Source organism: Drosophila bipectinata, chromosome 2L (genome assembly GCF_030179905.1).
Source record: "Drosophila bipectinata strain 14024-0381.07 chromosome 2L, DbipHiC1v2, whole genome shotgun sequence".
In the NCBI taxonomy this organism is placed as follows: domain Eukaryota; kingdom Metazoa; phylum Arthropoda; class Insecta; order Diptera; family Drosophilidae; genus Drosophila; species Drosophila bipectinata.
This window is the reverse complement of record NC_091736.1, coordinates 25,334,209-25,478,387: the sequence shown is the minus strand read 5'-3', so window position 1 is coordinate 25,478,387 and position 144,179 is coordinate 25,334,209. Positions and strand designations below refer to the sequence as shown.

Below are 144,179 nucleotides of genomic sequence, written 5' to 3'. Positions count from 1 at the left end.
CGAGTGCAGTGCAGAATTTACTGCTACCCAACTTCGTGGGTGTGAGGCCGTTCGGTGCGCGTCGATCTGCCGGATTGCCTATCACACCGCTTGTTTTGATTTGCCCTCGGAGGCTTTAAAACTACTTATTAACATTCCGAACTTAATGTGGCAATGTGATAGCTGCGTCATTGGAATTGATTCGCATTCCAAAATAGATGAGCTAAATCATAAAGTTCTAGATCTGGAGTCCCGCTTCGAAAGCCTTAATGCCAAAGTTGACCTTGCCCTGGTAAATGGAGCGGCTGTGCCCGCTGGACGCGCCTCTTCGGCTGGGGTGCATGTTGTTGCTTCCCCTGCTATGCCCACCAGCACTGGGAGCAAAAAGGCTACACTGGGCCAGGCCCCAACGGCATCTAAGGGGGCTGTCCCGAGAAAGAAGCGGGTCAACCCTAATAGGCGCATTGTGGGACAAGCACCCAGTTGCGCTCAACTTCAAGGGCTTCCCACCTTGAAATACCTTCATGTTTGTAAATTCGCGACGTCTACCCAACCGAATGCACTGTGCAAGTTTGTCGCAGATAAGCTGAACGTGGAGCCCAATGATTTAGTCTGTGCTAGGCTGATCAAAAAGGATGCTGACATCAACGCCCTCAAGTTCGTCAATTTGAAATTAGGAAAATGACGATTTTTGGCCTATGTCGGTAAAAGTCAGCCGGTTTACTCATAGAGAGCCGGCTAAGGTTATTGACATCCCGGCGATTCTACTTTTACCGCATTCGCAATCTTCAAAAAACCCCCAGTAAGCCCCCTTATTCTTCTCAAGCTGCAGTTCGTCACCCCGATTGCTCGGCGAACAACAATCGGCGTGGGCGTTCATGGTAACGGTTGACGCTGTCTTCAATTCCTCCAATAATTGGCTTCGTTTGCTGATCGATATTCTTCAACAACAACAACTTTTTTCAAGGCGAGTTGTTTATTTCATATCTTCACTTGTGGATGCCCAGCAACAACAAGACGATGGTAATAGAGGCGTTGGCAGCGCATCGCTCATCTTGCCGCCTTGCCGTCCAATTCCCAGTTTGAACCGTAGCTACTCGTCGGCCTCGGATCCCAATAAAAGCCTAAAAGTTCTATTCCAAAATATATCGGGAATGAGAACCAAGACCCGGATGGTATTCCTCAATTCTTCTGCCTGCGATTTTGATGTAATCATCCTTGTGGAAACGTGGCTCAATGACAAATTCAGCTCCTCTGAGTTCTTCGAGCCTAATTTTTACCATGTATTTTGAAAGGACCGACATGCATTCAGTACCCAGTGTGGGCGAAGTGGTGGTGTGATCATCGCTATCCGTCGATCTCTTCAGGCTACACCACTGCGCCTACCTGTGGCCGATCCTCTACTGGATCAGCTTGCGGTTTCAATCCAGGGCGTCCATGGGCGTTCGTCATCATTGCATCATACATCCCTCCGAATAGCGCATTTAGTATATATCATGCGCATATGGAAAACATCACTAGTGTCTGTGCTAAAACGTTGGACCCTACCGCTTTCATGGTAGCTGGCGATTTTAACCTAAGCTCCATTGTCTGGTCTTGGAACCCGGAATCTCCCTGCATACTACCTAGCAACGTTCACCAGAGTAATGAAATTGTAGTTTTAGATGATATTTTTAGTCTGGGCCTCTCCCAAGGAAATAATATTTTTAATGATTTATCCAAAATTCTTGATCTTATATTTTTAAATAATTTGGTTAATAGTAAAGTAGAATTATGCAATGTACTATTAAGTCCTTGTGATATGCTCCACAAACCTTTAGTTATTCATATTGAGTTTTATAGTTTTTTGCCTTCTGCTTCACCCATTCCATATTATCATCTGAATGATACTAACTTGTCACATGAATCTATTTCAGCCTTTGATTGGGTTTCCCTTTTTTCGGATGGCTCAATCAATTTATCCAAAATTCTTGATCTTATATTTTTAAATAATTTGGTTAATAGTAAAGTAGAATTATGCAATGTACCATTAAGTCCTTGTGATATGCAATACAAACCTTTAGTTATTCATATTAAGTTTTATAGTTTTTTGCCTTCTGCTTCACCCATTCCACATTATCATCTGAATGATACTAACTTGTCACTTATTAATGCATCTATTTCAGCCTGATTGGGTTTCCCTTTTTTCGGATGCCTCAATCGATGATTGTTATACTAAGTTTTTGGTTGCCCTTTTTAATATTATTGATACCACTGTGAGGGTCCTTTAGGCTTCCTTGGTATACAAAAGGTTTAAAAAACTTAAAGAATAGATAAGAAGGGATAAGCACTACAAACGATTTATAATGACAGGTGAGACTCGAGCAGGAGAGCTGTACTGGCAATTTAAGCGGGAATTTGATTTCCTTAATAAGTGCCTCTACAATCAATATATATCCGATGTCGAAGCTAGCCTTCGATCCAATCCTAAAACTTTTTCGCGGTTTGTAACCGCAAAAAGTCAAAATCAGACATACCTGCATCCATATGTTATGGTAATTTAGCAGTAACTTTTGTTATGGTAACTTTTTGCAAAATACTTTGCCTCTAACTTGGAGCCGAAGGTTTCTTGGAGTGATCATGAAACTCTTCTTAGCATTGAGCCTTTTCTCAATGTGAGTAACATCGTCGTTTTGGACTGGGACCTAGCTGAAGCCACAGGACATTTAACCGAGTCGCTCACATCTGACGTAGATGGTATCTCCCCATTCTTTCTTAAGAGGAGTATCGCTTCCCTTTCTACTCCCCTTCAACTCCTGTTTTCCCTGTCGCTCTCATCTGGTAGATTCCCCCACCGGTGGAAGATTACTTCTATAACGCTACAAAGGCAGTAGGTGTGATGTTACCCACTTTCGTCATTCCCACTTTTTAATGTATGCGGATGACCTAAAAATCTATAAAGCCATTAGCTGCATAAGTGATAGTGACTTGTTACAGGAGGATATATCCAGAGTTTACACATGGTGCTCCCGTAATCTTCATGCATTAAATTTATCTAAGTGTATGTATACCCGCTACAGTAGGCGGTTGAAATCTGCACGGTTATTCCATTAGTAATTATAATTTGGTAGCTCAATCATTTGGAATCCGGATTGTAAAGTTCGGTCCAACAGAATTGAGCGACTCCAGAAAAAATTTTATAAATTTGTTCTTCTGCCTCTAAGTTTTCAGGATCCTGTTCCTTCATACCAGATCCGCTGCGTTCTTCTGAATGTTTGCACGTTGGAGGATCGGCGTAAACTGGCAACTTTAACTTTTTTAAACAATGTAGTCGTTGGTAACATTGATTGTCCTTTTTTATTGGGGCTCATTAATTTTAGTGTTCCTCAAAGGGATCTTCGTACCTTTGCCCCCTTTCCGGTCAAGTGTCATAGGGCCAATTATCTTTTAAATGAGCCGATTGAGCGCGCTCTTTCTTATTTTAATTCTTTACCGCCTAGCCTCCGAATTGAGTGGGGCTCTGATAAGGTTGTGCTTAAACGCATGTTAATCAGGCACTTCTTAAGTTTGTATTAGTATTGTAGTATTATTTATTAGTTTGTAAGTTGTTATTATGTAGCCATGTAAGGATTTGTCCGTTGGCGAATAAATAAATAAATAAATATCGCCTTTATTTTGTTCTTATTTACGCCATCGAAGATGTAGTACCAATTTACTGTCGCATTCTATGATGTAGGTTAGGCCAGATACTGACCGTCTGCGTACACTTGAGCCGCTAGGGCTCCTTTTGTTACCTCAAGGGTAATGATCCTGCAAATATACGTCTATCCTTGTGGCGGCTCGCGGTGGGGCTTTTGCATGAAGAATTCCGCATAAAAACTACTAGTCCGCGATCTCTATGAGGTCTTTTAGGTCCGTAAGTGTTGCAGCCCAAGGAGTCGAAGACGACTACGCCCAAGTGCCGGGCAGTGCACTATAGGATGGATGACTTTTTCTGGCCAAAAACTCATTAGTATTAGTATAATATCAGACTTCAATATTACGTAACAGAAATTTTGACAGAGGCACGCTCCGTTAAATTATCGGCTGTCAAAAACAGCTGTTTGGAGTGTCGTGACCTTGATACAATTATACAAGGTAGTCCATTCGTAGAATTATAGTCTCTTATTTTAATTTCAACATAGTAAGCGTTGAATAGTGTGAGTGAAACGGCTGTACAATACTTCGATTAACCCGCACAAGGGGCATGGGGTTAAGAGTTTTTCTTAGTTTTGACAAGAGTTGTAGTGTTTATAATTTTATTTTAATTAGTTTTGAATTTGACATAATTCTTTGTTTTTGTTTTTGGACAGCCATTCTCTTCTTTAAGTTCTTAATTCTAAAGTATATACGTATCTTAAAATCAATTATGTATATTATGTATAATTGTATCATGGTCGTGAGTAATTTATAAAAAAGTTTTTATGGCATCGAAAGGGAGTGGCTTTTACTATATGTTTCGATTCTCATATGTTGGATTGTTTGTGATGGTCCCTGTAATTGAGTGTTTTTAACAGAGCTTTTGTGCGTGTTAATAACAAAAACTAATGTTTAGTTAGAGACATAAACGGTCTTTTAGCTAGTTTGACCTTAATAATTCTTGTTCGTATGAATGTAATATTTAAGTGCCCTTTTGCGCACTTTCTGCGTAATTCACTTTTTAAGGTAACTAGCTCAGGCTCGCCAATATGGAGTTGTTGACGCAAGTGATATTATTGAAAATACAATACTTCCCGTAGGATATTTTGGGGAGGAGAGTGCTGAGGCCGGGAATAAAATCTATAAATCGGATAGTCTTCTTCATGCGAAATAAAGCAGTCGAAGCAACAGTTTCAAAGATAATTGGATACATCAGACCCTATCATATCATCCGTTAACCTAGCTAACCGTGTCAAACTACAAAACAGATTGCTTCTTCCAAAAGAAGTGTTAGAATTGCTCGACAGTCCCTTAAAGAGCGCTGATGATAATTTTGAAAATATTGAATACGATCCACTTGAGTTCAGGGATATGTAACTAGAGACCGAAGAAGATTTTGAATAGGTGCGCATGTGAAACATTTTTTTCAGTACAGTGTTAATTATATTTTACCTTTAAGGCCTTTTTAATAATAATTCCGTTCTATGGTTCGGGCGTAGGAACTGTATATAAGAAAACATGTCCACAGTTCCTCAAAAAGGGTTGGGGGACACGCCTTTTTCTAAATTAAGTACCTAAGCTTAAGAAAAACCAAAATAAAAAAAACCAGACCTTAATATTATTGTTTGTTTTTAAGTTTTTAAGTTTCGTTATATACTTTTATATAACTTTGGAAAAATTTAGTTCCGCCCAGAGGGGGCGGTGCCACGCCTATTTTCTAAAAAAATATGTTCCTTAGCTTACTAAGAACCCAAATCAAAACAAAACCCAAATATTTGGTTTCGTTTAGAAGTTATTAATTTTGGCCAGAAAAAGTGGTCATCCAAGTGGTAACCGTCTCCTCTTCCTCTCCGTCCCTGCAACTCCTATATTAGTCATCGGTAGGCCCCGATAGTCTAGTTTACCTTCATATGTACCTATCAGCCATTGCCCCGTAATGACTTTAATTGCTGTAATGCAGTCCTGTCTGTTAAGGGGACCCTCCCCATTCTTGATTTCAAATTTTGACGCTTTTTAATGGGCTGGCAAATGAACATAAATTTTTTTTTAGGGTTGTATGTATGCAAAGTTACATTTAATTGAAGACATAAAAAAGAAGAACAAAATTTTACATAATTTTTTTTTATCTTTTTTGTTGTTTTTTGTGATCGAACAAAAGTCCTTCTTTTTTCTGGATCGAATTTCCACTGGAACATCTGAATCCAATATCCAAAGGGATTAGAAAGAGTACATGTTTGGCTTTAGTATGAACTAGGATTATTCATTTCGCCCAAAAATTAACAAAATTGCGGACCTTAGAAATATTTTTTGTGAAAATTGATTTTTTTCAGCCACAAATCAAGTTAAAAAGTAAAGAAGATCTTCACCGATTTGATTTATCCTAGTTCTATACATATATATGTATAGAATAACGTATTACAATTTGGAACCGATTGGATAATAGGTTTTGATTAACCTTATGCGCCAGTCGTAAAAACACTTTCGAGAAAAACGCGTTTAAAGTTTTGAGACGGCTCTCGCCGTCGCCTGACGCTTCCAGCATAAATCGGCTATATCTTCAAGAGTTTTTGAAATTTTCACTTGAAATTTTAAAGGAACATTCTTGAATAATTAAATTAAAAAAAAATCGATTTTTTGAAACCGAGAATGACGGGGACCCCTTAAGGAAGATAAGATAAGATCTAGGGATCTTTTCCTAGATCGGATGAGCCAGATCATGGGCGAGTTCCTGCATTTCTGGAGATTGTTTCATTTCCCCAGTGCTACCAGATGGAAGTGTACTGTGCATTTCAGCCTACATGTTGCTAAGAAGATGCTCAATTTTTATTTCTCCAGAAGAAGAGGGTTGGTAGTACGCGCCCTTGCTAATTCATCAGCGGCGCAATTTCCCTTGTGATGTCTATGTCTCTATGTTTCAGCTTCAAACACACTACATTAGTCTAGCATGAGAACTTGCAGTGGAAACCGGTTTTAGCCTAGCACGGTTCGGTTTCTTGTGTTTTTCCTAGGTACTAGCGCTACCACTGAGGGTAAGAGTTTTCCCTAATATCATTTGGAGTCTTAAACTTAGTTTATACTTGGTAGTTTGTACCTACTAGTGAAAAGATAAATTCGGTCGGTTCCCCAAGGTTTTTAGCTTTCCTTAAAAAAGGTATTGACTGGATCAACGTTAATATTTGCCCATGCTGGATGAACACGTTTGTCCATCATGTGTTCGCAAAAAATTTGTGCAAATTAGCAATCTTTAGCAATAACTTTAAAGTCACCACATTCTAAGAATCGAAGTATGTTGATTACCGCCACTTTCCAAAATAGGGGAAGTTTTAGTTCTGTGAGCCCGAAATATCGTTTGGGTTAAGGGTTAGATAGATGTAGAGGGCAGTGAAGATTTATTGTTTTGAAATCCTTGGAGGAGCAGTGCGAGGGTTTTCCTAACAAATCATCCATCGGTAGGGCATGGAGGCACACTCCACATGCTAGTGGAGGAATGCTAGAAATGAAATGTCATTGAATGAGAAGAGTTTGTGTTCCTATCATAATTTGACAGGTCAAACTAAATGAAAGAGAATGAACGAAACGAAAAGTGAAAGTAAAGTTTTAGCAATGCCTTGTATACTTGAATTATTCGAGTTGTTTCATAGGATTTCGATACATTCCCAAAACAAAGATACAACACCAGAACAAAGAACAAAAATTTATAATTCTACTTTATGTTACAAGTAGAATTATATATTTTTCTTTACCAAGGTGTTAATATAAAGACAAAAATAGAGGCCATTTTGAAGGATTTTGGATGTGACCTTGCTCAATAATGAATCCCAGTTAGTAGACGATGAATTTGCTGATTATTTTGATGTCCCCCATATTGTGACAATACAAGTCAAGGTGGATCAAGAAATTTCTGGATACTGTAATATTAATGTTGCATACACTATTGATTTTAATGCTTTATCTTGGTGGCATATGAATTACCAAGAATTACCAAAAAACAAGCTGCAAAATATTTTCAAAAATATTTGATCCAGCGATCAGCGCGGCTTCGGAACGTACATTTTTTAACGCAAGAATTTACAGAAAATTACAGAAAAGCGTTGTCAAATAGCCAATAATTCAAAAAATATTAACAAAATAATGTTTTTGCATTCAAATTTAAAGGATTGTAAGTTATTGTTAATTTAAAAATAAATTAAATAAAAAACCATAAACATAAAACCTTTTCGGACTCGAAGAAAATTCACTGCATTTAATTAGTTTTTATTTCCTTCTATACAAACTTCTACACGCAACTCGAATCATTCGAATGAAACCTCTCTGTTTTCTCTCACACCGGGTTGGCTTTGCTTTAAAATGTACTTAACTCATTTTAAGCATTGTTTATTTGAATCTGTGTTTTTTGACACTCATGCAGATGTCTAATACAGAACCACGTTTCAAAATAGGGGAAGCATAAAAGCAGTCAGCGTTTCAAGTGATGTCGACTGAAATATACACTGTTTCTATTTTAGTATATTGATTTTGAATGATTCGTACAAAATATATATATAAAAATAATTTTACTGCTCTAAATTTAATCTAAAACATAATATAACTTCTTTTATCTTTATCTTTTTTAACCCAATTATAAATTTTATAATTTTTAAATTATTATATAATTATATTATAATAATATTATAATAATAAAATATAATAAAAATTGAACCATAATTTATATTTTTAAATTTATTGTAAAAATTGAAAAATAATTCTTATTTTTAATTATTATTATAAAAATTGAAAATAAGAGTTATGTATATTTCAATTTTAACAATAGAAATCGAAATAAAAGTTTATTTTTTAAAAAAGCCACAAAGGCTTTTTTGTTGTTCAATTTTTTTTAACTCATAAGTCTTATTTGCAGTCTCTCTGAAAACTACAACAATCAAAAAATTCCTTCAAAACGAAATCGAATGTGTGACACGCATACATAGAAAAATCAATCAAAGCACAGACCAACTTACTTCATGGTACTCCTTTCATAGAATGAAAAGCAGAAAACATTCGCTAATATGAGCGTAAGAAATAGAGTAAGATGCTCTTTGGGGTTTGTATTTCCATTGTAGGAAATTATTAGTCTATATCAGTGATGCCCAAGCTCTGCATACGGGAGAGCAAACTCCCATACCAATGCAAAAATTCATCAACACATTGGTGCGAGAATTTTTTTCCCATCCATGTAGGTGCACTGAAAAATAAAATTATATTAACATTCACCAGGGGTTTAAAAAAATCAATATAATAAAAAATACATTTTAATACAGCAAATAAAAAAAAGGCCCTCACTTTTTTACAACAACTTGTTATTATACTATGGCAAATATACTATGGATTTTGAACTCAAGCTTAATTAATCTTAAATCTTAATTTAAACGATTAATCTCTAAAAATAAATTCGACTTAATAAGTTCATTCTACTATTTATTTCCTATTTATACATTTAATCGTTTAAAGTTATCTCTGTTGCGCTTTAACTATATTCTCCAACATAAGTCTCTCCGAGCTGTACTCTCAGGACGTAACCCGTTACATCATAGTTACTGTGGAGTTTGTTGTTCTTCACGACGCCAAGCCTTCGTTGCACATCTCTTCAGATCAGATCTGATCGTCCACTCTCGGCTACAGAGTGCTTCAGAGAGCCTAAATTCTTTACACGCTACTACAGTGGTCTGCAATCCGTCAAAAATGAGTCTTATTTGCACAGCAAAAAAAACGTGAATTTGGTGGATCCATCACGGGAGACTCATACCTGTTTTGTTGGCTCTGCAACAACTGTTCACATATTAAATGTGCTGGAGGAGGACACAATGGATTCGAGAATCGCTTGTAGAGAAATGTAGTCAGAGATGCGGACTTTTATAAAACAGACGAAAATGGTTTCCTAGATCAATTCTAGGAATTCAATTCGCAAGCAATTCTCGGCCCTTAATGAGCAATTCCTCGCTTTTGAAACTCAATTCCTTGGGCTAAAGTTGTTAGGCGAATCCCCCAGACGAATTGAATACCCCTACATCCCATGCTGTACAAGTCGATGAATTTTCAACACCAAACATGTTACCGTCGCCTACTTGTCTACCTACTGATGCTGTTCCAGTACCAAGGGACTTGATGAGCCTTCCTTCAGGGCACTCTAATATTTATCCCTTGCAGGAAGCGATCAGCGTACCGAGTACAAATCTCGTGCCATCTTTCATCTTGGAGCCTCCATCGTTGGACATCGTTGGACAACCTACCCTCTGCTCTTGCTGTGATGTCTCCAAGGCCTCTGATTGGTGCGGCGCCTGAAGTTAGATCTTCTGGACTTACGCTAAGGGCGGTTGCTCCTCGTAAGGCTATATTTGTCTCTCGGCTTATGCCGGATGCTACTGTTGATGATGTCAGGAGTCGCCTGTTAAACCATCTTAAGGTAGCTCCTAGGAATTCAATTCGCAAGCAATTCTCGGCCCTTAATGAGCAATTCCTCGCTTTTGAAACTCAATTCCTTGGGCTAAAGTTGTTAGGCGAATCCCCCAGACGAATTGAATACCCCTACATCCCATGCTGTACAAGTCGATGAATTTTCAACACCAAACATGTTACCGTCGCCTACTTGTCTACCTACTGATGCTGTTCCAGTACCAAGGGACTTGATGAGCCTTCCTTCAGGGCACTCTAATATTTATCCCTTGCAGGAAGCGATCAGCGTACCGAGTACAAATCTCGTGCCATCTTTCATCTTGGAGCCTCCATCGTTGGACATCGTTGGACAACCTACCCTCTGCTCTTGCTGTGATGTCTCCAAGGCCTCTGATTGGTGTGGCGCCTGAAGTTAGATCTTCTGGACTTACGCTAAGGGCGGTTGCTCCTCGTAAGGCCATATTTGTCTCTCGGCTTATGCCGGATGCTACTGTTGATGATGTCAGGAGTCGCCTGTTAAACCATCTTAAGGTAGCTCCTAATGAAATAGCTGTTTTTAAGTTTGACTTTAAGCATAAGCGTTCTATTTCGTCTTTTAAAATAGTCCTACCAAATTTATTCAATTCATAACACTCATGGCAGATTTCTGGACCTTATTCGGTCCCCGCCGCTATCGCTTCCTGAAGACTTCACCATTCTACACTATTAGCATCGGTGTTAATTGATGTGTCTCACAATGAAGCATGCTTTAATGTTCAACCTCGTTTTAAATGCTTCAGAAAGACTGATTTTATGGCCCTTGGGAATCATTTAGCTGAAATCGATTGAAATGTTCTTTCATCTATAAACACAATTGAAGCAGCTACGGATTCGTTTCACGAAATAACTCATAATGCCTTGAATAAATTTGATCCGGAAGTCCCAGTATCATTGTCTACAAAACCACCTTGGTATAATAAACACCTTTCCCGTCTTAAGAACAGGAAATCCAGAGCTTACAAAAAGTTTCTTAAGTCAGGATCGATGTGCCATCAGTCAAACTTTCTTTATGTTCGCAACCAGTTTATTATTCTCAACGATCAACTTTATAAGCAGTATATTATGAATTGTAAGGTAAATTTTCATAATGATCCTAGCTCCTTCTATTCTTTTGTTAATATGAAACGTAAATCAAATCTTTTTCCTCCGTCCCTATCATATAAAAATATTTCACATTCTTCTGAGCAAGGTATTGCTAATCTCTTTGCGTCATTTTTTCAAACCACTTATTCGTCCGATTCCTATAACCTCAATTCTTCTTATCCTTATAAATTACCACATATAATATAAACATTTACTTCTCAAAATTTCGAATTCAGGATCTGTTCGAAGCTCTTTCAACAATAGATACATCATTCTTTGATGGTCCTGACAATGTTCCTAGCTGTGTTCTAAGGTACTGTTCTGATATCCTTAGCTATCCCCTCACTATCTTATTCAACCTATCCTTGGAGCTGGCATGTCTTCCCATGTGATGGAACGAATCTTTTATTATTCCGCTTCACAAGAAAGGCTCTAAAGCACTTATTCAGAACTACCGGGGGATTGCTAAGCTATCTGCGATTCCTAAACTGCTTGAGAAACTGGTTACTTTCCAACTGCAACATTTTTGTAAAAGCATTATTTCCACTTCACACCATGGTTTTGTCAAGCATCGCTCTACCACAACTAACCTTCTTGAATTCACTTCTTTTATCCACAGAGGATTTCTGAGCCGCATGCAAACTGATGTGGTATACACTGACTTTAGTAAAGCGTTTGACTCTGTGAACCACCATCTCCTCCTTCATAAGCTGTGTCTTATGGGGTTTTCTCCACATATAGTACAGTGGTTGACCTCCTATCCTAGTCCTCCTAGTCACTTAGGACCTCTTCTGTTTGTTCTTTTTGTCAACGATTTACCTAGTGTATTAAACTATGCTACTAAATTTATGTATGCTGATGATGTCAAGTCAAAATCTTTTTTGACTGTCTGTCGTTCGTAAATCGGTATGTCTTTCTTTCTCAGACCATTTCCTTCATATACACCTGCATTAGACCTTAACGAAGTCTTCTTGTGGTGCTGAAACAATCTCCTTTTACTTAACTGCTCTAAGTGTAAGGTTATGACGTTCAATCGCAGTGTGCCTCACATCGTTTCGTACTCTCTTGGGAATAACGTCTTAGATCGTGTTTCCCTAATTAACGATCTTGGAGTCACTTTTGACAACAAGTTGTCCTTCAACGAACACATATCACTAACAGTTAATAAAGCCAGAAGTGTGCTAGCTTTTATCAAACGTTGGTCTAAAGAATTTGATGATCTTTTCACAACTAAAGCTCTATATGTATCGTTGGTTCGTCCTATCTTGGAATACTGTTCTAGCGTTTGGAGTCCGCAATACTTTGTTCACCAAAGGAGGATTGAATCTATCCAAAAGCAGTTCCTGCTATTTGCATTAAAAAGCTTAAACTGGGATACTGCCACTTGCCTCCCGTCGTATCATTGCCGGTTAAAACTATTAAACCTACCTCCTTTAAAAGAGCGCCGTACTTGTGCTGGAGTTATGCTACTTCATGTGCTTATTCTTGAACAGGTGGACTCAAAAGTACTTCTTGAAAAATCAATGTTCTCTGTTTCTAATAGAGTAACTAGATCCTTCCGACCCCTTTGGTTACCAATTTCTAGGTCTAATTTTGCTGAACACGATCCATTTCGCGATACTTGTAAAAATTATAACTTATTGCCCCATTTATTATCCACTGAACTATCCCTAGATGTAATTAAATCCAAAATTATGGAATATCTTTTATCTTAATTCATCCTTACTTTTCGTTATAATAATCTAGATTCTAGAATAACAAATCATTGTTAACAATAAATAAATAAAAAAAAAAAAAATAATGCAGAGCTTTTAATATAAGAAAAATGTTTTGCGAAGAAGAAATTTATCGCTTCAGGTCGATCATTTTGACAGAAACATAAAGAAGAATGCATTTTTTGCAGTGAAAAAACTTTGGCACTCCAACAACAAAATGCATTCGGATTAGCACGATTGAGAAGAGAACACGAAAAATGCTTATTGTAATTGCCTTTTGTCTAAGTTGGGAGCAACGAAGCTTATGGCGTGAGCAGTCTCTCACAACTCCGTATGCATGAGCATTTGCAAAAACAAATGAGCAGCGAGATCAATGGGATGAGCACCACTGGTCTATACGTTGTTTGGTTAGTGCTATTACTAACCATATGTGCGACTCTAGGTTTCCTTGCTGGACTTGTCCAACTTGCATCTGAAGTTTTAATGTACCCTTACTTATCGTACTTATCGGACGGCTTTTGTTTTTGTTTTGACTGCGTTTGGAATCGGACGTGTCCAAGGATTTTAGAAAAATTGAGAAAGAGCAATATCGGTCTGTGATTGGATTCTTGATTTTGGAAGGGAAATCGCGCTATATTAAAGAGCACTTGGATGCTGTGTAAGGACCCTTCTCTGATGGCGACCGTCGAAAACGAGTTCAACGAGTTTTAACGTGGTCGCACGTCGGTTTTTGATGAGCCACGCCCAGGGTTCCCGAAAACGGCTGCCACGGAGGATAACGTGAAAAAAATCCTCGATCTCGTATTAGCAGAGTAGGCATTTCAAAAGATCGCTTGGGTCATATCCTGCATGAAATTTTGGGCATGAGGAAGCCGTCGGTGCGATGGGTGCCGCGTTAGCCCTCTCTGCTCACAACAAACGCAACCGTGAGACCACTTTAGAGCAGTGTTTGACGCTGTTTAAGCGCAACCCTAAGGACCCTGCGCAACCTGCGTCGTTTCGTGACCTTCGACGAGAAATGGATCCACTCGTACACACCAGAGACCAAAGAACAGTCGAAACAGTGGTCTTCACCCGGGCGAATCTGCTCCAAAGAAGGCGAACTGTCCCATCGGCCGGAAAGGCCACCGTTTTTTGGCATTCACAACGTGTGATCTACATCGGCTACCTGGAGAACGGTAAAACGGTCACAGGGCTGTACTATGCCGAATTTTTGGGTCAATTCGCTGCCGAATTGCAGAAAATATGACCCCATTTGGCGACCGCCCCAAATATGACCCCAGAACGCACCGTCTCATAATTCCGCCCTCGCCACGGCCAAATTGGTCGAAACGAACTGCTACCCCATCCACCATATTCTCCAGATTTGGCCACGTGTGACTTCTTTTTATTTCCAAACATGAAAAGTCACCCGCTCGACAGAAATTTGCGTCGAATGAGGAGGTCGTCGCAGCCACAGAGGCCTATTTTGCAGACCTCGATAAAGCGTATTTTTCACACGGGTTAAAGAGGTGTGAGCATCGCTGGGTCACATGTATTGAGTCAAAAGGAGATTATTTTGAGAAATAAATCGCCACTTTTCCTTAATGTTCTTTTTTTTTTTTTGTGGGGCTAGGTATGTACTTATTGGACCACCCCTGTACATTAAGTGAAGGTAGCGTGTACCTTCCTCAGGCGGAAGGTCACCCCGCTATCTGCTTAGGTAGCAAAAAGGGGCTAGGATTCTTTTTTACGCAGATACAGGCTCGCCTTTTACCTTTTGTATCGGCTTTACAAAGCCTGTACTACTACGCCCCCAACCCAAGAATCCTGTCTCCAAGGATCCAGTGTAACTGGATGAGGGATACACTACACACTCTTGGAGAGGTGGAGTAAGAGGGCGTCTGATGCCGCCTTACTGTGGTAGAGGATTATCTGCAAAGATTGTCAGAGTCATAAGTTTTTTTGCCTCTGGCCTCGCTCTCGCCGGTTGAAAATCGGGTAAGATGCCGATCAGATGATTTCGGCTTGAGGTCCGAGGAGGATTCCGCCGATGCGTCCGCCCTCATTAGTATGAAGGCTGCTCTACTCCTATTTTAAAGAAGCCATTACGCTGTATTAAACAAGGAACTGCCGACCTAGGGCTTCTCTTATGGACCCCGCCGGTTGGTATAGGGTGTAACCCCACGCTCGCTTTGGAGAAAAATGCTTTAGCATCACCCCGGCGAGTCTCCTTTTTTTTTCAGTGAAAGGAGTTCGTCCGTCTTGACATAACTCGCCTGTCACAATAAGCCTGGTTGAAACTTAAACGAACCATGTTGAATATATGTTGATGTTGAATATATGATATGTTGATGAAGGAAGTGTTTTTCACCCCTCCCGACTACGATTAGCCAGCATCAAAGGGAAAGACATGACCGTACCGGGACCTGTTTCGAACTCTTGTACACCAACTCTTGTATACCACAGTTACGGAAAGCAATTGCTTGTTGGTTGCAGGCCCTAAAAGACTTGGTTAATAATTTTTATCATGTCCATCTGTCTGTTTCTACTCGCACTAGTCTCTTAGTTTTAAAACTATCGACTTTAAACTTTGCGAACATCCTTATTTCCACATTTACAAAAAATCGTTCGCAAAATTTCAATAAATATTTATGAAAACATTTTATAAAATTTTATGTTATCAACCAAACTTTCTGTCTCTGAGGCTCATTTAAGGGGTTATATACAGTTGTACCGCGCAAGAATATGGATTTTTATCGATTTTTTTTTGACACCATAGAAAATATTTATGAAAAATGTTTTAACGACGTTGTTTAGTACATGTTTCTGGGTACTTAATTAAATTTTTTCATAAAAAAATATTACATAACAAAAATGTTAAAGCCGAATTCCCGGATCGTCTTTTTTCGATGGTGTCTTGCGTTGGACATGATTTCTCGAAAACGGTTCATCCGAAATCCAAAATTCAAAAAAGTTTAGTTAGTATATTGTATTGTCTAGTCCGTGAACGAGGGATTTTTAAAAATTTTGATTAAAAAAAAAATGGCGACGTTCTTAACAAAAAATGTACTTTTTCAACGTATAAGATTTTCGTTTTTTGTGCTTTAAAAAAGGAGTTTTCAAAAAAATTGAAAATCCCTCCTTCACGGACTAGCTAATATCATAATAAATAAGTGGTCAAAATTTGGTGTTGATCGGATTAGTAGTTTTTTAGTAATCGTGTCCACCGCAAAGGTAATTTCCCAAAAAAAAGATTCTGAGATAATCGCGTTTAAAGTTTCAAGTTTGTTCAAGTTTTATATGCAGATAGTGCGCTATAAATAGCTACAGCTTCGGTTCTAATGCTCCGATCGTTATGAATTTTTGTGAGAGTATTCCCAATAGAATATACTTAAAGAATATGCAATAAAAAAAATCGATTTTTTCATATATCACAACTGTATATAACCCCTTAAGAAAACGTGTCAAACATCTGTAATTTAAGTCAATTTAAATCTCTACAAAAAATTAAACGATTAAATAGATGTACTGATTAGACATCTGCATGATTAAATTAATAACATACGTCTCAAGGAATACTTTCGAATGGAATAGAATAGAGTGAAAGTATTCCCTTCCTAAGGGAATGTTGGGAAGGACATTAATTTTCGAATTGAAAAATACTTATTGAGACACCGTAGTTTTTATATCGGCAATTTCGATAATATCGACAATACATCTATTAGAAAAAAATGTAAAACAAAAAATTAAAAAAAAAAATATATATCCCAAGTTGACCACTTGGCATGGCGCGACCCTATAAACAAGTCCGTCTGTCTATTTGTTTCGACGCGAACTCTAAGTTTAAGGCAGTGTTGGGGAACTTCATTTTACAGAGCTTTACATAGCCAAATAATAACAAAAAAAAGAACGGCTTTAATTGTCTCTTCGACCCACACCTATACTATCATTTAAAGATTAAATATTACTTAAATAAGTCCTTAAAATTGTCCGATTTGACTAGATTTTTAGGTGTAGGCTTAGATAAGCGATTTAAAAAAAAAACAAATTTTAATTCGTTTGTATGGGAAGTAGAATATATAAGGGTATATCTCCTCTAAAAATCAGTCCATTTGGATGAAATTTGTTTTTCAGACATATATTAATTATTTGTGCATCAGCTAGCATTTCTGCATTCTTCATAAAGCTTAAGGGCCCAGACGACCGAGGCCCGCTCGAGAAACGATTTATTAGTAATTTGTTATTTTTTAAGCTAAGAGGAGTTAGTAAGGAAATTTTAAATACTTGATTTTTTAATTTGAAGGACAGGAAAGTGAGATGATGAGGTAGAAACTATTGTAGTTCGAACATAAGCGACCCTAAGAGGGTCGTGTTGTGCCTACGTCGAACTACAATGGCTAAGGAATAGATGACTTATGTTTCTAGTCCTTCTATTAGGAATATTAAAATTTAATCATACTGGCTATCTACATCACCATTGATGACGTTATGTAGAAAAACTCGCGCAGCATTTTCCTACGATTTGTTAAGATTGGTTAGTAATTAGTAGGAGTCTGCTACAATAAGACCTCTTAATGAAAATTTTAACAAATTCTTTTGTACCGATTCTATGCGGTCCTGATGGACTCCATATTGGGAACTCCAGGCACATAAACCGTACGTCAGTATCGGACGGAGCAAAGAAATGATTAAACTTTTAGTAATGTACGGGTCATTAAATTCTTTTGACCACCTTTTAATAAAACCCAGGACACCTTTAGCCTTATTAACCATTGTAGAAATATGGTCGGCAAATTTGAGTTGTAAGTCTAATAGGACACCGAGAGTTAACTAAATAGTTCATTTTTCGTTAATTTCCGGATTCACCGGTAATTTTTTAAATTTAATAAGTTTTTAAATAAAGCCTTTTATGTTCTTTCATCTAAGTAGCTGGAGATCCACGTTGGGAGGTCTGTGGGAAATACCAAAAGATGCAGTTTACTCAAAAGAAGTGTGTGCTTATCTGAATCAAATGCTTTACTTTTTTAGGTCTAGCGGGTGAGTTCGCATTTGTCCGCTGTTGTCGAGGAGAGTGGTCTCCAATTCGTTGGGGTAGTTGTGTAGCCTCTGGATGTACTTGCTGCTTCTTTTCTGTATCTCCTCCTTCACCCATGTGAAGCCAAGGACCTCGTGGATTGTAAAGTTGTCGTCTTTAATCTTTCATCACACTTCTTTCGCTTTATGACTAGGTGAGGCTTCCAAGTAAGCCTCCTGTCTAGCGTGAAGCCCAAGTATCTTGGGTTTTCTACCTGCGGGATGAGGGACCTGTTGTGGTGGGCAATTTCCCTGGACGGAGAGAAAATGTGGTGGCAGTGGAATTATCGTTGTTCAGTTTGATGTTCCACCTTCTCGAAGCCGATCCGATCGAAGGCTTGTTTGGCGGCCAGAATTACAACCAGACAGTAGTTCTTGGTTTCGAAGGCGTCCAAGTCGGACGGTAAGAGGCAAGAATGGCTTCAGGTTTTCCGGGCTCCGGTATCATGGTTACCTGAACGCGTTTCCAGGAAAGTACCCAATTTCCAAGCATCTGTTATAGATCTTTGATAAAAGCTTGGTGCTTGGAGGTAAAAAGCAGTTTCAGTGCAATTGCATATATATGTTGATGCAAACATCATTTATGTTGCCAAGTGCTAGACTGTCTTTGTAACCTTTTCAGACGAGCAGCGGTTGAACGCCCAGTTCGGTTGAACACGCTCTCACTTTCTCTCTCACCTTATTTCCGGACTTATTTAGGGAGTTCCGTTCTCGGCTTTAGTTTTTATTTAGTAAAGTAGTATTTATATTTTGGACCCACGAGTAAACGAGAAGGGGTTCGTCCATCGTGACATAGCCTACTTGTCAAATTAACCCTGGTTAAAACTGGGAGGTCGGCCGGTCCTAGCTCCCCCTCGGATACGCATTCTTCGGCATATGCTGTTCCACCTTGAATTGGGGTGCTTTAAGGAAGGGAGTGTTCTTCTCCACGCCCGACTACAAATAGCCAGCATCCTCGGCAGGGGCATGACCTTACCGGAGAGTACAGTCGCTTTACCATCGGTGTAGACAGTTATGTTGTCAACGGGTGGCTGAAGAATTATAGGTCAATACTATTGTAGTTCAAACATAAAACCCTAAATAGGTCACTAAAACATCGCCTCCTTCTATAAGGTACTTTGTAAGTACCTTGTAAATGTAAGAGTGCTAGTAAATTCTACCTATTTATATTACTATTAATAAGGTTGTTTAGAAAAACGACGACCAGCATTCTTCTACGACTTTTTGGAAGATGAGATGAAGATGAAAGATGAAAATTTGAAAGGAAGATGAAAATTAACTCTAGTTAAATAAACTCTTAGTAATATATGGATCGTTAAATTCTTTTTACTTTTTTTAATTTAACCAAGGAAAAGCGGAAATGTACATTTTTAAATAAGACTTATTGTGTTCTTCCATCGGAGTAATTGGAGATCCACGTTAGGAGGTCTGCAGGAAAATCCAGAAGATTCAGTTTACTCAACAGAAGTAAGTAATTGACTGAATCGAATGCTTTTCTGAAGCCTGTGTAAATAACATCAGTTTAAAATCCCTTTTGGAAACCATCTATAACGAAGGATGTCAATTCCAGAAAATTAGTGGTGGTGGAGCGATGCTTAATGAAGCTATGCTGACATGGAGAAATGATTGAAGAGCAAAGGTGTTGCAAATTAAGTATTTCATTTTTCAAAAATAACTTTGGAATTGCCGACAATTTAGAGATGCTCTGTAGTAGACAGCATCGGACTTTTCTCCTTTTTTATGTAGGGGAGGTTTCCAATCGAGGTTTCCAAAGATAAGTTGAAAAGTCTACGTGAGGCTTGCACAGAGCCCTGGCACAGTATTTTAGCCTACAGCCTGGTACTACATCGGGGCCTGGGAAATAAACGGGCTTGACCCTTAGAAGATCAGATAATAAGCTATTCTCGGAGAGACAGACAGAAGATAAAATTTGCTGATTGAATGTTGTATGCGTAAGGCTGATCTGTCATATTAGGCGAAGAATATTTTGTTTGAAAAAAAATTTCGAGTAGATCGGGAAAGGCCTGATCAGAGCTCGCAAATGAATTTTCAAACGTAAGGCGAAGAAGAGAAGATACATGTTCACGCTTAGTGTTAACAATGTTAAAAACTGATACGGATCCTGAGTAAATTAAATCCGGCAGGGGTGAATAAAATTCGCCGATCTATACCATATATGGTTTCGATTGAAACCTCAAGCGTGGGGCGGTACGGATCCTCTGGGGTGGAAAGGGGCAAAGCTCTGGAAAGAGAGGTACCATCAGGATCATACAATTTATACAATGGGTATACAATGGTATACAATGTTTTTTTTATACCTTTGCAGAGGGTATTAAAATTTTGGTCAAAAGTGTGTGGAGATAACTCTGACCCTATAAAGTATAAATATTCTTGATCAGGATCCTCTCTTGAGTTGATAAAGCATGTACTTTTGTCCGTCTGTCTGTCGTTTTCTACGCGAAATTTTAAAGCTTTCGACTATGAAACTTTGCACAAATCCTTATTTCCTTTGCAAGCAGTATTAAATCGGAACGGCCGGGATCGCCCGACTATATCATATAGGTGCCATATAACTGATAGATCGGAAAGGCCATAAGTTATGAGCTAGAATTAGAGGTGTTTTAAGAGTTAGAGAGTTGGGATTTGCCATGAATTTATTTTATACGACCAACCAAATTGGTCGCCCGACTACCATATATCCTATATCTGCCATATAACTAAATTATCGGAAATAATCCAACTACAGATTTTATATTTTATCAATTGATTCTACCTACCAAATTCTACCTTTATAAGGATCTGCCTTCCTATAGCTGACACATAACGGATCTATCGGAAATAGTATTTAATAAAAAATACCAACTTTGGTATTTTTTAAGAAAAGATAAGATAATTGGTATTTTTTTAAATTATGTATTGTGAGGAGATTTAGTCTCCCCACACGCTAAGACAAATAGCCGGGGGCAAAGGGGGGGGGCCGAGGAGACGGAAAAAGGGGGTCAACCACCGGTCATCAACCCGGGCAGCCCAAAGGAACGTCGCCAGGATTAGTACGGGGGGTTGGGGGGAAAGGTGAAAGCCAGTTACCGTGGGTTCCGGCGAAGGGCTACCCGTGGGAGGACGGAATCTACGTGGAACGTAATGGTGGCCGGTGAAAGGGTAAACGGCGCCACCCGGGGGAAGAAGGAATCGACGTGGAACGTAACGGGTCCCGGGCCAACGTTGGGAAAGTAGGCCAGTGGGGGAATCAGTGGCGTGATTCTGGAAGCAGGATTAACGGCAGGAGCAGAATCCAGGAGGATTAACGGGCGCTCCAGTCAGTATAAAAGGAGGCCCATTGGAGCGGCTCGGGACGAGTCTTTTTAGGAAGCTTGTAGTGTTGAGTTGGAGGACCGCCTGTGGAGAGTCCGCCATTCAAGTTTAAGAGCGTTTCTAAAAAGGATTCGGGTTTTGTTTGAGTTGAAGGACCGCCTTTGGAGAGTCCGACAGCCAAGCGCAAGGAGAGCGAATAAGAAAATAAGGAAAGGATCCATTGCTGGACCTTCCTCTGGAAACCCAGGGTCGTGTAGTCGAGTTGGTTCATTCCCGAACACGGCAGGTAGCCTTGCAAGGAAGTGAGGAAAGGATAAGTCTGGCGTATGCCTTACCGACTCCTGAAATCATAACCAACAGGCGTGGTCCTGCGAAACAAGAAGGCCTACTTGGGATCACACGCCCGGTAATCACGAGACGTACAGAACTAGGGAGACAAGGATCCGTTGCTGGACGGTTTCCTCTACAAGCCCGAGGCGTCAGAGTCGAGTTGAGCCATTCCCGAACACGGCAGGTAGCCTTGCAAGGAAGTGAGGAAAGGATAAGTCTGGCGTATGCCTTACCGACTCCTGAAATCATAACCAACAGGCGTGGTCCTGCGAAACAAGGAGGCCTACTTGGGATCACACGCCCGGTAACCACGAGACGTACAGAACTAGGGAGACAAGGATCCGTTGCTGGACGGTTTCCTCTACAAGCCCGAGGCGTCAGAGTCGAGTTGAGCCATTCCCGAACACGGCAGGTAGCCTTGCAAGGAAGTGAAGAAAGGATAAGTCTGGCGTACGCCTTACCGACTCCTGGAATCGCAACCAACAGGCGTGGTCCTGCGAAACACGGATCGGCCGACTCAAGAACACGCGTCCAAGTCACAGACCAAGTGAGAACACCCTGGTCACCAGCCCCGCCACTACAAACTCGGGTCCGCCGGCGCGTATGCACGGTGTCCCGGTGTAGCGGGAGCGCGACAATACGATCAGGCACACGGCGGCTTCCAAACCTGGCACCGGAGCGTATGCACGGTGTCCCGGTGCAGCGGAGACGTCACACGGCAACTTCCAAACCTGGCGCCGGAGCGTATGCACGGTGTCCCGGTGTAGCGAAGGCGGCAGTCAGCAAACAAACTCCCAAACCTGGCACCGGAGCGTATGCACGGTGTCCCGGTGTAGCGGAGGCGACCGACCGCAGCCAACCGTCAGATCAGTCGTAGTCGACCCAAGCGGGTGTTTTCTCAAGGCCCAAGGGCAGAGGGTAGCGGAATCGCTGGCAGCGCGGCGACAGGAGTACCATCCGCGACGGAGTAACGGTGGCGACGGAGTAGCGGCGGCGTATCCCGGACAACCCGCATAGGACGCCGACGACGGAGCCAACAGGAACGGAAGGAGCAACGAGTAAAAGAGAAAGAAAGCCTTTTGTGGTATAAAGAGGTCTCAAAATAAAGAGTGTGGAAACTTCAAGCTATTTGTATTTCTGGGCTTGGGCAATTACGTCGAATCTATAAATTCGGTGGAACGGATCCGCGAAACTCTGTGAGCTAGCCGCGGCAAATTGTGGCGAGCGGAAGCAGAAAAGACAGTTCGTTACAGTATTCTAAAAAATTGGTTTTATAATAAAATTCTGAGAACGATTTATATTCGATCATAACTGCAAAAGGTGTATCAACTACGACTCCTCCCAAAGTTAGCTTTCTGTTCTTCTTTTTTTTCAAAATTTTTATGTTGAGAAATACTTTTTAAAATAATTTTCTTTAAGGTTTCTTCTAGACATCTGCATGAGTGTCAAAAAACACTCTTACACTTACTCATTGAATAAATAATAGGAAAAATGAAACGAATTGAATGAATGGAGAATGTTGAAAACAGAAACGTTTCATTCAAATGATTTGAGTTGCAAATGTAAATGGTTTTTTATTATACCCTTGCAGAGGGTATTATAATTTTGTCCAAAAGTGTGCAACGCAGTGAAGGAGACATCTCCGACCATATAAAGTATATATATTCTTGGTCAGGATCACCTCCTGAGTTGATATGAGCATGTCCGTCTGTCTGTTTCTACGCAAACTAGCCTCTCAGTTTTAAATCTATCGACTTGAAACTTTGAACACACCGTTCTTTTCTTGCACGCTGTATATAAGTCGGAACGACCGGGATCGGCCGACTATATCCAATAGCTGCCTTATAACTGATTGATCAGAAATGATATAACTTTGGTGTTTTTTGAGTTAGAGAGTTCAAATTTGACACTATTTTCGGCAAAACAATACGAAATGCCAAATTTCATAAGGATCGGCCAACTGTATCCTATAGCTGCCAAATAACTGAACTATCGGAAATGATCCAACTTTCGGATCGTCGTTAGGTCGGATAAACTGACCTACCAAATTTCATAAGGATCGGCCGATTATATCCTATAGCTGCCATATTTCCGAACGATCGGAAATGACCCAACTTTCGTGTTTTTAAAGATAGAAAGCTGGAACTTAGTACAGAGTATATTTTTGGTCAGTTAATCCAACATACCAAATTTATTTACGATCGGTCGACTATATCGTATAGCTGCCATATGACTGAACGATCGGAAATAGTATTTGGTAAAAACAATTAAAACTTGTTTACTTTGTAATAAAAAATAAAAATTAAAAAAATGTAGTTAAAAAAATTACTAAATTTTATTTCTTATTGAGTTAACATTTCAAAAAAATTTCAAACATTTAAAAATTATCATTATTTTTAATGGTATTCGACATCTGACGCTAAATTACCCACATCGGCCACTGTGCAGTATATGCATCCGTGGTCGCCGGAAAATATTGAAAATTGTTTATTGAAAAAAATAATAAGTAACGAATAAATGAGGAAAAAATCGTTTTTGTTTTTATGTTTTTTTTTTCATTCTGGTAGCTTTTTTTTCTGCTGGTAAAAATCTTTAATAAAAGCTTTATTGTATAGCTTTAATAAAACGTACTCTACATCTGGCTGAAATTTCAATCTCAGACCTATCAAGCTTTCCAAGAAAAAAATTCCAGAAAACTTCTGCAGGTCTGCAGGAATACATACTTATTGCCTCAGCCATAGAATACATTCAAATAGAATAGAATGAACCTGTGCAAGAGACACAACCAATTGATTAACTCATTTTGCTTTGAAACGAGTGAGTTGGGGTGGGAAGCAAAAAGAGTGCTTTTGGAATAAGGAATGTTTCTTCTGTTGATCAATACGCTATTTTTAATACTTCTTTAATAATAAGTTTGTTGACCGAAAGGTAAATTATAATGTTAATGAATTTATTGTGAATGTATGTTTCGCGGAACGGATTAGGGCTTTCGATAGTTAGTCAAGTTCAAACTTAGTGCCGATAGATGTTAGTATTGTATGAGCTTTGGGATTTCAAAAGCAAAAAAAATTGTTGGGTGTTTGTTTAAAGGCATTCCCCGTGATCGGCCAAGCGACGACATTATCGTTTATTCGTACTCTGCGATATGATGCCCATTAAATACTATGAACACCACGGCCACAGCAACTGGCACCCCAGCCAGCTTTACGAGTGTGGCTGGTGATCGGCAGCGGCCACAGACGCCGAAGCAAAATGGAACAGCCGCCAGAAAAGTGGCAAGTAACTTGCAGCCCGAAGCAACGGGGCAGATTACGGACTTTACGACCGTACAAGTGGCGGCCCAGCTCAACCTCAACCATTGCGAGGCGGCTCAGTCGCTGCTTAGGCAGGCGGTGAGAGACAAGGAGATACAGGTAGTCATCATTTCGGAACCATATAGGAGCATCCCAGGAAACAGATGGCTGGCAAGTAGCTGCAAGGAAGCGGCTCTGTGGTCAACGGAGACGAAGGTTTTGTCCGGGCCAAAATAAATGGGGTTACATTATACGGGTGCTACGCCCCGCCAAGATGGGAATTCCCGCGCTACCCAAGGATGCTAAGAAGCTTGGTTGAGGATGCAAGAGGCAGATCGCCGGTGGTCATTGGAGGGGACTTCAACGCCTGGTCCCCGAAGTGGGAAAGCCGAGCATCGAACGAGAGGGGCGGCACTAGACGTGGCCTTGGCCAATAGAGGCCAAAAGCTAACGTACAGCAAGGCAGGGCGTGGATCGATAATCGACATCACCTTCGTTAGCAGCGCACTAAAGAGCAGGAGCAACTGGGAGGTCAGTGATGCTTTTACTTTCAGCGACCACCAGACCATACACTTCACCCTTGGAGTGGTAAGTAGGAAACGGATTCTCAAGGTGACAGAACCGAAATGGAAGGACATGCATTTGGATCGAGAAGCACTCTCTCTGCAGACGCTGGACCATACTTCATCGTCCTCCCCGGAGGGAGCAGCAGAGGAACCTTCAGGATCACTAGCAGATGATTGCGACAGTGCCATGCCTAGAAAGAAACCCAGCAGAAGAGGAGCATCAGTATACTGGTGGAACCAGGATATTCAGCGACCAAGGACCGCCTGCCTGCGGGCAGAAAACAAGAAAACGCTTCTAAAGGGCAAGAGGCTCAGAGGAACTAACCACCAGAACGGAGGAGTTCAAGGCCGCTAAAATGGCGAATGCTTTGGAAAAATCTGCGACGAGGCGGAGGTGGAACCATGGGGCACAGCCTACAAGGTCGTCATGAAAAGGATTAAAGGGCAAGAAAACTTTAGACCAACATGCCCTACCCTATTAAGAATAATAGTGGAGGCTCTGTTCCCGAGCCGTTTACGCCAGTTACGAAGGAGGAGATCCGGAACTACGCAAAAAAGATTATGGCTGGAAAGACTCCAGGACCAGACGGAGTGCCAAATTCCGAACTGAGGCCCTGCTGGAGAAACCGAGGGTCTTCGCTGGGACCTTCAACAAGTGTCTTCAGCACAGTGATAGTGGAAGAGTGAAAGAGGCAGAACCACATACTGCTGCTGAAAGGAAAAAGGCGACAGACGACCTTCAGGGTACAGGCCCATATGTCTCCTAGACACGGTAGGGAAAGTCCTCGAGATGGCCATAGCTACTCGCGTCTTGAAATTCGCTGAGGCCAAAGGAATGCTCTCGGTCCGCCAGTACAGTTTCCGGAAGGCGCACTCCACGGTGGACGCCATCAAAGCCGTGACCGACACGGCGGAAGCAGCCATCGCGGGAACTCGTTGGAAATGGGGAAAAAAGGAGTATTGGTAATGGTAACGCGATGGTAACACTAGGCATCCGCAACGCCTTCAACTCGGCTAATTGGACACGTATCCAACGAGCCTTGGCAGGCACTCCTAGACACCTGCAACTAATAATATCTAGCTACCTTTCAGATAGGACACTTTATGCTTTATGACATGGACGAAGGACCGAAATCCTATGAGATGACTACGGGGGTGCCGCAAGGGTCGATCCTCGGGCCACTTCTTTGAAACATCATGTACGACTAAGTACTCAGGATCAAACTACCGACGGTATGAAAACTCATCGGCTTCGCGGACGACCTGGCGCTCCTCGTGGTGGCGAAGGAAATCAAGGACGTGGAAACCAAGGCGAATGAAGCAATACGAAGAATATCAACATGGATGTCTGACTCTGGACTGGACCTGGCAGCACATAAAACGGATGCAGTTCTCTTCACGAGCAGGAAGACGGTGGAGTATGTATTACCCGGTAACCATACCAATAATAGAAACTATTGTTAATTATATTTAAATATATATTTATGCGCGGTGGTCTGTTCACTCCGGCTGTAAGAATAAGATTAGATTACAAGAATTGACAAGAGTCAAAGTATGGCCTTATTGAGAGTCATAATGGGTCGCTCTCTCGCTCTCAGAGATCACCGGAGGTACAGACTCCCACAGAGTACATTACCATCCAGGTGGGCAACTGCTGCATCTTGTCAAAGGAGGCAATTAAATACCAAGGGGTAATGCTGGACAACAGGATTTCCTACGGAGCGCACGTGGACTACTCCACCATAAAAGCTGCAAGGATCCAAGGAGCACTCTCAAGATACTGCCAAACGTGGGAGGCCCAAAGGAAAGCAGGAGATTCTTTTTAGCTAGGGTCGTTCCTTGGGTCTTGCTGTACGCAGCGCCGATATGGGCTGCTTCAGTCAGAAGACAACAGGGGCTCAAGAAAAAGCTAGGGCATTGTACCGACTAGTGGCTCTACGCGTCATATCCGGCTTTAGAACAATATCGGAGGAAGCCACCCTCGTTATAGCCGGAATAATTCCAATTGATATTCTGGCTAATGAAGCGGAGAAAATCTACGCATCCAATCGACTATGGGGAAGGAATTCATCCCGAGAGGCATTATCCTCATGGCAGGAGAGGTGGGACTCAACGACCAAAGATGGACACACAGGCTAATCCTCAACATCCAGGAATGGATCGGAAGAGATAAGGGTCAGGTTAGTTACCAGCTTACCCAGTTTCTTACAGGACACGGGGGGTACAGAAAATACCTCCATAGGTTCAGCCACGACGAAAGTCCAGTGTGCCTCAACTGCCCAGGAGCAGACGAGAACCCAGAGCACATTTTATACAATTGTAGGAGGTATCGTGCCATTGCCGGATCGCTACCAGATCTGGAGCAGCTTGTGAAATTCATGTGTAGCTCACTGGAGCAATGGGGCTGGGTAAGCCAGTTGATAGCGAATACACAGGGCGATTTAAGAAGAATTGAAAATGAACATCGCTTAAGGGAGAATGCCTAGATTACGCAATCCTTTCCCGTGAAGTAATACTTTTCAGTGGTATCGCGGGGCCTGTGGTGTGTGGGGGTGTCTTTAGTACGTACGCTAGACATGCCGGTGAATCGTGCAGATTTTTTCCTATAAACGAGGGACAACACCAGGTCAGGGACTACAAGGAATTCAACAGCGTTTCTTCAACGACGCGAATCGAGTCTGCGAAAAAGTTGAGGCTATGCTTCTCGTGTCTGGAGCCCGGACACATATCCCGGTTCTGCAGGAAGAGCCGCGGATACAACTTCTACTGATGCCAAATGAGTCATCACTACCTTCTTCACGAGTCACCTGGACATCACAGACGGCCGCCAGTCGCAGATGGAGGCAGCAGGACGGATCAGAGAAGCAGTCAGGACCGACAGCTGATACAGCAGCAAACGGAGAGGAATGCCACGACCAGTTGATTCCAGCGAGAGGAGCCGTCCTACGTCAGCCGCAGTTATAGACGAGGGGCGTGAGCAGGATGAAAGGCGATGGACGTGTGACCGTCAGGAATTGCCGCATCGAAACCTAAGGTAATTGGACTGGATCATGCGCATCTTGGAATACCTCTCCGAACAAGATGCCATGAATCTAGAGGACCATTTGCAGAATCCACCGCACTTGGGTGGGTGGTGCACGGACCGGTGAACGGAAAGGCGAGCTTACCGCTCCAGAGTTCGTGCCTCTTAGCCGTGCCTCAGGATAATCTTCTGTAGAAGATGGTCAGCGACTATTTCGAGATCGAGAATTTTGGAGTAAAGCCGGCACAGGCAGTCGCAGCTGGCGGAGTGTAGCTGGCGCCCTGAGAGACGATGAGGTGAGACTGCAGGAGAGCTACAACATGGCGCTGAAGAGACTCGTCAACATCGAGGGAAAAATTAGACGTGATGTGTACTTCGCGCGGGCCTATAAGGGAATAAAGGAAGATTACATCAAGAAGGGGTATGCACGACGACTGGAGCCCCACTTGAATCCATCGCTAGCGTCAGATGGACCGAAGCTGAGGAGAAGGTACTAGGAATGTACTGGCAGCCGGCTACAGATGACTTCAAGTTCGGCGTCAAATATCATCGTTGAGTGGCGGTTCAAACTTAGCGCAAATAGATATAAGTTTAAATGAGCTTAGGGATTTCAGTTTATGTTATTCGGTCTCACTAAATCGGGTAAAAAGAGTAAAAAATATTTTGGCGGATCAATTAGACCGATTTGCGCCATAACAAGAAGAGGGAAGAGAAACTGCGGTATGTTAGCTAGAGAACTAAGTAACTGTAAGAACTAAGTAGTTGATGTAATTATTTCAAAATAAAACGAACCGAACTCCAACTAATGTCCAGTACACTAGAGTGTTGGTTTAAAGCAGTGGTCGGCACCCCAACTAATGATTTTAACGCATTAGTGTTGATAACGAATAGCAGACAGTAGGCTGTGAGCATGACGTTTCACACTTTTATACTGTGTGTGTGTGGCAGAGCTCATGATACAATTATACTCATGTATAATGTACTATGCTCATGTATAATTGTATCATAAAAGAATTATTCATACTGTCGCGGCTTGGCCGATCACGGGCAAAGCCATATCCCGAGGGCAAAGAAAATTTCTCTGCCACGCCGCGACAGTATGAATAATTATTTTATACTTATAGTTTTTAACCGTTTTTATTATTTACTTGGCGTTTTTTGTTTAGTTTCCGTGTGAGTTTTTGGCTAAAATAATTTTTTTTTAATTAAGTTATATCACAAACTTTTTTTAGCGGCAAAATGATGTTAGAAAAATATTTGTTATTAAATATTGAAAATATTTGTACATTCTTATATGTAAAATAAATTATACACAATAATAATGAATATTAAAAAAATAATAACAAGAACTTGCTTCTACTTTTTATACCCTTGCAGAGGGTATTATAATTTTGTCCAAAAGTGTGCAACGCAGTGAAGGAGACATCTCCGACCCTATAAAGTATATATATTCTTGATCAGGATCACCTCCTGAGTTGATATGAGCATGTCCGTCTGTCCGTCTGTCCGTCTGTCCGTCTGTCTGTCTGTCTGTTTCTACGCGAACTAGTCTCTCAGTTTTAAAGCTATCGACTTGAAACTTTGCACACACCCTTCTTTCCTTTGCACGCAGTATATAAGTCGGAACGGCCCGGATCGGCCGACTATATCCTATAGCTGCCATATAACTGAACGATCGGAAATGACCCAACTTTCGTGTTTTTGATGATAGAAAGCTGGCACTTGGTGCACATTCTATTTTTGGTCAGTTAATCCGACCTACAAAGTTTCATTAGGATCGGTTGACTATATCTTATAGCTGACATATAACTGAACGATCGGAAATGGTATTTGGTAGAAATATTAAATTTCGTATTTTTGAAGATAGAAGCTTGGGACTTTTTTTTAGATTTTTTATTGTAATTAATTGGTTTTATTATGATGTAATCATAAGGATCGGCCAACTATATCCGATGTTTGCGCTATATATTCGGTTTTAGCTGCAAGGGTATATCAACTTCGGCTCCGCCCGAAGTTAGCTTTGCTTTCTTGTTTATTATTTATTTATTTATTTATTGTACTCTGCACTCAAAAGTTGCAAACTTTAGGTACAGACGGGGATCGGCCATAGCTGCGGTGGCTTTCGGCCGGAAGGTGTTACATATTTGCTTATATATTAAACTTATAACAAATAATGAATATTTACACGTGTGATAACAAGTTATTTACACTTAAATTATTTATAAATTTAATAACATATAAAGTTCATATGAGATGCAAAAGGTTAGCTGATTTAAGGAAGTTTAGAATTAGCTGGAGGTTTGCAGGATTAGGGTCAATTAATAGTTCCGTGAGTTTAAAATTTGGGTTATCACCCTGACCAGTCAGTGAAGTGAAATATTGGGACCTACCAAAAAACTTGCCGTTAGCAGACCCATATTACTATAAACCTCAGCGCTTGGAGCTGAGTCAATTTTCGAACTGTTGTTGGCCAAATAATACAAGGGCCAAACCATCCCATCCTCCAAAAAACTCTTCTTTGATGGATAGTATCGGGAAAATATAAGACAAATATCTCAACTCTTCAACAGCCTGTCTCTATCCTAAATTGCCAAGAAGAATTACTCGAGTCGATAGATGGCAATTTAAAAAAATTCTGGTCGTTGGAAGAAGCACCAACTTCTTTTGTCACAAGAGTTTGAACAAGAGTTATGTGAGGAACATTATCAGAAAAATACAGTTGTACTGCCTTCAGGTCAATTTGAAGTCAGGCTTCCATTTAAAACGGATGCAAGCGTTTTGGAAAACTCGTTCGAGGTAGCCAAACGCCGTTTTTTGTCGCTCGAGCGAAGATTATCTCGAGAGTCGAATTTAAAGAAAATGTATGTGGAATTTATGGAGAATTCGAATCCTTAGGTCATATGTCCCCTACATGCAATGATGTTCTTGCTACTCCACACTACGTCATACCCCATCAGTGTGTCTTACGGCCTCAAAGCACATCGACCAAATTACGAGTCGTGTTTGTTGCGTCTTGTAAGACATCAACACATAAGTGCCTTAACGATCTGTTGATGGTTGGTCCTACCATCCAGGAAGAGTTGTATTCAATTCTTCTTAGGTTCCGGCTGAACAGATTCGCTCTGATAGCCGACATAAAAAAGATGTATCGCCAAGTAATGGTAATTGAAGCCGATAGGCGATACCAGTCGATAGTATGGAGGAAAGACCCATCAGAGTCCTTGAAACTGTGCAAGCTCATCACCGTTACATATTGCACTGTGGCAGCCCCATTCCTGGCCATAAGGTGTTTGAAGAGGTTGAGTGAATCTGTGAAAAATACATTCCCTCGAGCTGCCGAAGTTATTGGGTCCGACTTTTACGTCGACGACATGTTAACGGGAGCTGGTTGCTTTGAGGAGCTAAAGACAATTAAGTCTGAAGTAACTCAGGCTCTTCCAAACGCTGGGTTTGAATTGAGCAAGTGGTTTTTGAAACTCGCCTGAAGTTACTGCATCCGAGAGCACGGTTAAGCCAATAATACTTTCGGACCCAGAACTGATTAAGCATTAGGAATCGCTTGGGTTCCTAAAGAAGATGTATTTAAATTTGAAATTGATGCTTCAGTCATGGGGCGACCTTAAAGAGCGACCAAGCGAAACATCCTTTCGGTGACATCGAAGTTTTTTGACCCCCTTGGCTTTCTAGGCCCTATAATTATAAAAGTTCCGATCGAACGAAGTGTATTTTAATCGGATTCAGAAGTAACTCTTCATTGGATTCGTTCCCATCCATCGTCCTTGTCAACGTTCGTAGCGAATAGAGTAGTTGAAATTCAAGAGTGGTCAGATGATAGCACGTGGCGGCATGTACCAACTAAACAGAACCCGGCCGATATAGCGTCCAGAGGTAGAGACGTAAAGGAGACTGTAGAATCGATCTGGTTTACAGGTCCATCGTTTTTAAAGGAACCGGAAGATAAGTGGCCGACGAGCCCCCGGTTTGATCTGTCGCCAGACCTTCTACAGATGGAAGCGAAAAAGAATGCGGTCGGATTGACCGCAATCGCATCTACCTCAGATTTATTGGAAGTGATAGAAGGTTATTCCTCTCACCTAAAACTGCTGTGAGTGTCGTTTATATGTTCCGCTTTATAAGGAAATCGAAGAAATTAGTAGTGAATTCTGATATTGTTCCCTCACCTGTCAAATATAATGAAGCCTTTAAGAAAGTAATCGAAATAGTCCAAGAGCACGAGTATGAAATAGAAAAGATCCGGAAAAATATAAGCGTTAGCCCTAGTCTACAAAAGCTAAACCTTTCTACACGAATCATCAGAGGCTGGGCTTACCTTTTCGTTGTTGCGGGTTGGGGGGCGACTAGCTAATGCTCCTATATCGTACGATGCCAAGTTTCCAGTATTGTTGACAAAACGCTCTCAATTTGTTCAGAGCTACGTCCGATACTTGCACGAGTCGAATTTTCATGTGGGTCCACTAGCACTTGTGAGTCTTTTGCGACAGCGCATATGGATCGTAAATGCGCAGGAAGTCTGCAGTCGGACAGTACGGTCATGTATTCGCTGCCTTAAACGCAAGTCTCGTCTGATGACTCAAATCATGGGTGATTTACCCTTAGATAGAACTCGTGCTCTCCGCCCATTCTCCATATGTGGTGTTGATTTTTGTGGCCCTGTTGATACGACATTGAAAATTCGTGGTAGGCCACCCTATAAGTCCTACATTGCCTTATTTGTTTGTTTTGCATCCAAAGCAGTTCATTTAGAAGTAGTTTCCGACCTTTCAACTGATTCCTTTTTGTTGGCTTTTCAAAGGTTCGTTGGGCGCCGAGGATGTCCGCAGATCGTGCACTGCGACAACGCGACGAACTTCGTTGGAGCGAGTCGCCACTTCGCAGACCTTCGTCGGAGAATCGAGGACGAGGTCGACGCGGTCACGCAATACGCATCAAAAACGGATGCGTATTTGCGTTCATACCGCCGCGGCCTCCGCACATGGGCGGACTATGGGAGGCAGATGTGAACCCCTGGGGGCTCTGAGTCAGGACCCAAGCGACGGCGAGGAGCTTATTCCCGGGAACCTGGTGACAGACGGGCCGCTCATCGCCCCACCAGCACCGTGGACCCCGGACCAGCAGGGTCTAACGTGCTTGCGGCGATGGCAGCGATGGTCCCGGGAGTACGTCTTGGGCCTACAGGCGCGGTCGAAGTGGCAGAACAAGGAGGACGACATCCGGACGGGGAGCTGGTCCTGATCGCAGAGGATCGCCAGCCGCCACAATAGTGGCTCAGAGAACGAGTAGGAGCAACACACGCCGGCGCGGACGGAAGGGTCTGGGTCGCCGTCGTCAGAACTAGCTCTGGAGCGGAGTGCAGGAGAGCGGTCCACAAGCTGGCGCGGCTGCCAGTTGGTTGAAGCCTGATGGAGGCCTTCAACGGGGCCGGTGTTATTTGAGTTGTTATTATATTGAAGTTGTCAAAAATTTGAAGTATAGTTTATAGTTGAATTGTATTTTGTAGTTGTTAGTCTCTAAATTTACTCTAAGATAGCTTAGGGCGGAGCGGTAGCGAAAGCTCACATTCGCTCTTGTGCGAATTCGCCCCTCTTCGCCGCAATAGATAAATAAGGCTTATGATTAGAGAAAAATATAATCGAAATTATAACGTTGAAGAGGCAAGACCATTTTTTCGTTCTCGTTTTGCGGCCTTTATTTAAATATTCGGCAGCCACCCTTTTTTGTTTTTTTTAGAGTGTGAGATAAAACAATCTCATTAAACAATACATATGTATACATTATAACTTTTTAATATTTAGCAGACAACAATTACTTCTAATATTTTTAAATGTGTGAGAGACAAAATAGTATTGATAAACTGTGATCGAAAGGCTCGTAGAGAACTGCCACGTATGAAGATGCCACTCAAAGCAGGCAATGGACACCAAAGCGCCAGAGAAAAGAGAAACGAAACACCCCAGGACAAAGATGGATTCCGAGATGGCACAGGACAGGATTACTATAAAAGACGACATCCCCATAGAGCAGAGGTATTATCCCCAAAAACGCAAAAATATAGGGGGAGACAGACACAAAGGTGGAAGAGCTGCTGGAGAGAGGGTGCATCGAGCCCTCGAAAAGCACGTACTATACAGTACAGTTGTATTATCGGAAATAACATTAATAACTTTTGTATTTTTGAAGATAGAAGCATGGAACTTGTTTTAAATTTGGTTTTCTTAGAAATTTTTTGTAGAATGAAATTCTCATAAAGATCGATCAACTATATCCAGCATTTGCGACAGGGTAATCAACATGGCTCCGCCCGAAATGAGTGCGTTTAATCTGAATGAATGATACCAATCGAAAGGTATTGCATTAATAAGTTCATAATTAGGTCAGTAATTTTTTCAATCTTAGAGACATGCGCATGAAGGGCAGTTTTAGAGGGTTTGCCCTTTCTGTATGCGTGTTGTGCTTTGGATATCAAGGCTGGGCAAAGAGAGGTTCATAGGTTGAGGCCTATGACTCTTTTCCAGCGTATTAAGAAAAAATCGAAGATAGACTAATTATTCTAAAATCTTTAGGGGTCGTGTGAGATGGTTTGCCCGCTTTGGGTATAAACAGAATATGTGACTTGAGCCACGGCTGTGTAATTTTTTCCAGAGAGAGTTATCTTTTAAGAATGTTCGAGAGCCAGTTCATAGCTATTTCGCTCGCATGTTGGATTGGCGCGGCTATGATTTCGTCGGGTTTCCGATTTTTAATGCTTGCGATTTGTAAGCAAATAAGCAATGCTAATGTAGGGTTTTTTGGTCAAAATTTAGATTCAAGTATAACTCGAAAGAACTCTTTCGGGCCGTTTAGAATTAGAAAAGTAGGGATGTTTTTATGTATTCATGGTCGGACAAGCATTCTTGTCCAATAATGTCCAACGAGATACAGATTTGAGTATCTGCTGTGATACTAGGGTTAAATCTACTGATTCCATACGATTTTTGATAATGAAGGTGGGTTCATATCCCCTGTTGCATAGGAACAGATTCAAGCTAAGTATGAAATTAAAAAGAGACTCACCTCGGTCGTTTGTATTTGAGCTAGCCCAATGGGTGTGGTGAGCGTTGGAATCACATCCTATTAGAAGGCCTATGTTCAGGTTCTCGTTGTCTTCTGCTAGCTTTGCCTAGAGCTGGGGTGCCCAGTCCCATTGCTCTCGGTGCTCCTTTGTTGTTGGAATTGCTCTTTCATATGGGAAACGAAATTTCATATACGTATGTTCCTCCCAGCACAGGCAAAGCCCAAATACAAAAACCATTTTTCGTGTTTTCCCTATTCTCCTCAATCGTGATAACCCGTACGCATTTTGTTGTAGGATTGCCGAAAACTTATCTTCTTGCTATTCTTGCTTTTCTTTCAGCCGAAATGGTCGACTTGAAGCAATGAATTTCTTCTTTGCAGAACATTTTTAAATTAAAAAGTTAGGCATTTATTGGCATAGTATAATAATAAACTGTTGTGAAAAATATAGGGCCTATTTATAGTTGCTATAATAAAATGTATTTTTTATTATAATGATATTTGTTTGAAACTCTTTGTGAATGTTTCTATAATTTTATTTTTCAGTGCATCGAATTGAAAAAAAATGGTGTAAATATATTGGTGATTTTTTGCTCTGGTATTGGAGTTTGCTCTGCCGTATGCTGAGCTTGGGCACCCCTGGTCTAAATATATTGGTGATTTTTTGCACTGGTATTGGAGTTTGCTCTGCCGTATGCTGAGCTTGGGCACCCCTGGCCTAGAGCTAGTGCTCGACTGGGGGTTCAGGCCTTTCATAGCCCATGTATATAGACAACACCCTTATTGATATATCTGTATCACGAGTTATTTTTTTGCTGGAATAATGAAGTTTATTTATTGGAACTTATAATCGGAATATGGATATGTTTATTAAGGTTTTCGTGTTTAATCACAAAACAGTCATGATCTACTTGGAAGTATATTTGGCAACTGAATTTGTAAATGTCGACGGTCAAACATTGCGATCGATAGGTAGAATCAGTATTGGTAAAAAAACATAGTATTTCTTAAGTTATCCGATCTTTGGAAGATTTCTTGGCCCCTTGAAGTATGGGCGTACTGAACTCGGTTATTTGAATGCCGCCGAGAATTGTCTTGTGAATTGTAGGAGGACACACTGCTTTAGATTAGAGATTCTGAAGATTTAGATTAACATTCTGAATTGTGAGGCTAATTAAAGCAATTTCAGAACAAAATGTCCCGTTCGCCACGGCCATTGGCCCTTAAAGTATCACCCTTTCTTTTGGACCTACGCGCGTGTGGAGCCGTTTAAAGGCAACTCCACGAGGAGTGGCCAACGTGGGAATAATTAAAGGACCAGGTTCGTCAGCGAAAGGAGCAACGAGGAGAGCCGTTCAAGGAATACATGGTAAACCTTCAAACCCTAATAAAGCCACTAGGGAAGACCACGAAAGAGCTTTTTGTAAACGGATATGCCGTTTTAATCTGTTTTTGAATTTCAATTGTATGGAGAACGAGCTGAAAAATGTTAAAGCCTTGAACAGTGTGAGCACCGCCAATCGCGGGCCAATCGCAGTTGGCCCAAGCGCAAATGGCGACAACAATGGAGTGTCCCATCTTTAACTGTGCGTTTGTGGAAACGACCCAAGCGTACATTTACACGGACCTGAAGAACAACCAGAGGTTGTTGAAGTCGCTGCTGATTCACCCTGGAAACGTCAGCGCCGTGATGGAGAAGCTTCGCTTTAGGTTTGGCCGACCAGAGCAGCTTATACGCAGCTAGCTGAATATCGTGCGAGAGGTGCCGCCGATTACGGAGCAGCACCTGGCGAGGATCGTTCCCTTCGCAACCCGAGTGAGTAACCTCACGGCTTTCATGCAGTCGGCGAAAGCGAAGCAGCATCTGGGGAACCCCACCCTCACGGAGGAGCTTGTGGCAAAGCTTCCTACGAGCAAGCGAGTGGATTGGGCCAAGCACGCTGCATCGTTTAAGCCCTTTCCCACTGTAGCGCACTTCAGCGCGTGTCTACAGGTGTACGCAAACATCGTGTGTACGATTTTGGACGTCGAGGGAAAGAAGCCGAGGCGTTGAGTTCTACATGGGAGCGTCGACCAGAACGGATGCGAGCAGCGGGATGATCGGCATGGAGGTCATCCAATTTGTGGAGGGCAACAATGCTACGGAGCTTCGGAGTTCATCGGAGCTCCGCAACTGGGCAGGTTGAGCATGGTGAAGAGGCATCGGCTCTGCTTCACATGCATACGGAGTGGTCATACGGCCAGATCCTGCGATGTGCATGGCTAGTGTCAGATCAACGGATGCCGCGTATTGCATCACCGTCTGCTACATGGAGCGGACTAAAAGCGAAGATGGCCGGAGCAGCAAGGTTGCTTCAGGTGCCACAACGGAGGAAACCAGCAGTCAGCAGTTTCCAGACGCAGCCCGGACAGGAGGTCTTCGCCACGAGGTGGTTACAGGGACCACGAGAGGAGCCATCAGTCCTCAGATACAGCCTGGAGAGAAGGGCCCCGCAGCCAGCGGAAGCGCCCGTGCAGAGGAATTTAAGCATGGACGTCGAAGGAGGCCGAACTTTGTTCCGTATACTGCCAATAACGCTGTACGGAGCTGGTCGCCAGGTAGACACATATGCGCTCTTGGATGAAGATGGATGAAGATGCGCTCCGTCACGGGATCTGGGAGTGCGAGGCGAACATTTGGTGTCGAAAACCCGCACAGCCCGGTAAGGTCCGGTAAGGATCGATGTTCCCAACGATTCCTTTCAGAACGTCAGATGGGGTGAGGCTGAGCAGAAGATCCTTGGAATGCGTTGGCAGGTAGCAACGCATGATTTCAGATTCAACGTGGAGTATCATCGAGTGCCAAAAAGCGTTCTAAGTGGAGATCGAGTCCCTACAAAGAGGTAGTATTTGAGTCTGCTGATGTCAACGTTACAGCGAAGCTGATGCTGCGGGAGATCTGAAGGCAGAAGATCCAGTGGGACGACCCACTGCAGAAGTGGATAGGCAGGGCCTTTGCTGCCTGGCGCAGAGAGATGGACGCCGTGGGACAGTTTCGATGTCCTCGCCACTATTTTGGGCGTGGAGCAGTTCGGACCATCGAGTTGCACGTGTTCGTGGATGCAAGTCAATCTGCATTCGCGGCGGTGGTCTTTTGGAGGATCACGTATGAGGATGGCAACATGCTGGTTAGCTTCGTGTGCGCAAAGACGACGTGTGCACCGATGAGAACGACGTCGATCCCACGGCTGGAGCTGCAGGCAGCGGTCCTTGGATCCAGAGTGATGAACACTGTCAAGGAAGAACACAGTGTGGACATCAGTAAGACGGTGTTATGGACGGACTCAAAAACGGTGCTTAAATGGATCGGCAGTACACACCGCCGGTACAAGCAGTTTGTTGGCAACCGAGTGGCGGAGATTTTGGAGTCGTTTGGGTTTCCCAGTGGAGATGGGGGCCTACAGCTGACGCAGCGGATGATACGACACGGTAGCAGAGCAAGGCGGACCTTAGCCCGGCATCCCGGCGGCTAAGCGGTCCCGCATTTTTGAAGCAGCCAGCAACGGCTGGCCAGCGCCTGAGGAGGGAACCGAGCATGTTCCAGATGCATCTGATGAGGAGGAGATGCTCTGTGAGTTCGCATTGGTGGCATCGAATGGATTTGTCATCCCGTTCCAGAGATTCTCGAGCTTCAGTCGCCTGGTGAGTACCACAGCCTGGGTCCTGAGGTTTGCGCGCCGGTGCCGCAAACAGAGAAGCGAGCTCGAAGAATATGGACTCACTGCAACGGAGTGTGAGTCCGCGGATAACCTGTTAGTCCAATTGGGCAGGCCCAATTGGAATCGTTTCCCGACGAGATGAGGTCGGCGGATCGCGTAAAGGACGTCAAGGAGATTCAAGGTCTGGCGCCTCTGATACTGTCACACAGGCACAGTCTTACGGAGATGGTAGTAAGACACTACCACGCACAGATGAAACATCAAAACGTGGATGCGACGATTGCTCAGATCCGGACGAGATTCTGGATCACGAAAATGAGACGAGTGCTAAAGGAGGTAAACTCGTCGTGGAGCGAGTGCAAGTTGCGAGGATCGCTTGGATGCGGGAGGATGGCCATTCAAGTAAACAGGACTGGACTACTTTGGGCCACAGCTGGTGACTGTTGCCCGCCACAAAGAGAAGCCTTGGGTTGCCTTGTTTACGTGCTTGATGAACTTCGTCTGCCGTAGAGGTACGTTATCAGTACGTAAACTGCGGAGTGACAACGGCAAGAACTTCGTGGGAGCTGACAAGGAGGCCAGACGATTTGGAGATGTGTTCGAGACGGAGAGGATACAGAGTGAGTTATCCAGCAGGAGCATTGAATGGGGTTTTAATTGCCCATCCAACCCGTCTGAGGGCGGAGTATGGCAGTGCGTCAAGCGAGTGCTGCGCCATACCCACTTTCCGGTGGATGCGGACCAAGAGGCGCCGTTGACGCGCCTGCGTCGACCTGCTCAAGGGAGCAGCTAACCTGCCGGATACGCCTGGATTGGATGCGGAGCTGCCCAAGGAGGGTTGTACGCGAAAGCAGTAGAGGATTGCTTGCATGCTGCTAGACCATTTCTGGAGGAGGTGGGTTATAGAGTACCTGCCTACGCTTGTGCCGGTGCCGGAGAACGGAGCCCATTCGCCAGGGCGAAATGGTCTTCGTCTGCGATCCTGCCTTGCCCAGACGAGGGCATCGTGGAGGAAGTCTACAGCGGAGCTGATGGAGTCGTCAGACGCGCCACTGTGCGCGTGAACGATAATGGCCTTTCTCGGACAATGTTTCGGCCCGTCTCTAAACTTGCAGTTTTGGATATGAGTGAAGCGGTTCTTTACGGGATCGGGGATGTCGACGGTCGAACATTGTAATCAATTGGTAGAATCAGTATTGGTAGACAAATGTAGTATTTCTTAAGTTATCCGATCTTGGGAAGATTTCTTGGCCCTTTGAAGTACGGGCGAGATACTGATCTCGGTAATGTGAATGCCGCCGAAAAAGTGCCTTTTCATTGTCTTGTGAATTGTAGGAGGGCACACTGCGGTAGGATTAAGATTTAGATTAAGATTCTGAATTGTGAGGCTAATTTAAGCAATTTCAGAATAAAACGTCCCATTCGCCACGGCCATAGGCCCTTTAAGTATCACCCTTTCTTTTGGACCTACGCGTGTGGGGAGCCGTTTAAAGGCAACTCCACATAAGGCAAGACAGTAAACGAAATCTATTCCCAATAAAGAATCACATGGAATTGGGAAGTCTTCTCCTACTATTACGGATTATCTTGCTTAAGGGAACACAATATAAAGAATGCCATAAGTCAATCAAATAAATAAAAATTCGGGGTTTGGTAAGAAACATTTTGATATAAATATAAAGCTATTATAAAGATTAATAACACACTGCGAGAAAAAAAAAATTGATGGAACTTTTGAAGAGACTGTCGGGTCAAGCAGCAAGCAACTAATTTAAACACAACAATTACTTAGTAACGGATGTTTTGCTGGTCGCAAGCCGACTCTTTTTCGGCCGCTCGGCTTTGCTACTTCGGCGTTTATAGTTAGCGAGCATCCGCTCAGCTTATTCTGCAAGGTTGGCGCCACTCTCGTTCGTCTTCTTACTTCGCTCGCATCCTAAATTGGATTTCAAATATTGTTCATAAATCCTAATTTCATATGCGGCCTAAATAAAGTTTATAACGTCGAAATTAATTAAATTCTGATTTTTATTTACGGCATCGAAAACTCTCGATGACCAAACATTGATGACCCCGACGTGATCGTTAATATATTTATATACACATAAACAAATTACTAAAACAAAAACAAAACAATTTTGTAAACAGTGTTATGTGAAAAATTATCATACGTGGCTAATAAGTTTATTTACAATAATAAACAAATTATAATATATTAGTATATTATACATACATACAGGCATAAACATAAACGTTAGTTCACAAGCACACATACATATTTACGATCCACAACGCAAGTGCATTCGCCCGCGCATAGACTTCATACAAACATACGATCCACAACGCAAGTGCATTCGCTCGCACATAGCTTCATATATATATACATTCCACAATTCCGCTACGGTTCTGGGCGCACAGTGGGACAGATCGTGTTCGCCGCGAGCAAATAAAATTTATTTCGGGTTCGGAACTCAATATAATAAATCATGAACTCCAGCGGCGCCGTCACAGGAGCACCCACTCCAACCCGGAGTGCTATTTTAAAGTGCAAGGGCCTGGGTATTCTCCAGGACTTACAGAGGATCCAAGGAGCTCTTCAGCCTATTTCCAAGGTGGATGATGCCATGCTACACGTGCGGCATGGTCAGATAGCCACCATGTTCAGCGACTTCAAGGCCATCCACGGGGAGCTTGAGGATTTGGACATTTTGCAGATCAACAGTGACCTTCAATGGACTGTTTCGGAGCTCGTAGCGACGATGCAGGCGGAAATTGAGCACGAGGCGACCCTTCGCTCATCTCGAATTGCTGCCCACTCCACCCTAGCCAACGGAATGTCCACCATGCAGGCTGACTCTGGGTTAGGTCAAAGTTTTCAAGTGCTGCCTCCTTTGCCGCTCCCTGCGTTCAGCGGTGGATACTCGGAATGGGCTGAATTTTACTCGATCTTCTCTACCATCGTCGGCAGCAATCCTCGTATTAGTAAGGTGGAAAAGTTGCAAAGGTTGCGATCTTGCCTTCGGGAGTCCGCTTTCGAAGCAGTTCGTTCCTTGGAAGTCTCCGACGAGAACTATGATGTTGCTATTGAACTATGACTTCAGGCACACGTAAACGAGATTCTGGGCCTCAGTCTGTTGGAAAGTGGCTCAATAGCAGCTCTTCGAAGTCTTTCGGACAAATTCAATGCCCATATGCGAGCCTTAAAGAATTTGGGTACTTCAGTTCAGATCGCCAGCTGCATCATCGTCCAAGTTCTGCTTCAAAGGTTGGACCCAGCTACCCAGGCCAAGTGGGAGGAGAGTCAAAACTCCTCAGGTTCAGACGCCATCCCTACTTGGGAGTCGATGGCCGAATTTTTGGAGCAGCGGTGTAGGACGCTGGAGGCTATGGACGTGGCCATGGCTGCATACGCCCCGGGCGCTCAGGTGGGAAGGCGTCGAGGTGCAAATAATAGTAGATCATCCTTTATTGTTACTAATTCGCTTCCCTCTACCTGTGCTCTATGCGGTGGATGGTCCCATATAATGTCTGCATGCCCCCGATTTCTATCAATGCCCCCTGAGATTCGCCTTGGTGAGGCCAGGCGACTCGGTCTTTGTCGGAAGTGTCTGCAAACGGGCCATCACATGCGTGAGTGCCTCGCTGCTAGTTGTCGCAGTTGTGGAAGGAGACATCACAGCCTGCTGCATTTCCTGGAGCCGCCGGCATCTAGCGGCCAGCCTTTGGTTGGTCCTCCCACGTCAGCCTTAGCCGAGGTCGCCGAGCCTGTAGCCTCTTCGCCGTCCACTGCTAATGCACTAGTTGCTCAAGGTCACAGCGGCGATATATCGTTGCTTGCTACAGCGAGCATTTTTGTTCGTAGTCGCGCTGGATCCCTTGTTCCATGCCGAGCTCTGTTGGATTCTGGATCTCAGGTGCACGTGATCACTTCCCGGCTGGCAAGTCAGCTGCAGCTCCGGAGGTACAAATCATTCATGGCGATGTCTGGGATTGGAGATACCGGCTTTGCGACAGATGGATTCTCTGTTGATGTTCTCCTACGTTCCCACTGTTCCGAGTACTCGGCCCTGGTTAACGCTGTCATCGCCGCCAATATCACGGACCTGCAGCCTAGCTTCAGTTTGGATGTCTCCAGCTGGAATATTCCTGGCAATCTTTCTTTGGCTGATCCTGAATTTTTCCGCCCACAGCGCATCGACCTTCTTATCGGAGCCAGTCTGTTTTATGAGCTGTTGTGTGTTGGGCAAATTAAGCTCTCAGCCGGCCTGCCATTGCTGCAGAAAACTCAACTTGGATGGGTCGTGTGTGGAGGCGGTTCACATGTCCAGAGAAGATCACTCGTTTCCACTGCCCACAAGGATGTTCCGGAGAGCGCAACAATGCTGGATGATCAGCTGGATTCTTTGCTCCGCCGGTTTTGGGAAATCAAAGACTGCTCCGAGCCTATTGTGAAGCGGACGAAGGAAGAGCTAGATTGCGATGCGCATTTCGTGCAACATGTTGCTCGGCTGGATTCCGGCGCTTACGCTGTGCGGCTTCCGTTAAAATGCGGCTCTAAGCTGATGGAAGAGTCGTACCCCCAAGCTGTTCGACGATTTCTCTTCCTCGAAAGGAAGCTCTGTCGCCGTCCTCAATTAAAGGAGCAATATGCCTTCATAAAGGAGTATTTGGAGTTGGGTCACATGTCTCCAGTCCCTTCTGATGCGAGCGTCACTGGTCAATACTTTCTTCCACACCATTGTGTTTTAAAGGAGGACAGTTCAACAACCAAGCTCAGGGTTGTCTTTGATGGATCTGCTGTCACAACTTCTGGATATTCATTGAATGACGTGTTGATGTCTGGCCCAGTTATTCAGCCAAAGTTACTGCATATTCTGTTAAGGTTCCGATGCCATCGGGTGGCCATTACTGGAGATATTTGTAAAATGTATCGTTGCGTCAGGGTTCTTCCTGAGGATGTCCAATGTTGCTAACGTGCTGGATAAGGTGCCTGAAGAAGATCGGGAGTCTTTCCAAAAGTTTGATGATGGTAGCAACTTCACAAAGACACTGGGTCTTGCTTGGGATCCTGCAACTGACCGCTTGCTATTTTCTTTTGAAGGGATTCAGTCAATCATAAAGCCCACTAGGCGCATTGTGCTTTCTTTAGTCGCTCGGCTTTATGACCCCTTAGGCCTTGTTGGTCCTGTAATTTCAAAGGCAAAGATCTTTCTCCAGAAACTGTGCCGTGAGAAGTTGTCCTGGGATGAAAGTCTTCCTCAAGCTCTTCACTGCGACTGGAATATGATTTGTAGCAGCATTGTTTGTACGCAGCGCGCCGAATTCCCTAGATGGGTGCTAACATCGAAATCCGAGGTGGAGGTCCATGGATTCTGTGATGCCAGCATTAAGGCGTATGGGGCATGCGTTTATGTCGTATCCAAGGGCGCAGGATCTGCAAGCTATTTACTCTGTTCGAAGTCCCGAGTTGCGCCGTTAAAGACTGTTACGGTGCCTAAGCTGGAGTTATCGGGAGCCGAGTTGTTGGCTCGACTTATGTCGGAAGTAGAGCAGTTGAAGGTCTACGTTGGAATGTATTTTTGCTGGTGCGATTCTGCTGTGGCTCTGTCTTGGATTCGAGAAGAGCCCTCTCGTTTTAATGTTTTCGTCGCCAATCGAGTTTCGACCATTCAGAAGCTAACTAGAGAAATGGAGTGGCGCTATGTTCCCACTTCTTTGAACCCAGCAGATATCCTGTCGCGTGGTGCTCTTCCCAATGAATTGGTTGAGAATAAGCTGTGGTCTCATGGTCCTCCGTTTCTCGTTGGACCCCAAGAGGCGTGGCCAACCGCGGTCCCATCTGAGAGATCAACCCTGGAGTTACGTGCAAGGGTCCTGCTCATTCAGTCTCCGTACGTGGATATAACAGCGGTTTCTAAGTACGCTAATTCGTTTCCAGCACTGCAGAGGGTATTCGCTTACGTATACAAGTTTTCTCTACGAATTCACCACAACGGTGTTACGGCTAGCGATATAAAATCTGGAACACAGCTGTTATTGCGGCTAGTGCAACGTGTGCATTTTTGGGAGGGCATAAAGGCTCTTCAAAATGGAAAAGACATAGCGGTATCCAGTGCCCTTGCCTCATCCTCTCCCTTCTTGGACAAATTTGGACTGTTGCGCGTAGACGGTCGACTAAAAAATTCGTCGTTGGATTTTGATAGTCAGCATCCAATTATACTTCCAAGAAGCCATCCAGTTACGCAGGCTATAATTGTTGACTTCCATGAGCGAAATTTACATACGGGACCTCGCGCACTGTTGGCAATTATTCGGTCCCAATATTGGCCAATTGGGGGGAGAAAAACCGTGACGAAGGCATTACACAAATGCATCCGATGCTTCCGGACTAAGCCTCGGCTGTTGGAGCACATTATGGCTGATCTCCCGGAGCAAAGAGTTAGCGGCTCCCAGGTCTTCGGAGTCACTGGTGTGGATTTTTGTGGACCGTTCTATTATAAGCAGGAAGTGCGTAATAAGGCTCCAGTAAAATGTTACATTAGCATTTTCATTTGTTTTGCTACCAAACCCGTCCACCTGGAGCTTGTAAGGGATCTGTCCACAATGTCTTTTTTGCAGGCTTTGAAGCGTTTTATATGCACCCGCCGAAGGCCTCAACATATTTGGTCTGACAACGCAACCAACTTTGTTGGAGCCAAAAACGAGCTAAAGGAGCTGCGCCGATTATTTCTAAGCGAAGAGCATCAACGGGCACTGCTGGAGTTTTGCTCTATGGAGTCCATCGAATGGCATTTTATTCCTCCTCGATCTCCGCATTTCGGTGGTCTGTGGGAAGCGGCTGTTAAAACCGCCAAGCACCATTTTTACCGAGCTGTCGGATCTGCAGTTCTGGGATTCGAGGAGCTGCGAACGCTGCTGTGCCATATTGGGGCTGTTATAAATTCACGACCCTTATTGTCTCTTTCAGAAAATCCTGCAGTCCTTGATGTTCTGACCCCGGCTCATTTTTTAACTGGTGGTCCGTCAGTCAGCTTTATCGAGCCTGATGTCACAAAGCTGAACTTCAACCGGTTGGACAGCTGGCAGCGCGTGTCTTTCCTGCAGCAGTCTTTCTGGTCCCGATGGAAGGAGGAGTACCTAAGCCTTCTCCAGCAGCGCTCCAAATGGCGCGCCTCCGGTCCTGCCTTGGCCCCGAACGATGTGGTGCTAGTAAAGGACGAGAATCTACCTCCGATGAAATGGCCGCTTGCGAGAATAATGGAGTTAATCCCTGGTCGGGATGGTATCTTTCGAGTGGCGGTGATAAAAACCTCATCTGGAATTACCAAGCGAGCAGTGACTAAGCTGTGCCTTTTGCCCCTTAAGGATGAAGTTGGAGTAGAAGCCCCAACTGGGGGGAGAATGTCGGGTCAAGCAGCAAGCAACTAATTTAAACACAACAATTACTTAGTAACGGATGTTTTGCTGGTCGCAAGCCGACTCTTTTTCGGCCGCTCGGCTTTGCTACTGCGGCGTTTATAGTTAGCGAGCATCCGCTCAGCCTATTCTGCAAGGTTGGCGCCACTCTCGTTCGTCTTCTTACTTCGCTCGCATCCTAAATTGGATTTCAAATATTGTTCATAAATCCTAATTTCATATGCGGCCTGAATAAAGTTTATAACGTCGAAATTAATTAAATTCTGATTTTTATTTACGGCATCGAAAACTCTCGATGACCAAACATTGATGACCCCGACGTGATCGTTAATATATTTATATACACATAAACAAATTACTAAAACAAAAACAAAACAATTTTGTAAACAGTGTTATGTGAAAAATTATCATACGTGGCTAATAAGTTTATTTACAATAATAAACAAATTATAATATATTAGTATATTATACATACATACAGGCATAAACATAAACGTTAGTTCACAAGCACACATACATATTTACGATCCACAACGCAAGTGCATTCGCCCGCGCATAGACTTCATACAAACATACGATCCACAACGCAAGTGCATTCGCTCGCACATAGCTTCATATATATATACATTCCATAATTCCGCTACGGTTCTGGGCGCACAGTGGGACAGATCGTGTTCGCCGCGAGCAAATAAAATTTATTTCGGGTTCGGAACTCAATATAATAAATCATGAACTCCAGCGGCGCCGTCACAGGAGCACCCACTCCAACCCGGAGTGCTATTTTAAAGTGCAAGGGCCTGGGTATTCTCCAGGACTTACAGAGGATCCAAGGAGCTCTTCAGCCTATTTCCAAGGTGGATGATGCCATGCTACACGTGCGGCATGGTCAGATAGCCACCATGTTCAGCGACTTCAAGGCCATCCACGGGGAGCTTGAGGATTTGGACATTTTGCAGATCAACAGAGACCTAGTAGGAATTGTTTATAAGGTCGAATACATATAGTACTAAACCTTGTTTAAAATATTCTAACAGCCTTAAAAAATTTAAAATATATTTTTACGTCGGAATTTTTATAACCGGCGTAAAATTACGCGTTTAGGAATTTTAAAGAGAAAAAATGTCCTAATAAACAATTCTTACTAAGTGTCTTCAAAAGTTTAAAAATCTCTGTCGCACTGTGTAATTGTTGAACATAATTAACCCAACTAAATATTTTTATTATATATATATATATATACAATAACCCAAATATATTTTTATTGTTAATTCATTATAGTGCTGGCAAAACATCGGTGTGCTATCGATACTTTCGATTGTGGGCACCATTTTTCAAAACATAGATATTTTTCTCTCGCACTATCGATGGCTTATTTTTTTTTGCGCAAGATATTAAATTACCGAATTATACCACTAGTTCGTTTATAAATTAGTGGAATAGTTACTTGGTGTTGGTGCTCGATTACAAAGATGGGAAACGAATTGCAAATTTAATTTTTTGTATGATTCGGACCAAGAAGACAGCAACAAAAAATTGGGAAAATCAAAATCCTGGAAACTTGATTAAATATTAAAAAATAACAATAACAATATTCTTTTTTTTTAACAATATTCTAATAATATCTAATATTTTATAATTAGATAATAAAACAGAACAATTAAGTGAGGTTTTTTCTTTAAAAACATCGTAAAAAACGATAGTGGAAAACATCGATTTTTCGCCAGCTCTAGTAAACAAATAAAGAGGGTTGACAGTGGGACCTTAGTCAAAAAAATTTAATTCACAAGAACAAAAATGTTGGTTATTAATATAAATAAAATAAGTTGCAGTATAAAATTGTATAAATAGTATAGTTAGTATAAAAATTGGTATAAATAATATAATTTTGGTATTTTGTATAAAATTTATTTTGGTTACACACTGTAATGTTTACTAACCATATAAATCAATTTAAACTTAATTCAATCCTAAAAAATGGAAAATATGGGATTGTTTACAAAGGAACTGAACTTAATACTAATAAATCAATAGCTATAAAAAAAGTACCATTAGATGAACAAATCGAAAACATAGATGTTATGTGCAAAGAAATATTTAACTGCCGTCAATTTAAACACCCTAATATAAAATCTATACTTCATTCCTTTATATGGAAAGATAATTTATATTTGATTTATCCATTTATGTGCTTTGGAGATTGTCAAACGTTGCTACAAAATGTTTTCAAAACTGGTAAATACATGGTAAAAAATGAACAATTACATCTTTTTATATTTTTTGTATGTATACACACATATTTACATATATCTGGGCGACTACACTAAAATGAAACAAATAATTACAAAAAAGTTAAGTGCGTCAATAATTGCGTCATAGCGCTCCTCCAATGTAAATTTAATTATCTTTCATAATTTTAAGCACAAATCAATTTTTTTGAGCTGGCTTATTAAGTAGTTTTCCTTGAATTTATGTTTATGGAAAAAATAGGTCTTTTCGATAAATAATGATTAAACAAGAAAAGAAAAGCTAATTTTGGCGAAACCGAAATTGATAAACCTTTGTAGTTCATATCGGAATACCGGATATAAATGGCTAATCCCTAAGTTGGCTTATAAAAAAAAAAAGTCTTAAGCTTCCATCTTTAAAAATAATAAACTTTGTTTTTTTCCGCTCATTCAGTTATATGGAAGCTATAGGGTGTATTCGGCTGACCCTTATAAATTTAAGTATGTAGGGTCCGTTCGCCAAATAGAGTAGAACGTAACTTCTATCTTCAAAAACACAAAAATTGGGTAATTTCCGACCGCATAGTTCAGGCCTGTGCAGCTTGGTCCAAGAAGGTCTATGTATATAACTTTGCGCCGAAGAATGACATTACGTATATTTTATATATTTGTGTTTTATTTTATTGTGTTTTGTTGAATAATTATTTTTATAAGCAAAATATTTCATACTCTCTTCGATTCGCTTAATGCATCACTTCGATTTTCTCATTTATGCACGCTCACTTTTGTTTTTCTCCCTTCCTCCTCACACCGTCTGATCCTTATGAAACTTGGTAGTTTGGATCAGTAAGCCCAAAATAAAATCAGCATGCATCTAGGTTTCTTTGAGTTCGGACGTTTAATATTTCGCTCATGTCGCCTCTCGTTTGCACCGAGTGCAGTGCAGAAGTTACAGCTACCCAACTTGCCTACCACACCGCTTGTGTGGATTTGATTCGGAGGCTATAAAATTACTTATTAACACTCCGCACTTAATGTGGCAATGTGATAACTGCGTCATTGGAAATGATTCGAATTCCAAAATAGATGAGCTTATTTATAAGGTTCTGGATCTAGAATCCCTTTTTGAAAGCTTTAAATCCAAAGTGGATCATGCCCTGGTAAATGGACCCGCTGGCCCCGAGGTCTCTTCGGCTGGGATGAATGTGGTTGCTCCCCCTTCTACTCCTACCAGCACTGGGAGCAAGAAGGCTACACTGGGCCAGGCCCCAACGGCATCAAAGGTGGCTGTCCCAAAGAAGAAGCGGATCAACCCTAATAGGCGCATTGTGGGACAAGCACCCTGTAGCGCTCAACTTCGAGTGCTTCCCACCTTAAAGTACCTTTATATTGGTATATTCGCGACGTCTACTGAACCGGATGCACTGTGCAAGTTTGACGCAGACAAGCTGAACGTGGGGCCGAGTGAATTATCCTGTGCTAGGCTGCTCAAAAAAGATGCGGACTTCAACGCCCTCAAGTTCGTTAACTTTAAATTGGGAGTTCCGGACCAACATTTCCTTTAAGTCTTTAATGATGACTTTCGGCCTATGGCAGTAAAAGTCAGCCGGTTTGTGCAGCCTGCTAAGGTTATTGACCTCCCGGCGATTCTTCCTTTACCACAAAACGCAATCTTTTTCAAACGCACGAAACAAAACGCAAAGCAAAAAACCTCTAGTAAGCGGCGCCGCTGCACTATGGTTTTTTTTCGCGTTTTTTTTGGCATAAAGTCGATTTTTTGTATTGTTTGTATCTTACAAATTTTTTTATTTTTAATTTTTAAACACCCTAGACAGATAAAAAAATATGCAACGTTTACATATGGAGAAACACTGTTCTGCTGGCCAGCTGTTAAAGTCAGGTGATTAAGTAACACCAGTTTTTTATGAAATTGGAGGAAAAATTTTGCGACTTTGATCGTTTGTTGTGGCAAAAGTATAAGAAAAAGTTAATTGAATAAATATGGAAAACGATTGTCCAGGTATGTAAAACTAAAGTTTACCAATTTTTGTGTCGTTCTTATGTGTTTTGTCCAATTGTACCGTGTTTTGTTTATGTGTATTTTTAAAACGAGCTAAACAAGTGTAGTTGTGTTTTGTGGATCAGTACTTTTGCATGGCAAAGTGTTGCAAAAAGTTTAAAACGAGAAACTATTAACCAAAGTGTGCAGATTAATGAAAAACTAACCCTTTTTGTCCAAATTCCCACGTTTTCGAAAAAATCAAAATTTTCTAGTACAATATGTGTTCAGTCGTTCAGTTAAATCCGAATATTTATCGCAAAAATCGGATTTAGTGGACCGATCCTTATGAGAATATGATAATATAACTCAATTTATTATAATATAAAATCTAAAAAAGTCACAAACTTCTATCTTCAAAAATACCAAAGTTGGTATTTCTACAAAAAACCATTTCAGATCGTTCAGTTATATGGCAGCTATAAGATATAGTCCTTCGTTATGAAATCGTTACCGATCGTTATGAAATTTGGTAGGTCGGATTAACTGACCAAAAATATAATCTGTACTAAGTTCCATCTTTCTATCTTTAAAAACACGAAAGTTGGGTCATTTCCGATCATTCAGTTATATGGCAGCCATAGGATATAGTGCTCCAAATCATTTGAAACTTGGTAAGTCATCTTGGGAGCTTCAAAAATGTATACAAACCAAATTTCAAAGCAATAGCTTGATAAACAAAAAAGTTGGGGCAAATCGGCCAGATCGGTTATATGGCAGCTATATGAAATAGTGCCCCAAATCATTTGAAACTTGGTATGTAATCTTAGGAGCTTCAAAAATGTATACAAACCAAATTTCAATTCAATAGGTTTAAAATTAGAGTTTATGCCAAAAAAAACGAAAAAAAAACCATAGTGCGCTGGCGCAGTTACTTCTTATTCTTCTCAAGCTTCTATTTATCACCCCGATTGCTCTCTGCTGCGCTACGAACAACAAACGGCGTGGGCGTTAATGGTAACGGTTGACGCTTTCTTCAATTCCTGCTATAATCGATTGCTGCTGATCGATTGTCTCCAACAACAACAAATATTTTCAAGGCGAGTTGTTTACTTCTCATCTTCACTTGTGGATGTCCAGCAACAACAAGACATTAATAATCAAGACGTTGGCAGCGCATCGCTGCTCATCTTATCTCTTTTCGCTGGGCCTTGCTTTGCTTTCTTTTCGCCGATGGAAGATGTTACCCTTTGGACGTGAGAGTGGATTTTTGGTGCTTTTGGATGTGCCTGACTATGAACGATCTATGTTTTCACCTGGCACTGGATTTTCCTTGCAACTGGACACTCGCAGGTCTACTGTTGAATCTAATGGAAAGATATATAAGTTCCCAACAGCTATCTTGCAAGCTTTCCGTATTGGATATGCCTCCACATGCATCAAATCCAATACGCAAAGCTTGCAAGTAGCCGACGAGTCCAGGAGTGTACTTTCATTACTACCGCCTAGCCGTCCAATTCCCAGTTTTGACTGTAGCTACTTGGCCTCGGACCCCAATTAAAGCTTAAAAGTTCTTTTTTTAAATATATCGGATATGAGGACCAAGTTCCGGACGATATTTCTGAATTCTTTTGCCTGAGATTTTGATGTAATCATCCTTGTGGAAACGTGGCTCAATGACAATTTTAGCTCCTCTGAGTTTTTGGAGCCCAATTGAATTTGATGAATGTGAAGTGTGATGAATTTCGAAAAGACCGAGAGTACCCAGTACCCAATGGGTGCAAGGAGGTGGTGTCATCATCGCTATCCGTCGCTCTTTTCAGGCTGCACCGCTACGCCTTCCGGTTGCCTACCCTCAATTAGATCAGCTTGCCGTTTCAATCCTGGGCGTCCATGTCCCGTTCGTCATCATTGCGTCGTTTATCCCTTCAAACAGCACATTTAGTATATATCAGGCGCATGAGGAAAACATTACTAATGTCTGTGCTAGAACGTCGGACCGTACTGCTTTGATGGTAGCTGGCGATTTCAATTTAAGCTTCATTGTCTGGTTGCGGGGCCCGGAGTCTCCCAATCAGTATATATCCGATACAATCAGTTACAATTAGTATATATCCGATGTCGAAGCTAGCCTTCGATCCAATCCTAAAGCTTTTTTGGCGGTTTGTTAAGAGAAAAAGGTCAAAATCGGTCATTCATCCATATGTTATGGTAATTTAGCAGCCGACTCGGATCAGGGCGTTTCGCAACTTATTGCAAAATACTTTGCCTCTAACTTGGAGCCGAAAATTCCATGGAGTGATAATGAAACCCTTCTTAGCAAGCCTTTTCTCAATGTGAGTAACATGGACGTATTGGACTATGACCTAGTTGAAGCCCCAGGACATTTTACCGAGTCGCACACACCTGACTTGGATGGTATCTTCCCATTCTTTCTTAAGTAGCGTATCGCTTCCCTTTCTACTCCCCTTCAACTGCGGTTCTCCTTGTCGCTTTCATCTGGTAGATTCCCCTATCTGTGGAAGATTTCTTCTGATCTGGGGTCTGATGTTTCGAACTATCGACCTATTGCCAAAATATGCAATACTGAAAAAGATACTGGAGCGGATAATTACTAAAAAAAATTGACATATCTGGCTCGAACATAATTTTTTATGCCCCAACCAGCATGGTTTCTTGCCTGGGAGGACCACTACAACATATTTAGCGGTCTTCTCTGAGCACTGCTTTAAAGCTTTTGAAATCAGGTTGATGCCATTTACACTGACTTCTCCAAGGCATTCTGGCAAAGTTATATAAATTAGGTATTCATTCCTGCTTATTATGTTGGTTCGAGTCTTATCTGGCAAACCGACCTTGCCACGTTTCTATTGGAGACGCTAACTCAAGTCCATTTGTCACCTCCTCTGGTCTTCCCCAAGGCAGCTCTCTAGGACCTCTCCTATTTATTATTTTCATTGATGACATCTCTTCATGCTTTCGTCGTTTTTACTTCTTAACGTATGCCGATGACCTCAAAATCTATAAAGCCATTAGTTCCATTAGTGACAGTTACTTGTTAAAGGAGGATATATCCAGAGTTTACTCATGGTGCTATCGCAATCTTCTTCCATTAAACTTATTTAAGTGTCTGTTTACCCGTTACAGTAAGCGCTCTGTTAAAATCTGCACGGGTTATTCCATCAATAATTACAGTATGGCAGCTAAAGAGGAGGTGTTAGATCTCGGTGTCTTAGTCGACACCCAATTTAAATTTTCTTTTTTTATTTATTTATTAAATTTAATTTATTTTAATTTTTTTAAATTTAAATAATTTTGCCTAAAGCGTATGCTTTGAGAAGAGGCACGTGAACCAATTCAAAAGTCCACACTCGAGCCTCAGCGTCTACGCTGCATTTATTCGGTCAAGGCTGGAATATGCTTCAATCATTTGGAATCCGGCTTGAAAAGTTCGTTCCAACAGAATTGAACGACTCCAGAAGAAATTTTTAAAATTTGCTTCAGGACTTCAGGTTTTCAGGATCCTGTTCCTTCATACCAGAGCCGCTGCCTTCTTCTGAATGTTTGCACGTTGGAGGATCGGCGTAAACTGACAGCTTTAACTTTTTTAAACAATTTAGTCGGTGATAACTTGATTGTCCTTTTTTATTGGGGCTCATTAATTTTTGTGTGCCTCAAAGGGATCTTCTTACCTTTTCCCCCTTTCGGGTCAAGTGTCATAGGGCCAATTATCTTTTAAATGAGCCTATTGAGCGGGCTCTTTCTTATTTTAAATCTTTGCCGCCTAGCCTCCGAATTAAGTGGGGCTCTGATAAGGTTGTGCTTAAACGCATGTTAATCCGGCACCTATTAGGTCTGTATTGTTGTTGTATTATTATGTATTAGTTTGTTATTTTGTAGCCATGTAAGGATTTATCCGTTGGCGGAAATAAATAAATAAAAAAATAATCCACAAAAAGTCACATGCCTCTTAAACATTTACTTTATTAGTTGTTAGGCTAAACTTTAAATAAATATAATAGAAAAAAAAAAACAAGAAAGGAAAGCTAACTTCGGGCGGAGCCGAAGTTCATATACCTTTGCAGTTAAAACGGGATATATATCGTAAACATCGGATATAGTTGGCCGACCCTTTTGATAATATCATAAAAAAAAGTACCACACTTCTATCTTCAAAAATACGAAAGTTGATATTTCTACCAAATACCCTTTCCGATTTTTCAGTTATATGGCAGGTGTAGGATATAGTCGGTCGATCCTTATAAAATTTGGTAGGTTGGATCAACTGACCAAAAATAGAATCTGAATTAAGTTCCAGCTTTCTATCTTCAAAAACACGAAAGTTGTGTCATTTCCGATCGTTCAGTTATATGGCAGCTATAGGATATAGTCGGCCGATCCTTGTGAAATTTGGCATGTCGTAATGTGTTGCCAAAAATAGCAACACGTGTCAAATTTTAACTCTCTAACTCTAAAAACACCAAAGTTATACCATTTCTGATCAATCAGTTATATGGCAGCGGAACGGATCCCGACCGTTCCGACTTATATACTGCGTGCAAAGGAAAGAAGGGTGTGTTCAAAGTTTCAAGTCGATAGCTTTAAAACTGAGAGACTAGTTTGCGTAGAAACAGACAGACGGACAGACAGACAGACGGACCGACGGACAGACGGACATGCTCATATCAACTCAGGAGGTGATCACGACCAAGAATATATATACTTTATAGGGTCGGAGATGTCTCCTTCACTGCGTTGCACACTTGACGAAAATTATAATACCCTCTGCAAGGGTATAAAAATGGGCAAAAAGTCCAAAATTGCTGCATTTTTACCATTTTTAAAGATAGAAACTCGAAACTTGTTACATATACCTAAAAAATAAAGATAGAATTTTCGGATTTTTTTTTTTAAATTGGACCACGCCTTCCTTCCCGCTTACTATAAAGTTGGAATTATCGATTTTTTGTTTAAATTTGTTTTACAATTTTTACTTAAGGGGTTATAAATGTACCTTCATTGTCGAAGAAAAGATGTACCTTCTTTGTCGAAGAAAAAGAGGAAAGTTCGGATTTTTTTTAGCTATGTAGCAGTTATTTAATTACACGGATTTTTTGATAGTACGCTTTATTAACAATGTTTGTGCAAAATTTGGTGGAAAAATATCAAATAGTTTTTAAAGGGTGGCTGTTTCTCTTAGGGGCTTTCTTTTTTTTAGAGCCTTGCGGTGACAGTTCCCCAGGTCTAACAGGTCAACTGAAACCATAAAAGTAAAAAAATTTCATTAGTTTAGAGTAATTCCTTGTGCTTGAAAGATCGATTTAAGATTTTTTTTTTTTTTTTTTGCATACGGCAACGTTTTATGCTAAAAATGAACTTTTTGGTCTCTAAAAATTTTACTAAAAATTCATTTCGGCGAAAAAAAAGTTTGTGCGTGAAAAGTTCAAGCACAGAAGAATTTCATTACGAACATTTTAAAAAAAATTTGAAGTAAATCGGTTCAGTAGTTTTCCGCCAATCCATGTCACCGCAAAGGTTATTTTCTGTCCGTTTTTTTCTGAGAACAACTTATTATCTGGTCTTTTAAGGGTCAAACCCATTTATTCGCCAGGCCCCGATGGAGTACCACGCTGTGTGCTATAATACTGTGCCAGGGCTCTGTGCAAACCTCTTCTAAGACTTTTCAACTTATCTTTGGAAACCTCGATTTTTCCCCTTAAGTGGAAGGAATCATTTATAATTCCCCTACATAAAAAAGGGAAAAAGTCCGAGGCTGCCAACTACAGAGGCATCTCTAAGTTGTCGGCAATTCCAAAATTATTTGAAAAATTAATTACCCCTCATTTGCAACACCTTTGCTCTTCGACTATCACTCCTTGTCAGCATGGCTTTATTAAGCGTCGCTCCACCACCACAAACTTATTGGAGTTGACATCCTTTGTCATAGATGGCTTTTGTAAGGGATATCAAACCGATGTAATTTACACAGACTTCAGCAAAGCATTTGATTCAGTTAATCACTCACTCTTGTTGAGTAAACTGAATATGCTGGGTTTTCCTAAAGACCTCTTAACGTGGATCTCCAGCTACCTAAATGGAAGGACACAAAGAGTCTTATTTAAAAACATTCAGTCCCGTCTGGTCCGTGCTACATCCGGCGTCCCTCAAGGAAGTCATCTTGGCCCGTTATTATTTACGCTTTTTATAAACGACTTGCCCCCTGCTTTAACGAACTCTCTAGTTCTTATGTATGCAGATTATGTAAAGCTTTGTCTTCAGTACAAATCCATCTCTGCCCAATGCAGTCTTCAGTCTGACCTTGATAACTTTCAAAAATGGTGTTTAGCTAATGATCTAATACTTAATGGATCTAAATGCAAACATATGTCTTTTTATCGTTCTTGCCTTCTGCAAGCTACTTATTCTATTAATGGGATTGCCTTAGAAAAATTAACCCAGGTAAATGATCTCGGCATCCTATTAGACATCAAACTTAAATTTGTCGACCATATTTCCTTAATGGTTAATAAGGCTAAAGGAGTCCTTTGTTTTATCAAAAGGTGGTCAAACGAATTTAATGACCCCTATATAACCAAAACACTATTCATTTCTTTGGTCCGTCCTATACTGGAGTACGGTTCATGTGTCTGGAGTCCCCAATATGGAGTACATCAGGACCGCATAGAATCCGTACAAAAGAATTTCCTAACTTTTTCACTTAGAGGTCTAAACTGGGATGCAAATCTTCAACTCCCATCTTATAGTAGTAGACTCTTACTCATAAACTTACCTAGCTTAACAAATCGTAGGACAATGCTCGGTGTAGTTTTTCTGCATAACCTTATTAACGGGGATGTAGATAGCCAGCATTTACTAACACGCTTAAATTTTAACATTCCTAATAGAAGGACTCGAAACTTTAGTCCTCTGTTCCTTAGCCGTTGTAGTTCGACATATGCACTGCATGACCCTTTTAGGGTATTATGTTCGAACTACAATGGTCTCTACTCTATTACATCTCTTTCCTGTCCCTCTAACTTAAAATATAGAATTTTAAATTTCCTTACAAACTCCTCTTAGCTTAATAATTAACAAATAACTTAATATATTCTAACAAATCGTTTCTTGAGCGCCCCTCGGTCTTCTGGGCCTCTAAGCTTTATGATGAATACAGGAATGCTAGCTGATGCTCTTATTGATGCACAAGCCATTTCCAAATTCTGAAAGACCGGAAAAAAAAAAAAAAAAAAAAAAAAAAAAAAAGCCTATCGCGTTTGTACAATTTATTGCGGGCTTCTGACGCATTTTCACCGAGAGCACTCAGAGGAAGAACGGAGGCTTCTCTAATTTGGCGTTCATGTACCAATACTTTATTCCAGCGCTGCCGGCACATTGACAGTGTGAGCACTTTCAAATTTTTTAGAAGCTCTTTCATTTGCTCTCATATTGACTCATTTGACAGCCCAAACTTAAAAATCAAAATGTTTCCACTGGGAAAAATATTAATATTATACAAAATGTTTTCACTCCATATTATTAATTATGAAATAATTAAGTTTTACACTTAACTAAATAAGTATATTAGTTAAGACATGCATTCTTGTCATCAGTTTCTGAAGAGAAAATTTGATAAATTAAAATTAATTATTAAATACACCTTATGTTAGGTTAGGTGGAGGTTCTGTCTTGAATGGATTACCTCCAAGCCCGTTTTTATCGTCCCATGCCGAGAGAACCCCTAGCTGGTGCGCCATGCGGTCGCACAGAGTGTGTGGAAATTTTCCTTCTAACGAATCCCTAAATTTACGCTTCTCCTAGATTCGCCTTAATAGTTCCGTTAACCGGGATCTGTATAATAAGGTCAGTGGGGGGAAAACTCTCATTTTCGATTTTCCGCGTGCATAGGATAAGAAATTCTGCCGGCACACTGTCAGTGTGAGCACTTTCTCATTTTTTAGAAGCTCTCTTAATTGCTCCCATTTTGACACACATGACAGCCCAAACTTAAAAATAAAAATATTTCCACATAGAAAAATTTTCTTTGCCTTAGAAAAATCACAAAATAATAAGTATTCTCTTAGCGAAAACATAAAAATAAACAAGAAAGGAAAGCTAACTTCGGGCGGAGCCGAAGTTTATATACCCTTGCAGTTAAAACCGGATATATATCGCAAACATCGGATATAGTTGGCCGATCCTTATGAACACATTATAATAAAACCAATTAACTAAAATAAAAAATATAAAACAAGTCCCAAGCTTCTATCTTCAAAAATAAGAAAGTTGATATTTCTACCAAATACTATTTCCGATCGTTCAGTTATATGGCAGCTATAGGATATAGTCGGCCGATCCTAATGAAATTTGGTAGGTTGGATCAACTGGTTGGATCAAGTTATATGGCAGCTATAAGATATAGTCGGCCGATCCTTATGAAATTTGGCATGTCGTAATGGTTTGCCAAAAATAGCTCGTGTCAAATTTGAACTCTCTAACTCTAAAAACACCAAAGTTATACCATTTCCAATCAATCAGTTATATGGCAGCTATAGGATATAGTCGGCCGATCCGGGCCGTTCCGACTTATATACTGCGTGCAAAGGAAAGAAGGGTGTGTGCAAAGTTTCAAGACGATAGCTTTAAAACTGAGAGACTAGTTCGCGTAGAAACGGACAGACAGACAGACGGACAGACGGACAGACGGACATGCTCATATCAACTCAGGAGGTGATCCTGATCAAGAATATATATACTTTATAGGGTCGGAGATGTCTCCTTCACTGCGTTGCACACTTTTGGACAAAATTATAATACCCTCTGCAAGGGTATAAAAATAATCATTATTTTATGATCGAAAACTAAAAATCGCTATGTATTAAATTTTCTTGATATTTGCATATCTCCATAGATCACATATACAGGTACCATTAAGTACCATGATTTTTGTTTTATCACCCTTTCGTACCATTAAAAGTTGCGAAAAGCTTCTATAAATCATAGAAACCAATTTTTCTATGGAAGATTTTTTAGTTCTTGGTGAAATTAGTGGAGCATACCATATTTTAATTTTGGATTAAAGGAAAAGTCCAATAACATTTTATTGAATTTGTTATACTATTTTTGGTTTTTATTTTTAATTAATTAGGATCTTTCAATATCTGTTTTTGAAAAGTTATGGCCATTTACAAAAATTATAATGATTTTCTGAATCGAGCTTTCAAAGAGACTTGTTTTTAACGTGGAAATTGTCAAAATGTGTAATCCTTAATGCGAATCCTTGCCGAATATGCTGTTGTAATTGAAAAATCAAAATCTTGTCTAATGAGATATGCAGTTAGAAATCAAGAAAATCGAATATATAGTGCAAAATTATGAATTGCGTGAAATATTTTTAACACTCTCAAAATCTTAAACTATTTAAAAAAAAAAACCGTTTTTTGTGACTTCTTTGCGCTTAATAATTTCTAATTCAATTAGGAATTTAATTTGTTACCGGACAGATGCCAACCATCTCCTGGCCAGCAGATTTAAAGAGCTCGAAACTATTTATCGTCCAACTCTAAGACTCCTATTATTTAGAAGGTATTCGAGTTTACTCGAGTTAACCTTGCTCCGCATTTCGTGGATTGCCTTCTCTTTTGAGCATCCTGGAAAATGTGAGTTTGTGAGACCCTTTAGAGTCCAACTTTCAACCGAGTTTTTAATCTACCCTATCCTACAGGTGTAGCGGTGGTCTGAAGGGACTTTTCGAAAAAAAAAAACGGGATGGACAAAATGTATAGAAAATTACATTTTACATTTTCATTTTACATTTTATTTACATTTTAAATTTAAAAAATTAATAAATATATTTAAATATATTTATTTATATTTATAAATTTACAATAATTACACCATTAGTAAAAAGATGACTGCATTATCGGGTACAAATGGCCGGTAATTACGAAATGTACGTTCTTCGGAGATGACAGATCACCCTCTTGTACTTCAGCGTGCAAGAAATGTAAAATAGGTGGCGCTAGAAAAACTAGGCGGGACCGGTTAAGCTAATAAGACTACCCTAAATACTCGAGTAATAATAAAGGAAGATTAGAGGGTAGTTCTAAAATATGGAGGATAGTTTAGACCGGTGTCATTTCCGCTGAAGTTGCATTTAAAAGCTCTGAAGCGACCTGGTTCGATCTTTTTATGGTGTGCGCAATGAAATGTGAATTTATGGTGAAATGTGGTTCAATGTGAAACTCGTAAATTTTTAAAATTTAAACCACAATAGGGATTATATTCTTTTGGAAGAAGTCTCCACCAGCGAGCGATCCACACTGCTGGATGTTTATTTGGTCACCCCATGTACGGCCAACCGGCCCATAACAGCTATACTTTTGAGGGGCAGGAACCCTGGATATGTTGAAAATACGAACAGTGCGGATCGGTGCTCCCTAACATTAGGGTTAGTTTTTTTTTTTTTTGTAGTTCTTGCCCTCAATCCAGAATTTAATAAAACTGGGATCAAAGAGGGATCAGCATTTAAAAGGATGAGCTAAATTACAATTTTTTTTAAACGTATGTACGTCTATCTTCAAATTTATTGGAACGAACACAAAACCCACCCCCAAGGTAGACGCAGTGCTGTAACCGTCGCACACATCACGCTCCCTGGCCATCCTCACCAGCTCGTACCCTTTTCTTCACATCTTATAAATTTTAATATTCCAAAAAAATAGAATTACCTGAAATCACGTGTTCGTAACCTATGTAACATACATTTTTCTAAGTGTAGAAAGATTCATGATTAATAATTATTTACTTTGGTTTTATAAGACTTATTTAGCGTTGAATCACAACAACTTGTAACATGATTTTGAAGTTTTGAATTTAGTATACATTTGTTTTTAGTTTTAATTTTTATTTGAATTTAATTTCTTTCTGTGTACATATCTGCATATAAAGGCTTAAAGCTTTTATATGGTAAAGCAAGTCTCCCGCACAATCTTCGATAAGGAATCTATAAGAACATAATTCTTTTACCACTTAATTCGGAGATGACCGCTTTTGGGTCAATTACCAGCTTTCAGCTTTCTTTGCCGGATCTGAAGTAAATATCGTGAGTCGCTTTGTTGCATGCTTTACATACTTTACATACCTACATTACATTCTCCAAAAATCACCTATACAAAGAATGAAACCAAGTAAACAAAAATAGGAACTAAAGATCTAAAACTCTGCAAAATTATGAAACTTCTATCGTCAGTAAAAACTAAAGTAGAGTAATTCGAGTTTCTTTCTAAATATAAATTATTGCGAATATAAATTAACGTAAACACATTTTTAATTATTCCTAGCTTGTAAAGATATTTTTCTAAGCTCAGCTTCAAGATGCTAAGAGAAATAGTTGCAGACTATAAAAATACATTGTTGTGTATATTTTTGTGAATCCTTTATACCTGGTCGAAATAAATATTGGGACACTTTATTTTTTTTTAATAAATTCGTAAATGATTTTTAATTTTTTTTGTTTTTATTTTATTTGTAAATATAGAGAAGAAATGCATTGAAAACAGATAAAACTTTTTTATTTTACTGATCCTTTTCACGAAAATTTGTATTGTTATGCTAGCTCCCTTAGAAATAATTATTGGGACACTGTATAGAAAATAATTTTTAAAAAATTCATAATTGTAGAAAAAAAATGTATTTTCTCACCTAATAGTGGGTATTGCCTGCGTGGTTTGAAATGACTTCAGCCAAGCGTTTAGACATTAAATTAGCCAAATCCTGCAATGTTTTTCGTCGATTTTGGCCTATTCTTCAACAAAACCCTTCTTGAGCTGTGCCAAATTTTCAAACTGTCGTCCATTGCTGTATACTCTATTTGAGAGTATACCCCACACATTCTAAATCGGGTTTAGGTCGGGACTACAAGCTGGCCACCCCAAAAATTCAATTTTTTAATCCTCAAAAAACTGCTTTGACACTTTGGATACGTGGATGGCGGCGTTATCCTGTTGAAAAATTAACTTTTTCTCAAAATAAGTTTCGCCAAACGGTATCAAAACGTCGTCCATTAGTCTTATGTACATCTGACAATTCTTTCGTGTTAATAAAAAACACATTCAATGCATTTCTTCTCTATATTTACAAATAAAATAAAAACAAAAAAAATTAAAAATCATTTACGAATTTATTAAAAAAAAATAAAGTGTCCCAATATTTATTTCGACCAGGTATACCTTTCATTGTACTAATATTTCTTAGTACTAATTATGATCCAATTTTATTTACCATTACTGTTTACCGTTTATATTTAATTTTACAATCTTCTTCAATCTTCTTCTTTCTTCAATCCTGCAATTAATTTGTCGCTAGCACGCTCTATTCTCGACTTTAGATTATTAATATGTAACTTGTGCGATCCGTCTGAAGCAAGATTCCCCTAAGCCGACGAGCAAGAGCCGGACTCTATAGCGTGCCGGACGCAAGGACGGGTCCTTCTTAACACACACCGTAACACGTTACAGTTCTTCTTATTAATAATCGTAAAGAAAAGTGGCGCCCAACGTGTAGGGGCCTCTTTGAGTACAGTAAACAATTAGAGGACCTTACGAATAGAATTTCAAATTTTATTTTTTTATTTAATCTATTTTACCAGAGGCTTGGCTAAAAGCCGAAATAGTGAGGATAACAGAAAAGATGATATAAGTAAAACTTGTTTCTGTCCAAAGCTAAACTCTGAAAATAGCTACATAATTTCTTACCAATAGCCAGTAAGTTAATGGAGTTAATGCTGGTTAGTTCGTGAATAAACATTACAAAAGACTGCGTTTAGTTGTCTGTCCGGCCAATATTAACACCAATGGAAATTCAATTTTTAGATAAAAATAAAAATCCTGTCAAAGGCTACATTTTTAGAAAAGGAATTGACCAATTTCTGTAAAAGATCAATTTGTCTCCTTCTACGAATTTTCTGAAAATTAGAAGTAGTAGTTCTCTAAGCAGGAATTCGAACCCCTTGTGTAGAGTAGAAACTTTTGAGTAGAAACTTAGTGAACGAATGAAAACCTTCGATACGCGTCACATTAAGTTTGAGTTCAGTTCGGATATCTTTTTATACTTCCTGAAAATAATTTTTTTTTGTTATCTTTAGAAATTGAGTTTATGTTATATGTACAAATAATTTAAAATGGGTTTGGTCCGATCCTCTGATAGAACAACCCCGGGAGATAACTCAAAGCCTACATGTCCTTTTTGCAAGGGAGAGATAGAAACGGCAACCGAATCTTTGAGAACGTCTTGTAATCACGATTTTCATAGGCGGACTCTGTCCAGAGTGCAAGTACCAATGTGGTCCATCTGGGAGTAAAGCGCCAGAAGCGCTTAACAGTCGGAACCTAGCAAGAGTGTAGTTGCTAGTGATTCTTATAGTCGAGGTAATAGGAGCGAAAGTTCCACCGAAATAGGTAAAAAACCCACTACTTTGCTTACTACCTGCTCGTCAGAAGGTGATAAGGTCGCAAACGTTATCGGAAATGACGAAATGACGTTATCGGAAATGGAGAAAAGACTCTCAGCCATTCTGCCGGGAAAAAGAAAATTGCGTAGGAGCCTGTTTACAAAGATTAAAAAGGGTCACCAGAGTTGATATCTAGGATGGTGATCATTGGTTGGGAGGGCAAATCGCGACCACTATATATCAGAGATATGCAGCGGTGGCTGTTTTCAACACTAGTAGTATACTCACACTTTTTGCGGTGGCGGTTGCGGTGTAAGCGGTTGCGGAATTTAAACACCGCATCAGAAACGAATATACATACACAACGACAAAAAAAATATGCGGTGCCTGAGCACAAGCACAAAAATTGAATCGCTCAAAAAAGTACTAGTGAATTTCCAGTGTGCTTTTATGCTTCATATTCTTTGGTGTTTCGGTGTTTCTACTCAGTGTAGCAGAATGAAATACAGTAAATTTGATGTGTATTGCAAGTACATGATCAATATTGTGCCGCAATATTTTTTCTTTGTTAGAATGCATGCTTATTATTGTTATTATTATTACATTACATTAAATTACATTACATACATATCATGCTTATTACACTATTATTTCTGCATTCATTTTATAAAAATCAAAATGTAAATAAATGAGTTACTATTACTATTATATTAATTACGTTACTGTTTAATTTTAAATTACTATTACTATTATAATAATGAAGGTTTGGTTTAATTTTAAATTTAATATATCCACTGTGAAGTTATACAAAAGTTTTGTTGCATTTTTAATATTTTTGTTATTATTAAAAAAAATTGTTGATGCGGTGGACCGCTGCATATCTCTGTTATATATATTTCTAGCCTAATAATGAAAATGCGAATATTTATGATTAAAAATGGTTTTATTGTTTTTCAAAGTGTTCTTCAGCAAGACTTATACACTTTTGCATGCGCTCAAACCAATGGTCGAAGCACTTTCTCCACTCCGATTGAGACACCTTGACGAATCTTTGTCGAAATCCCTGACACCTCGTCGGGTCTTCCTAGTTACTCCTTTTTTTTTAAACGATGCTTTTATTTCTTGAATCTTCTCTTTGCCAGACTAGTAAGATGTGTATTAAATCTTATATTTTTAACTTAACTAACAGTCATATTGACTGAACCAGAGTTTTTTTTTTTTTTTTTTTTTTTTTTTTTTTTATTATTATCAATTACATTACATTTAAAATCTGTCCGGAATTATGAACAATAATTAAATTTTTTAATGTTACCTTAGCTTAATGGAATATTGAGTAATATGTTATAATGTACAAATATTATTTTTGCTTGTCCTACGAACTACTTTTAACTTTAATTTTTGTTTAAGCCTTGACGTTTCAATTAGAATTTTATGGTGAACCCTTTAGTGGGCGTGGATAAATCTAGAAATGCAGCTCAGTCCCATTCGTTCGAGTGGCAAAGGTCCAGTGGGTGAGTCCGTTTCAGCCTCCTAGTGGTGTAGCTGTTGTCTAACAGGTTGATGGCCTTAGGGTTGGGATGTCGATCCAGTCGATCCACGTATCTGTTGGCGAATCGCTGAACTTCTGCTTTCACGGATGGGATTCCCAGTTGGGCGTGAATTGTTGCGTTATCGTGGTACAGGTGAGCTCCGGTTATAGCTCTTAAAGCTTTGTTTTGGGCGATCTGGATGATATTTTGGCTGCTTAGACACGCCGTTCCCCATAGCTGGATACCATAGGTCCAGACTGGCTTTACAATGGCTTTATATATAAGAAGCTTGACCCTTTGCTTCAGCCTGGACCTCCTTCCAATGAGCCAGTTGAGCTGACGTAGCTTGATCCGGATTTGCGTTCGTTTGCGCAGCAAGTGAGTTTTCCAGGTGAGCCTTCTATCCAGGGTCATACCCAGATATTTGGGTGTAGGGCTGGCTGGAATTGGGGTGCCTCCGAGACTGACTCCAGGACAGTCGCCTCTCCTCATTGTAAACGTCGTTTGGCCTGACTTCTCATGGTTGACGGCGATGTTCCACCTTCGAAGCCACGGGTCGAGAATGTCCAGCTGGCGTTGGAGTCGTGCAGAAGCCTCCTCTGGCAAGATTGAAGAGGCCAAAAATGCCGTGTCGTCGGCATATGTAGCCACTAGAAGGCCCTCCTCTTCAGCGACAGGCATGTCGGCTGTGTTCATGGTGTACAGGATGGGACCAAGTACACTGCACTGCGGAACTCCAGCTTCAATGGGCCTGTACTCCGATGTCGCATTTCCGCTTCTGACCCTGAACTTCCTGTCGGTCAAGTACGAGTTAAGGAAATCGTAATACTGTTGTGGCAGGTTCCTCTTGAGCTTCGCTTTTAGACCAGGGTGCCAGACCCTGTCAAACGCCTGCTTGACATCCAGGAAAACAGCACAGCAGTAATGTTTTCTTTCGAGGCTGTCCAGGATTTTTGCCACGATCCTGTGGCATTGCTCGGGGGTGGAGTGGGAGCGCCTGAAACCAAACTGGTGATCTGGGATCAAACCAGCCTCGTCCAGAGTTGGATTTAAATGAACTTTGTGTTGCTTTATTAAATGAGTTTTTAAATTCGACACTCTATTGTTTTTAAGAGAACTTTTGCATATATTGCATATTGCAAAACCCTCGGCAACTTTATTTTCAAAATATTTCCACACGGCACTTTGCACCATAGCTGAAAACTTTTGAGTCTAGCTGCTTTCTAATTGCAAGTAAAAGCAAAAGAGGAAAAAGAACAAGACGGCGACTGCTGATAACTTCCCCAAATCGTACGCTTCTTGCTTTTTCGACTTACGCTGCTGAACAAAAGCAACAGCGACAAAAATCAAAAAGCGTAATGCATTACTTTTCGCGACTGTGACTGTCGACAGCTGTCGAATATTGTCGATAGCTTCTGCAGTAACTTATGTATACGTTCGAAAGCAACAGAAAGGCAGAAAAACGAAAACCGGCGACTTGTGCTGCTTTCTGATTTTCGTAGCTGTTTGATTTTTGTCTATGCTTTGACTGCGACTTCTGATTTTTTCAGAAGCAGTAGCAAAAGCAAAATCATATGAACTGAAATTTGCCGCAATTTTTTAAACGCTGTTTTATACAAACAGAGTTTCCAGATCCACGATACTCCTTCAAAAGAGTTTCCAGATACTCCTTCAATTGACAGTTAACTATTTGTTGCTACAATTGTCCCATTGAAATTGACAAATGAAACGCAACAAATTATTTGGCTCAAAAAGACTCCGCAATCTATAAATTTAAAAAAAAAAATTATATATTTCGAGTATATTGGTCATATGACACGAATAGATAGTAACGTATTAAACATATTGACAGGCACCAACTCTTGCCAGTCTTGCCCAATCTGTGGAGCAAAGCCAAAACAATTGCTCAACATTAAAGACATAAACTCGAAGGCTTTTATGGCTAAGGCACACGCTAAGGCACATATATGGAATGAGTCCTTCACATGCTTGGATCCGCTTTTTCGAGTTTGTTTTAAAAATCTCATATAGAATTTATAGCTTAAGGAGTGGCACGTCAAGGACAGCGATAAGCCTAAACTAAAAGAACAAAAAAGTCTTTTACAATTATAAATTATGAAGAAATGGACCTAAATGTGGACAAGCCTATTTCAAATGGCAGTGGAAACTCCAATGACGACAACACAGCAAGAAGAGCATTTTCCAATGCAGCTTTAATGTCATCAGTTCTGGTTTTTGATTATGATATTTTACAAAGTTTTCCAACAATTCTAATAACAAATAACTGAGAGTACGAAATAAACTCAGAAAAGATTAAAGACTTCTGTGCTAAAGTTTTTGTGGCCTATCAGAAAAAAGCTCCTTGGTGTCCACTGTTCACAAGTCTTTGTACATGGCTGCCAAATAATAGACACTTGTTTAGGATGTTTAGGATGCCTTGGAGAACATGCATCAGAGTCCCGAAATAAATTGTATAAGAGCGATAGAAGAGGCTACGCTAGAAAATGTAGTCGATTAATAACCTCAAGTGCGTCCAAATCTTCAAAATCTTCGTCGGATGAATTCTGTGCGGAATATGGATCATCAGGATCTAGTTGGCGCTCCCCTTATTAGTCAAATTATATGGAGAACTGTAATACGATTTTCTCAAAATTGATAATAGAGGGATCGATAACAGAGCGATTTGTATGAATTTTTGTCCATACATACTTGAAAAGGTCCTACATCGACTCCACTACCGTGCATATTGGCGCATCCCCTTGGAGCATCACAATTTTTTTTTTTTTTTTTTTTTTTTTTTTTTGCTTTTTTTTTTTTTTTAACGTTGCTTTTATTTCTTGAATCTTCTCTTTGCGAGACTAACAAGAGGTGTATCAAATCTTATATTTTTAAGTTAACTAACAGTCATATTGACTGATACGGAGTTAGACGGCCCGAAAAATCGATTGCTGTGTTGGGAGGTCGTTGCGTCGCAGTCGGGATCCGCTAGAAACCCTAGTCAATCCCCGAGCGAGGAAATTTGGGTGCGAAGAAAGTTTTTCTTTGTAGGACTCTTTTTGCTTCTGGATTTCGTCTTTCACTGCGAGGTACCCAGAGCCCGGTGGATGTTTTCGATGCAAACATACCAACTTTGGTTTTGGGGCACTTGCCCCAGTGAACTTCTGAAGAATTTTGTTGGTACGCGATGTAAGATGTCTATGTTGCCCCACAGCTGGAAGCCATTCGTCCAGATTGGCTTTAGGACTGAATTTTACAGTAGTAACTTGTAGTCGAGGCACAGTGGCGATCGAGAGTTTATGATCCAGTGGAGGCTGCTGGCTTTCAGTTTACTATTACCGTTTAGTAAAAGCGGGGGGCATGTTTGTCTATTAGGAGTAAACGTCACATGTTTATACTTTATACTGTTTATACTGTTTAAACGAACAAAGTTTATTTAAATGCGCAAGTCGGACAGCCACCTTTCCACTATTATGAGATGATTAGCCAGTTGGGTTGTTGCCTGCGTTGGGCATCTTGAGCGACATCTTGAGCGGTATCATCGGCGAACGTAGACGTTGTTAGTTGTGCGCTCGTAGGAATATCCGCAGTATACAAAACATAAAGACACGGGCCGAGTGCGCTTCCTTGTGGAACTCCAACTTCGATGGTGTAGTCGCCCGAAGTAGCTGCGTTGCATCTCACTGAGAATACCCTATTGTAGAGGGTACAGTTTCCAGTTTCTTGGGTGTATGTTTGCAAATTTGTTTTAATTTTTTGCATGAGTCCATTAAGCAAAACTCGGTCGAACTGGCGAGGACGCAACATTCAATATTCTTTATAAAAATATTGGAGCTCAAAATATTATTATGTTTCATACTGCGGAAGGCTACCCATACACTGATCCGCGGGTTCAATCGACTAGATGTTTCATGCACACAAAACTTGAATAAGCTGGCCCCATAGCAATAAAGGAATCGGGACGATCTCTACGAATAGGAAATACCTGGTTCCCTGTTTTTCTCTTCTGCCACAGAGGCGCTCCACATCGAGATGGTTAGCGATCTGACGACGAAAGCATTTATTGAAGCCTTTCAACGTTTCAAATCAAGACAGTTGAGGCTGACTGACCTTTATTTGGACAATGGAACTCCGTTTTAAGGAGGAAATATGGGAAACTGGAGTTCGATCAATTAAATTCCACATTCGCCGCATCATAGGGTCAGCAGCATTAACATTTGAGGAGGTAACGATTCTGCTACAGAGATTGAGGCGATTCTTAATTCTCGCCCACACCCCGGGGATCTTGGATCTCTTAGGTTACGTTAGGTTGAGGCGGCGATGCGGGGCCAGCGACTCACCCCCCATCCACTTGAGCCGCTGGGGCTCCTTGTGATACCGCACAGGCAAGGGTCCTACAAGAGGACCTCTCCCTTCCTATCTACTTATGTGCCAAGAGTGTTCTATCCTTCCTGCGGCGGCTCGCGGTCCCATCCAGATTTACGGATGAAAGCTACGAGTCTGCGTGGAGCGATCTCCGCGAGGTCTGTTGGGTCCGTGAGTATTGCTGCGCCCAAGAATTTGAGTCAGCTACGCCCTAGCGCAGGGCATTGACACAGGAGGTGTGCGACTGTCTCTTCCTCTTCTACGTCCCCACAGCTCCTGCAGTAGTCAAAATGTGGCACCGCTAGTCTAGCCGCGTGTGCTCCTATTAACCAATGTCCCGTAATAGCCTTGACCGCCAGACTACAGTCCTGCCTATTAAGGGCGATAAGCATCATTGACCTCTTCCTAGAGCAGATGAGCCATATCATGCGTGAGTTCCTGCAGTTTTGGAGATTTCTCCATTTCCTCAGTGATGCGCAGTCAAAGTGATCCCTGCATTTTAGCCTACTCGTAGCTAAGGGGATACCTACTGGTTCCTTCTCCAGTAGGAGAGGATTGGTAGTACCTTCTCTTGCCAGTTCGTCAGCGGCGCAATTACTCGTGGTCCCTATGCCCGGGCACCCATATGAGGGTAGATGTCATGCCATCTAGTTAAGAGATCTGCGACAGTCATTTACTGTCCTGGAGTTGGATGAGAATTCGTCAAGGGCTTTGAGTGCCGCCTGACTGTCTGAGAAGATACAGATTGATTCTTGCTTGCCAGTAAGTGCTGGGGATCTGAGTGCTTCTCCGATAGCTATTACTTCTGCTTGGAACACACTACAGTGGTCGGGGAGTCTGAAGGACTCATTTAGACACAGCCGTTCGCAATGGAAACCGCCTCCCACCTGGCCATTCAATTTTGAACCGTCTGTGTAAATATGGAGGGAACCGGCTGGTCCCGGGATTTGTGTGGCCCATTCCTCCCTTGTTGGAATGGAGACCTTGTATTTTAAGGTGGGATGATCAACAGGTACGCAGTAGTCTGTAGCCCCCGTTGACGTGCAGTGGTGCAGATCTAACTTGGTATGTCCATAGTCAGTCCATTTCGATATGCCCGCCTCGCGTAGCCTAATTGCCGATAGCGTGGCTATCTTGACCCCCATTATCTCTACCCTATTACCGGTAGATCGAGTATGAAGTCTAGGGCATCCGTCGGTGTGGTACGTAGGCTGCCTGTGATACAGACCTCCGCCATCCTTTGCGTTTTCCTAAGTTTCTCTCTAATTGTGGAGTTTGTGAGGACAGGCCACCAGACCACCACCCCGTAGAAAAGGATGGGTCTTATGACCGCTGTGTAAAGCCATCTTACTATTTTTGGTGACATTCCCCATTTAAGGCCAATGGGTTTTCTGCAAGTATAGAGCGCGATTGTTGCCTTGTTAGCTCTGTCCATAGTATTTGATTTCCAGTCCAGTTTCCTGTCTAGCGTAATCCCTAGGAGGTACTTGGCGCTATCGCTAAGGGAGAGTGTTTCTCCTGATAGTTTTGGAAGCCTTAAGTTTGGTATTTTGTACTTCCTGGTGAAGAGGACGAGCTCGGTTTGGGACGGGTTTACACCTAGTCCATTTCTAACTGCCCATGTTGAGAGGACCCTAAGTTTGTCCGTCATGCTGTCACATAGAGTCTGGGGAAATTTCCCAGAGAAGGCAATTGCGATATCATCCGCGTAAGCGATAACTTTGCAACCACCCCCTTCTAGGGATCACTCTAGGCTATTAACCGCCACGTTCCACAGTAGAGGTGAGAGTACGCATCCTTGCGGAGTGCCTCTTCTGACGTATCTATGAATAGATTTTCCTCCCAGTGCCGTCTCAACAGTCCTGTTTACCAGGATCTGCTCTATAAGGCGTACGGATTGATTGTCTATTCCTAGTCCCGCTAGCGCATTGATTATCGAGCTTGGTAGGATGTTGTTGAACACACATTCTATGTCTAGAAGAGTCCGTGAAACGGCCCTTCCTATACGCATGCTGTGATCCCGAGATATCATCTGGGTTGATAGTAAGATTAATATGGAGGCTGATTAATCTCTCCATTGTCTTGAGAAGGAAAGACGACAGGCTTATTGGTCTGAAGTCCTTAGGGGTGCAGTGCGATGGTTTTCCCGCCTTGGGTATAAATACGATTTTCGTCCGCAACCACATTGCGTGTACGATGCCTATTCTGAAAATTGCTGAGAAAGCTATCTTGACCCAAGACCTCAGATTGGGACCGGCTTTAATTAGTTGAGACGGGACAATGCCATCTGGTCCTGGGGATCTGAAAGGCTTGAAGCTGTTTATCGCCCAGCTGAGATAACTGTCTCTCAATAGGTATTCAAGTTAGTTAGGGAGGCGGGGGCTATCCCCCTGTCTCTGCATTTCCAGGGATGTTTCTTCTAGAAAGCATCCCGGGAAATGTGCCTCTGTGAGAGCCTCTAGGGTTTCTTTGCTGGACGATGTCCTAAGGCTCGCTTTATACGTCTCCAAGGCTGTCTCTGAGTTTTTCTTGCTGGCAAAATTAAAGGCCTTGCGGGCCTTGGTCTTAAAGAGCGCAAGTGTTTGCGACCACCATGGTGGTTTCTTTGACTTGCTATTGCCTGATCTGCTTTTGGGGCAAGCTTTGTTGAATGCCCTGGCGCACGCTGCCGTAAGCGTGTCCACCATGGCATCCAGGGCTTCCCTACTTTCAACGTCCCTTGTTGGAGGTTTCCCCAAGGAACTTTCTAGTTTTTTCCTTTATAACTCCCAGTTCGCTTTCCTCGGGCTGCGAACCGTTAGTCGATTAATGTTCTCAAAGATGACCACTAATTCTATGTATCGATGGTACGAGAAGGAGTGTTTCTTTAGGACTTCCCATCTAACAATCCTATCTGCTAGGGATTCAGAGTAGAGGTGGGCGCGGGCCTGTATTTTGGGGCCCGTGCCCGCACGAAAAAAAAATCTTTTTTGGGAGGCCCGGCCCGGCCGAACACGAAACTTTTTCATCAAGGCCCGGGCCCGGCCCGAAACTTATTTAAACATATTTCAAAATTTAAAAGACATGTTATTTATGTATACACATATATTTCACATTGTTATATATTTATTAATCCTAATTCATGTTTATATTTTTATTTTATTTTTCAAAGTTTATGAATTTTACAATAGGACGCCAAATTTTATGCTATGTATGTGGTCTTCATTGCTGAAATTGACCCAAGGATCCAGGGTTCCTGGATGAGGGCCACATCAGCTCCACTCTCGGCGAGGTGGAGTAGGAGGGCAGCTGACGCCGCTTTACTGTGATGGAGGTTTATTTGTAAGATTGTCAGGAACATCCTTACAATTCTCCACCACAGTAACTTCTGCCTCCGTCTCGGAGCTCAGCAGGGAGTCCTCCTCCATTCCGACTCCACTAAGTGCCCTTGCCAAGTCGCTTTCTTCCGAGGTGTACCCTTCCAGGATGTCCTCCTCCTTATCCGACATTCCTTCCGGGTGCCCCTCTTCGGTCGGCTCGTCCAAGTCTGGCTCTTGCGTGTCTGCCTCCAGCCCGATACCTCCTGGCTTGGCCTTCGCATCGGATTTGTAGATACGGACCGAAACGTGTTCGAATCCGTACTTCAGCCCGTGCTCCGTCCTCTCCAGGGCTTTTACGGTCTCCTCGTTGAGTGTAAGGACGATCTGCCTCCGCAGTCCCACCGCCTCCTCGACCTTGGCGACTCTCCAGTCCGCCGTGGGAAGGGTCGGATTGCACATCCTAAGCATCGTTAGTCTGGTTTTAGTGAGCCACACTCGCGCCCTTGGTTTGCTAGGGATCTCGTCCCAGTGAACCGCCACCAGCTTAGCTTCACGGGAGACCTCTCCAAGCGATGCAACCATCCGCTTGTAGGTCTCTACCGATCGCGCGTCTTGGCAGGCAATTACCTTGACGCTACCCTGATACCATCCTGCATCTTCGCATTCTAGTGGGGGTCCTCCGCATCGCAGCATCTCCTCCACGAAGCGCCCATGCAACTCGTTTACCACTCGTCGACAAAGGTCCTTGGGGATGAGCCCATCCTTGGAGCCCTTGTTCAGGACTCAAATTATGGTTCTTCCCTTCGTCACTTCGGCGAACGAGCGGTTGGACGGCTGCGGCTGGGCCCTTCTCTTCTTAGCCTGGGGGCTTCTCTCTCCGTGGACCTCTGCCTTTTCACGCTTTGCGTAATCTCCTTGGCCTCAAGACTTCAAGACTTGACCCATCACGTTTTTTCGGATCCAGCCTCACACCTGCCTCTTCCGGTTTAAAATCGGGCATGACCTATTTAGCCCACTTAATGATCTCGGCCTGGTCCGGGTTGGCTTCGGCCGATGGGTCCACCCTCATCAGGCTGCTCTGAAGGCTGCTCTTCTCCTGTCTTTGTAAGAGCCTTTACGCGGCATCGAGTGAGACGCTCCCGGACCAGGGTTAGTCTTAGGGGCCCCGCCGGTTGGTTTAGAGGTTGACCCTGGGGTCTTCCTCTCCACGCCGTTCGGTGGTCCCATGGCTAGCCCCGCTTTGGAAGAAGAAGCCTTAGCAACCTTCTCCGCACCGGTGCGTCCCGCCTCCAGATGTTGCCCCTCTGTGGGGGGCTTCTCCATCTCAGCAACTCCTTGGCTTTTGAGGGCCTTGGAGTTTGACGGGTCATTGACCCCATTTCCGGACTTTTTTAGGGAGCTCCCTTCTCCACTTAGGTTTTTGTTTGGTAGTATTCATATTTTGGTCCCACGAGTAGGCGGGAAGGGGTTCGTCCATTATGACATAGGCCGCTTGTCACGACAAGCCTGGTTAAAACTGGGAGGTCGGCCAGTCCCCCAGAGTTCGTATATTAGCGTCCGAGCCCCCCCTCGGACACGCATCCTTCGGCATATGCTGTTCCACCTTGAATTGGGGTGATTTAAGGAAGGGAGTGTTCTTCTCCCCGCCCGACTACCATTAGCCAGCATCCTCGGCAGAGACATGACCTTACCGGGACCTGTTACCAGCCGCCCTCACGTGGAGAGTATAGTCGCACTACCAGCGGTGTATACAGTTACGGCACTTCTTTTTTCATGTTTGTTTACCATTAATTACTACTAATTCGTAACAAGTAAAAAATAAAATGAAGATTATGCATTCTGTGGTTTATGCAGGTTTCATTTGGCGAAACTGTCTGAAACCTGGTAAATGCTTTTAAAAAAATAGATCAATTTTTTTAAACAAAAAGGATACAGTTTTACAAGAAACTAACATTTTCGTATTTTAGAAATTTTTCGGGTACAAATTATTCAATTTCTGTCTATCATGACAATTTTATATCAATGTTGTCTCATTATTACTGAATAAAACGAGAAATTACCCAAATTTCATTAAAAAAAAAATAAAATTGTTGAAGTTCTAACGCTTTTCTCGAAACAAGTCAATGCAAACTTGCGAGCGCTCCGGAGTAACCGTGCGCTTATTCCTTTATTTTACACACTGTTAATCCGGAGCGCTCGCAAGATTGCATTGACTTGTTACAAATATTTCAAACACGGGTTTGCGGTATATTTGACCTGATAAAAAATTTCTTATGTCACTTTAAAAGTTCAAAATCACTGTTGCACTGTGTAAAGATATTATTCCCAAAGATGCTTATATTATTCTTATGAGAAAAATGTGCCTATTTTTATTTTCAGGATTTCCAGAAGCGTTAATAGCATTAATCCTAAGGGATATAATAGCAGCTCTTATATATATACATTCGCAACACTATGTTCATGGTGCTATAAAAGCTGAAAATATATTACTAAATTCAAAAAAAGCTATGGTGTCAAATTTTCGCGGATGTCGGACATTTGTTAAGCATGGTAAAATAGAGAAATGTTTGTATGGTTTGACAAATGAAAAGGAAACACACCTGAATTGGACTGCACCAGAAGTTTTACATCAAAACCTGTATGGGTATACAGAAAAAATAGATATATACTCTATTGGAATCACAAGCTGTGAAATGGCAAATGGTTTTCAACCTTTTAAAGACACAGAACCCACGTTAATGTATACTGATAAAATACGGGGCAATATGTCTTTGGTACTCGATAGTTTTCGTACTACTGATAACAAAGGTAATTTATCTGATAACAAAAAAGGAAAGCTTACTTCGGGCGGTGCCAAGGTTAATATACACTTGCAGTTAGGATCTGATATAAATCTCAAATATCGGATACAGTTGGCCGATACCTGTGAGAACTTCTTTGCAAATTTATCAAAATAAAAAAAAAATTTTTTAAAAATGTAATTTTATGTAAAAAAGATAAGGAAATTTGGCAAAAATATTATATAATATTGTACATATAGAATCATTTTGTTCAAAAGTGTGAATCGCAGCGAAGGAGAAATCTTCCACACAAAAAAGTATATATAGGATATTCTTTACCAGGATCACCTCCAGATTTGATATAAGCATGTCCGTCTGTCTGTTTCTACGCAAACTAGGCTCTCAGTTTTTAAGCATTTAACTGCAATCTTTCCAAACACCCTTCTTTTCTTTGCACTCCGTATATAAGTAGGAAAGGATCGGGATCGAACGACTATATCCTATAGCTTCCATATACTGGATTGATCGAAAATTCCATAACTTTGATGTTTTTAGAGTTAAAGAATTGGGATTATTTTTAAATATTAAATTTTTTCCAACATTTCATAAGGGTTGGCCGACTATATCCTCTAGCTGCCATATATGTAACTGAATGAATTGGGGCAATCTCCCCAATTTTGGTATTGTAAGGATAGAAGCTTGGGACCTTTTTAAAATTTAAATTCTAATAAATTGGTTTTATAATAAAATTGTAATAAGGATCAGACAACTTTATCCGATATTTGCAATATATATTTGATCTTAACTGTAAGGGTATATGTATCAACATCGGCTCCGCAAGAAGTTTTTATAAATTATTTCATAATACCTATTAAATATAAGCCTTCTAAATTAACTAATTTATATTAATTTAACTAATTTAATTAATATATCAATGTATAATTACATATATAGAATATTAAATTATAAATGTATTTTTTCATTGCATAACAAGAAAAGAAAGCCAACTTCTGGTGGAGCCGAAGTTTTTTATTCGCTTTTATTTTATTTTTTTACATTTGCAGAGGGTATTATAATTTTGTCCAAAAGTGTGCAATGCAGTGAAGGAGACATCTCCGACCCTATAAAGTATATATATTCTTGATCAGGATTACCTCCTGAGTTTATATGAGCATGTCCGTCTGTCCGTTTGTCTGTCTGTCTATCTGTCTGTTTCTACGCGAACTAGTCTCTCAGTTTTAAAGCTATCGACTTGAAACTTTGCACACACCCTTCTTTCCTTTGCACGCAGTATATAAGTCGGAACGACCGGGATCGGTCGACTATATCCTATAGCTGCCATATAACTGATTGATCGGAAATGGTATAACTTTGGTGTTTTTAGAGTTAGAGAATTCAAATTTGACACTAGAGCTATCTTTGGCAAAATAATACGACATGCTAAATTTCATAAGGATCGGGCGACTATATCCTATAGCTGCCATATAACTGAAGGATCGGAATTGACCCAACTTTTGTGTTTTTGAAGATAGCTGGAACTTGGTACAGATTCTAGTTTTGGTCAGTTCATCTAACCTACCAAATTTCATTAGGATCGGCCAACTATATCCGATGTTTGCGATATATATCCGGTTTTATCTGCAAGGGTATATCAACTTCGGCTCCGACCGAAGTTAGCTTAACTTTCTTGTTTTTTATCGCACAGTTTAACTAAAAGTTACTTTAAAAGCCTTTAGTTAAGTTAACCTAACCTTTGTTATTTCTCACTGCAAACACCCTCCAGCACTTATTTCTTAACACTATACCGATATCTTATTTCTCGATTATAATTTCTTGAACAAATTTTCCGGATCGGATAGAGGGAGAAAGCGACTTAGAAAGCCATATATACGTTGGCTTCGTATACATGGTCCCAAATTATTCAGATGGAGTCGACAACATGGTACGAGGTCGGCTTCATCATAAAGCACAATTATCGAAATGTCCGATATTATCATGGAAATTTTCACGACTTGCCATCTTACTGCTTTAGGCACAACAAAGCCTACTCTGTTGGCGACTTAACAACGGAAAAATCTAGAAACAAATCAACAACGAGTATGTATAATAATTGAGTTAGTTTTCGAATAAACTTTGAATAAACTTGTTAAGGGTGGATTTTTCAATTATTCATAAAATTGGTTTATGCGATTCAAGTCAAATATACGCCGTTTTGCTCGATGACTGTTCCCAGTGAGATGCCCATTTCATAATGCTCCTCTCATAAAAGGTCGCTATTCTTTTGTAAAAAAAACTCATAGAGCCAATTTTCACAGGCCTCTTTGGTGGCCAATTTCCGACTTCCAAGATTGTTTGACAAGGACAGAAACTGGTAATAATCGCTTGATATGAGGTCCGGACTATATATGGTGGATGCAAAAACCTCCCATCCGAGCCCACGGAGGTTCTGGAACTTCACCAAAGACGTTGTCCTGATGAAATTCGGCCTCTGTTGATCACAGATGGCCTCTTCTGCATGAGTGCTGCTTTCCAGCGGTCCAGTTTTTAGCAGAACAGGTCTGAATTAAGACGGTCAAATATGTTTCTCTCCGTTTATTCGTATGAAGCCCTTACATCTAGCTTTTTTGTGAATCCAAGCTTCTTCAAATAGTTTATAACGGCTTGATGACTCGTGCCCTCTTTGATGACAACGGCTGCTAAAAAGACGATCCCACGCGACCGATTTGTCGATTTGGTTGCAATTTTTAATTAATTCGATCTACACCAGAACAAAAACGTCAAAACCATCATTGTGCGGTTGAAAAAAAAACTTTATCAGGTTCATAATTTTAAAAAATTGTATAGGCAGCCTGAGATACAATTTTGCCTTGGTCATAAAAGTGTTGTTAAATATGCCGGATTTTTGATTTGTAACACAAACCACACTTTTAAATTGTTAATTTATCATTTTTTTCCGTGTGATATATCTCCATTAATATACCTTCCAAGTTAGCTATAAATATAAATTAAATCTTTTAATAATATCTTAATTAAATTACGATATAAATCTTTATATCAATAGACAAAACTCTTTTGAACTTACATATTTCTCCACGTTCACAATATGTTCATGATACAAGTTGCGGTAACAAACCAGAAATCGTTTTCTGTACAGTGAAAATTGCACAGTGAAAAGGAGGAACTATTAGTAACTCCTACCGTTGCAACTTTGGATCATAAATGACTAATGCCATGAAAGGCAATAGGATCTTCATACCAGTGTGACGTTGTCCTTCAAATATATTGATTAGAGCACCATACTCTATATTGTTACTTTATCTAGCCAAAATCGATAATTGGTGAACAAGACGACCAGCTGAACACTCCCAACGATGGAAAGGGAAAGTCCATTGCCCCAAAGATAATGATAGAGCCAGCCGTTGATGAAGCTAAGGGTCAAGACCTCTTAGATGCCCAGCGAGAGAGGTGTGGGGAGAGGTTAATATGCCACATTGAGCTAAACGAAGAAAACTACTTACATGGTTGGTGCATAATAATAGTGGGATCATATGACAATCCTTGGCTCATAGGGAATACAGTCATCCGTTGGCTACTTCATTAGAGCCCAGTCTCTGACAGTGTCAAATCAATGCAGGAGCTGTATACAACCACCCTAGAGTCCTTTGCTTCATTGAAAGGACTAGGCATCAACGTAATCACGTGGGATGCGTTACTGGTTGTCTTGCTCACTGGCAGGCTTGACATCATTAACAGGGGCCTATTTGAGAAAGCAATTGTAAACTCAATGGAAGTCCAGTTCCTACAGACAATGCTCGTATTTTTAGAGAAAAGGATCACAGCCTTAAGTTCAGGAAAGGCCATGATTTTATACAAAAAGAACGTAAAGAATTTAGCGTGCTCGGTAAATCCGGTTGGCAAGTGCCGTGCTACTTTTGCAAAGCGAAAAAAGATATAAGAAAAAGATATAGAATCCACAAACCTTTAATCTCCAGCAGTAGGTGCATTGCGCCTTACAAATTACAACCCACTTGCCGCAGCAAATGTACCAGTCCAAGAAGAAAACTGAAAGGCATCGGAGTTTCAAGCCAGGATTCAGGATCGCAGATCAATTCATCAATGTTGTCGTTAGAACGCCTCAATACCAAACTTCGAACCGAAGGTATTGATGGACAACCAAGGATGACCAGAGCAAGAGTGACTGTTCTAGTAAGGTCGCTCGAAGAATAAAGTCCAGAACTCAATCGCCCGTGTCCTGTGGAGTCCGTGTTGGGGAAGAAACTGACTGACCGACCAACTCCCGTTAAATCTTCAGTCAGATCTCTCTGACCCCCAAGCATTAAACTCAAGCATTTGATGGAAGGGATGGAAGGTTCCAGTTTCACAGGAACTATACACCTTTGTGAAAGCATCGAAGAAAGCCTATGAGGCAGCAATAAACGTACGAGATACGTACAAAAACTTCGGTAAGGCTATTGTGTTCTAGGTCCAGAGTGGCACCAACAGCAATCATTGCTTAGACTAGAGCTGTGTGCAGCACCTCTACGGGCAGAGCTCACGCATAGAGTCAACCAAGATTAACGTTTGTCTTTAGACAAAGTTACTGGCTACTTTTGGACAGACTCATCCGTCGTTTTGGGTTGGATAGCCGCAGCAGCTTCTACGTATCACACGTTTATGGTAAAAAAGATAGCCAAGATTCAAGAAGCGAAGGAACAGTCTTAATGGCGCCACGTATCATCCGATAATAGTGCGGTACATATATTGTCGAGAGGAACTACTGCCTCCAAGCTAACACAACAATATTCGGTTCTATGGTCCTCTACTCTTACATGAATATAGCCAAGGACTGCATGTTTTGAAAAAAAAGTCAAGAAGCATTATCCCCAACTCGTGCGATGCAGCAGAGTCAAGCCCTTTAATCACAAAACTCGAGGAAAATGACCGGACAAGGCTTATATCGCACTTTTCTGTTGCTTTTCCACAAAGGCAGTTCATTTAAAGTTGGTGAGTAATCCACAAATGCCTTTCTGGCCGCTCTCCGCCACTTCCAAAATCGACTTAAAAATATTCGGCTTTATTTCCCCACGAGTGCCATTATTTGGTGGTCTATAGGAAACTGCGGCGAAATCCACAAAACGGCTTCTATTATCAATCACCTCCACTGTGTCCTTAACATTCGCACTCAACTATGTAATTGTTGAAATCGAGGCAATCGCTCCCATGTGTCGTCAGACCCCACTGAGTAAGAATTTACGTCAGGATATTTTTTTATTGATGAGCCATTGACGGCTCATTCTGATAAGAAAAATCGTTATCAAATAGATGAAAACTGGTATTTTGACTGAAGCAAACGTTTTGGAAGCAATGAGTTCTTACAAGAGCTATAAAATCGGCACAAATTGAAGATTGCATCTCAAAATATGAAAGGGGGAGTGCTAGTCTTCAAAAGGGAAGACAAAGTTCTTGTGTTGAGTTGGCCTATGGGATGTGTTATCAAAACATATCCTGGACCCGATAAATCTTTCCGGGTAATCGACATCAAAACATAATCTGGAATTTGTAAGAGACCAGTGACGGGGCTTGCTCTCTTTCCAAAATAATTAAACATAAAGCGCTCATTAGACGCCACCAGTAAGATTGAACCGTCTAAGGAGTCCCTGCAAAACGCAAAAGGGTGAGCCTTTCACCGATACCCATATTCCTAGCACCTTCGTTGGTGTTTACTATATGAGTGACTGAGGAATAAAATAGCACGGTATATTCTACAAATGTCAGGGAACAAAGAGAATTGTAGTCTCAGAATGGACAACGATAATCTACTACGGCTTGGACCCATATTGAAAGCACATTAAATAGCACTGAAATAAATTGCTGCTTAGAAAAAAAGTTAGTTCCATTATCAATAATAACACCACAAATTAAATTAAGTAACTAATTAACTAAATTAAAATAACAAATCAACGCAATTGCCTAATATAAAACACAACATGGCAATCTTGCCAGGATAAACATAACAATTTATTTAACACTATATACAAGGTGTGTTAAAAGTTTCCAAACTTCTCTGGCAGGGCATTTTCTGGTGCCGCCATCTTTGTGTGAGTATATGCGTTTGAAAGATACATTATTCACCGATTTTCCCTCCAAATTTCAAGACGTTTGGAACAGTGGAATTGGAATTATTGCGTTTTAAGTGACAGTACCTTGTGTTAGTTGGTCGACGAAAAATCATGGAGCAAAGAGCGGTTATTAAGTTTTGTTTTAAACTCGGTAAAACTTTCACCGAGACTCATAAATTGATGAAACAAGTTTATGGTGATGATTGTCTATCCCGTACCTCAACTTACGAGTGGTTTAATCGTTTTAAAAATGGTCGTGAAAGCCTGGAAGACGACGAACGTTCGGGCCGTCCCAAAAAGTGCTGTTATTGATGAAAACATTCATATTGTTCGTGATTTTGTCAAAAAAGAACCAAAATCTTCGTTGAGATACATGGAAATGGAGTTGGAGATATCCTATAAGTCTATTCATCGCATTTTGATTAAGCATTTGGGTATGCGGAAGGTTTGCGCACGGTTTGTTCCACACACACTCAAAGAGCACGAAAAGGTGACCTATTTGACAATGACTTGTGACCGATTTTTTAACAAAAAATGACATTCTTACCGTCAACCACTCACCATATTCACCTGATTTAGCTCCGTGTGACTTTTTCCTATTCGGAAAATTAAAATTGGCAATGAAAGAAAGATATTTTGATGACATAAAGTCCATTGAAAAGGCGACGACCGACATACTAAAGGCCATCCCGGTTGACGAGCTAAAACACTCATTCGAATCACTTTTAAATCGTGCAAATCGTTGTATTGAGTCGGAGGGAGACTATTTTGAATAAATGCAAAGTTTCATTCCAAACTATTTTGTAGTTTTTTTGAAACTTTTGACACACACCTTGTACATATACATAAAACTAATAAACAAGCGCAAGTAGCAAAGACGTAGCCGTGGCGGCGGACGTAGCTGTAGAAGTCGTTAGGCGTTTGTGTGTGTACACTGGAGATGCGCTCCTGCAATATCGATACTCGCGTGAGTTATCGAGTTCGGTCGTGTTAACAAAAGTTGATAAGAATTCTTAAATTCAATTTAATTCCATCGAATTCCATCGCGAATCGTCGTCGCATGCAGACGTGTATTTATTGTGCTCCGGGGAAAAAAAAGTATTCAATATTATCAAAAAAGTGCAGTGACTGGTTTCGTAAATCAACAAAAACGCGAAAGAAACAACGCTTACTTCACTATCAAAGCAACCGAAAGTAATGCAAGCTCATCCCAAACACGGTCAATTACCCCAAACTTGGCCGAATTCTTAAACGTAGAAAGCGTGAGAGCGCGTTCTGGCTCCCCCTTGCTACCATCGATGTCTCTGCAGCCAAAGAGCGCAGTAACTAGCACCGCAACCGTAACAACAACAACAGCCGCAACTGTAACGACAGTGCGTTTAACGACGTTATCAGCTAGCAGCGCAAACATTGATACTTCTGCCGCTGTGCTGCCCGAAAAAGAGAACAAAAACAAAGAAAACATTAAGCCGGCTGTGCAAACTGGTATGGATCGCTACATCCAAATCAAAGGGAAGCTGAGCCCCCTAAACTCTCAACGCAAAATAACCCGTGACAATGCTAACATAGCCGCAATAGAAACGCCCACGAACTCAAACCGTTTTAAAATCTTGGCAGACTATGAGGATGACGCCGAATCTACAGAAGTCGAAAAAAGGAAGCCTAAGCCCCCGCCAATTTACATACGAGAAAAAAGTTCCAACGTTCTTGTCATCAAAATTATAGAGCTCTTTGGCAAGGACAACTTCCACATAATACCACTCGTAAAGGGCAACATCCTGGAAACAAAAGTTCAAACGAAGTCTGAAGATAATTACAGAGTATTATCGAAATACCTCACCGACAAAAAAAAGAACTTTTACACGTATCAGCTAAAAAGCAGCAAGGGCTTGCAAGTCGTACTTAAGGGCATAGTGCCCGAAGTATCGCCTGCAGAGATAACAAAGGCGCTACAAGAGAAGGGATTTAGCGCTAAGACAGAGTTCAATATCCCAAACAGGGATAGAAAGGAGCAGCCACTCTTTAAGGTTGAGCTCGAACCACAAATTAAGCCCCTAAAGCATAGCTTGCAAATAACGGTTAGCCTTTTTTTTCTTACGCTCTGTTCGCGAGAACAACCGAAAAAAAGCATGCCGTTTGGGTTTCTCTCTGAGCAGCAGACTTTGTTTCTTTTTGTTTCGATTTTCTGTTGAACGCATTACGATGAGCCGATCATGAAACTCTCGTTTACCGAACATCGCTCAATGAGAGATTCAAGGGCCGCTCGCGCAGAGAGACTTATTAAAAGACCGATTGACTGAAAAAGTCACCGAAAAAAGTATTTTCAATAATTTGTCTTCGTTCCGTTGCACAGTGGTACGTTGTGTCCTATTTTAACATGCCATTTTCACGAAAAAACTTATATTGATTATTTGAATTAAAAAATGAAAAGTTTTCTTTTTAATTCATTTATTTTGAGTTAAGCTTAACAACTAATAAAGAATTTAATTTTTTTGGAACCTAGAGAATTACGTCGTTCGCTTAAAATAAAATGTAATATAAAATGTAATATACAAAATTGATGCACTTTTTTATTAATTTGTCTTGCCATTTTTAATAAATTTGAAAGGTCAATGTTTATACGCGAGATTCACAAAGCCGATTGACGCGTTGAACCCACAAAACTTCACATACACATATACATGCAAAATAGACTTTTTGAATCGTCGATCGCGAGCAAACGGTCCGAGAATGAGCAGAGCAAACGAAAACAGAAAAAAGTGTTCTTTAGCTGATCCCGAGCAAAATTTGTATACGAGCAATTCAATCGGTTGCTCTCAGACTTTTTGACCAAAGTCTCAGTGACGAACACTTATTTTGAGACCGCACGAATCGGTTAACAGTTATTTGCCAGCTATGCCCTAAAGAAATACGAAGTGCACCCTATATACAATCTTCAGTTCCTGCTGCACCGCAGAATTACAGTTGAGGAGCCGCACAAACGCAGTGGCCCGGTACAATGTGCGAACTGCCAAAAATATGCCCATACAAGGTCTTACTGTAAACTGCGCCCGGTTTGTTCAGTTTGTGGTGAGCTTCATGACTCCGCACACTGCCCAGCGAGCAAAGATGACCAAAACTCGAAAAAGTGCGGTAACTGCGGTGGAAATCACACTGCTAACTATAGAGGTTGCCCAGTTTATAAGGAGCTGAAAAGTCGCATCCACCAGAGAGGATTTAGTGCCCGCACCCACAATAATCAGTTCATAGCCTCCAGGTCAAACCCTGAAGTCTTCTTCTCGACGGCAGCCAGTTCCTCACTAGGACTCACAAACTCTGCCAAAAATGTCACATACGCAAGCGCTTTAAAATCAGGACTGGCTACCCCAGCCTCAAAAAGCTCACTGCCGCAATCAGCACACCAAGAACCGAACACGGCTCAGCAGCATCAATCGCCGGAGCAGCCAAAAAGTAACTTTGAAGCTATCATATGCAGTCTACAACAAAGCCTTACGGAGTTCATGTCGTTTATGCGTACAACTATGCAAGATCTAATGCGAAACCAAAATTTATTAATACAAATGCTGGTTTCACAACAATCCAAATAATGACTTCCCTACGAATATCTACGTGGAACGCTAACGGCGTTTCGCAGCATAAACTCGAGCTAGCGCAATTCCTACTAGACAATCAAATCGACGTAATGCTGCTTTCAGAAACACATCTTACGAACAGATACAATTTCCAAGTACGAGGATATTCATTCTATGGAACAAATCATCCAGATGGTAAAGCACACGGCGGGACTGGAATTTTAATCAGAAGCCGTATTAAACACCATTAACATACGAAATTTGCAAAAAACTACCTACAGGCCACATCAAAAAATATACACCTAAATACTGGCAAGCAATTAACTCTAGATGCCGTATACTGCCCCCCACGCTTCACCATAGCCGAAGATGAGTTTATGCAGTTTTTCAACTCACTCGGAGACCACTTCATAGCAGCAGGAGACTACAATGCCAAGCACACACACTGGGGATCTCGTCTCGTGACCCCAAAAGGAAAGCAGCTCTATAATGCAATTATCAAAGCTAAGAACAAGCTAGACTATGTTTCTTCTGGCACACCAACAAACTGGCCGGCAGACCCAAAGAAACTTCCCGATTTAATTGACTTTGCGATTACCAAAAACATTCCTAAAAATCTGAATGCCTTTCGGATCTTTCATGTGATCACTCGCCTGTCCTTTTTAGTCTACTCCAACACCCAGGAACATGGGATCAATCATCAAATCTGACCTCGCATAAAACCAATTGGGTTAAGTACAGGAAGTACATCAGCTCACACATTGAGCTGAGTCCTCACCTCAGCGACGAAGCCAACGTAGACAGTTTTGTTAATTCGCTGGAGTCTGTACTCGTCTCTGCAGCTCGAGTTTCAACACCTCAAACTATACACACACAATGCATTCAAAAGAAGACAAATCAACAATTCGAACAGATCGTCCTGGAAAAGCGACGCTTACGTCGAGAATGGCAATGCCACAAATCGCCATCTGCTAAGCAACGCTTCAAACATGCCTCACGTCAACTTGATCAAGCTCTACAGCAAGAAGAAACGTATGTCCACCGCCGCTACATAGAGCAATTGTCTACTTACAGTACAAAACACTCACTATGGAGAGCTCACCCAACTCTGAACTCACAGAAAGAAACCGTGATGCCTATTAGAAATTCCACGCGCAGCGACGCAGACAGGGCCAGCACGTTTGCCAAACACCTTAAAAATGTCTTCCAACCAAATCCTGCCACCAATGCGTTTACTTTGTCGACTCTATCAGATGAGCCCCAGCCTCAACATGAGCCGATTGAGTTTCGCCCAAACGAAATCGTTAACATCATCAAACGACAACTGAATCCGAAAAAATCTCCGGTCTGCGACCTCATAACTCCCAAAATGATCATTGAGCTCCCATACTGCGCCGTTTGCACTCTCACCCAGCTATTTAATGCCATCGCAAAACTTGGCCACTTTTCAGTGAGATGGAAAAAGTCAATTATAATAATGATAGCAAAGCCGGGGAAATACCACACTATCCCCACGTCGTATAGACCAATAAGCCTACTCTCTTGCCTATCTTAACTCTTTGAAAAATGCCTAATGACTCGGATAAACACATACCTGAGAATCCAGGAAGGAATCCCGTCACACCAATTTGGGTTTCGTGAAAAGCATGGAACAATTGAGCAGGTCATCCGGATAACATCCGAAATTCGGAACGCGAAAGAGAAGAGAGAGCAAAAGAGTGTGAGATAATACAGGTGGAGAGTACCAACGGCGCCGAGATAGCGGCAAAACTGGGGCTAAAAGATTGTAGTGAGAGGCGGTTGCATGACCGGACATACTTCCCTCGTTGGGCAATTTAGCTTCCGCGGCAGTCCTAAGAAGTCGGGACACCATGTGCCCCATGTTCTTCACGGATATGGTTTGATCAGAGGTGCGCCATTTACACCGTGGCTGCAAAAAAGTTAGCAGAACTCCTCTCTCCATCTAGCCCAGAAGAAATACGACGCGCTGCCATGTATCCAATTGGTTAATATTTAGCTTGGTGATGACTGGCTCGCTGAAGCTGGAGCGCCCTCCGTGTAAAAAATGGCCAGAAGTCAGGACGTCAAGATCAGCTGGGGTGAAGATCTGAATTATTGACCGCAGCAAAGCGATATTATAGTTGAGCTGAAGCTGAAGAATAAAGATAGTAGAATTTCTTTCTGATCTCTTTGCTCTCACACTGGTTCGATGTGAACGTTTCAAAGTTTCATCGTTCCAAAGATGTTACGTTCTAAATATAGAATTCTCTCTTTCCCTCTCTCATCTGCCAGCCGTTTCTCGTGGAACCCGCTCTCAAATGTTTTCATTTTTACAGCGGCTTCCACGATGCGGCCTGCCAATATTCCGTAGAACCCGCACTTATATAGACCAGCCAATTACTTTACCATTAGGCTATCCCTCATTCGATGTCGCGCGAAAAATTTTTCAAACTTAACTTGTCGCGCTGTGGAACCCGCTGGAACCCCCAGCGCTGAAACCCGCCATAAAAAATGTTTGTTTGTTTGAGATGTCCCAGATGTTTCCAAGCAGTACGGGTTCTGAAAGGGAAGTTCGACGATGGGCGTCGTGGTTGACATTGCTCGCAACGCAATTGGGGGAACCTGGGACATCAGGAACGCCTTCAACACAGCGGACTAGGGAAAACACTGGCAGTTCAACGTTCCCAGTGCCATTATGAACGTTGTCAGAAGGTACTTCAGCAACAGAGTGTTACTTTTCGACACAGACATGGGCACGTACTCCTATGACGTTATGGCCGGTGTTTCCCAAGAATCGGTCCTAGGACCGCTGCCTTGGAACGTCATGTACAACAGCATCCTGAGGCTGGAGCTCCCAGCGGGATGCGACATCATTGGCTTCGCAGACGACGTAGCGTTGCTGGTTGTGGCCAAGCATAGGAAAAAGCGGAGAGAGCGGCAAATAAGGTGATTTAGACAATGGAGCAGTGGGTCCAAAATGCTGGTCTAGGCCTAGCCCCGCAAAAGGCGGAAGAGATGCTAATCAGCAGCCGCAAGGTGCTGGAATCGGCGACGATCCAGGTCGGTGGAATGACCATAACCTCCCAACGGGAGGTAAATATTAAATACCTGGGCGTAATGATCGAAGTCCGGCTCTCCTTATGCGACCACCTGGAGTACATCCAGGGCAAGGCAGCAGCCACTATAAGGGGCCTCGATAGGATCCTTAACACCAGAGGCTCGAAGCAGAACAAGTGAAGGTTCCTCGTGAGCGTTGCCTCGGCGAAAATTTGTACGCAGAGGCGATGAACACGCCCAGCTACGGAAGAAGGGTAGATGCAGCATACAGGCTGGGAGCCATAAGGGTAACGTCCGGCTTCAGGACGGTCTCTAACGACGCCGTTCTGGTCATTGCGGGGATGGTACCGCTGAAAGAGCGACCTCGAGAGTCTAAGGAGATACATGACGCTTGCTATGAAGGAGAAGGTGGCGTCCTCGATTCAGCTACAAGGGAAAAGGCCAAGGAGAGGTCGCTAACAGCCTGGCAGGAGTGCTGGGAAATGTCGACGTACATCCTAATTCCCAACCTTAGGAGTACTTGCTTTAAAGCCATGGGCAGGTTGTAAGGACACAGGTCCTGAGTGGGCATGGCTGCTTTAGCGTCTGAATATCTGAAGCGTTTTGGCCACGAGGAGGAAGACTGTTTCCCGCAGCGCGGCAGCTCTGTCGTTGGCCAAGGAGAGGTCGCTAACAGCCTGACAGGAGTGCTGGGACAAGTCGACGAAGGAACGCAGGACGTACATCCTAATTCCCAACCTTAGAAAGTACTTGCTTTGAAGCCATAGGCAGGTTGTTAGGACATAGGTCCTAAGTGGGCATGGCTGCTTTAGCGTCTGAATATCTGAAACGAGAAGGAGGACTGTTGCCCGCAGTGCGGCAGCTCTATCGTTGAGGACGCCAAATATGTAGTAAGCGTAGGGCCATTCAGTCCAAGCGGAGGGCCATTCAGTCCATCCAGGAAACCTTGTATAACCTGTACAAGGCTGAAGAATCTAAGAAGGAGGACTGTTGCCCGCAGTGCGGCAGCTCTATCGTTGAGGACGCCAAATATGTAGTAAGCGTAGGGCCATTCAGTCCAAGCGGAGGGCCATTCAGTCCATCCAGGAAACCTTGTATAACCTGTACAAGGCTGAAGAATCTAAGACGCTGTAGCATCCTTTTATGTAGCGATCATGCAGAGGCTCAGGAGCATCAAGCAGGAGAGACGGTAAGTTGGAGAGCTAGGGCCTGCCTAGAGGCCGACCCGCCCGTACTGAAGTCCTAAACGATCCATCACCAACACATCCACCCCCTCCCAATATTTATTTATTTATGTTAAGGTGACAGCTCTGTTAAAAAAAAAAAAAACATTCTGTTCTGTAATAAAAGCAACGTTCATAAAAAAAACACTGCAACAAACGCAAAAATGATGCTCACTCCAAGCTTTTTTTCGCCGCCGATCGCACGAAAATACAAACCTATGGAGACATGCATATCATTGTCACTGAGATTGAGACGAACTTCGTTTGGAACTTCGTGATAGCTGACGTCAACTGCGCTATTATTGGAACCGATTTCCTTCAACATTTCTTGTTTCGTAACATTTCGTAAGCTTACTCGTCTAAATGAAACGACGCAAAATCATCAGTCGAGCTACGCTCCTCGAATCAACATTTCCTCAACGCCATTTTATCCTACAACACGAGCAACCAATACGCGAGGTTGCTTCACGAATATCGCGATCTTGCAACGATCAACTCGAACCGGCTGCCAGCAACGCCCGAAGTAACGCACTTCATCTCGACCAACGGTCCTACTCACGCCCGCTCCCGACGACTAGGGTCCGACAAACTCAAAAAAGCACAAACCGAGTTTTCCTATCTCATCGAAAAAGAAAAATGTCGCCTCTTAAATAGCAATTTGAAACACACTGGATGTAACAACCATAGAAGAAGAAAAGCATACGGTAAGAAGATATTCTCGAAAATTGACCTGCAAAAAGCATATTACTAGATCCCTGTCGATTCACAAGATACCACTGAAACAGCAATTATTACACCTTTTGGGCTCTTCGAATTTTTGTTTATGACGTTCGGTCACATAAACGACGCCATAAAGGTCTCGACTTCGCTCTTGCATACATCGACGATATTCTGATCGTTCCACAGTCCGAGGTGCAGCCCGAGACGCACCTCCTCACGATCCTCGACCGCCTTCCAAAGGCACATCTTAAAGTGTCCCCAGCCACACAGACTGGAATGAATCGCTACATTCAAATTAAGCGCATGCTTAACCCGCAGAGTAATCTGGCAGGCAATAAAATAAAAATTAACCGCGTCCAGAATATCGACGAAGAACCAGGAAGTTCCAGTAGTAACAGATTTCCACTACTGGCGAAGGTTGAGAAAAACCAACAATCGCAGATACCGCAAAAAAACCCAAAAGCCTTCCAATCTATGTAATGCTCGAATGCCCTGGTCAAACAAAAGGGCATACAAAAGCTGAGTAGCACTTCCGAATCGTGTCCAAATATCAGGACAATGCTAAGAAAAACTACTACACGTACCAGGTCAAAAGCAGCAAAAGCATACAAGGGGTAGTAAAAGAAATCGAGTCCGATGTTTCCGCCGCGGAAATAAAAATCTCCCTTAAATAAAAGGGCTTCGCCGCCAAGAATTTTATTAACATTCTAAATAAAGAAAAAAAGCCACAAACCCTCTTTAAGGTCGAGCTCGAGCCAGAGGGACTAAGTCCACACAATTTACAAGCTGCAATATGTTTTGCATCGGAGAATTATTGGGAAAGATCCACACAAACGCAATGGTCTAGTGCTAGCTCATACTTTACAGTTTGGGATGTCTGTCTAATCTGCGGGGACGCCCACAGCTCCGCTTATTGCACTACACACAAGGACAGTACCGTGAAGATATGTGGAAACTGCGGAGGCAACCCTACGGCAAATTATAGAGGATGTAAACAGTCTAAATAATCTATGCCGACTACAAATATCAATGTGGAACGCCAATGGTGTCTTACGGCATAAACTATAATTATTTTGACAAAAACAGCATTCGTAAAAAATCCAAACTCTCTTATCCTAAAAACACCGAAGTTATATAATTTCCTATCAATCAGTTATATGGCAGCTATAGGATATAGTCGGCTGATCCCGGCCGTTCCGACGAGGTGTGTTCAATAAGTAAGGTGACTTTTTAAATTTCACGGGCAACATGTTTTCGATTATCGATTTATTTGTTTTGTTATGTTGGTACACTCTTCCCTAACATCTGTACCAAGTTTCAATTCAATCCCCTTTTTTGTTTGGTTGTGAGAGGCGTAAAGGTCTTGGCCGGGAAAATGACAATGACGCGCCTTGTTTAGGACGCCCAAGCACGTCAACAACTGATGAAAACGTTCAAGCAGTGAATAACATTTTTTTGGAAAATCATCGAATCACTATTAGATAAGTTGAAGCTGAATTTTGACCAAAAGAACCATATATTAGCTATATAGATATTTTGGCATCAAAAGTTTTTCAAAAACATTCCAGTACTTTCCCTACAGAATTTTGCAATTTGTGGTGGCCGGAGGTGGCGTGGCAAAATTTTGAAACAAACTTGAACTGCGTAGGCATTGTTGGAGTCTCCATACCAAACCCTATAGCTCTAACTCTCTGAGATACAGTCTCTGTGATCCACGCGTTCATATGGACAGACGAACAAAGCTATATCGACTCGGTTGTTGATGCTGATCAAGAATAAATATACTTTATGGGGTCGGAGAAGATGTTACATATGTACATACACGACTACTCTACGAGTACCGGGTATAACAACAAAAACGGTTAAAAACCATAAGTATAAAAAAATTATTTATACATTCTTGAAAAAAAAACTAACACTATTACTCACCTCTCGGTCAACTCATTCATTATTCATTAAGTATTAAAATATGCGTTTTTGTAAATACAAAACCATTCGTGTCTTAAAAACCATTCGAGACATTCGGCTTCATTCCTTATTCCAAAAGCACTCTTGCTTCCCACCCCAACTCACTCGGTTTCAAAACAAAAGAATGCCCATGAGTTAGAATGCTCTCATAATCTCTTACTCCCACTTTCTCGATTCGTTGTGTCTCTTGCTATTTATTCATTCCATTCCATTCGGATGTATTCTGTCTTGAGGCAATGAGAATGTATTCTTTCCTTCCTTCTAATTCACACCACTACAATATACCCTTTTATTCTACGAGTACCGGGTATAAAAAACTCAGGTAGGCCGGAAATTTTCTATTATCTTTGGTTTAGTTATTTTTATGGTTAGAAATTAATTGTATTAGGTGCGCAACTAAGTTCCCGCTGTTTGTCGATAAATGGCACCAGCAGTTAGTGGTGATAGATTTTGTTATATCGAAAACTTAACCTAGACATTTGAAAAAGAAACTGCGTTTTCATATTAGTGACTTTGATTATGTGTCATGTACTCGTCATAAATAATCGTCATTTGCGGGAAGTATTGATTTTCTTATTCCGTTCTAAGCAATCGGCAGCTGAAGCACATCAAGAACTCCAAAAAGTTTACGGAGGTGTTGCCAAAGTGAAGCAACGTGTCGCGATTGGTTTCGTCGCTTTAAAGACGGCGATTTTGATATTAACGACCGTTCGCGTAAAGGAAGGCCAAAAACCTTCGAAGACTGTGAATTGGAGACGTTACTCGATGAGGATCCATGTCAATCGCAAGAAGATTTATCTTCAGCATTGGGAGTCACCCGCCAAGCCATTTCAAAGCGACTACATGCTCTGGGAATGATTCAGAAACAAGGAACTTGGGTTCCTTATGATTTGAAACCAAGGGATGTTGAGCGTCGCCTTTTCACTTGTGAACAATTGCTCCAACGGCAAAAAAGAAAGGGTTTTCTTCATCGAATCTTAACAGGTGATGAAAAGTGGATTCATTACCGTAATCCAAAGAAAAGAAAGTCATGGGGACTACCCGGTCATGTTTCAAAGTCGTCGCCTCGGCCGAATCTTCACGGTGCGAAAGTTATGCTGTGTTTTTGGTGGGACCAGGCCGGCGCTATTTATTATGAGCTGCTGAAACCAAAAGAAACTATCAATGGGGAAGTGTATCGACTTCAATTAATGCGATTAAGCCGAGCACTGCGCGAAAAGCCAAACCCGTTGAAACCTACCTAGAAAGTCTTAAATGAATTCTAGTCTAGTGAATTCATTTGTAATCATTTCCTTATAATAAAATTGCAATTTAATTAAAAAAACAGCGAGAAGTTGCGCACATAATAGTGTTTTTAAATTGTTATTATTTAATATTTATTAAATTCAAAAATATTCGGTGTTACCATATCGCAGCTAATATCTGAATTCCAGGATCAATATACCAGTATGATGCTCGTGAGAATTGGGACGACTTTCATCAATTCGTTGAAATTTGCATAAATAAAAATCCGATTCGTCGCTGGAATGCTTCAAAGTTAATGACGCACTCATTTTTAAAACAATGCCGCAATACGACAATGTCAGAACAACTTAAAGATTTGTGTAATAATTTCTCTACTTTTACAAACGAAAACAGTAAGTACACAAAATGTTAGTTTTTAATATTATTAAAATTATAGAATCCCACCAACTACACAAGCAGTCAGTTAAAATCTTTACCGTCTTTATAAATTTTTGGCTTTCCTGACCAAAGTCCTTAACCACAAGAAGGGAAAGATAACTTCGGGTGAAGCCGAAGTTGATATACCCTTGCAATTAAGATCGGATATATATAGAAAATATTATTGAGCGGCAGAGTTCGAAGCGACAAAATCAGAAAATCGTGTGTATGCTTCGGAACTTCATTTGCGACTAACTTTTAAGTTAAGGAAAAATGAAAAAGTTGATATACATAATTTCTTATTTTCTACTTCTTAGAGAGAGAGACAATTATAACTACTTCAAGATTTCTTTCTCTTTCCTGTAACTATACATGCGTGCATTGAAACATCCCTGCAGTTCTGAGCGCTAGTTCGTTGCTGGTGAAATAAGCACTTACCACCACTACTTCCAAAGTGGCGTCTAGCCATGCGTTTTTTAATTTCCGTTTTTGTATGAAATGTCCGCAAATAGGGTCAATCGCCACCGCCTCGATTACCCACGAACTAGTGACACATATTAGGGTCTTTAAAGAAACTACTTACATTAGACCCCATGGAACGGCCAGTAAAATAAGTGCTTACACGTGACCCCATGGAACGGCTGGTAAAATAGGTGCTTACCAGAGAACGGCAGCTTGCCACTCGCACAATGAGTACACACGAAAAATACCGGGTATTTTAGTCACCCGAGTGTCTTTCATGCACGAAGTTTTGTGCATTAGTATTTACCATGCACGAAACTTCGGGTGTCTGGAAACACCCATGATTTCGGGTGCTTGCCTTTTTTTTACCCAGTAAGTTTCTTGTGGGTGGATCGCAGGCACACAAAAAAAACGGATGGGTGGAAGAAAGGCAAAGAAGATCATAAAACGATCGTAGGAAAGGGTTGTTTTTGCTTTTGTATGTTCTAGGTACCCGTGCACGAAGTCTAGACGCTTAGGTAGTTAGAAAAGGACAGAAAGGAAAGAAAAGGAAAAGGACATAATCTTACAATTTTAATTAAATAATTAAAATTAAAAATAATATGTATGTACATAGTATGTACATAAAAAAATAATAATTATTATTAAAATGTTAAGGAAAATTTAAAAAAATTAAATAAAATCTTTTTAAACCAAAAAAATGATTAAGGAATTCTCATAAAAATTTGACTTAAAATCAAAATGTAAGAAAACTAATAAAATGAAGGTAATATAATTCATGAATTAACTTATCTGCATTGCGAGCTTTAAAAAACATCTATTTGTTGGACCAAAGAAATTGCTTACAGATATTTTTACCCAAAAAGCAATGGAAAGCAGCCGATCAATGCGTAGACACCAGAGTGTTTTTTAAAAACACTCGGGTATCTGCCAAAATACCCGAGACTTTCATGTGTGTTTTTCCTACCCATGCTCTAGTTCAGTGGTGGGCAAAACTAACACATGTTTAAAATTTGAGTGTGTGCGTAGCAGAGAAAATCAATGAGAGCAGAGAATTCACTGAGCGAAAAAACGTTTTTTTTTATTTCATTTTTCGTTAATTCAAAAGTTTGAATGGGCACTAAAATTGAGTATTTTATTTTAAAAACAGCTTTGCTGGCAACATTTCTTAAACAAATGAAAAACTACGCTTCCCTATTTATATTCTCCATGAAGAAAACTTTTTCCAACCCAATTTCTGAGAAAATTTTTCTAAGTGGAAAAATTTTGATTTTTAGTTTGGGCTGTTAAGGATGTAGTCTCATGTGTGAGGTTGAAAAAATCAATTTTTTTTTTTTTTATATTTTGATAGTATTGTTTATTATGAATGTACTGTTAAAGTTTCAAATAAAAATATCAAATAATGACAGAGATACAGCCCATAATCGGGAGCGCGCCTACACCGAAAAGTATGAGTTTCTCGGTAGCGTCTAAACTTTAAACGCGTTTTTCTCGAAACGACATTTTTGTGTGCGGCGCAGGTGATTCACAAAATTCTATGATACCGATCTAGCTGAAATTTGGATATGTTGTTCTAAAAAGTAACACCTCTGTCCCGTACTAGAATCATTTATTTTTAATGATTAGTTTTTTATTTATCATTAAGTAAAGATAAATTTTTTTAATTTTTTTTAATTTTTTGTTTTGAGAGTTCGCCATTTTGTTGTTTATTGATGAAAATATTTCATTCTAGTACGGGACAGAGCCATTAGCTTACAAAACAATAATCTATTCTAATTTTTTGTTTCGGATGACTCTAGCAGTCGAAATCACCTGCGCCAGGGACCTATCTTTTTTTTTTATATGCATACTTTGGCATGCTATAAAGTGTATTAAACTACACAAGAATAAATTAAACAAAATATTTTCAAATAGTTTATGATGCTTATAAAAACATATTTAAAAATTGAAACGATCGCATTATTTTTTATTACAAAAAAATTTTTTTGAAATAACCTCTAAAAAGTAGGCCGGCACATGAGACTACATCCTTAAATGAATCAAAATGAGAGAGCTTCAAAAAAAAATTTGAGAGTGCTCACACTGTCAGTGTGCCGGCAGCGCTGCGGCAGAATTTCCTACCCTATACTCGCGTGCTATGTAAAATGAGAGTTTGCCCACCACTGCTCTAGTTCAACGATAATTTTTTTTACCATTTTTATCTTTCCACTTTTTTTTTAGGGTGGCTGGTATGATCCAAACAAGCGACCGAAAAACACTCGGGTGTTTTGCGTCTCAAGACACACAGGCACAAAATCATGGGTGCAAGAAAGGCAATAGTCACTTTGTACTCATCAAAAAATTGTGTGTGTCGGTATTGCCTTTTTTGTTTTGTGTGGCGAGTGGTACTCGCACACAAATTTTTATGGGTACGCATACAGTGTCGAAAAGTGTCACCCGTGCCGTTCTCTGGTGCTTACAATGGACCCCATTGAAGGGTCGGTAAAAGAAGTGCTTACATCGGACCACATTGAAGGGTCGGTAAAAGAAGTGCTTACATCGGACCCCATGGAGAGGTCGGTGAAGTAAGTTCTTACCTTGGACCCTATGGAGGGGCCTTCCATTTTAAATTCAAAAACATGTTCAATTGCATTTACAGTTTTTATTTAGTTTAAATTTTTATGTATTATAACGGGGTATATTCTTTTATTACTTTTAAGCTGTTTGAGTTTTTAAAATATCTCTTTTTAATCTGCAAGGCCTTTCCTAATTGTTCCTTAGCTGGGCCAATACCGCCGACTGCAGTTATTGAATCTAGAAATAAAAAGGATTAAACAAGTTTTAATAGATTAAAGTGGATAATGATTGTTAAATAATTATCTTTTAAAATACTCACCGATCATAACGCCAAAGAAATTGTCTTCTTTTATTAGGGCAGCTTTCCCCTGAACGCCATCTACACTATACGCCAATACCCCTTCATTGGCTAAAATATTTTTTAAGTTTTTCAATATCCCGACATTTAATATTAAATTTTTAATTGCATCGATCTGTGAAAGAAATAGATCTTTAACTAAAAGACATTTTTTTATGTGGGTTTATGTACATACATAGAGCTCTCGGTTAGCGATGTTTATTTTCGAATTAACTTCAATCAAAGCATCTACGGTCTGAATGGGAAATTGGCATGCCAACTTCTGCCTCTGTCCATGGTCCTTGGTCATCCCTTTATCTCTATTTTTTTTCCATGACTTTTTGTTCAGCTGAAAAAAAATATATAAATATAATATAATATAATAATGAATATAAAAATATTAAAATCAGTTATCATTCAAACATACTCATACCTTTTAAGGTCCTTACTTCATCCACAACTTTTTCGAGAGCCTCTTTTGTTTCGACTGCAAATAAAAAACAAATTCCCATTGGCCGAATATAAAAAATAACTTAAACACTCACCTCGAGAGGAACAAACTTGTTCGGTGAGATCCGAAATAATCTTCTCAAGGCGTTCAATAGTCTCTCCACATTTCCACATTTGCATGATTTCTTATCTGAAAAACAACAGTTTTAATAAATAATTCTGACTGGGCTGTCCGACATCGTCTCGTTTGTTGATTCTTGGGGCTTTTATATAATATATATGACAAAATTTAGGGTTAAACAGATAAAAGTACGACAATATCCTCAATCATCAATATGGTGAAGTTACGGCATTATAATCATATCCTTTAAATATGGTATTGCGACTGCTTTACAAATCAACTGGTTTAATTCAAAAATTTCTTCAGAAAATAAGGGCTCCGCATCTACTACGTAAATACGCAAGTCAGAGGATCTTATAGGCTCCGTATAAAAATTCCGCACATTCTTGAATCGTCTTCCTCTAAATGTATCTTCCATAATTGATTCTATTCTAATAGGAATATCCCCTTCGATGTGCTAAATTTTTTCTTTAATTCTGTTCTTCGTCAATTCTCTGGTGAATTTGCTCTAAAATTTTTGTTGGCTTTCTGAAAAAATTTTTTAAATGTTGCAAATAATTGTCAAATGCATAAGCAGAGCCTTTAACTGGATCGCCAACCTGTTCCACTGTTTCTTTAACATGTAGTAAGCTATGTATGTTGTATGAAACACTATTTTGTCCGTATATAACTGGAAAATTTGAAACCAATAGATTCAACATTCGCTGACAGGTTTTTCAAATTAATTGTTCGCTGATATGGGCAGCAAAGCATCCTATACGCAAAATGCAATAACAAAAACACATAATATTGGTCGTCAGATAATTCATTTTTGAGTACAAATATTCCCGTGTACAGTAAAAGTTGTCTAAATTCCGTTGCTTTCCAGTTGTATAGTTCACTTGTAGTTCACAGTTGTATAGTCTTGGCTTTCTTGTGAATTCTTTAGGCATCTTTTTGCGTATGGCAATTAATTTTTGAGATATTTTAGATATCTTGTCATTCGTCGATTTATTATAAGTCTTATTTGTTATATGTAAAAAAAAAATTTACGCATGACTCCTTAGTCAAATAAATGCATGCAGTCTAGTGGAATTTGGGAAACCATTTTACATTCACGGTTTCAAGGGGTGTCATTTTTGTCAAATATTGTTTTAAGTGATGATCGGAATATTTCCTTTTGAAGTCCTCGTCGGTTATTAAGTCTTCACTCTTTGTTGTGTATGTTAAAACACTAATTTTGTTTTTTCCGATTTTTATGCATTTTGAACATCCATGCGAAGATGTACATGTCCGGGAGTCCCACTGATGTAAGCCCTAGCTAGGGCATCACAAACAATAGCCCTTAATTTTAATTGTATATTTCTTTCGTCTGTGTTAATTCCATTTTGAAGAAGATCTTTTAGCTCACAAGTAAAATGGCTTAAAAATTCGTCCAGACTATTGGGCTTAAATTTTCCCAAAAATATTCCAACAGGGACAACAGGAGAATTTTTAATATTTGTCACTTTTATCAAAATTGGCCATAGTTTCGAATTTGAACTTTTAAACTTCCCTCTCTTTCTCTTAAGCGAACGGTCGTGTTTTTTAATTTATTGTATAATTTCAATTCCAAGCATAGCTCAGCTCTGCTTCTTCCCCGTCCTATCTCTATTTCTGCATTTTTCTTTTGCACTCTAAAAAGCTCCCGCTTCGGCTTCCTATTTGGCACAGTGGTTCAAGGTATAGTGTTTTTTAACTTTTTATATATTAATTTTGTTTTATTTTTTAAAAAATATGGAATTTAAACTTGTCTGCGCTATGAAGTCATGTAACAAAACGTCGTATGTGAAAACGTCGAAAACGCCAAGTGTGCCGGGTTCACTGTCTCAGTTTCGGATGCCATTTCCCGTAGGTCTGGTATACACTAATGTTGTGAAAATTTTCGTGCTGTCCGAGGCGAAATGAGGTCGTTCATGAGACAGCCCAAAAATGGATTTAAAGAGTTAATCACTGGTTTTCGTAAAGTCAATGACCAACTCTGTGCGCTTGACACTCAGTTTAGCAGCCTTCAGCTACTAACGGAGTCTCCTAAGCGTGAAATCCGTAAGTGATCCGCCTCAGTCGTCAATAACGCAGCCGCTCATATCTTTGGCCACCCCAAGGGCTAGAACTGAGAACAATTCGCCGTCCAAATTTCTCAAGGAAAATGAGCAATTGTCTGAGCAAATTTCCTCTGTGATATCCCTTCATGTGATACCACAGGTCCAAGTAAATGAAACCTCCGCCAGAGTTACCCAAAAGGGTATTCCACAGTCTGGACGCTGCAGTTCTCATACCTGCGACACCAAAACACTTACAGGTGATTCCTCCATCGAAACATATATTTGTTTCTCGGCTTGCCCCTGATACTTCAGAGATTGATATCTCGGCTTATATCAAAGCCAAAACAAAAGCCGATATAAAGGTGGAGGACATAACTAAATTTAAATATAATTATACACGGCGCACGTCTTCTTTCAAGATTCGTGTGCCCGCGCTGATGTTCAAGACGATTTGTTCTTCCAGTTTTTGGCCAGAGAATCTTTTCGTCCAAGAACATCAGTCTAGTTTCGTAAAGAAAAAAGTTATAAAACCAGTGGGAGTAAGACTTCCCAATATCGGAACCATATTATAGCCTTTACAGAAACTTGGTTAAACCCGGAGATCTTTAGCTCCGAAGTTTATCCAAGTAAGTACACCACTTTTAGACGGGATCGACCTCAGCTAAGGGGAGTTCTCATTTCGGTAGACTCTACTCTTGCTTCTGAAGAGGTGAAATCCCAAGAGTTTGGTGACATAGAATTTATTTGCGTTAAAATCACTATGTCCGTGAAATCTTTATACATTACATGTTCATATATACCGCCTATGTCTGAACCGCCCACATATTGGCAGCATTTGTCCGCTATTCGATACGTCTTTAATATTATGACGGATCGTGACCAACTCGTAGCGGTTGCTAAAATACTGCGCTAGGGCTCTGTGCAAACCTCTTCTAAGACTTTTCAAATTATCTTTGGAAACCTCGATTTTTCCCCTTAAGTGGAAAGATTCAATTATAATTCCCCTACATAAAAAAGGGAAAAAGTCTGAGGCTGCCAACTACAGAGGCATCTCTAAGTTGTCGGCAATTCCAAAGCTATTCGAAAAATTAATTACCCCTCATTTGCAACACCTATGCTCTTCGATTATCTCTCCCTGTCAGCATGGCTTTATATAGCGTCTCTCCACCACCACAAATTTACTGGAGTTGACATCCTTTGTCATAGATGGCTTTTGTAAGGGATATCAAACCGATGTCATTTACACAGACTTCAAAGCATTTGATTCAGTTAATCACTCACTCTTGTTGAGTAAACTTAATATGCTGGGTTTTTCTATAGACCTTATAACGTGGATCTCCAGCTTCTTAGATGGAAGGACACAAAGAGTCTTATTTAAAAACATACAGTCCCGTCTGGTCCGTGCTACATCTGGCGTCCTTCAAGGAAGTCATCTTGGCCCGTTATTATTCACGCTTTTTATAAACGACTTGCCCCCTGCTTTAACGAACTCTCTAGTTCTTATGTATACAGATGATGTAAAGCTTTGTCTTCAGTACAAATCCATCTCTGCCCAATGCAGTCTTCAGTCTGACCTTGATAACTTTCAAAAATTGTGTTTAGCTAATAATTAAATACTTAATAGATCAAAATGAAAGCATATTTCTTTTTATCGTTCTTGCCCTCTGCAAGCTACGTATTCTATTAATGGGATTGCCTTAGAAAAATTAACCCAGGTTAATGATCTCGGCATCCTATTAGACAGTAAACGATTCATCTCGATTCATGTGTCTGGAGTCCCCAATATGGAGTACATCAGGACCGCATAGAATCCGTACAAAAGATTTTCCTAACTTTTTCATTTAGAGGTCTAAACTGGGATGCAAATCTTCACCTTCCATCCTATAATAGTCGACTCTTACTTATAAACTTACCTAGCTTAACAAATCGTAGGAAAATGCTCGGTGTAGTCTTTCTGCATAACCTTATTAACGGAGATGTAGATAGCCAGCATTTACTAACATGCTTAAAATGTAACATACCTAATAGAAGGACTCGAAACTTTAGTCCTCTGTTCCTTAGCCATTGTAGTTCGACATATGCACTGCATGACCCTTTTAGGGTATTATGTTCGAACAACAATTGTCTCTACTCTATTACATCTCTTTCCTGTCCCTCTAATTTAAAATATAGAATTTTAAATTTCCTTACTAACTCCTTTTAGCTTAATATGTACTAACAAATCGTTTCTCGAGCGCCCCTCGGTCGTCTGGGCCTCTAAGCTTTATGATGAATACAGGAATGCTAGCTGATGCTCTTATTGATGCACAAGCCATTTCCAAATTCTGAAAGACCAAGAAAAAAAAAAAAAAATAGAGGATTTCCATTAATGTTTGTATTTGTATTTGTAAAATGGTCCGACATCTAAACTATTTTTTTTTAGTATTCGAACTAAATCAATTGCACAGTCACGCGATAGCCTATGTTTTAGAAACCATTTTTTAAGATCGTCATTTAAGTTATTGTAACCGTCGTTTCTTTTCGTCTTTAGTTCATTGTCAATATTGTCTTCATAAATTATTTCCTCCAAAAATTTTACTTCTCTGTCATTATTTCCATAATGTAAATTTTCTCTAATAATTTCCACTTCTTTCTTCTTTGGGCACATTTTTGTTCTCCACTGTGGAACTTAACTTTTCTTTATAATTTTTTTTTTTTGCTGCTGCTGTAGCCTTCTTCTATGTCGTTCACTACACATTATTGTTACTACAGTACTTTTATTGTTTATTTAAAATTTACACATTAGTACACACATTAAACATATTACAAACATATTTTATAGTACAAACATATATTATTTTTTAGGTCAATCAACTAATAATCGATTGATCCGCTTTGCACTTCTTAACTCAAATGCTTGCAAAAATTTCGTCAGCCAGCAAACTTGCCGCTATTTTGTTTGCCGTTATTTTGTAACTTATGCTTTAATGCGCATATATACATTAATTGGGTGGTTCGACGTTCGATTACTATAGGGTTAATCTAGTAAGTACCCATGTAGTGATCGACGAGGTAAGCACTTACCCAGGGCCAATCGCAAACTCGAGTCGACTAGGTGGTTCGACGTTCGTTTACTATAGGGTCACTTTAGTAAGTACCCATGTAGTGATCGGCGAGGTAAGCACTTACCCATGGCCAATCGACACCTCCAGTTCTTCAGGGATACAAAAAATATACAGGGTACTTTATTTTCTACACCCTTCCTCAATGTAAGCTTGTTTACAAATGTTAATACCAAAGCAAATTAAACATTTTTGTAAACTCTTCGTGTTTCGTTTTAGAAAGTTTTTTTGTCAAAATATCTGCTATCATTTCAGTTGTAAATTTTTATTTCAATAAAACTTGCCCGTCCTTCACAACTTTTCTAACAAAATGATAACGTATATAACGCCTGCGCACTCAGATTATCCCCATACACGACGATCGGGGTTTCGTTGTCTCCGCAACCGATCTCCATAATCAGCCTTCGTATGAAATGCTTAACGCCAGACTTCGCTGCTGTTCCGGACGCCAAGAAATCGGACCACCTGCTAACAGGTAGATGTAACCAGTATATGACTTCCTGTCAAGTCTATCGACTGCCCAATCCTCATCCACGTATTCACAGAACTATTAACCACATTGCCGATAGTGTAGTTTCATATCAATCGTAGATGAGAGGTATCTAAAGATGTGCTTTATGCCAGCAATGTGTTCAGCATGCGGGTTTTGATTCCGATGTGCCAATTTTGACACCGAATGCAATATGTCTGGCCTTGTTGTAAGAGCTAGCCACATAAGCGCTTCTACCACGGACTGATAAGTAGTGGGATCCACCTTTTTGCATTGAGGGCTTGTACAGTCTACTTGGAAACCAGAATCCAAAGGTGTCTTCGCCGACTTGCAAAAATCACTCCCATGGGTATGCAATAAGTCCTTGATATATTGCGTATGTCCCAAAGTAATTTCTCCAAGATCGTCGTCTCTTTCGATTTCCATGCCCAGTAAATGGTTAAGTTGACCCTTGTCAACGCACTCGTCTGATTGTGAGACGCTGCTCTTGATTTTCGGCAAATCCTCGTGCGATTGGCAAGCTATAAGTATATCGTCAACACATACAAGGATTAGTACAAGATTACCTTCTCCACAATGTTTGTACAAACATGGTTCTATATCACAGGCAACAAATCCCATATAAACCAATACGCCATTTAGCTTCTCGTTCCAGGCCCATTCTGATTGCTTCAAGCCATATATTGCTCTCTTCAGAAGCAATACCTTATCAGGATTTGTTTCATCTGAGTACCCTTCCGGCTGGTTCATGTAGACCGACTTACCCAAATCGCTGTTAAGATACGCGGTACATACACCCATTTTATAAAGATGCTTGAGCTTGAGTTCCGCCGCCAGTGCTTTAATAAAGCGAACACTCTCCAAAACGAATTTATATTTAATTTAAAACGTTACAAATGTTTATTCCTGCATGCAGATGAATCCGAAGATTCCGCAGATAGACCAGCTTATGGTGCATGCAGGGACTCAAGTAATATACACAGAGAGGGCGGCCCGACAAGTCACCTCGAGCTAAAGCTCTCGAAAGTGGAGAGGGCGGCCCGACCTAGACATTGCCGAGCTAAAACTCTCTATAGAAAGCCCGATGAGTCGAGCGGCCGAGAGAGAGTGGGCTTGCGATCAACAAAGCTTTTTTACAAACTTAAGCCTAATAAATAAACATTACACTAATCATTACACTAAACATTACATAAACATTATTTAAACATAAACATTAAACGCCGTGCTGCTGCTTGACCCGAAAGGTACTTTACATAAGGACTCTTACACGTCCACGCTTCCATAGCAGTCATACTCTCTAATGGGGAGAGATTTCGCAGATAAACCAAAGTTTTGACAGATTCTGCCCAAAAATGATCTTCCAGTCCCGCCTGGACCGGAAGGCAACTCGACATTTCTACTAGCGTACGATTTGCCCGTTCCGCAACTTAATTTTCCTTGGGAGTATACGCTATTGGTAGCTGTCTGCCTCAGACATTCGTCAAACTGTTTATTGACAAATTCTCCGCCATTATCATTCCGCAGGCATTTTAGTCTTCTTCCTGTTTCCCGTTCCACCACATTCTTGAATTCGATGAATTTGGATAGCACCTCGTTTTTCCCACGCAGAAAGTAAACAAAAATCTTCTTGGATTTATCATAAATGAACGTCAGAAAATAATTTTAACCTGGAAAACATCTGCGTGTATCAGATCCAAAAGCTCCTTAGCCCGATTACTTGTTACAGATAGAAAAGGTTGAACATGGATTTTGCTAACCATACACGTTTTGTAATTAATATTCTCTGGCAACCGAATATTATCTATTCCTCGAACTATCCTTTTGGATACCATCTCTTTCAAGCTAGAGAAATTAATATATCCGTATCTCTTGTGGAGCAAAATCCCATCAACATCTGACATGGCAAAACATTTACTTTGGACACCTTCAAACAAGTACAAGTTGCCAATCTTTTTGGCTTTCACTATGCATTCTCCATCTTGCATACTCTATGTCAAAGGTCACCTTGCACCTGTTCTGGACAGCACTGCTCACGGAATAGAAATTTCCGGTCATCTTCGTAACATAGAGAACATTTTTTAGTGTCAACATGCACTGGCCTGTCTGTATCTTGACGTCACCTATACCTTTTTCTTGAAGGAAACCAGCATCGGCCAGTCCGATCAGTTCAGTGTGCTTCTCAAACTTTGTGAATAGCTCTCTTGCGCAACACATATGGCTTGTTGCGCACTATCCAAGCACTATATTGAATTGTCAATGTTGTTGACGTCACAGGCGTGCAACAGACTGCTTTGTCGATTCATCACACTTCTTGATGCCATGCGGTGATCTCCCTCACCCTCACTTCGATACTGGGACTTAATGTAGCCTTGTTCACCAAATGTCTTTTTTCTGTCTATATGGGTTCGTCTGTGAGTTGTGCTTGTTCGTTGCAGCGAATGGCTTAGTGTCGACTCGTTCTTCTTTTATTCCTTTTCTTTCGCTCTTCTCCTTTAACTTTATGGTGAGAACTTCGAACGAAGGCATCTGATCTCGTGTCACCATAGCAACCACGAAATGTTCAAATTACTCTGGAAAGCTTGATAGCAAAACGATAGTGCGAAGATCGTCGTTTATCTCTATTCCAACTCTAGTTAGACAATCCAGAATGTCCACAAATTCACTTATGTAGGTCGTCATGCTCTGCCCTTGCTCCATCAGTTTATTAAGCAGTTTCTTGTATAACTGTACTTTTCGTACAGGTCGGCTTGGTTAATGAACTCCCTTCAACTTGGTCCATTCCTCCACAGCCGTCAAGCAATTCTTGATGTAGGCCAATTGAGATGTCTTTATACTCAATGTTATTGTTGCCAACGCCTCACTGTTCAAGGCCGCAAGTGTTTTAGTTAACTCTCCAGACGTAACACCCCACAAACCGGAATGCACCAATACAGATCGCATCTGTATTTTCCATGTGTCATAGTTCGTTTCCTCTAACTTATCTATTTGATAAAGAGCACTCATTGTTCTTAATCTCGAGTCACACACCAAATAGCTTGAATTTTCTATTGCCTGGGCCCATAATCTATTGAGCGGCAGAATTCGAATCGACAAAATCAGAAAACCGTGTGTATGCTTGGAACTACGTTTGCGACTAATTTTTAAAATGGGATTTTTAATAAATAATACATACCATTTTCGATATTCAGATCAGTGTTTAAAAAAATGTGGTAAGTTTCATTTCATAAGCTTTTGCTTCTGAAAAATGCAGAAGTCGGAGTCAAAATCAAAAAGCGACCAAAATCAAAAAGTCGCCGCTTTTCAATTTCTTGCTTTCTGCTTTGCTGTTTCTTTCGATTAATAGCATAAGTCGAAGCTGCCCATTTTTGTCGACTTCTAAAAATTTTCGAAAGTCACTATCGCACAAGTCGATGAATTATACTTTTTACTACTTTTGATTTTGGTCGCTAGCGACCAAAAAAAAAGACAGCCCCAGGTTATTTTTAGAGGAATTATATACTATGTTTATGCAATGGCAATCACGAATTCTTGAAAGCGTGATATAGAAATAACCCCTGTGTATGCGACACATATCATTTCGTGATTTGATTTTAGTAGGTATGCCAGGCATGTAAAATTACGTCTGGTCAGACTTTTACAAAAAGTAAACAAAACAAGCAAAGCGATGGATAAAAATAAATTTTTAATTTACAATCGACAAATAAATAAAAATAATTTACAATCGGCAAAGATGAGTACCGGGAATAAACCGGGGCACTGTCTATACCCTCGCATGTATCTGCCAACACTACTATATCTTTTATATACAGGCATGCTCCGGTTTTCACTTTAGGTTTTCGTTTTCGTTTTGGGACCAAAACCGAGATTTTCGTTCTTAGGTGCTCTGGTTTTCACAAGTTTTTAGTTATCATTTTGCTATCGAAACGTTTCATTTCTCATAACTTCTTGCTGCCGAAACAGCTGATTTGAGGTTTGGTCAGCTGCAAACAACGCGAAAAAATTACTTTTTTATATTCAATTGCATCTTTCGTAGCCAAAAGAATTAAGGGGAAAAGCCAGAAAAGCCAAGCTAAGGGGATGCCACCTTTTCAATGGATTTCATTTTCATTTCATTCCGGTGTTTTCAACAATTTTTTTATACACTTTTAGCACATACCTAATTAAATTAAATTAATTAATTTTTAAAAAACATATTTTACCCAATTTCAACAAATTTATCGCCATTCGTTTGATTATACAAGTATTTTTAACTTGCTTTTTCATTCTATTAAAAGTATGGCAGTTTAGGCGATAACTCATGGTGTCGGACTTATCGGTGGTTCACCAAAACGAAAATTGTTGTTGCCGACGGCAAAATTTGATATCCAAATTTGAGGTAGGGTCAGAAATGACTCGTTTTAAAAATAATTACAAGTCTAATTGATCTTCTAGAGGTCTTAAAAGAACGACAATAAACCAATAAGTCAACTACTTTTTTCCTTTTGCAAATAAGATCCGATTTAATATAGAAAAAGGCATTTACTTTTCATTTAGGCAAGACAAATTTTTTCGTTTTGGAATTCGAAAAAATCTTGTGAAAGTGAAAACGGGAGCACCAATTTTTTTGTTTTCACTTTTGCTGAAAGTGAAAACCGGAGCATGCCTGATAGTTTTTCTTAGTTGTTTTTACTTACTTTCATTAACTTGTGTGTTTTATCTTTATTATATCTTTCAGATGAACTCGCCTTCAAACGTAGTGCAAACACAAACAAATGCAATGATGGTGCAAAGTGGTATTTTTAATCTCCTGGCACATGTATTTCTTATATACGTTTTCAATAAAGTTCCAACTAATCAGCTATTTGATATTATTAATATTTTCGTGTGGTTCTCTCTGGTTATTATGCAATCCTCCTCTTACCGAAATGACCGAGGAGCGCAGCCGTTAATGTTTAAATCGCGGTGATATAATCAATGGTATAAGCATAGAAAGAAATGAATCGAGGGAAGAGTTATCGATATTTTGTGTATTTGTGGTGGACGTTTTTAGTGAAGGTGCAGTGAAGGATGACTCATTCTTATTGAGTAAACTTTATTGGGGATTCGTAACTAATCATCTAATTTGGATTTGCCGCTACGTATTTAAATGTACCTATTGTGTCCTTTTGAAAAATTTCCGCAAATGCAGTTACCTAATGCTTTGGGGAGGCAACGCGTGGAGGCACATTGCGCTTCAGGCCGAGACCCGATAAAAGGGTTTTCATGGCCAATAAATGCTTTGGGGATTTAAATTTAAAACAGTGGTCGGCACGGCCCTATCCCGAGGGCATAGGAAATTTCTCTGCCCGAGATCTGCCACACACACACAGTATAAATGTGTGAAACGTCATGCTCACAGCCTACTTTCTGCTTTTCGTTACTAATACTAATGCGTTTAAATCATATTAATGTATTGGGGTGCCGACCACTGATTTAAAACCGTAGCTCGCTAATAACTGTTAAACGATTGCTGAGTCTCAAAATAAGTGTTGTACAATGAGTCTTTGAAGAGAAAGTCTGAGAGCTACCGTCTCTCTCTCAAATGACGAGCCATATTTTCAGTTCCCATTTAAGAGAGTATCTGTTAAGAGAGAATTTTCAGCTTTAAGATTCATTCTAAGCGATCGACGGAGTTCAATTAATACCCAAAACCTTAACTCTTTATAAGTTGTTAAGCTGAACTTTATATAAATATATTAGAAAAATAAACGTTTTAAAAATATATATTTTTTTTATACTCATTATTCTTTTACTCTTTATTTTTTAATTTCTCAAAACTCTTTAACTGTGCATCAAACAAAATATAGTGTTGAAAGTACTTTTTGAATTGACTTTTTCAGTCTATTGGTCTTTTAATGAGTCTCTCTGTGCGAACGTCAATCTCGTCTCTCAGTGAGCGATGTTCAGTAGGCGAATATTCTACGAAACTCTCCACGTAAAACACTCAACCGAAAACCAAAATCAAAAGAAAGTAAGTCTCCTGCTAACGTAATTCCTAAAGTAATTTTTTTCGGTTGTTCTCATAAACTGAACATAAAGAAACAAACAATTTACCAGTTATTTACGAGCTATGTTTAATAGTTTAAACCGGCAACGATACGACGGAAGGAAAGTGACAGTAAAATTTTTTTATGCAAATAACAGAAACTGCTTTTGGACAGATTCAATCCTCTTTTGGTGAATAAACCAAAGAGACTTATAGTTGTCTTAGTTGTGAAACGCGATCCAAGACGTTATTCCCAAGTGAGTACGAGACGATGTGAGGTACACTGAGATTAAACAGGTTATTGAGAAGACTTCGTTAAGGTCTATTTGCAAGTGTCAATGAAGGAAATGGTCTGAGATAGAAAAACATAACATGACATCATCAGCATACATAAATGGAATAGCATAGTTTACAACAGTAAGTAAATCGTTAACAAATAGAACAAACAGAAGAGGTCCTAAGTGACTACCTTTTGGACACCATGTGTAACGTTTATATTCTGTGATGTCATGTTTTTAAACAAAACACCCTGCATGCAGTTCTATAGATAGGAGATCAATCACTGTACGATTTTTGGAGAAAACCGCACAAGATACAGCTTATGTAGGAGGCGATGTTGGTGCACAGAATCGAATTCTTTTACAAAAAGGTTGCAGCTGGAAGGTAACCAGTTTCTTTATCAGCTTTGGAATCGAAGATAGCGAAGCAATTTCGCGGTAGTTGTCAATAAGTGCTTTTAAGGTTTCTTATGAAGCGGAAAAATAAATGATTCACCCCTTGGGAAGACATGCTAGCTCCAAGGATAAATTGAATAAGATAGCAAGAGGATAACAAAGGATATCAGAGCACTGCCTTAAAACAAAGCTAGGGACATTATCAGGACCAGCAGAGAATGAGACGCCCATTGTTAAGAGAGCTTTGAACACATCATGATTTTTTTTGACAAATTTTGGCAAATAAATGTTTATGTGTGAAAATTTATAGGGATAAGAAGAAGTGTGGTTAGATAAATCGGACAAATAGGTTGTTTGCAAAAATTACGCAAGAGACTAGCAATACCTACCTCAGAAGAATCTGAAATATTTTTGTATGATAGGGAGGAGGAAAATGATTTGATTTACGCTTCATATTGACAATGAAATAGAAGAAGCTCGGATCATTACGAAATTTTACCTTACAATTAATAATATACCGCTATGCAAATGCAAATCAGGGAATCAGACGGGATACAGGAAATGAGGGCAAGGTAAAAATCTCCCATGATAAGAATTATATCAGAGTTATTCCCCAAAAAAAAAAAAAAACAGACTTTATGGCCTCAAGGTGGTGATAATATACGATATCTTCAACCATAGTAAGAATTTATAGGTCAGCAAAATGTTGGCTCAGACGAGCCATTTAAAATTTTCACCGTAATGAACTCTATTTCGAACTTATTCAAGAAAGGAATAAATTCAGTGGGGCACTTATTATTAACAGAAATGAAGACACCGCCTGCAAAAGATGGACCATATAATCCAAACACAGTAAACTTGGGAGCAAAAACTTCATAATCAGAGACATAGAAATTCAGCCTGGTTTAGTATGAGCGATAGTATTAAAATCAGAAGAAGCACTCTTTGTAAAAAATTGGCTCAACTTACCCAGAATACTTTGAACGTTTTGGTAGCAACAGGAAAATAATTTGTTATTCAGTTTTTTGGAGCAACTACTGCAGGGCTAGGATTCTGAGCGTCTTTTGCTAGGTATTCATGAATAATACCATGCTCAGATCAGGCAACCGGATCAAGTGCTTTTTCCAGGTAGGAATCAGGAAGGACTATTTTAAAAGAAGAGGTACGCTTATGTTTAAAGTTAAACTTAACTTTATTTTAAATTTATTTTGGAGCTACCTTAAGATGTTTAAATAGGCGTGTTCAAGCATTGAACACTATTGTATATACAAATTCTTAAGATTGAGTTTCAAGGGATCGGACCCATGAAATACGAGATAAGCAGCATGGTCTTAAACCGATCCCCTGTAGCCTAACACAAGTACTTAAGTGGTGCGCTTATCGCATTCAAGGAAGCATGTCAACGTGCAGTGCGTTGATAAGTAGTTTAAAATTGATTTAAGATTTTCATGTATCTTACTTATAAGAGAACCAAATAAAAACAGTTTCTAAACGGAATTCACTGGAGTAAGATCTTTTTTTGGGGCTCCTCTTAACATTTGTTCCTTCGAGACACCCTGAAGTTTTACCCCCTGTGGTAAGAGACTCAGGTTTTAAACTGGAACCTAAACTGGCTGCAGAAAAAATAAAAATTCTCGGCCCAAGGTATCTAAAAAATAAGGCAGCGATCTGGGTAAAAAAGAGCCCAGTTAATCGTTGTCCTCTGTTGTTTCCCCTCAAGAGGTAAGGAACACAGAAAAAAAACTATAACAAGAAAGGAAAGCTAACTATACCCTTGATATACCCTTGCAGTTAAAACCGGATGTATATCGCAAACCGATCCTTATGAGAATCGTCTATCTATATATATATAAATGCTCTGTTCGTATCTACTTCCTTTATAGACTTGAAAAGTTCTGAACCGTTTAAGTCCAAATTTTGACACCGCATGCGTTGAGGTTCCAGCTCGGTTATTGTCTACTTTTGATGTTGATACCTTATCTGCGTTTGCGAATATATGAGTTTTTTCCGCGTTTCCCCGTGCCCCTACAGGCAGCCAGCTAAGAAGAAAATGTCAAATGAAAATGTCAAATGTCAAAATGTCAGTTAGAAACGAAGTCATGCCACCCAAGAAGTCGAATTTAGGTCGTCATACTTGCAATACAGAAGCAAACAGACGTAACATTTCGAATATGACTGACGAAGAGCGGGCCTCCATCCGAGAGACTGATCGGCTGAGAGCAATGCGGATGCACAACGCGGAATCAGCAGAAACGCGAGCAGCTAGGCTTGAGCGAACACGATTGAGAGTTAGGCAGTCGCGTTCTGCAGCAATCGATTTGATTCGGTCTCAAAATAATGAACGCAACTGGGCAAGGGTAGCTGAAGTGCGTTTACAGCTTGCAACAGATCGAAACCTGCAATACAATCGTCTTGCATTCCGATATAATCCAACTGTTGATTATAGCTCGAATCGCAATGTCGTTATTGGCCGGATGAATTAGGTCTGCACACACTGTCAGGCTCTCAAATTCAACAACGAACCAAAAGGATTGTGTTGCGCTTCCGGGAAAGTGAAATTGCCTCAACTTGAAGCACCACCAGAGCCTCTGCACTCTCTATTAGCTGGATCTACTGCTTAATCGAAGTATTTCCTGTCGAACATTAGGATATACGACTCTTGCTTCCAAATGACGTCATTTGGTGCGGAAATTATAACTGCGCAATTCATGCCAACTTTTAATATCAAAGGACAAATCTATCACAAAGCCGGTTCCCTGCTTCCGTTCTTAGACAGCGAACAAAAGTTTCTTCAAATGTACTTCATTGGTGATGATGGAGCTGAAGTCGATGCACGTTATGGAATCAATACCTCTGTGAAGAAACCCATTATTTCGCAGCTACAGAAGCTTTTTCACGAACAGAACCATTTGGTGCGTTTGCTCAAAACAGCAATCGAATGCCTTCGGATACCCATTAAATTGTCATTCATGCGGACAAAACGCCTGCTGGAGAACACATCAGGAGATACAATGCTCCAACTTTAGACGAAGTGGCAATTGTCATAGTCGGGGATCAGTTCAAACCTCGAGATATTGTTCTCCATCGACGAAATGATCGATTGGTAAACGTCGCAGAAACTCACCGTTGTTACGATGCTTTGCAGTATCCTCTCATCTTCTGGGATGGTGCCGATGGATATTATTTCAATATGAGGATGGTAGATCCAGTCAATAGTGTAGAAACGAATAAAAAGTGCAGCGCGATGAACTTTTACTCATACCAATTAATGGTTCGGAGGACCGATGACAATCATATATTGAAATGTCGTCAGATGTTTCATCAATACATTGTCGATATGTATGCAAAAATTGAAACAGAACGTTTGCTGTTCCTCCGATTGAATCAGACGAAACTTCGGTCCGAGGAATATATCCATTTGCGGGATGATACAACCAACGTTGGAAAGCTACGATTTTGCCATCCTCATACAAAGGTAGTCCACGCCACATGCAGAATTATGCTCAAGATTCCATGGCATATGTTCGTTGCTACGGCCGTCCAGACTTTTTTATCACCTTCACATGCAATCCAGCTTGGGACGAGTGAGTGCAGCTGTTATTTCCTGGACAATCGTCTACGGTTATTTATACATCACAGCCCGTGTTTTCAGACAAAAGCTCAAGCTGATGGATTTCATTGTGAAACATGGAGTTTTTGGATCTGTGCGGTGATGGATGTATTCAGTAGAATGGAGGATTGCCGCGGCAGAAGAGAGGATTGCCGCATGCGCACATACTGATCTGGCTGTATGATAAAATTACTCCAGAAGAAATCGATGATGTAATATGCGCTGAGATTCCACGGGCCGAGGTTGATACGGATTTGCATGCAGTTGTCATCAAGAACATGATCCATGGCCCATGTGGAACCCTCAACCCAAGTTCACCATGCATGGTAGACGGGAAGTGTTCCAAGCGATATCCTCGAGCATAGGAAGTTAATTACCCTACGGAGTTTCTAAACTCACTTGTTCTGCCTGGAATGTCACCACACATATTAAAATTAAAAATAGGTGTGCCGATTATCATGCTCCGGAATATGAATCAGCCGAAACTCTGCAACGGTACGCGACTCGCAGTCAAGAAATTGATGAACAACGTTGTAGAAGAAACGATCATAAGTGGTCCTTTTAGAGGTGAAGATTTCCTCATTCCTAGGATTCCTATGTTCCCGACTGATACACCGTTCCAGTTCAAAAGATTGCAGTTTCCCATTCGTTTGGCGTTCGCAATGACCATAAATAAAGCTCAAGTCAATCTCTGGAGTTGTGTGGTTTGGATTTGGATGAAGATTGTTTTTCACACGGACAAATAAATGTTGCATGTTCCCGTGTCGGAAAACCAAATAATCTTTATATTTACGCGGAGAATGGAGAAAAAAAGAATATTGTATACCCATAAGTATTACAGAATTAAATTAATTTGAAAATTATTCTTTTTTGTTTGACTTTTTTCTTATGCGTGCAACCACAATATGCCACAGTGAAACGTGGCAGGGTACAGCTAGTATGATAATAGAAACGTAGCAGGGTACAGCTAGTATGATAATATAACCCAATTTATTATAATACAAAATCTATGAAAGTCCCACACTTCTATCTTCAAAAATACCAAAGTTGGTATTTCTATCATAAACCAATTCCGATCGTTCAGTTATATGGCAGCTATAAGATTAGCCGTTCGTTATAAAATTTGGTAGGTCGGATTAACTGACCAAAAATATAATCTGTACTAAGTTCCAGCTTTCTATCTTCAAAATCACGAAAGTTGAGTCATTTCCGATCAATCAGTTATATGGCAGCTATAGGATATAGTTGGCCGATCCTTATGAAATTGAGTAGGTCGGATTATCTGACCAAAAATATAATCTGTACTTAGTTCCAGCTTTCTATCTTCAAAATCACGAAAGTTGGGTCCTTTCCAATCAATCAGTTATATGGCAGCTATAGGATATAGTCGGCCGATCCTAATATAAAGCTATTGCCAAATATAGCTTTCATGTCAAATTTGAACTCTCTAACTCTTAAAACACCAAAGTTATACTATTCCGATCAATCAGTTATATGGAAGCTATAGGATATAGTCGACCGATCCCGGTCAGAAAAGGAGGAAAGAAGGGTGTGGGTAAAGTTTCAAGTCGATACCTTTAAAACTGAGAGACTAGTTCGCGTAGAAACAGACAGACAGACAGAGGGACAGACGGACAGGCTCATATCAACTCAGGAGGTGATCCTGATCAAGAATATATATACTTTATAGGGTCGGAGATGTCTCCTTCACTGCGTTGCACACTTTTGGACAAAATTATAATACCCTCTGCAAGGATATAAAAAGTCCTGCTTTTCCCTGTCGCACACTACCATACTATGCTACAAATAGAAGACAACATCGTGGCGGAATGCAATGACGGAATCCTAGCAGTCTTCGATTGCGCTTCTACCAACTTGGCCACATTTTGCAATAAGGCGTTCCACGACACTTGCCAGGCAATTACATGCAGGCGGGGCGGCTACATGCCGGACGTGGCCCAGCAATCTGGAATCCCTTACATTTGTGGACGACGGAGTTATAATCGTCAACGGAAAACTTACGAGGATTATCATCGACAGCAACCATAATAGGAATACACCTTATTACTTTCGAAAGGAAGGCGGTGATCAACGAGTAGTTAGGTGGTAGTTAACAACCAACTCCCAGCTTAGGCTGAGCAGGCCAATTCATTTTCCCTTTATTAATATTAATCATTTTTATTATTATTATTATTACACTTCTTATACCACTCATGTATGGTCCACCTCAATTTTGTTCCACCCTAATCGGCTTGAGAGCTGAGCCAGCATATTGTGCCGTTATGAGCCGTGGCCTTGTCTCATTGATTGACAGCGATCGTCTGACTTCTGCAAAATTTGCATGGTCAGCGGTCTGCCCCCGGGTATGCCGTCATGCCTGAGCTTTTAGTCTTTCCTTTAGTTCATATTTTGCATTCAATAAATCAAGAGCACCAGCTCATACTAATGAAACTCCGCCACTTAGCCGTCAAATTCTTTGTTAACTAATATACCGACTGAGTCTCTAGGCCAGCGGCATCGAAGGACAGTTCCCTTCCACCCTATCTCCCTATCTAAACATAGGAGCAGTAAGGCCAACCGGCTACTAATTATTGGAGACAGCGGCGAGGGACACCACATCGACCATTCCCCTCCCCTCACTCTCGTTAATTTACACATGCAGAAAAGTATCATGAACGCCTTGGCTCTCATCCTAACTTCCTAGCGAAGAGGCTCATCCTCCGCGCAGAAATGACTATAAACCATTAACTCTATAAGAAATTAAATAGGGAGAGATAAATAAGAGTAAATAAATTAAATAAATAAATTATAAATTATAATAAAATAAATAAATTAGACCCATGGCCGTAACTAACGAGGATTTGGAGATCCTGAAGAGACAAAAAGCTGCAGCACACGTTGGCGTTATAGAATTAATCGGTGAAGAGCTAATACCCTTAAGTCAAAAACTCGGCTGGAATCCTTAAATTCAAGCGTAACAGAGTACATTTGAAAAATCCTTGTATCTTTTAGGACGCACAGAAGAGAGAGCGATACGGAGGAAGTACGATATGCGGAGGTACGATAAAATATGGATGCTTTCTGAATTTTACCGTGTATACAGGTGGGTGGAATGGAACATCTGGTAACAAGCCATTGATGGGCAGCCTATGACGACTAACGTAAAGCTTAACGCATTATCTCCGACATAAGGAAACAACGTTTTCAATTGTACAGAACCCAATAGCTACAGAACACACTGGTTCCAATGCCCAATATTTTTGCAAAAACCTATTTTTAAGTTACGAAAAAAAATCATTCTATCTCTATCTAAAATCATTCTAATAATATACGTTGCATTTAAAAATCTCAATTTCGTTACTGAAATTGCAGCCCTGCTAAATTCGGTGGCCATGAAAGTAAGCTGTCCGTTAATCAGAAACATTGACTCTTTAGAGCGCTAAATAACAGCTCATATTAAGGCAGTGGTCGGCCTTATCCTGCGGGCATAAGAATTTTCTTTGCAACACAAACACAGTATAAATTTGTGAAACGTCATGCTCACAGTCTACTGTCTGATATTCTTTACTAATACTAATGCGTACAGCATAGTACTGAGTTGACGAAAATCCGCTGTCCAACGAGTGACAGCTGTCAAACTCCATATAAAAAAAACGGTGTAAAAAAGGAAAGAAGAAGAAATTTTTGCCTTCTAGATTTTGCGGGTACTGAGTTGACGAAAATTTTTGTTATCGATTTTAATCGTGTTGCCGGATCAAAAAAAATAAACAGCTGCTCTCGGGGAGTTAAAATAAATATTTTCATTTATTTCTATAGGTGTGACATGGAGGGTCAATTGACCAAACCATAAAATAGTCGGCCCGAAAAATTTTCGACGCGCCAGGACAAATTAAAATTAATTTCTGCGGTCAAGACGAAGCCCATAATATGGGATTTGACCCACAAGGGGCATTTTAATTCCATAAAATGGCATTGAAATGATTTGCGATTGATTTTGATTTTGACCCAGTTTTCTATTTCTTAATCAGCTCCTTAGCGGCAAAATACATAAACAAAACACCAATATCCAATTGATTTGAATTCATTTTTGATTATTGGTTTTTTGTTTACAAACAACAACTGTTCAGTATTACCTTATTTCTTCATTTTTTTGGTCACACTACCTCGGTAGTTGAATAAAGTGCAAATCGCTATCGGAATTTCAACAGCGGATTTTCGTCAACTATGCTATGCTATGCTTTACTATGCTTTAAAATCAAATCAATGCGCTGTGGGCGGAAAAGCGGAATTTTTACATATTTTTTTGGTTCCGTATGAATAAATAGACTTTATTTTCTAAATCAGAATACTTCAAGAATACTGAAACATATTTTTAAAAAATTTTAGTCTTCGTATTTTGTTATTTGTCTATATTTAAAGACTATGTTGGGTCAGGCAGCAGCACAGCTGTTTAATGTTAATGTTTAAATGATGTTAATGGAATGTTTAGTGTAATGTTAACTTATGTACGCTTAAGTTTGTACAAAGCGCTTAGTTGGTCGCAAGCCGACTCTCGGCCGCTCGACTCAAGGAAACTTTCTTTCTTTAGAAAGTTTTAGCTCCGCAATGTCTAGGTCCGGCCGCCCTCTTCATTAATAAGAGCTTTAGCTTCGCAAATGACTAGTCGGGGCGCCCTCTCTGAACAATTACTTGAGTCCCGGCATGCACCATAAGCTGTTCTGTCTGCTGATCATACGGCTTCATTTGCAAGCAGGAATAAACATTTATAACGTTTTAAAATTACATAAATTCGGCCTTTTATTTTGGTGCGTATTACGGGCGCCAAAGTTTATGGTTTTTTCGGTAAGTTTTATCTTCGAATTGTAAATTAAACAAAAAAGCTTAAATATGGAATTTAATCGTTAAGGTATGTAAAATTAATTTTTAGCACTAAATGGTTAGTACATGTGTTATATGTCCAATCGTACAATAAGTATGTATCTGTGTTTCTGTGGAGTGTAACTAGGTCCAACCCAGTCGAGACAATTTTGAAGCTGATTGTTATTAACCAAACTGTCAAAAATCAAATAGTGGTTAACATTTTTGACCATTTTTGCCCAATTTTTGGCAATATTCAAATGTTGCAGTTGCAATTACATATTTACATTCAAAGTTGCTTGATTTTTGGAGCTACAACAACCGCCAACAAGCTGCTGTGCAGCAGTTTGTTTTGCAAAATATTGATGAGGCTGAGTTAAGTGATGTCCAGCAAACCATTATAAAAGATAAACTCAGGGTTTTTAGGGTTGACCCAGGTTAAAGCGAAAATTGGCATCTGATCTGGTCGATCAAACTAAAGATTCCATGCCACTGTTGTTGCATGCAACATCTACATTGGCCTCTACTTCTACTTCTACATTCTACAATTGAAAACGGGCGACTCTTCTCTACTGCAAAGTGCATTGAATAGAAAAAATATAGCTGGTATGACGAATCAATTTAAGCGAAAAGAGATAACAACAAGAAGTCCTGCAAATGGTTTAGCCTTTTTAATTGAAAACAATTTAACAAAACGACAATATATTAATATAAAAGCCAACACAATCCTGACCATTATGTGGTGTTGAGCCAAATACACTTTTGAAAACGAAAAATATTGAGTCAATAAACTTTCATGTGTATACTGATAGCTATAAATATGGAATAAGTCTTTTATGGATACGATTCTTCGAGTTCGTGTTATCATTCCGAATTGGGCTAAAGAAATGGCGAGTCACAGGCTCAGACAAATATGTCCTTGAGCTACGAAAAACAAGTATTCAACGTAGATTATGGGATCGGAGTTAATGAATTCGAAATACCAGGGCTGGATTCCCTGGAGTTGGAGGAAGAGCTTTGGGAAGCATAAATTATTAACTGGGCATCAAGGTATGGAGTTACAAAACTTAATATTGGGCTATAATTAATTTTAAATTTAATTTTTCAGGTATCCAAATTAACTTCATAATGCAAATTTGCTAAGAAATATATTAATTAAATACATTTAGTGCACATTTATGAAATATATTAAGTTAAAATATTTTAAAACAAATTTAAAAAAACATCAATAATTCCAACCTAATGGTAATGTGGGCGGAAAGGAAGGCGTGGTCCAATTCAAAAAAAAAATCCGGAATTCCTTCTTTATTTTCAAGGTATATGCACCAAGTTTCGTGTTTCTGTCTTCAAAAATGGTAAAAATGCCGCAATGTATTGGGTGCCGACCACTGTTTTAAAGTAAAATCGAAAAAGTTATACTGAACATTTTAAAACAGTGTTGCTCATCCCATTGCTCTCGCTGCTCATTTGTTTTTGCAAATACTCATGCATACGGAGTTGTGTGTGACTGCTCACGCCATAAGGTTCCGTTGCTCACGCCATAAGATTCGTTGGTCCCAGCATAGGCAACGGGCAATTACAATAACAATTTTTCGTGTTTTCCCTATTCTCTTTAATTGTGCTATTCCGAATGCATTTTGTTGTTCGAGTGCCGAAAACTTTTCACTGCAAGAAATTCATTCTTAATAATACTCGACATTTTGGCAGAAACAAAAACAAGAATGAATTTCTTGCAGTGAAAAGTTTTCGGCACTCCAACAAGTGATGAATTTTTTCTTCGCAGAACATTATTTTTTAAGTAAGAAGCTCTGCATTATTTGTCATAGTATAATAATAAGCTGTTGTAAAAAATGTTGTGCCTTTTTATAATTGCTGTAATAAAATGTATTTTTTTATTATATTGATATTTTTAAACCCTATAATTTTGTATAAACCCTTACTATAATTTTATTTTTCAGTGGACCCACATGGATGGGACAAAAAATTCTCGCACCAATGCACAGTGGTCCGGCTTGTATGGGGAGAGCGGCCAAAAATACTTCTAGTTGAGGTAGGGACTGGAAACTTGGCACAAAATATTTATATTTTTATTCTAAAATAATATGTTAAAATCAGCCAGATCGGGCAACTATATCATATAGCTGTCATATAACTGATTGATTGAAAATGCTATAACTTTGGTGTTTTTATAGTCAGAGAGTTCAGTTTTTGTACGAGTGCTATATTTGACAAAATAATACGACCTACCAAATTTCACAAGGATCAGCCGACTATATCTTATAGCTGCCATATAAATGTTTGATCGGAAATGACCCAACTTTTGTGCTTTTTAAGGTAGATAGTTGAAACTTCGTACAGATTCTATTTTTGGTCAGTTGATCCAACCTACCAAATTCATAAGGATCGGCCGACTATATCTTATAGCTGTCATATAACTGAATGATCGGAAATGGTTTTGGTAGAAATACCAACTTCGTTGTTCTTGAAGATAAAAGTTTGGGACTTTTTTTTTAGATTTTGTATTGTAATAGATTAGTTATATTATGATATTTTCATAAGGATCGGCGAACTATATCTGATTCTTGCGACAATATCCGCTTTTTTCAAATTGAGGTTAGGTTACTTGACAATTGAGGTTAGTAAACGATGACAAGCAAGGCTTCACAAAGTATCGCATAGCACTAAGAGGGGCAAAAGGTGGCAGCTGAAATTGAAAACATAGATTAAGCATACATTAACTAATATTAACAATAAAGTTTTGTTCACGTGTACGCACGCGTAACAACTTTTTGTCCAACTGAAAGCAACATATGAAGAAAAACACATCACTCGACAGGTCACTCGACTGGTAAAACAATTATTTTAAAACAATAATGCAACATATTATTTCATACAAATAACATAAATACACAGCGCATACCTTGCTTTTGGTAATTCATTACACTTTATGGCGATTAAACGCGATTTAATCTGGTTTTTACGATCTTCCAAAGAGCCAAATTTTAAGCTGCGTGCGCTGCGATTTCCACGTGTTCTTATTGTCTCTTTTCTCTCGCTATACGTAGCGCGTGGGAACGATGGAATGAAAAAATTCTTTTGTCGTTCTATTCATTGTTCTATTACGAACCAGTTCACAAAATTAAAGCGGCAAATTTCAAACTTTTAATTTGTTATTTTTGGCCTATGAATTCCTTCCCGGACTTTTCCTGGCGACGTGTTCGAAAAACAACAAAAAATTGCATGGGCTTCGTTTACTCACGTCCGAAACGAAAGGGGAAACGAAACTTCTAACTGTTTTCGGTTTTTGACGATGATTCTCGAAGCTTATCTTTGCATTTGATATTCAAGTTGCACCGAAAGAACACGCGGTTGTGAAAAAAAGAAAAGTTTAAGTTGCCAAAAAACTAATTCTGGTGAGTAAAATTAAAAAGTAATTAAAGTAAAGTTTATATATTTAAGTTATTTATTAAATACCGAGCGGCCGTTCAATATACATATGTACATATACATATAATATATATTAATATATATATATATATATATATATATATATATATATATATTTATAATATATACAGTCTGGCATCCAGGACTACTAATGAAAATAAAAAGGAGCGTACCCCATGAGCATTACGCCTTCCTCAAGTCATACCTGAATGACAGGTCAGTTAGGGTCAGATGTGGAGACGCAAGGTCAGATTATAGGCCCATTAAGGCAGGTCTCCCGCAGGTTCTCTCCCGCCCGTGGCTTCAAAGATGGAACATTGCGATTAATCATGATAAGTCCGCCCAAACTAAATTTACCTTGAGGAGAGGCGACTGTCCACAGATTAGCATTGGAGGCACTGCCATACCACCTAACTCAACCCCTAAATACTTGGGAACGACGTTGGATAGGCGTCTAACATGGAGGACCCATCTACTGCGCAAACGAAAGCAAGTACAGGAAAATCTGCGGCGAGTTTACTGGTTGATTGGACGAAAGTCAACCCTGAAGCTGAAGGTAAAACTACTAATATATAAGTCAATAGTGCAGCCAGTTTGTCCGTATGGTATTTAACTGTGGGGTACAGCGAGTCCAAGCAATATGAAAGTCATTCAGCTGGCACAGAACAGTGCTCTCAGGTCGCTGTCTGGGGCTCATACTTACCATGACAATTTGACTATTCATGTTCAACTGGGCATCTCTACAGTCAGCGCTTAAGTTAGAAGATTCGCCGCTAAATACAAGGACAGACTGGACAGCAGCACCACCATCAGAAGACTCAAGAGGAAGCATCCACTGGATTTACTAAATAAACTTTTTAGATTCATAGCTTGTATTTATCAAACTCCTATTGTCAAGGTTCACTTAAAAAATTAAATTATTGTCTCTAACTGAGGACAGATTGTAAAAAAAACTTTCAAATTTTACAACAAATAATATATTTATTAAACACCATTTGCCGCTCGGAAACGTGGGTCATATTTATATATGTATGTACATATGTACATACAGCTGCGGCAAAAAAAAATAGCACTGTTTTTAAGAAAACATAAAAAACTTAAAAAAAAAAAATGGAAACAACCGGAAAGTCTTCAAATTATTATTTTAGATTGTAATCTTTATCTAAAAAATGCATTAAAAATTTGTTGTAAAACCTTTGGGAGCAGTGACAGCTTAACAATGTCTCGGCATTGAATTTACCAATCTTTGGCACCTTTCCAGTGGGATATTGCTCCAAGACTTCTTGACAGAAAGCCCAAAGCTTCTTATAATTTTTTGGTTTTGTATTGGAACAAATTTTTTCACATCAGACCACAGATTTTCTATAGCATTTCGGTCTGGGGACTGAGCTGGCCAATCCATTGCATGGAGATTTCTGTCTTCTAACCACTTTCGAGCTTTATTGCTGGTATGCTTTGGGTCATTATCCTGTTGGAACACCCATAACAATGGCATTTCATCCTCAGCATAAGGCAGCATGACGTTTTCCAAGATTTCGCAGTATTTGCGTCGATCCATTATACCTTTTATCCAATGAATTGGACCAACTCCGTAATACGAAAAGTATGCCCAAACCATAATACTGGTGCCACCGTGTTTAATGGTCTTGCACGTAAAGCTGGGACGGTATTCCGATTTTTGGTGTCGCCTTACATATGAGCGAGATCCTTTTCGTCCAAATTGAACGATTTTGCTTTCATCGGTCCAAAGAATATTTCTCCATTTTTCAGCCGGTCAAATTAGATGTTCTTTGGCAAACGAAATCCACTTTGCCATATGCTTCCCAAAGGGTACTCCAAAGGGTAACTCTTTTGGGGCTGTGGGCACTCAAATCGTTTTTTTTTTAAAGCAATTTCGAACTGTTCTAATTGATGTCAAAATACTTAGCTCCATTTTTAGCTCAGTAGCCGGATTAAAGGGCGACTTCTTGCTCTCACGAACCAGTTGGTTGACCTGACATTTCGACATGGCGACCTTTCTACCGCGGCTTTCTGCCTTAGGAACATATTTTAATGCGTTGCTAATCATTTTATTTAAGAAACCGACAATTCTCGCCGCCTGAGCATAGGTGTTGCCTTCCTCAACAAGTTTTTAAGTGATTATCTTTGGTCGTCACTACAGTGCCTTCCGCGACCCATATTTATTTTTTTTCCGATCTAATTTGTAAGAACTCAGTTACTGCAATGCTCTCTAACAAAAAACATCAAAAAGCTTCGAAAAAATTTAAGGTTTTGATTAAAACTGTTATTGGTGCTATTTTTGTTGCCGCCCTCCTCTGCATCTTACTTGCCAAAAAGGCCCAATATATAACAAACCGATGGCTAATTGAGATTTAATTCACTTCTCTCATCAAGATAACATGTAAGCCTACACTGTAAAATTAAATAATCAATACAATTTCAAAGAAAAACATAATTTGTAATGCATTATAGAAATTTGTGTAAAGCAGTGCTATTATTTTTGCCGCAACTGTATATTTATTTATCGGCATTTGCCGCTTGTACATATTATTTTATTATATATTTATGGTTTATTCATTTATTTAAATATATTAAAAAATATTTTTGTTGAGGAGCTGATCGTCCAATATAACATAGACGGAGTTAGTGGGAAAAAAAATTGAAGGCGTTTTCAAATTTTTATGGAGTTTTGATCGGTATGTATTTTAATTACAAACAATGTAAGCAATATCTTATATCTACTTATTTTATTTACAGATAGTATATCTAACGTGGATCCGGGGAACTCGCCGGAGAAAGTGTTGGGACACGCTCTGACTTGTATTAAAAATAATAATAATAAAAAAAAAAAACAAAATAAATACATAATTTGTAATAATTAATAATTTGGAAATCCTTACAATTCCTCACTTATTCCTCCGTGAATTCCCCTATGAATGCTATTCCTTAAAGATTTCTCAGTGAATACCCCTACAAATCTCTGCTATTTCTTCAAAGATTCCTCAGAGAATACCCCAGAGATTCCCAGGGGTATTTAGTTGAAAATTCTCTTCGAATTACTAAAGGAATCCTACAGTATTTCCTGAAAATTCCTTGGAGTTCGAATACCTCGATGCGAGGTACTCTTCTATGGAAATTCCTTGATGGCTTGTATGAAATATACCCCGAGGATTCCTTGGGTGGCAATTCCTTTTCCCTAAGGTTTCCTTCAGTAATCTTTGAGGAATGGTACTGAAGGGATTTAAGTGTTTAATGTCATATTTGCTTAATGTGATGGGGGTTTGTGTATATGTGGTTTTGTAATATTGTATTGGAAACACTTTTAAACTAGCATTTTTCGGGTTTCGTGCAATAAAATTAGGTTCGATTGTGCCGGATTAAAACATATATTAAAGTAGTTTTGTTCTTAACTTTATTTACTATACATTACAATATTTACCCTTTTTTCTCGTTTTTGCTGCGTTTTACAAAAAAAAACTTTTTGTTAGACTCCATAGACCTAAGTTATGCAGAAATGCTACATTATTGGCTGGCACATGGACGCGAAACCGAAAGCCTTTACAATTTTGTGTGCAGCATCGAATTGGAAACTTAAAACAAATCATAGAGAATACTTTGAAAAAAGAGATTAAGAACTTTGTTGCTTTGATGCTGGAATAAAAAATGATCTTGGGTAGTTCCAAGGTATAAGGCGCAGAAAGAAAGTGTTATTGGATTAAGTTTTTAAGCAATCGCTGCCAAGAAAGCTTAAGGCCCGTGGAGGAAGCAACAACGAAAGCTGAGCTTGTACCAGAAGAAACTTTAGATTTTTTGATGGAGAATGGCTTAACAAAAAAACAGTACATGAGCAATAAACACTTTCCAGTCAAGAACAGAAATTGTGATATTTACCCAAGCTACAAGCAAATTATCGGTGCAAAAGATAAATGCAGACCTAAAGGTCTATATATTACAGAATCTGTCGCGTCTGTCTCATTACAGAACATGTTAAGCCACACAGCCGAGCGTATTATGCTATTACACATAGTCTTTATAAGCCAAAATTTCGCACTGGAAGCTCCAGACACAATGGATCAGTCTCTGTTTGTGATTACACTAATTCCGCTTATGTTAGTGGATTCGCTAGGTCAAGTTATTTGGATGAATCGGTCTCCGCAGTCTGTTCGATTTTGCAGGCCTCTAAAAATCGAATTTATAGAAGAAACACAAAGTCATATCAGAGCAGAGAAAAAACGACTGGACCCGGAATAGAAAATTTAGTGCCGTTTGGTTTCACAGATGAGAACGACAGCGTTTTCCCTATTTTGAACTGAAAATGACAATAATTGATGGGAAAGTTCTTTTGTTCCTGATGGGAAACATTTTGACAGAAACCGATTTTGACAGAAAAATTTATATTTTATTTAAATAGCAATTTCAAGCAACTTTGAAATAGATGCTTCTAAATTTAAAAGCTTCTGCGCAAAAACTGCATACAAATTTTTTCTAAATATAAAAAAATCCCTGGTACCCAATTTCAGCTACTGTACATAAAGTACTAGCTCATACGACCCAGATCGTTTCCGCATCGTCGCTTCCACAAAGCTCGGAACAAAAGTTATAAAAATTATAGACGTTCGCATGCAAGACATAATAGTCGCTTAAACACCATGACTGACGTTTTTTGTAGAGCATTTAATTCATCAGATCCGAAGTTTTATAGCATCCACAAAAGAAAAGAGTTCATAAAAACAAAAAACGCAACAGTTACCCATTAAAAAATATTGATCTTTTAACACCACCAAATGTCGATTCTCTAAATAATCATCCTACTACAGATAAAGATAATGAAGATGACTTGGATACATTTGAATGTAACGATGCCTATTTCTTTGATTAAGATGTTGAAAGTGATTAATAATTAATAAAGTAAGTAGTAACCGATTGGCACTACTGGCGGAGGTTGAAAAAAACCTGCGCAAGACATCGCAAAAAAAACCAAGCCCCCTCCAATCTATATTAGGGAGAAAATCTCGAGTGCCCTGGTCAATATCGGCGTTGATCAAGAACGGTGACAACTTTCATGTTGTCCCGATTATCAAAGGGAACATCCATAAAATAAAAGTGCAAACCAAGACTGAAGAGCACTTCCGAATCGTGTCCAAATATTTGGACAATGCTCAGAAAACCTATTATTGCAGCAAAACTACTGAAAAGCAAGGGCGTACAAGTGGTAATAAAGGGATTTGAACCCGATGTTACAGCTGCGGAGAATGCCAAGAATGTTATTAACATTCTAAATAAAGTCAACAATCCACAAGCCACACCCCTCTTCAAGGTAGAGCTCGAGCTCTGAAGAAGAAAAAAGTCCACCCAATCTACAAGCAATATCTTTTGCATCGGAGAATCACTGTTGAAGAGCCACATGAACGCAACGCTCCAGCATTGCACTAATTTCCAAGAGTATGGACACACCAGGTCATACTGCACACTTCGGGCTGTCTGTCTAGTCTGCGAGTACGCCCACAACTCCGCTCACTACACTACAAACGAGGACAGTACCGTGAAGAAATGTGGAAACGGCGGAGGCAATCATACCGCAAACTATAGAGAATATGTGGTGTACAAGGAGTTGAAGAGTCGCATTCGCCAAGCGACCGCAACGCGCAATCAAAATCCACAGAATGGGTACATTGCCTCAAAAGATACGCCAGAAAAGTTCCTTCGACCAAAGCTACCAGCTCCTCATTCGGTCCGGCTTCTCCAATGCCGATGATCTACGATCTGGACTGGAAAATCCAATTCAGCCTATTTCACAAAGCTCTATACAGGCCCCGGAACAGCCACATAGCAAAACGGAAATTATGATGGTTACCCTCCAACATAGTATGATGGAGCTAATGTCATTCATGAAAACGACCATGTAAAAACATGTTCAAAATCAGAATATGGTGATACAGCAGCTCGTAGCACTATAGTCTAAATAATCCATGCAGACTCTACGAATATCAATGTGGAACGTCAATGGTGTCTCACGGCATAAACTAGAATTGTCACAATTCTTGACCGAAAGCCATATTGAGGTTATGCTACTGGGGGAAACGCATCTTACAAGGAAATACAACTTTCAAATATAAGACTTTTCAATTCAATCTAATTTAAAGCACAGATCATCGAGATGGGAAAGTCCACGGCGGAACCGGAGCTCTCTGATTAGAATCAGAGAACGCATCTAACTCAATTTCCACAAAAGGCTTGCAACAAACTACTTGCAGACCACATCGATACAAATTCAGTCAAGTAACGGAAGTCAATAGCAGGCGTTTACTGCCCTCCTCGCTTCTTAATCTCGGAAGGCCAATTTATGGACTTCTTCAATTTACTTGAAGATCGTTTTATAGCCGCAGGAGACTTCAAGGCCAAACTCCCAAAGCAAGGCAATTGTACAATGCAATTATAAATGTGAGAAATAAACTAGACTTTGTTTCCCCTGCAAGTCCCACATATTGGCCAACCGACCCACGCAATCTTTTGCGGTGCAAAAAACATACCTCGCAATCTAGTGTCAAAGCAGTCTCGAACTTTTATTTATTTATTTCGCCAACGGACAAATCCTTAAATTTCTACATAATAACAACTTACAAACTAATAAATAATACTACAATACTAATAAAAACTTAATAAGTGCCTGATCAACATGCGTTTTAACACAGCCTTATCAGAGCGCCACTCAATTCGGAGGCTAGGCGGTAAAAAATTAAAATAAGAAAGAGCCCGCTCAATCGGCTCATTTAAAAGATAATTGGCCATATGACACTTGACCCGAAAGGGGGCAAAGGTACGAAGATCCCTTTGAGGAACATTAAAATTAATGAGTCCCAATAAAAAAGGACAATCAATGTTAACAATTAAATTGTTCAAAAAAGTTAAAGCTGCCAGTTTACGCTGATCCTCCAACGTGCAAACATTCAGAAGAAGGCAACGGCTCTGGTATGAAGGAACAGGATCCTGAAACCTTAGAGGCTGAAGTGCAAATTTAAAAAATTTTTCTGGAGTCGCTCAATTCTGTTAGAACGAACTTTACAATCCGGATTCCAAATGATTGAGGCATATTCCAGCCTCGACCGAATAAATCTTCTTCAAAGCCCACGTACCAAAAGTACGTAAGTGCCCACGTAGAACTCGCCCCGGAGCTTAACATGGAATCGGACATCGACTACACTACGAGCGCCCTGAAAGAAATACTAGTTGCGGCAGCTAAAATCTCTACTCCTCAAGGGAAGGAAGTAGACCCAAAATATACCACAAATCCAATCAGCAAATCGAAGCAACGCGTTATCAAGCAACCCCATCACTCTTCACCAACGGGAAGAAAATTCACAGCGGAGGTGCATCGAAAATCTTTTGCTACCAAGTACAAAGTATCCACTGGGGAGAGCCCACCTAAATCTTAGCGCCCCTATTAAGCCAACCATCCCGATAAAAACTCCTTGCGATGCTGGGTTCGCAGCGACGAAGACAGAAATGAAACATTCGCTACACATCTCCAAAGTGTCTTCCAGCCAAACCCTGCCTCTAATTCATTCCTCCTGTCACTAATCCAGCCAGAAGCTATCCCTCTGCCAACTACACTTTTCTTCCGACCGAACGAAATCGAGAAAGTGAAAAGGGAGCTAAAATCAAAACATGGCTCATGGTGGTGACCTACTGACGTCAAAGATTTTGATCGAACTTCCGAAATGCGCTATAGAAGTTTTCAGCAAACTTTTAAATGGGATCATTGATCTTGACTATTTCCCGAAAAAATAAAAAATAAATCCATTATCATAATGATATTGAAGCCAAGAAAAGACCACACAATTCCGACATCGTATAGACCAGTGCACTATAGGAAATATGACTACTTTTTCTGGCCAAAAATAATATCTCAAGAACGAAACAAGATATTTAAGTTCTGATTTTTGATTTGAGTTCACATGGTCAATAGATTTAAGATTTTGAAAAAATGTGGGCGTGGCACCGCCCACTTTTTAATAAACACATTCCAACTCAAAAACTAAGCAAGATATTTAGATTTTGATTTTTGATTTGAGTTTATATGGTCAAAAGTACTCAGAAATGAAAAAATTGTGGGCGTGGCACCGCCCCCTATTTAAAAATAACATGCTAACTGTTCGGTTTTGCACTAGTCTCAAAGCTAACAGATTCACATTCAAGGTGTTGAGGTTGCCTCCTTAAATTATGAATTTCTTCGAAAGTGCATAAAAGGTCATATTCATATTTCACTCATTTGAAGAAAATTAAACAATCTACAATGGACTAAATTACATTGTCCGACTCGGCCTGACTTAGTTTAAATCTCTTTTTAAAAATGTGATTTAATTCTAAAAATTTCTGTTGCTAGACTACTTACATTTTCACTTTATTAAAAAGACAACACAAGTTTTTTGGACACTTTACATACACAAACACATAATACCAACCACATTGAGAAGTATTCATTTCAAAACTTTTGATTTTGTCCATAAAATTTTCAGTATTCGCGTTTTTAAAATAGCACCAAAAAATCTTAAATTCTAAGCTCATGCAAATGTTAACATCAACAGCTGTTTTTAACAGCTGATTTTTTTCGCAGTGGCGCCATCTATGGAAATTTCTCGTACGCAACATTAAAAATTAATCTATTGTGAATGATATGCAGTTAAAATTATTTATATTCTTTAACTTTCAAAAAATGGTTTTTGGCCAGAAAAAGTGGTCAAATTTTCTATAGTGCAGTGGGGGGCAAAACTAACACATGTTTAAAATTTGAGTGTGTGCGTAGCAGAGAATTCACTGAGCGAAAAAAACGTATTTGTTTATTTCATTTTTCGTTAATTCAAAAGTTGGAATGGGCACTAAAATTGAGTGTTTTATTTAAAAACAAGAAAGGAAAGCTAACTTCGGGCGGAGCCGAAGTTAATATACCCTTGCAGGTAAAACCGGATATATATTGCAAACATCGTATATAGTTGGCCGATCCTTATGAGAATATGATAATATAATTCAAGTTATTATTATATAGAATCTAAAAAAAACCCCAAATTTCTATTTCCAAAATACCAGAGTTGGTATTTCTACCAAAAACCATTTCCGATCGTTCAATTATATGGCAGCTATAAGATAAGCCGGTCGTTATAAAATTTGGTAGGTCGGATTAACTGACCAAAAATATAATCTGTACCAAGTTCCAGCTTTCTATATTCAAAAACACAAAAGTTGGGTCAATTCCGATCGGTCAGTTGTATGGCAGCTATAGGATATAGTCGGCCGATCCTTATGAAATTTGGTAGGTCTGATTATCTGACCAAAAGTAGTATTTGTACGAAGTTTAAGATTTCTATTTTCAAAAACACGAAAGTTGGGTTATTTCCGATCGTTCAGTTATATGGCAGCTATGGGATATAGTCGGCCGATCCTTATGAAATTTGGCATGTCGTATTATTTTGCCAAAAGTAACTCTCATGTCAAATTTGAACTTTACATAGTTGATAGTTTACATAGTTTACTGAGTTGATATGAGCATGTCCGTCTGTCCGTCTGTCCGTCTGTCCGTCTGTCTGTCTGTCTGTTTCTACGCGAACTAGTCTCTCAGTTTTAAAGCTATCGACTTGAAACTTTGCACACACCCTTCTTTCCTTTGCACGCAGTATATAAGTCGGAACGGCCGGGATCGGCCGACTATATCCTATAGCTGCCATATAACTGATTGATCGGAAATGGTATAACTTTGGTGTTTTTAGAGTTAGAGAGTTCAAATGTGACATGAGAGCTATTTTTGGCAAAATAATACGACATGCCAAATTTCATAAGGATCGGCCGACTATATCCTATAGCTGCCATATAACTCAACGATCGGAAATGACCCAACTTTCGTGTTTTTGAAGATAGAAAGCTGGAATTTAGTACAGACTCTATTTTTGGTTAGTTGATCCAACCTATCAAATTTCATTAGGATCGGCCGACTATATCCTATAGCTGCCATATAACTGAACGATTGGAAATGACCCAACTTTTGTGTTTTTGAAGATAGAAAGCTGGAACTTGGTACAGATTATATTTTGATCCATCCTACCAAATTTCATAAGGATCGGCCAACTATATCCGATGTTTGCGATATATATCCGGTTTTAGCTGCAAGGGTATATAAACTTCGGCTCCGCCCGAAGTTAGCTTTCCTTTCTTGTTTTTTAATAAATTCGTAAATGATTTTTAATTTTTTTTGTTTTTATTTTATTTGTAAATATAGAGAAGAAATGCATTGAAAACAGATTAAACTTTTTTATTTTACTGATTCTTTTGCACGAAAATTGATATTGTTATGTTAGCTCCCTTAGAAATAATTATTGGGACACTGTATAGAAAATAATTTTTAAAAAATTCATAATTGTAGAAAAAAAATGTATTTTCTCACCTAATAGTGGGTATTGCCTGCGTGCTTTGAAATGACTTCAGCCAAGCGTTTAGACATTAAATTAGCCAAATCCTGCAATGTTTTTCGTCGATTTTGGCCTATTCTTCAACAAAACCCTTCTTGAGCTGTGCCAAATTTTCAAACTGTCGTCCATTGCTGTATACTCTATTTGAGAGTATACCCCACACATTCTAAATCGGGTTTAGGTCGGGACTACAAGCTGGCCACCCCAAAAGTTCAATTTTTTAATCCTCAAAAAACTGCTTTGACACTTTGGATACGTGGATGGCGGCGTTATCCTGTTGAAAAATTAACTTTTTCTCAAAATAAGTTTCGCCAAACGGTATCAAAACGTCGTCCATTAGTCTTATGTCTTAGTCTTAAATTGCGAGTCTAGCAGGACTTGCGTTCACGGTGGATATCTCTCCAGGACATCATTTTTCCGTCAGGACCATTCAAGTTGAAGGGAAAAATGATGTCCTGGAGAGATATCCACCGTGAACGCAAGTCCTGCTAGACTCGCAATTTCGGAGGTGCTTCACTGATGGTATGGGCCGCATTTGGACACGCCGGAAGATTCTCTATGTGTTTTTTATTAACACGAAAGAATTTTCAGATGTACATAAGACTAAAAATTTACGAATTTATTAAAAAAAAATAAAGTGTCCCAATATTTATTTCGACCAGGTATATTCTATATTTTCCTTATCTATATTCTCCATGAAGAAAACTTTTTACAACCCAATTTCTGAAAAGAATGTTTCTCATTGGAAACATTTTGATTTTTAAGTTTGGGCTGTCAAATGAGTCAAAATGAGAGCAATTGAGAGCTTCTAAACAAATTTGAGAGTGCTCACACTGTTAGTGTGCCGGCAGCGCTGCGGCAGAATTTCCTACCCTATACGTTCTATGTAAAATGAGAGTTTGCCCACCACTGGTATAGACCAATAAGCCTTCTATCTTGTTTGTCAAAGCTGTTTAGAAAATGCTTGTTAACTCGCATAATACCATTTATGGAAGCTTCCATTTCTGGCCCACCAATTTGGCTTCTGAAGGAACCATGGAACCTTCAAGACATCCGAAGTACGCTCAGCCATCAAACAGCGAGAATACTGTAGCGAGTTTTGGTCTTATGCGCGAGTTTTGGTCACTTCCCTCTCTTTCTCTTAAGCGAACGGTCGTGTTTTTTTGTGCGCACTTCGTTTTATTTTAAATATTGGTAAACTGGTGCTTACATACTTGTGAATCAAATCTTGTGAATCTTAACAATCTTAAAGCCTAAACCGTATCGCTTCGAGAGTGCTGTGGTATATTTGGAGTCGAATTAATAATTTGTCTAAATTCTATTCCAAGCATAGCTCAGCTCTGCTTCTTCCCCGGCTTATCTATATTTCTGCATTTCTCTTTTGCACTCTTTCAAAGCTCCCGCTTCGGCTTCTTGTTTGGCACAGTGGTTCAAGGTATTGTGTTTTTTAACTTTTTAAATATTAATTTTTGTTTTATTAAATAAAAAAAAAAAAAATAAATAAAATGGAATTTAAACTTGTCTGTGCCATTAAGTCTTGTAACAAGACAATTTCCTCATCCCAGCCTGCCATCCATTGCTGGCTATGTGAGAACGTCGTACATGCCAAGTGTGCCGGTTTCACTGCATCAGTTTCGGATGCCATTTCCCGTAGGTCCGGGATACATTATTGTTGTGAAAATTGTCGTGCTGTGCAAGGCGAAATGAGGTCGTTCATGAGACAGACCAAAAATGGATTTTAAGAGCTGATCACTGGTTTTCTTAAAATCAATGAACAGCTCTGTGCGCTGGACACTCAGTTTAGTGGCCTTCAGCTGCTAAATGAGTCCCCTAAGCGTAAGAAACCCGCTGTTTCTGATCCTCCTCAGCCTGCTCAGCCGACATTAATGCAGCCGCTTATATCTCTGGCCACCCCAAGGGCTAGAACTGAGAAAAATTCGTCCGAATTTCTCAGGGATAATGAGCAATTGTCCGATATGTCCGCCATGGCATCCCTTCAAGTGATGCCACAGGTCCTAGGGAACGAAACTGTTAGAGTCACCCAAAAGGGTATTCCACAGTCCGGACCACCGGCACCGACTGATGCTGCAGTTCTCGTACCTGCGACACCAAAACCCTTACAGGTGATTCCTCCATCGAAACATATATTTGTTTCCCGGCTTGCCCCTGATACTTCAGAGATTGATATCTCGGCTTATATCAAAGCCAAAACAAAAGCCGATAAGGTGAAGGACATAACTAAATTTAAATATAATTATACACGGCGCACGTCTTCTTTCAAGATTCGTGTGCCCGCGCTGATGTTCAAGACGATTTGTTCTCCCAGTTTTTGGCCAGAGAATCTTTTCGTCCAAGAACATCAGCCTAGTTCTGTGAAGAAAAAAGTTAAAAAACCAGTGGGAGTGAGACTTCCCAATATCGGAACCACCGACAAACCCTCCACCTCTTCTTTGGCTACTAACCCAAAAAACTAGTTTCCTCATTAACTCTTACCTATCAGAATACTAGGGGGCTACGTAGCAAACTCCCCAAGCTATATTTTGATAGTTCTTTCTTTGCATCCCATATAATAGCATTTACAGAAACTTGGTTAAATCCGGAGATCTTTAGCTCCGAAGTTTTTCCAAGTAAGTGCACCACTTTTAGACGGGATCGATCTCAGCGGGCATGTTTGACATGTCCCTAGATCAGATCAATCATGTTAGAAATTCGCTAGGTCGGCTTTTAGACTTATGTTTTGTATCTGATCCTGATGGTACTGCTCTCTCCAGAGCTTTTCCCCTTTCATCCGCAGAGGATCCATATCACCCCACGCTGGAGGTCTCAATCGAAACCACTCCTGGTATCGATCAGATGTCTCCGAGCGTGATAAATAAGATTCGCTGTTTCCGTAAAGCTAATTTTCAGAAACTTAATAGCCTTATTGATACATTTGACTGGTCTGATATTCTGGCGTGCACTGATCTTAATGTCACTTTAGAAAAATTTTATTTTACTTTAAATAAATTTTTTGACTCATGTGTGCCTTGGAAATATCCGTCCGCTTCAACAAATCCTCCTTGGTTTACAAGGTGCCTCGCTAACTTAAAAAATAAAAAAAATAAGCTTTTACTTAAATATAATTTAAATTGAATTTAACCGTGCATAACGCTGAATGTTATAGGAATTATATTGACCGCTTCCGGGTACAATTTACTCAGGATCCAAAGCAGTTTTATAATTTTGTAAACACTAAGCGTAAACACGTATCTTTTTCGCCCCTGCTTACGTTTGAAAATTCCTCTGCGACTTCTGATCAGGCCATTGCCGATCTATTCGCAGAATTTTTTCAAACAACTTATTCTCCTCCTAAATTGACTGATCAGCCTTACGCATATAACATTCAAGCAGCAAATCTTATTTTCTGTCCGTTTTTTTCTGAGAACAACTTATTATCTGGTCTTTTAAGGGTCAAACCCATTTATTCGCCAGGCCCCGATGGAGTACCACGCTGTGTGCTATAATACTGTGCCAGGGCTCTGTGCAAACCTCTTCTAAGACTTTTCAACTTATCTTTGGAAACCTCGATTTTTCCCCTTAAGTGGAAGGAATCATTTATAATTCCCCTACATAAAAAAGGGAAAAAGTCCGAGGCTGCCAACTACAGAGGCATCTCTAAGTTGTCGGCAATTCCAAAATTATTTGAAAAATTAATTACCCCTCATTTGCAACACCTTTGCTATTCGACTATCACTCCTTGTCAGCATGGCTTTATTAAGCGTCGCTCCACCACCACAAACTTATTGGAGTTGACATCCTTTGTCATAGATGGCTTTTGCAAGGGTTATCAAACCGATGTAATTTACACAGACTTCAGCAAAGCATTTGATTCAGTTAATCACTCACTCTTGTTGAGTAAACTGAATATGCTGGGTTTTCCTAAAGACCTCTTAACGTGGATCTCCAGCTACCTAGATGGAAGGACACAAAGAGTTTTATTTTAAAACATTCAGTCCCGTCTGGTCCGTGCTACATCCGGCGTCCCTCAAGGAAGTCATTATTATTATTATTATTACTATTATTTTTTTGTATTATTATATTTATTATTTACGCTTTTTATAAACGACTTGCCCCCTGCTTTAACGAACTATCTAGTTCTTATGTATGCAGATGATGTAAAGCTTTGTCTTCAGTACAAATCCATCTCTGCCCAATGCAGTCTTCAGTCTGACCTTGATAACTTTCAAAAATGGTGTTTAGCTAATGATCTAATACTTAATGGATCTAAATGCAAACATATGTCTTCTTGCCCTCTGCAAGCTATTTATTCTATTAATGGGATTGCCTTAGAAAATTTAACCCAGGTTAATGATCTCGGCATCCTATTAGACATCAAACTTAAATTTGCCGACCATATTTCCTTAATGGTTAATAAGGCTAAAGGAGTCCTTGGTTTTATCAAACGGTGGTCAAAAGAATTTAATGACCCCTATATAACCAAAACACTATTCATTTCTTTGGTCCGTCCTATACTGGAGTACGGTTCATGTGTCTGGAGTCCCCAATATGGAGTACATCAGGACCGCATAGAATCCGTACAAAAGAATTTCCTAACTTTTTCACTTAGAGGCAGGGACTGCAAATAAGACTTATGAGTTCAAAAAAATTGAACGACAAAAAAGCCTTTGTGGGGAGTGGGAAAAGGACACATATACCATTTTTTAACGGTGAATCCAGAAACACAATAAACTTTTATTTCAATTTCTATTGCTAAAATTGAAATATAACTCTTATTTTCAATTTTTATAATAATAATTAAGAATAAGAATTATTTTTCAATTTTTATAAAATAAAATAAAAATAAAAATTATGATTCAATTTTTATTAAAAAAATTGAAAATAAGTGTTACGATTCAATTTTTATTATAAAAATTGAAAATAAAAATTGAATGCAAATAACTTCTGAACCAAGTGGACTATTAAAAAACCGCTTACATTTTTATGATCTGTGGCGCAGTACCTTTCAAATGATATATCGAATGTCCTTAAAGGACATAATCAAGGATTCCTTAATAATTCCATAAATAACAGTGTTCATTACAAAAGGAAGACTCGATTATGTGAAGAAAAATTTTTTAATAATGGCATCTGCAATGACAATATTACTCTTTATTAAAAAAACAGGTCCTAAAAATGTTTTAATCATGGAATTCTCGATTATTCAATTTATTTAGTTATATTTCTACTAGAGGTTTTCAAGTGTGGGCCAACCATGTAAAAGTACACACCGAGTTTCTTAAAATTATTTCGATTATATTGAAATATTTGTTTTATTAAATTCGTTTCAAGCCAAAGCTTATAAAAATCGCCGAAATATAATTCTTCGCTTTGCAATTTTTGAGTGGCTATAAAAATAGGTTCTAGTGCCGCCAACAGCAAGTTAATTTCCTCCCAATTTGATTTCGTTAACTGCAATGTTTCACTTATGTTTTCTTTTGAAAACTCCTTATATACGCATACGTTTTTTAACATAGTGTACGTTGAGATCCACCTTGTTGGCACATCCAGTAGAGGTTGGGAATGTATCCATAATTTTAAAATAGTATTGTAATTTTTAAGTGTAATGTAATGCATTTAATTTGTTTACCTATAAGTCGGAGTTCGCAATGTTTTTATAATGGATCGTGCGCTATCGACAAGGAATCGCCGACTCCTCTCTTTTAGCAGGTCATGAACACCTAATTGCATGGAATGGGCGGCACATCTAATCGAATGTATAGAGTGAACGCGAATATCTTTCATTAGGTCGTCATCGTCAAACTCGTCACAAAATTCAGAATTCAATTCTTTGTTCATAAAGTCGCTCGCTTTAATGACATTCTTGCCATTGTCTGAAGTGACATAGTAGACTAGATCCTTTTTTATTAAAAACTCGTTCAGCACATTTTCAATTTTCATGCTTCATGGAGCGCAATCACGACAAGCGTCTTTACTTCAATGCGGTGGTCCCGATAGTATTGGACATTCATTCCCAATATACCCCTGTTGACCCACACTAGAAATATAACTAAATAAATTGAATAATTGAGGAATCCTTGATTATGTCCTTTAAGGACATTCGATACATCATTTGAAAGGTACTGCGCCACAGATCATAAAAATTTAAGCGGTTTTTTAATAGTCCACTTGGTTCAGAAGTTATTTGCATTCAATTTTTATTTTCAATTTTTATAATAAAAATTGAATCGTAACACTTATTTTAAATTTTTTTAATAAAAATTGAATCATAATTTTTATTTTTTTATAAAAATTGAAAAATAATTCTTATTCTTAATTATTATTATACAAATTGAAAATAAGAGTTATATTTAAATTTTTGTCATAAAAATCAACAAATAATTTTTATTTTATAATTTTTATTTTAATTAATTTTTAATTTTTATTTTTATTTTATATTCTAACAAATCGTTTCTTGAGCGCCCCTCGGTCGTCTGGGCCTCTAAGCTTTATGATGAATACAGGAATGCTAGCTGATGCTCTTATTGATGCACAAGTCATTTCCAAATTCTGAAAGACCGGAAAAAAAAAAAAAAATAATAATAATAATCAAGCTACTGGAATCATACCTCTACAATAGTGTATTCTCAAAGAGATGCAACGCATGAACTTTGGGCGAATATTCCTACAAACGAACCACTAACAACATCAACGTTCGCAGATGATACCGTTATCTTAAGTCGCTCCAGATGCCCAACGCAAGCAACAAACCATCTCGCTCATCATCTAATAATAGTAGAAAGGTGGCTGTTCGATTGGCGCAATAAAATAAACACACTCCAAGGTCCTCAAAAGCCAACGAGTTGCTGAGATGAAGAAGCCCCCCGCAGAGGGGCAAATCCTGCAGGCGGGACGCGCCGGTGCGGAGGAGGAAAAAAATCGCTGGGTCAGATCCTGCCAAGGGGATCGCGCAAAGCGCGAAAAGGCAAAAATCTATGGAGGGATGAGCCCCCCTAGCCAAGAAGAGGAAGGCCCAGCTGCAGCCGTCCAACCGCTCGTTTGCCGAAGTGACGAAGGGAAGAACCCTTATTGGAGTCCTGATCAAGGGATCCAAAGATGGGCTCATCCCCAAGGACCTTTGGCGACGAGTGGTTAACAAGTTGCATGGGCACTTCGTGGAGGAGATGCTGCAGAGCGGAGGACCCCCACCAGAATGCGAAGACGCGGGATGGTATCAAGGTAGAGTCAAGGTAATTGCCTGCCAAGACGCGCGATGTGTAGAAACCTACAAGCGAATAGTAGCATCGCTTGGAGAGATCTACCCCGAAGCAAAGCTGGTAGCGGCTAACTGGAAAGAGATCCCAAGTAAACCGAGGGCGCGAGCATGGCTCACATAAAAGCCAGCCGACCCTAAAACCATCCTGACGATGCTTAGGATGTGAAATACGACCCTTCCCACGGCGGACTGGAGAGTCGCCAAGCACGAGGAGGCGGTAGGACTGCGGAGGCAGGTCGTCCTCACACTCAACGAGGAGACCTTGAAAGCCCTGGAAAGGTCGGAGCACCGGTTAAAGCATAGATTCGAGCATGTGACGGTCCGTATTTATAAATCTGATGCGAAGAGCAAGCCGGGTGGAATCGAGCTAGAGGCAGACGCGCAAGAGCCAGACTTGGAGGAGCTAACAGAAGAGGGGCACCCGGAAGGAATGTCAGATGAGGAGGAGGACATCCTGGAAGGGTTCACCAGGACATCCTGATGCGAAGAGCAAGCCAGGTGGAATCGAGCTAGAGGCAGACGCGCAAGAGCCAGACTTGGAGGAGCTAACAGAAGAGGGGCACCCGGAAAGAATGTCAGATGAGGAGGAGGACATCCTGGAAGGAAACACCTTAGAGGAGAGCGACTTGGCAAGGGCACTTAGAGGCGTCGGAATGGAGAAGGATTATCTTGAGCTCCGAGACGGAGGCAGAAGTTACGGTGGTGGCGAATCTTAAAAATGTCCCTGACAATCTTACAGATAAACTTCCTTTACATTAAGGCGGCGTCAGCAGCCCTCCTACTTCACCTCGCCGAGAGTGGAGCTGATGTGGCCCTCATCCAGGATCCTTGGAGACAGGATTCTTAGGTTGGGGGCATCGGAGTATAGGCTCTGCAAAGCCGATACAACAGGCAAGAGGCGAGCCTGCACTCTCGCAAAAAAAGATCCTAACCTCTTTTTGCTACCCAATTTCAGTAATGAAGACCACCTAGCCGCAGCCATAGAGAGCCCAAAGGGTCCTCTAAGGGTGTGTTCGGCGTATATGGGCCACGACCAGGAGGCCCTTCTCTCGCACCCGCTTCTCAAACAGCTAGTGGAAGACAGCAGAAATCATAATATCGAGCTGATCATAGGTTGCGATGCCAACGCCCATCATCAGTGGGGAGCACTGACACGAACGAGAGGTGTAAGTCAATCTTCAATTTTATCCTAGGCTCCAATCTTCTAGTGGGTAGCAGGGGGAAAAAACCCACCTTCATAGTCAAGAACAGAAGGGAAGTACTTGACGTCACTCCTTACTCTGAATCCCTAGCAGACAGGATTGTTAAATGGGGAGTCCTAGAGAAACACTCTTTCTCGGACCATCGATACATAGAATTAGTGGTCAATTTTGAGAACTGTAATCGACTAACAGTAGGCACCCCGAAAAAAGCAAACTGGGAGTTATATAAGAAAAAACTAGAAAGATACTTGGGGAAACCTCCAACAAAGGACGTTCACAGCAGGGAAGACCTGGATACCATGGTGGACACGCTAACGACGAAGCGCGCCAAGGCATTCAATAAATCTTGTCCCAAAAGCAGATCGAGCAAAAGCAAGTCAAAAAAACCACCACTTTCGCCCTTTAAGGCCAGGGCCCGCAAAGCCTTTAATTTCGCCAGTAAGGCAAAGACGGAGACAGCCTGGGCGACGTACCAAGCGAACCTCAGGCAGTACAACAAAGAACTGCGTAGGGCAAAAAGGAACGCCTTGACCCAGTTCTCCACGAACATTCAAACGACATCGGAGCCCTCCGGAAGGTCCCCTCAACAACTGCACCATATGTAGGATATATTAAAATCTGGGAAGGTAGCTGGACCATGTCCAGCAAAGAAGGCTCTTACAAAAGCACATTTCCCGGGATGCTCTCTAGAATAAAAAACCCTAGAAATGCAGGCAGGGGGATGGGCCCTCCCTCCCCAACCAACTCGAATACCCATTGAGTGATACGTAATACGTATCTCAGCTGGGCGATAAACAGCTTCAAGCCTGTCGAATTCCCAGGCTCAGATGGCATTGTCCCGGCTCAACTAATTAAAGCCGGACCCAATCTGAGGTCATGGGTCAGGAAAGCTTTCTCAGCAATTTTCAGAATAGGCATCGTACCCGAATGTGGTAATGTGGTTGCGGAAGAAGGTCGTGTTCATACCCAAAGCGGGAAAACCATCGCATTTCACCCCTAAGAACTTCAGACCCATAAGCCTGTCGTCCTTCCTCCTCAAAAGTATGGAGAGACTAATCAGCCTCCACATTAATCTTACCATCAACCCAGATGATATCTCGGGATCACAGTATGCGTATAGGAAGGGCCGATCCACGGAAACGGCACTCCACGAGATCACTACTTTCGTCGAAAGTAGTACATTCACTTAGTGAAAAAGAATACGCACTCATTGCTTTTCTAAACATAGAACACCATCCTGCCATGCTCGATAATCAATGCTGACCAGACTAGGGATAGACGATCAATCCGTACGCCTTACAAAGCAGATCCTGGTAAACAGGACTGTTGAGGCGTAATTAGGAGGGGAATCTATTCAAAGATGCGTCAGAAGAGGCACTCCGCAAGGATGCGTACTCTCACCCCTAATGTGGAACGTGGCGGTTAAAAGCCTACTACGATCCTTAGAAGGTGGTGGTTGCAAAGTTATCGCTTATGCGGATGATGTCGCAAATGCCCTCTCTGGGAAATTTTCCAGACTCTATGTGACCGCATGACGGAAAAACTTAGGGTTCTCTCAACATAGGCCTAATAATGGACTGGGTGTAAACCCATCCAAAACCGAGCTTTTTATTTTACCAGGAAGTACAAAACACCAAATTTAAGGCTTCCAAAACTATCAGGAAAAACACTCTCCCTCAGCGGTAGCGCCAAGTACCTAGGTATTACGCTAGACAGGAAACTGGACTGGAAGTCAAACACTATGGATAGAGCTAACAAGGAACAATCGCGCTATATACATGCCGAAAAGCCATTGGCCTCAAATGGGGAATGTCCCCAAAGATAGTCAGATGGCTTTACACAGCGGGCATAAGACCCATCCTATTCTAAGGAGTTTTGGTCTGGTGGCCTGCTCTCACAAACTCCACATGTAGCGGCACTCAAAGCCCTTGACGGATTTTCATCAAACTCCAGGACTCCAGTGAATGACTATCTAGATCTATAAACGAAATGGCAGAACAGTATGACATCCATCGCATATGGGTGCCCGGACATAGGGACCACGAGGACCACGAAATTGCGCCGCTGACGAACTAGCAAGGGCAGGTATTACCGATCCTCTCCTTCCGGAGAGGGAACCAGCTGATTTTCACAAACTTAACAGCCTTATTGATACAACTGATTGGTCCGAAATTCTTGCATGTACCGATCTTAATGACACCTTAGAAAAATTGTACTGTACTTTAAATACATTTTTATCTCATGTGTGCCATGGAAATATCCGTCAGCTTCAACAAAACCTCATTGGTTTACAAGGTGCCTCACTAACCTACAAAATAATAAGTATAGGTTCTTACTTAAATATAAAAAAACCAGCCAGGCCCCGATGGAGTACCAGGCTGTGTGCTAAAGTACTGAGGGCTCTGTGCAAACCTCATCTTAGACTTTTTAACTTGTCTTTGGAAACCTCCATTTTACCTCTTAAGTGGA

General features: G+C 40.3%; 1 protein-coding gene and 1 long non-coding RNA gene across 10 annotated transcripts; both read left to right on the top strand.

Moving 5' to 3' along the window:
* The first annotated feature begins 38,565 nt into the window (after nt 1-38,565).
* LOC138925883 (uncharacterized) lies at nt 38,566-40,042 on the top strand. The gene is made up of 4 exons (XM_070277477.1): nt 38,566-39,019; nt 39,087-39,232; nt 39,361-39,585; nt 39,683-40,042. The coding sequence occupies exons 1-4, from the start codon at nt 38,566-38,568 to the stop codon at nt 40,040-40,042; spliced, it is 1,185 nt and encodes a 394-aa protein (XP_070133578.1).
* Nucleotides 40,043-48,499: 8,457 nt separating this feature from the next.
* On the top strand, nt 48,500-109,047 carry LOC138925772 (uncharacterized). Of its 9 annotated transcripts, none has more exons than XR_011441977.1 (5): nt 48,503-48,517; nt 50,722-50,910; nt 75,906-76,334; nt 94,399-94,602; nt 108,922-109,047. It is a non-coding gene; the product is annotated as an uncharacterized lncRNA (long non-coding RNA). The 9 variants fall into 9 exon arrangements; XR_011441973.1 differs by lacking the exons at nt 48,503-48,517; nt 50,722-50,910 and adding exons at nt 48,561-48,897; nt 61,837-61,981; XR_011441972.1 differs by lacking the exons at nt 48,503-48,517; nt 50,722-50,910 and adding exons at nt 48,561-48,897; nt 61,837-61,990.
* Nucleotides 109,048-144,179: the final 35,132 nt, after the last annotated feature.

Excerpts from the sequence above, each read along its gene's own strand:
- LOC138925883 (XM_070277477.1), top strand. The coding sequence starts at position 38,566 with ATGGACGCCGTGGGACAGTTTCGATGTCCTCGCCACTATTTTGGGCGT. Across the intron at positions 39,020-39,086 it reads GCAGCGGATGATACGACACG|CCAGCAACGGCTGGCCAGCG; the intron begins GTAGCAGAGCAA and ends TTTTTGAAGCAG. Across the intron at positions 39,233-39,360 it reads TCTCGAGCTTCAGTCGCCTG|GCCCAATTGGAATCGTTTCC; the intron begins GTGAGTACCACA and ends CCAATTGGGCAG.